At 44.2% G+C, this 144,179-nt stretch overlaps 1 protein-coding gene and 1 pseudogene across 2 annotated transcripts; one reads left to right on the top strand and one right to left on the bottom strand.

Moving 5' to 3' along the window:
• Nucleotides 1–16,370: 16,370 nt before the first annotated feature.
• NR4A1 (nuclear receptor subfamily 4 group A member 1) lies at nt 16,371–92,864 on the bottom strand. 2 transcript variants are annotated; one of them, XM_033936211.1, is made up of 7 exons: nt 92,644–92,864; nt 44,913–45,724; nt 38,121–38,250; nt 30,185–30,336; nt 27,898–28,100; nt 24,779–24,957; nt 16,371–17,435 (listed from the first exon to the last, which is right to left on the bottom strand). In XM_033936211.1, the coding sequence occupies exons 2-7, from the start codon at nt 45,720–45,722 to the stop codon at nt 17,179–17,181; spliced, it is 1,731 nt and encodes a 576-aa protein (XP_033792102.1). In that variant the 5' UTR covers nt 45,723–45,724; nt 92,644–92,864; the 3' UTR covers nt 16,371–17,178. The 2 variants fall into 2 exon arrangements, with proteins under 2 accessions (XP_033792102.1, XP_033792100.1); XM_033936209.1 differs by lacking the exon at nt 92,644–92,864 and adding an exon at nt 51,514–51,670.
• On the top strand, nt 80,855–81,272 carry LOC117356664 (annotated as a pseudogene).
• Nucleotides 92,865–144,179: the final 51,315 nt, after the last annotated feature.

A 144,179-nucleotide genomic window follows, 5' to 3' on the forward strand; every position in this document is an offset into this window, starting at 1 on the left:
TTCTGCACTCCTGTGCTTGAGAATGGCAGGTGCTATGCTGGCCTGGGATTTGTCTGCCTTCAGCTGTCAGGGGATTCAGCATCTGTAGTGAATCTCATGACGGCATGGAGGTAAGGAGAAGGAGCCGAGAGTCCACAGCCCGCAGTTAAGGTCTTCACTGAATCCCCTGAATATACAGTATATGTTTCCATATTCCTCTCTTTTTCAGATAAAAATTTCTCCAAATGGGTAGGGTAAAAAAGAAAAAAAAAAGAAAAGAAAGATGTACTTATTACTCTTGTAAACCAAATATTTATCAGTGCTCTCTAGCTTTCAAATGGAGAAAAGCCTTCCTGTGCATGTGCACAGATTGGGCACCTCAGGAAAAATCTGAAACTGATAGCGAGCATTAGCAGTAAATTTGAGAGCCTGAGATCATACTCCACATACCTTGACTTAGGAGTGATTTTTTTTCCTGTCATGGTTATGCACAAAAATAACCCACTTGAAGAAATTACCCCAAGAGATGACCTTTTCTTCTTTTTTTTAAATTAATGCTTCAAAATCAACATTTTTTTACTTTTAGAGAAAAGAGTAACCAGAAGAGTGCCTCGAGGAATGACTGTCTACCAATGACCCCAGAAACCCTGACAGATAAAGCTCTGAGGGAAGAATATTCATCAAAGCCTATTTGATAGGTAATAGTATTTAGGAAACACAATTGACTCTGCTTTAGGGAGAGTTAAACCCTCCTAAAAATATTGTCTAAATAAGATTTCAGGAGGCATAGGATCCATGGCTGTGGATGCTTGAGCATCCCCAATAATGGACAAACCCCTTGACTGTGTCCAAAGAGAGGTAATTTCCAAGTTGGCTTCTATGTCAGAAGGTAAACAATGACATTCTGAAGAGTTTTCTCTTTAACGATGTTTTTGCTAATTAACCATCTAATTTTTTATCACAATATATTATATACTCATAAGCTTCATTGAAGCTTTAATTCTTTCCCTTTCCCCTTTTGTGTTTCCCTTATTTGTTCCTTACTCTTTAAACATATTGTAACTCTTCCCCATATTTTTCCTCATGTGTCTTGTTTTTAATGTATTGTCTGTCTTTTAATGTATTTTTCCCTCATATTTGTAATTTTAGCAATTTGTAAATCGCTTAGAATTTGGATTAAGCGTTTAATCAAAATACAATAAAACTTGAAACTTGAAACTTGACATTCAGGAAATTCAAAAAGTGTTATTTCTTTGTTCTAGCAAGATTCTCCAGGGCTTCTGATGAATTAGCAGTTTTTATAGTGAAGACCACTATTACTTGCAATATGGGACTCAACTTTTAACCCTATTATCCAAGTGAAGCAAACAAAACAAAACTGCCAGCACACATCTGCACATGAATTGGGTTGTTCTTTGCACAGATATTAGCCAAGCAAAAATTTATTTGCGCATAACTTTTTGCAAGGCAATATTCTAGTTTATGTGCAGGTGTGTGCTGGCACTTAAGTTATGCCTCAGGTACATTAGATAGATTATGAGCCCAGCGAGACAGACAGGGAAAATGCTTGAAGTACCTCTGTGTCTCTCAAATGTTCTTAGCTCTGGCCCACTAAACGGAGCAAATGTTTTTCACGGCACACTAAACGAACAAATGTTTTTTTTGCAGCACATTATAACTGAAATTATAAAATTGCAAAACCAACAAAAAGTTAAATTTGAGAGTTACGCTCTCTCTGCCTTATATAACATGATGGTGGTGTCTCAATGGCTTTACTTACTACCACTAATGTTAACACAGAAGCATGAAGCACAACTCAATTCTTCCTTGTCCGCTTTTCTGTGGCAGGGTAGGCATGTGTGCATACCCCTGTCAATATAAATGTTACCTAGGGATCTGGGAGGTTTGGGATTGTTGAGTATTCAGAGGTTTAATATTGCTTGCCAAATTAGGCATATTAATGATTGGTTCTGTAACATTGTACCTTTTTCCATGTCTGCAGTGGAGTGTGCTTCTCTTTTTTTTTTTTTCAAATTCTTTATTGATTTTCAAAACTTCATTAGTGCAATACAACAAATGTAACATATCATAATACAATAAAAGAACTTTCAACTTACACATGTTCTTAATCAATCATTTTCCTCCTCCCACCCACCCAATGATTACAGTACTCCCCCGATATTTGGACTTGAGAATATTAGTACTCATGCTTTCTATAGTTTAGGAGACCCTCATAATTGTAATCGCTGCTGTTTCCTGGGTAGAGGGGAGGGAGGGAGGGGTTGGTTGCTGTTGTTTTAGAACAGACATGGCAACTCCAATCGGGTTTTCAGGATTTCCCCAATGAATATGCATGAGATCTATTTGCCTGCACTGCTTTCAGTGCATATTCATTGGAGAAATCCTGAAAACCCGATTGGATTCCGGCCCTCGAGGACCGGAGTTGCCCATGTCTGTTCTAGAAGTAGCGAAGTGTAATTGTGAAGCGAACACATTGTTTCTGATGCCTGTTTCTTTTGTAAACTTTAATAAAAATGATTTAAACATAAATCTGAGAGTTATTTATTTAAAATTATTTAAGCAATGTATGGGTAATTGTAACAACAGTGAAACTAAAGTAGATAGAATAAAATTGCTAATCAATGCGATGATGTGCTTGTTTTTGAGTGCAAATTAACTCAAAATATGACTGATAAGCATCATCAACCATCTGCAGTCATTCTCTTTTCTTTTTATTTCTGTCGGAGCTGAAAATCCAAGTTTGCAAAGATAAGAAAATCCAGACGGCCTTGATTGCTTTGTTGCTCAAGTTAGGATAACCACTGTGTAAAAAATAAAACTAAAATTACTTGCTAGTTAGTTTTCAAAGACCAATCGCGTCAAAGAATGATGCTTGTCTGGGCGGTTGTATCCTTACGCACACAGGCGCTCATCACATTGACAGACTTGCGTACACAATGTACTTGCCATCTGTTCTAGTGTATACTTATGAAGAGAATTTTTAAAAATAAAATTCTGGAATCTCTCATGGCACTCCCAGAATCTCTGTGGGGCACATGGTTTGAGAGACACTGAAGTACCTGTATGTAAACCGCTTTGAGTGTGGTTGTAGAATTACAAAAAGACGGTATACATGTCCCAATACCTTTCCATTTTATTTAGACTTGCGCACAGAGCTATTACCTCCTGTCCTATCCTATAAAATTGCAAACCCTTATGGTGGCTGGAAAAAAAAAGAAAAGAACTGGCATTAAATCCTCTCAGCTAACCCTTTTAGGCTGCCTGAGACCTTGCAGTGAATTTATTGCTATGCGTTAAAATCCCATTTACTTTAATGCATTGCAAAGGAATACCTAATGGTCTCATTACCATTCATTTTAATATACCATATTCCCATGTATACTACTTGAGTTAACTTCTATGCTGACCACCTCAGTAACATGTGTACATCTCCTAGTGACTGCACACTGCTGTTTGTGGTACATGTGGTAGATTTCTCATCGACCTGTGAGCCACAGAATTACTCAACAGTTTCTCAGTCTGTTACCACTTGCCATATAGCTCTCAGAATATCATTAGCAACTTCCACTTGTGAGATGGGGGACTTCATTTCAATAAACGGAGGCAGAGTCTTCACAATCAAAGTCTCTTGGACTGAATACATAAAATCCCAAACAACAGCACACAGGGCAGGTCCTTGTCCATTAGCTCTCGTAAAGTTAAACCAAGGAACTGAAGATGACGGAGTGGCTGAATCGGGTGATCCAATAGCATACCAAAACTGGGAGGAGTTCTAGAGAATAACACAGGGACAAATTTGTCCCTCATCTCAGGGAATTTGTCCCTGTCTCATCCCTGCAAGCTCTGTCCTCATCTGCACAAGCCTCGAACACTTCATAATCATATGTGTTGAGGATAGAGCTTGCAGGGATGGGGCAGGGACAGGGATATAGATAGATCCCACAGGGACGGGGACAAATTTGTCCCCGTGTCATTCTCTAGTTGACACATTGCATCAGTTTTAAATGTCTGTTTCATCAGACTGAAAATATTTAAGACCAGACCTCCCCAAGCTTATTTTTGATTTAACATTTCCTCATCTTAAAAGAGTGGCAAACTCACCCCCCCCCACTCCTGTATTGCTCAAAACGATACCAATAGTCCACCATGGCTCCAAAGAGGCATTTCCCTTTGAGCATGCCCCTTCCTTGTGGCTGCACACAGGGCAGGATTAACCAATAGGCCAAGTAGGCACATGCCTAGGGCCCGAAATGGTCAGGGGGGCCCGATGAAGGAGGGCATCAACATTGTTTTTTTTCCAAACGGCGATGGACCCCTCCAGCATTGATCGGCAATGCGCCCCCCCCCCCCCCCCCCATCGACGGAAAGTAAGACAAGCAAGCAACGCGGGTAAGAAAGGCAACGGGAACTGTAATTGTGCAAGCGGTGCTGCTTGCCCAAAGCTTCCCTCTGACGCAGCTTCCTGTTTCCACCTGGGCGCATGGTGGGGTGGGGCGGGGCAGGGGGCCCAGTGTACTTGTGTGCCTAGGGGCCCTCGATGAATTAATCCTGCCCTGGCTGCACACCACACCAACCTTAGACTTTTGGAAGAGATGCTAAATGAATGATGTACAATGTAATGTAATGTAATGTAATTTATTTCTTATATACCGCTACATCCGTTAGGTTCTAAGCGGTTTACAGAAAATATACATTAAGATTAGAAATAAGAAAGGTACTTGGAAAATTCCCTTACTGTCCCGAAGGCTCACAATCTAACTAAAGTACCTGGAGGGTAATAGAGAAGTGAAAAGTAGAGTTAGAGGAAAAATAAAAATAAAATAAACATTTTAACAAGACAGCATTGATCTAAATACTTTGGAAGGTAGAAGAGAGGAGAGAAAGGAATAGAAGCAGAAGGGGGAGCCGTTGAACAGTAGAATTCTGGAGAAATTTAAATGATAGAAATAGAACAAAACAAAGACAAAAGGCAAAACAATAGATAAGATTAAAGATAAATCATAAGCTGGAAAGAAAAATAAAATAAAACTTTGTACAATGATGCCTGCACACCCTCATATGGCAACAACACAAGAATCCAGCTAAAGGTCTCATTCTCCTACTGAAGAGTGGTTTTGAGCCTTAGAGAGCTTAACAGCAAAGAATTCTCTTTCTGCCTTCTTCACCTGACAGCTATTGATTTGCTATTCAAAGTGATTCAATTGGACAGGAGAGGCTCCTGGCTGTTAAATCACTTTGGCAGGGCTATCCGCTGATATTTAGTGGAATTTAACCAGGTAATGGCACTTAGTCGCATTAACTGCTAAGCTAAAAACTAGCTATTTTGTGGGTGACCTGGGGACAGAATCAGCACTTATGGGGTTAAGTGCCAATATTCAGCACTAAACCACCTGTTAATTAAACAAATTAGACTGCATAAAACACACTTCTGTTTTATCCAGTTTCACTTGCCTGGGCGGATCATGGCAGAGGGAAAGTTTTGGAGTAGCTGCAGCTTGAGAGAATGGCTGCCACACTGGGGCTCCTCTGAAAAGGGAAATTGAATTTGAAAGAAGACTGGGAAAGTAAGTGGAATGGAGGGAGATGGAGAAGAGATGCCCAGACTATGGGGCCATGTGGAGCTGTTTAAAGAAGATGGATTAGAGCAGGGCTGCCCAAGTCCGGTCCTCGAGATCTACTGGCAGGCCAGGTTTTCAGGATCTCCACCATGAATATGCATGAGAGAGATTGGCCTGCACTGCCTTCTTGATATGCAAATCTCTCTCATGCATATTCATGGTGGAGATCCTGAAAACCTGGCCTGCCAGTAGATCTCGAGGACCGGACTTGGGCAGCCCTGGATTAGAGAGAGGGGGAGGGGACAAAAAATATAAATTATGGACCCAGAAAAGGGGGGGGGAGAGAGAAATGGTGGACAATGGGACGGAGAGAGGAAAGAGATTGGCAGAGATGTTGGATCCAGGGAGGCAGGCAAGCCTGCGGAAGGGCACATGCTGGATGAAGGGCAGTTAGGAAGCATAAGAAATATGTTGCAGCAGGATATGAGACGGAGGGAGAGAAGGAGAAATGTTGGACCTGGGAGCAGGTGGGAGGGAAGGAGAAAAGCTGGATCATGGGATGAGAGGAGGGAAAAACAATAGGAAAGAGAGTATGAGCAATGTTGGACCATAAAGGGGGGGGGGGGAGAGAGAGTAGGTGAGATGATGGACCATTGAGTAGAGGCACTGGCTGACTGGTAGGGGGCGCTATAATGGAATGGATAGTGTGCAAGACATGTTTGTGGAATATGTTGTAGATTTTTCTACATATGAGATGCCTCCTTTTCATGTGATTCTGGGTAAATCTAGTTAGATGCATAGGTGATAGTTAAGGCTACGTCCAATAGAAACTTATGAAAAGTTGGTACACAAATATAAACAAAGTGAATATGGATTGTGGCAAAGGCCAGAAAAATAAAATTAGAGAATAACATAAAAACACTAAGGGTTACCAGGAGAGCCCCCCTCCTTAATTTTTGCTCTGGGACCAGCTTGCCTAAAACCAGCCCTGCATGTTGGAACACACTGTGTTCTTAATCCAGATCAAGGCTTGACTGGAAGAGGAGAAACTGTTGTCCTAGCAGGAGGGGTCTTGAAAGAGAGGAGTGTAGCAGAGGGGTAAAGTGGAGGATGGATAAGGAGCAGAGAAGCAAATAAGATGGGGGGAAGAGAACAAGTCATAAAGTGGTGGACACTGGGTGTGGGACATGGAGAAGACACAGTACTGTATAGAGTGGGGAGAGATTATCCTTGCCTGGGAAGAAATGCACTTATATGTATTTCTGCTACTCCTCATCCTTCTCAATGGAAATGAATGAGGGCAGGAAAACTGTTAGCAGCAGGAGTACATTGCAAATGCATGCGATACCTAATTAACCTTTTCAGACCCTTAAGCTAGTCTAGGGGTAGGCAATTCCGGTCCGCGAGAGCCGGAGCCAGGTCAGGTTTTCAGGATATCCACAATGAATATGTATGAGATGGATTTGCATGCACTGCCTCCTTGAGATGCAAATCTCTCTCATGCATATTTATTGTGGATATCCTGAAAACCTGACCTGGCTCCGGCTCTCGAGGACCGGAATTGCCTACCCCTGAGCTAGTCTATGAAGTGTTTCTTAACCCAGACCATGGAACATGTCCAAAAAGTCTGGTTTCAAGATTGCAACAATGAATGTAAGTTGTGACATCAGAGAGAAGGCTTCCAGTTCAGGCACAGAATGCGTGAGGAGATGTTGCACGCGGCTTAGTGCACACTACGGTTGTGAGGAGGAGGGAGCCGGCCACAAGATAACATCGGGGGCATCGAACCACAGGCCGCATAAAACAGCCAGAAGGTAAGACACTCGCTGGAGGGAGGCACAACATGGATGGAGGGAAACAACAAAGGTAGGGGGGAATGATTTTATTTTCAATTTAGTGTTTAAATTGTATCAATTTTGAGAATTTTAATCTGCTGTCTATATTTTGCACTGCTCAGGAAGAAATACATTTGTTTCTTTTTCTCTGGGGATTGTACTGCATGCAGAGTCTTGCATCTTAGGGTTCTTTTTTATATATTAGTACTTTTATTTTGTGGTCCTGTATTTGCATAGGGATTTTATCTGCGTACTGCATGTGTGACCATGACCAGGTGTTCTGGTAGGAATGAATGTTGAGAAGCATACAGTGTGCTTTGTGTAGTTCAATTTTGCTAGTCAGAAAATGTTTCTCGGTCTTATGGAAACTCTGAACCATTAAAAAATATTTTCATGTAGCATCATTTCGTCTGCTAGTTCAGTCTTCCATCTTAAGTATGCTCGACTATTGCAATATTATTTATTTGGGTACATATAAGAAAACACTGAAAAGGCTTCGAATTACAAGATCATGAAGGGCATGGAGAAAGTGGAGAGGGACAGATTCTTTTAACGTTCGAAAACTACAAGAATGAGAGGGCATTCAGAAAAATTAAGAGGGGACAGATTCAGAACCAATGCTAGGAAGTTCTTCTTCACCCAAAGGGTGGTAGACAGACACCTGGAATGCGCTTCCAGAAGGTGTGATAAGACAGAGTACGGTTTTGGGGTTCAAGAAGGGATTAGATAATTTCCTGAAGGAAAAGGGGATAGAAGGGTATAGATAGAGGATCACTATACAGGTCCTGGACCTGATGGACAGCCGCGTGAGCGGACTGCTTGGGCATGATGGACCTCTGGTCTGACCCAGCAGAGGCACTGCTCATGTTCTTATGTTATGTTCTTATTCAAAATTCAGCAGTTCAGCTGATTTTTGGTTGGAAAAACTGGGAACTTATTACTCCCTATTGTCAAAAACTACATTGGTTACTGATGGAGGCAAGAGTTTTGTTTAAATTTTCCTGAATCTGTTTTAAATCAATATTTGGTATGGCTCCTGAGTACCTGGTCTCTCATTTTTTTCTAGACCATTTTAACAGGCCTACATGCAGAATCCATACGTTTCCTTACCCATCAGTAAATGCTTGTCACTTTAAACGATTTCTGGATAGAATTTCGGGCAGGCAAATTGAATGACTTGGTTGGGTAATATTATTATGCATGCTCCATCTTATTTTACTTTTAGAAAATTAGTAAAAACACAGTTGTTTGATCAATTTGTAACCTGATTCACTGTTTTTAATCTTTTATCCTTTTATCTTGTATGTATTTCTGGATGATTTGTATTGTAATTTTTTCACTGATTATCCAGTACTTCTCATTGTAAACCGCCTTGAACTATTATGGCTCTGGCGGTATCCAAGAATAAATTATTATTATTATGTGTTGTTAATAAGATTATATTGTGTGTATATATGAAAAATGAATGGAAAAAATAGTGTTACTATTAGTACTATTATGGGGTGGGGTCTGGGGCGGAGATTGGGCGGGGTCTGGCCCGCGACTTAGCCTGTGTTTTGGATTTCAGCCCCATAATGTGATTGAGTTTGGCAATCCTGTCTTAGAGAGAGGAAGAGATAATGGTTACTGCGGATGAGCAAACTGGATGGGCCATTTGGCTTTTATCTGCCATCATGTTTCTATCGGTAGCACAGTTACTTATAAGTCTAGACCAGGGGTCTCAAAGTCCCTCCTTGAGAGCCACAATCCAGTCAGGTTTTCAGGATTTCCCCAATGAATATGCGTTGAAAGCAGTGCATGCACATAGATCTCATGCATGTTCATTGGGGAAATCCTGAAAACCCGACTGGATTGCGGCCCTCAAGGAGGGACTTTGAGACCCCTGGTCTAGACCTATTGTTTTTTTCAAGTTGTTACTAGCCATCACTAAGTTTAGTGCATATCTTTGCAATGTTAAGCAATCGATCAGATGGCCCATTTTAATATTAACAACCTCATTGTAATACCAATGAGGTCATTTGCGTGGCAGAGTCGGAGAATGTACAAATGCATGGAAAAACCATGCAGTGAAACATTTGTAACAGGTCGGAAAATTAGGTTGTCACTAAACCAGCCAAACTGGTTCAGCGACAATCATTCAATAATTGGACAATTTAGTGCATCCAGCCCCCAGTCTCTCAAGATCCTTCTGCAATTACTCACAATCTAGATTTACCAATAACACAATTCACAGCTAATCGCTTTTGTCACACCCTTTTCCAGGTCATTTAGAAAATGTGCTAAAAAAAGAATGAGACCCAGTATATATCCCAAGCATTCCTTATTTTTTCTCCAGCAAGTATAAGGGAAGGATACAGCCTTCAACTGGGGTTTATAACCATCATGTGTTGACCATATGTTGATTAAACATTGTACTTAGATTGCCAGGGAAGGTGATGGGGGTGGGTGGGTGGATGGAGAAGACTTATAGCTTGGTGCCAAATTCTAGGCACTACAATGGGACATGCTAAGCACCAAAATCAAAGTAGCACTTAAGGCCCGGGTTCTATAAAACAGCACCGTTATCAGTGGCCTTTCAGAAAAGCAGCACAGGTCGTGTGTCCAGCACGTGACAGCACCGTTTACAGAATTGAGACTACGTCAAGAGTAGGCACCGGAAACGTAGGCCAGGGTCTTACAGGCCTACATTTCGATGAGAGGTGCCTACTTTTGATGAGAATCACACGCATAGAGGTGCCTACCGATGCCTATGTCCACTTCTGGCGTGAACCATGCCTTTCAAACAAAGGCACCATTCTTTGTAGGCGTCTACATTTTGTCTAATGTGTTTTTAATTGGTTTTAACGGCACAGTCAATTATCATGCTGTTTATCACCAACTAAAACAATTAAGTTAGGCAGCAGGAGGGTGCCTACTGCTGCCTAACAGAGCGCCCTTACAAGAATCAGGGCCTAAGTGCCTAAGCTCTTATAAAGGGTGGGCCACGGAAAAGTAGCCCGCCTATAATACCGGTACCAGTAAGATGGTGTTCTCCCTGGAACAGCGAATAGTGATTGTGGAAGGCTATGTGCAAAGCGGCTCTAATAAGGAAACGCAAGAGGCTTTCGCCAACAAGTACCCAGGAACAAAACCACCAGCTAAAAGTTGTATTCATAGTTTGATTCGGAAACGGCTCTGTTGCAAACATGAAGAAATCGAGGCCTCCATCATTCCAGATGCCTGAAGTCTTCCATGACATTCAGCAGTGGATTGCAATTAGCCCCCGAAAATCAACTCGAAAACTCTCTCAGCAAGTTGGTGTATCACGAATGACACGTCGACGAGTGCTGAAATCTCTGAACCTCAAAATGTACTAAATAACATGTGTGCAGGAGCTAAAAGAGCCTGGCAAAGTTAAACGCGTGAATTACTGTACATGGTTGCTATCATCTGTAAATGCCACGGTGTACCTGGACATCTTTGAACAATTTTACAACCAACACACACCAGAAGAAAAAAAATGTACTGCTTTTTCCAACAAGATGGGGCAACATGCCACACCCAACGCGACTCACTGGCACGGGTTCATGAACTTGCGATTTTTACCTGTAGGGAAATTTAAAGCAGAAAGTATACTCCAATAATCCACATACCTTGGATGAACTAAAGGAAAACATCACAAATACTATCCGCAGCGTCACTGTTGAAGAGGTGCAAGCAGCATCAGCCAACGTGATCCGACATGCCCAAAGGTGCATAGACGGGACCGGGGACCACTTTCACCATCTGTTGTAACTTGTGGGGGAAAGGAATAAAAAACAATCCACTTGCTCGTTCATCTTGTCATACTGTTGCCGGAGGCGGGCTAATTTTCCATGGCCCACCCTGTAGACTACTAGTGCAAAACCCACATTGGTTCACTAAACTATAGGCATGCCCACATACAAGTTAATGGCTGGCGTGTGCACCATCCATAGAAACATAGAAAATGACAGCAGAAAAGGGCCACGGCCCATCCATTCTGCCCACTCAATGACCCACCCCCTAACTTCCTCCATGAAGAGATCCCACATGCCAATCCTATTTTTTCTTAAAATCTGGCACGCTGCTGGCCTTAATTACTTGTAGTGGAAGATTATTCCAGCGATCAACCACCCTTTCGGTGAAGAAATATTTTTTGGTGTCGCCATGTGCAACTGATAATATTTTTTTAAGTCGCAGGTGTTACTTGGTCTGCCCATATTCCACCGATGAAAACATAAACAAAAACTGTGGATACAGACGTTCTGGAGATAATTTATCAAACACTGACATATAAAACCATGAAAATTCAATTAAAAAAAGTACAATGCTAAAAAAATATTGTGATAAAAATCCAACCGGACCCTACATGGTCCGTGTTTTGGCAAACACGCCTTCCTCAGGGGTCTGATAGTTTGCAAACTCACATATAAAGAATTGGACTGAAAACAGTCTATTGTCTTTAAACATGTGAGCAAAGAACACCGCAGACAAGATGAAGTAGCAAAAAAAATGCTAAGGTGGATTGTTTTCACTGTGGATCATCGGGTCTCCCCATTTTTTTTTGTTGTGCTGCCCATATTCCATGCATGTGTACACCCCTCAGTTATATGCTAAGCAACTGAGGCATGCGCCCGGCATTTAACATGTATAAATGCCATCTCCGACATGCATAAGTGCCAGCAGCCTATAAATTACTAGTGCACTGTGTACTTAACAGTAGGCATTAAATTATAAATCCAAACACCCCTCCTCATTCTTTAACCAGAAGCAGTGGAGCTTAGGGCAGAGCAGAGTGAGAAGACAGCCCCAGGATGTGGTTTACACCCAAGTGGTAGCTGATTAACAGACACTATTAGGTAGTTTAGCTTATGTCATGATGGAAAGGATATTATCTAACTCTGCCTATTGGCCTCTGGGATTGGGACAGTCATCTTCTCCTTCTAATTTTCCATGCTGCATAGCAAATAGTTTCTAAGCCTGTGTCTGCAGGATCCAGGAACTTTAGTGAAAGTGGGATCCCGTTGAGAGTTTGGATTTTGGCAGCTCTATTTTACCTGGGGGGACAGAGCACGACGATTCGTGTTCTATTTTGGGGAAAACAAAATCAACAAGTAACAGGTGTTGCTCTTGAAGGCAGCTGCCAAGAGGATATTACTTACCCCTCCAAGGGCATCAGAGTTTGTTCAGGCATCTGACAAACTTAATGAAGTCCTCCAAACATCTTATGGGCTGCTCTGCTGCTGAAATCTGAGCTTCCATTAACATGCACATGTTTCATTAAATGGGTAGAGGGTTGGAGAAGGGAGGTGGGCATCGAGGAAATGTGGCCATTTTAGTTACAGGTCCTCAAACTAAGGTAAAAGCTATAGTTTACATGCTAGGGATATTCTCCAAACAGATGAGGCAGAAAATTCAGGCTTGCAGGTTTGAGCTATGATGCATGACATGGGAAGAATTTACACACTACAGTACTAGAAAGAGAGGCTTGCAGGGTGCAGGTGACCATAATTTGTCTGCAATTGCTAAGCTTAGGGAAGGTTTTTTGTTACTGGTGAAAGAACATTCATGAGATGGGGGTGAGGGGCACAGCAGCTATTAATAGTCCAACTGGCAGAGAAGCACATCTAATGAAATAAGAGCAGCTAAAACATGTAGCCCTTTGCATTAGCAGGCAAGGGTGGGGGGAAGCATTTTTGAAGGAAAGTGTGCAAAATATTCACACGAACTTTAGGTTTTTGGGACCCTGGATCCCTTCTGTGACTTTCAGAGCTGTGCAAGTAGAGAATGACATGGGGACAAATTTTTCCCTGTCCCCCACAGAACTCTTTCTTTCCCGGGGAGTTCTTTTCTGGTCCCTGCCCCATTCCTGCAAACTCTATCCTCATCTGCACAAGCCTCAAGCGCTTTAAAATCATAAGTGTTCGAGGCTTGTATGGTTAAGGCAGAGCTTACAGGAATGGGGCAGAGACAGCAACAAGACTTGCGGGGACGGAGAAATTGAATTCCTGCGGGGACGGGGAAAAATCTGTCCCCGTGTCATTCTCTATGTGTGAGTTCCTACTAGCTATTTCTAGCTTTGGTTCATTTAAAAATGTCTCACCTTGCAGAGGAGGGGGGGGGGGGGGGACTGACGGGCAGAAGTTTGGCATCAACTACAGACTGATCACCTTCCCAGCCTCTCACAGCGACCAGCTGGAACTTAGATCAGCAAATGCCACTCAGATCAGGACAGCAGAGCAACTCACGTACAGAACAAAAATGGGAGCAGAAGAACACTCCCTTGAGTGACCTCTTGGGAAATCAGAAGGGCTAGGTGTCCTCCAACAGCCAGACAGATAGCCAGCTGAAGCACAAAGCTCACCAACTAGGAGAGCAAACTTTACACAATCATGAAAAGGGGGGCAAAAGCTTGGCAAGTCCTTTTATTAAGTTGCATTAGATACTAATGTGCATTTAACATTAGCTATCACAGGACCTGCTTAGGCATCCTGTGATAATTTCAAAATATGCGTGCACTAACTGCACACTAATGTTTTTTAAGGTGCACGTTGGGCAGAGAGTGGGTATTTCTGGGATAAGTTACTAGTCTTTTTACTAAGGTACGATAGCCGATTTGGTGTGTTCTAAAAATTAGCCCGTGCTAAATGCTAACGCGCACTAACATATCCATAGGATATAATGGACGCGTTAGCACGTGTTAGCATTTAGCGCACCCAGGGCAGGATTAACCAATAGGCCAAGTAGGCACGTGCCTAGGGCCCGAAATGGTCAGGGGGGGCCCGATGAAGGAGGGCATCAACATTGTTTTTTTCCAAATGGCGATGGGCCCCTCCAGCATCGATCGGCAATACGGGCCCCCCCTGATCGGCAACATGGGCCCTACCCCAAATCGGCAACACGCCCCCCCCAATCGACGGAAAGTAAGACAAGCAAGCAACGTGGGTAAGAAAGGCAACGGGAACTGTAATTGTGCAAGCGGTGCTGCTTGCCCAAAGCTTCCCTCTGACGCAGCTTCCTGTTTCTGCCTGGGCGCACGGTGAGGTGGGGCGGGGCAGGGGGCCCAGTGTACTTGTGTGCCTAGGGGCCCTCGACGAATTAATCCTGCCCTGAGCGCGCCTTAGTCAAAGGACCCCTTAGTGTGCAGAAATATAGAAGTGCTAACTGGTTAGTGCATAGATACCACATTGAGCCTTTACTGCCTACAAAATGGGTGGTGCTTAGGGCTCACACTGTACTAAAAAATTAGGGCTGCAGGAAGATTAAAAATTTTTAATTGCAATTAATTGCATTGTATAGTAACAATCAATCACAATTATGTAATATTTTTTTAAAGAAAATACGACACACATAATTCCTGAAATCAAGCATAAATCAGCACCAACTTCCAAAAAAAGGGGATCCTGCTGCTGCTTCTGGTGCAAGAGGGGGTGGGGGTTAACCTAATGCAAATTGAATTCTCTCTTTCTGGACACAATGAAGTCTTGGGGGGGGGGCTCAGTGGGGGGGAGATCAAGCACCCTCTGCACCCACAGAACTGACACCTATGGCTTCTGATGACATATTTTGACAGAGGTAAGTACCTTCCCCCCACCCCACACCCATTTTTGTTTTGTTACATTTTTATTATGCTTCAATTTCTGATTCAAACTTTCCTCTGGCACTGGCCTCTTTCCTCTGGCACTGCATGAAAAAGGTTTCAGGTAAAACCCAGCCGATTTCAAGTGCCTGGTCATGAAAAATCCTATTGGAATTATGGAAAAATTTGTTGCTTGCACTGTGTTTTTCATGTCCACACTTGGAGAAGAGAGAGAGAGAGAGAGAGGAAAAAAAAAAGTCTCTCTTGCCAAACCTTTTTAATTTTCCCACCTGGAAAGCTATTTTAAATACTATAATAAAAAAACAGACAAACATTTGCAACTGCAAAGTATGTCCTTAAAATTCTTCTTTAGTATCGGCCAATGTGGATTTTACAAGAGGTCTGAGCTCAGCAGTCAGGATCCAGTGCTGATGGAGCAGGCTTGTATGCATCGTTGCTGGGCAATGCTAGCAAGGCAAGGGGTGAAGAAAGCGCTGTGGCAAGGGTTGAGGGAGGAAAGGGTGGGCATCGCTGTGGATGCCGGACTGGCATTTTTCAGTGCGATTAACTCATTATAGTGTGGGTTAAAATTTTAACCTGTTAATCATGTTAAAAATGTAGCACTAAAATAGTGCAACATTAGTGCATGCAGCAAAAAAAGCATCAAGGGCCACCCTGTGTAGGGACAATCAAAACAGCTTTATTGTTAGACCCGACACAAACTGTGTTTCGGCGAATCAACACCTGCTTCAGGGCTCAAGGGATGGAAGTTTAATAAGCAATCATTTGAATGCCTGTCGGAACAACACTCATCCCGGAAATTATACACAGAACAAACGCAGCAGTTGGTGTTTATACAGCAAAATGGCATCAAAAAGTAATAAAAGTAGTATTACATTTTGGCGCCATTTTGCTGTGTGAATGCCAATGGCTTTGTTTGTTCTGTGTCTAACTTTGGGGACGATTGTTGTTCCGACAGGTATTCAAATGATCAAAGTTCCATCCATTCTCTTGACCCCTGAAACAGGAGTCAATTTGCCGAAACACAGTTTGTGTCGGGCCTAACAATAAAGCTGTTTTGATTGTCCCTACACCAGGTGGCTCTTGATGCTTTTTTGTTGCATACTTCTTATGATGTACTTAGTCCTTCACGTCAATGCATGGCTATTAATAAAAAGAAATAGAAAAATTAGCCATTTTACAGCTACAGTCAAAATGGCCTTAGTGTGTGGAGAGAGCCATGTAAGGGTGTGCTAAGGCCACTCTTTGTCACAGCTTAGTAAAAAGACCCCTCAGCTAATGAATACATGCTTTCTGCTACCTCAGCAAGGGTGCCACAACCACAAGCGACAGGGCCAGGTAAATAGGTTAGGAAAGTAGTGTAGTATGAACATCAGGTAGTTATAGCTACAGTAGGTTTTTTTTATTCAATATATTAAATATATTAATCAGAAAAGTCACATACTGTAAATCCAGAAAAATACACAAATATAATGTCAGAATGTTTTTTTCTTTGCTCAAATTACATATGTATATACACACACACACACGCTCACACACATACGCACACACATACGCACACACACACAGAGTCCAAAGGATAGAAAAACCAAGGCCATAGGGAAACGTCTTCAGATCCCAGCAGCTTGATGCAAATATAGTTTGTCTCTGTGCTTTGTCTTCATATTTACATGTGTAGCTTTGTTTCTCTATTTACAGCCTTTTGTTAAAAAGGAAAAAGTCTACAGTCGCCAAACACCGCTAGGTGTGAAAGTGTCCCCCTTGTTTCATGGGGCACAGCTGTTGACCATTTATCTTCTGCCTTCTCCTGTGACATGTATCTAGAAATAAACTCTTCCACTGGTAGAAGGGAGCACGGAAGGGAAGGAAGTGTTTGTCAGCTGTGCAGGAGCTCAGGCAAGTTCCTTGTGTACCGGGATGCACAAGTCCAGCTTGGAGAGGGGAAGGAAAGACAAAAAGTGACAACAGTGACGAGATGTGCTGAGTACTGTCTGTAGCTGAAGGCACTTTGAGCATCTCTGAAGCAGATAAGAAATTTAAAAAGAAACTATTAAGGTTCAGTAAAAGACCAACTGGATTCTTTGTCCAAAAGGGATGAAGCCAGTTAGTTGATTCAAGACGAGAGATAAACCAATGGTTTTAAGAACTGGCAGTATGCAGCCTTTCCCCTTTGCCACAGGTGTATTTAGAAAGGCAATGTGTCCATGAATATTTTGTCCACAATGGGAGGTGGAGGGACCAGGTCCTCTAGCTTCAGGTAGAAGATGCGCTGGAGGCCTTGGGTGCAGAGTGTGCGCAGCTCCGGCAGTTTCCCCAACAGCTTGGACAGGCAGTTAGGCCGGCTCGGCTCGCTCATAGTGCAGCTTATGTGATCTTTAAGGCAATTAATGATCCGATTTTGAAGGTCCTCAACCTTCTTGGACTCTCTCAACCCATGTCGCTCTAATGAAAAGAAGTGAATATCATGAGTATGCATTTATAACACAAGTGAAAACAAAAAGGCTCATTTTGAAGGATACTGTAATTTTTCATAAGAAATCCTTCCCTTTTTTTGTTTAATATATCAAGACTCCATGGTAGAGAATGACACGGGGAGCGATCCCCGCAGCGAACCGCTGCGTGGCTGCGGTTTGGCTGCGGGTTATGGTGACCTCATTAGCAAATCGCCGCAGACGCGGGGACAAATCCTTTCACCGACCGCAAAAACGGTGAATAGATTTGTCCCCGCAGGCCAATGTCCCCCCCTCTAGGAACCGCAATTTACCTGTGTTTTCACCGTGCTCCTCATTTGTCAGATCAACCCTTCCTGCCAATAGAACCCGCCCCCCCCCCCCAACGATCGCCCTCACTGGTAGGAGGGTGCCCAACCCCTCCTGCCGGCACCCCCAACGGCCCCCTATATCGCCAATAGGAGGGTGCCCAACCCCTCCTGCCGGTCCCTCCCCCAACAAACCCCGCCATCCCGAAACACCACCCTTAGTCTTACTTTCCAAGTTGGACCGGACAGCTCCTCGCTCGTCTGGCCAGCAGGCCTGCCTCCGTCCAAATGAGGCGGGCCCGCCCCTCCCCTCCCCTGCCTAACCCACAGGATCCTAGGGCCTGATTGGCCCAAGCACCTAAGGCCCCTCCTATAGCGGGAGTGGCTTTAGGTGCCTAGACCAATCAGGCCCTAGGATCCTGTGGGTTGGGCAGGGTAGGGGCGGGCCCGCCTCATTTGGACGGAGGCAAGCCTGCTGGCCATACGTGTGAGGAGCCGTCCGGTCCAACTTGGAAAGTAAGACTAAGGGGGTTCCGGGGTGGGAGGGTTCGTTGGGGGGGGGGGTCCAGCAGGAGGGGTTGGGTACCCTCCTGCCGGCGATCTTAGGGGAGGCCATTGGGAGGACCGGCAGGAGGGGTTGGGTACCCTTCTGCTGCGATTGTCGGGAGGGCCGTTGGGGGGGTCTACAGGAGGGGTTGGGTGCCCTCCTGCCGTGATCGCTGGGGGGAGGGGAGACTTGCAGCCGTAGCCGCGGTCACTATGCTAATCACGGCAGGGAGATCTTTGCCGCGATTAGGTACAGCGGCCACGTCTACTTACCATATAGGCTAACATTGTAAGCATTTAAAGTACATGTCGTGTTTGTTTTTGCATTGCTAGCCCCAGGGGTGGTGGAAGATTAGTGATTGAAAAACTGTATGAAAAATAACTATTTTAAATTTAGTGATCAAAATGTGTCAGTTTTGAGAATTTATATTAATTAATTTTTTCTCTGCGTGTTTTGTTTTTGTATAGTTATTAACTAATATTTAACTAAGTTTTAAAGTTTTAAAGAATGTTTCCTTTATACGTAAATAAAGAAAAGTGAATGGGATTGCAGTGGCGGTGACGGGGTGGTGAATGGGGTGGCAGTGGCAGTGACGGGGCGGTGAAGAGGATGGTGAGACGGGGACGGGGCGGTGACGGGGATGGTGAGACGGGGACGGGGCGGTGACGGGGATGGTGAGACGGGGACGGGGCAGTGACGGAGACCAATTTTTTCACCGTGTCATTCTCTACTCCATGGATCACCAGTTAACAGAAACCTGAAGACAGCCCACAGCCCTTGGCTTCAGCAGCCAGATTCTTGTGTGTTTGTACCATATGTGAAAACTTTAGGCAAGGAGCTGGCTCGACCAAGGATGTGCCACAGAGGAAGTGTGCTTATGGAAGGAGGCAAGATGGTTGCCACCACCACAGGCATGCATTCCTGCTGGCCAACAAGAGTGTGTGTCTCAAATGAGGAACCCCTCCAGTCCTCTTGAAAGGAGAATCACTGAGCTGTCTGAGCGCACTGTCTGGAGTGAGCAAGATAAAGCAAAATGAAACAAAACAAAACGGTTGTATTGATTCAATATATTTAGTGCCAAGCAAGGGCCTGTGCAGCTTTATCTGCTGAGGAGACTGAGAAATACTGAGTGGCTCAGGGTTGCATAAGACCTAATAAGGTAAAGTCACTTAATAATTCACAGTCTCTCTATCTCTCTGCAGGAGCAGGTGAGAGAATTCATAGATGTGCACTCCAATACCTCAAAACAGAGGAAAATGTCAATACTGTGCTTCAATTGCAAGCGACCTCTTTTTACATATATATATGTACATACATATACACACATATATACATATATATATGTACATACATATACACACATATATACTTTTTACTGCTTCTCATTTGCCAACTTTTTACTAGTTAACAGATTTATACCGGCACTCTTATATTGTTTCATGTTTCAATTATAAGTGACCACTGTTTCTATATGCTCTTTTGTACTTTTTGTCAGCTGATTTTTTACTCAGTAGTAGATTTACAATACTGGCTTCTTATATTATTATATTTCATGTACACAGTGCTTTCTTGTTTGTTACACATTGTTATTGCAAGCAACCACTTTTAACACATCTTTTTGGTTTTTATTATGTGGTATATTTGACAGCATTGGGATTTTTTTGGATGAAGTATAGAAGTTGCTCCTTTAAACTGAACATTTTGCACTCAGGAAATCTTTTTTTTATATATATATATCTTTATTCATTTTAAAGCTACAAATAACTGCAACATATTATACAGACATTTTACACTTTACACTTTAACAACACTTAAATTCAATCAAATTATATTTCATAACAAATAATTGTATCCTCCCCCCCTTCTATATACACAACAACTACACTCAACCATAATTAAAAGTATTTCCCCACCCTGAACGTGTATGTTCAAAGGGCAAAATCCATAATCACTCCTTACAGAATTTTGTCAATGGCTCCCAAACATCCTTAAATTTCCTATAATGTCCCTGCTATATGGCAATCATACATTTCATTTTAAAAATGTGGCATAAAGATTCCCACCAGAAATTATAATTTAATCCGAATGGAGAAAGTGGAAATGGAGCAGCCACAATATAAAAAAAGATCACAGGGTCCTTCAGGACATGGAAAAACGGATGGTAGATTTTGAAAATCATTCAAGAAGAAACAATGTGAGGAAACTGGGATTAAAATAAGGGGTGGAGGGAAAGAATGAAATCTTTCTATTGGAGCTATTTATTCATGATGTTATTTATTTCCTATATTGCTATTTGATAAGGAGCTCGCTTTTTTTTTGTTTCTTGTTTGCGGTTCACCTCTTAAGTAAAACATGGCAACATGGATTCACTAGAGGAAGGTTTTGCCAGATAAATCTGATCAATTTCTTTGACTGGGTGACCAGAGAATTGGATAGAGGGAGTGCGCTAGATGTGGTGTATTTAGATTTTAGCAAAGCCTTTGACACTGTTCCACACAGACATCTTAAAAACTGAGTGCCCTCAGGATGGGCCCTAAAATGACAGGCTGGGTCAGGACTGGTTGAATAGAAGATGAAAAAATCTAGTGGTTAATTGAGATCGCTCTGAGGAAAGAGATGTTACCAGTGGTATGTCTCAAGGCTCTGTTCTTGGGACTATTGTAACATTTTTATACGTGATATTGCTGAAGGGCTGTCAGGTAAGATTTGACTCTTTACGGATGATATCAAAATCTGCAATAGAGTAGACACCCCAGATGGTGTGAATAATATGAAGAAAGGTCAAGCGAAGCTTGAAGAATGTTCTGAAATTTGACAGCTAAAATTTAATATTAAGAAATGCAAGGTCATGCATTTAGGCTGTAAAAACCTGAAGGAACGGTACAGTTTATGGGTGTCAGGTCAAAAGCGCACCGGGACAAAGGCACACGCAGACAACTGAGCGCAACGCAGAGGCGCGCGCCAAAGAAAATGACTGTTTTAAAGGGCTCCGACGGGGGGTGTGGGGGTGGAACCCCCCACATTTTACTGAAAACTTCACTTTTTCCCTAAAAAAGAGAGAAACAGTTAAGTTTCCAGTATAATGAGGGTGGTTACAACCCCCCACAATGCCACCGCGATCTGTATTAAGTAAAGTGTGTGGGGGGGTTCCTCAACAAAAACCCCCGTCGGAGCCCCTAAAAACACTCTTTTTCTTTGGCGCTTCCGTCTTGCACTCAGTTGTCGGCGCGCGCCTTTGTCTTCGGCGGTTTTGTCTATGAACCCAGTTTATGAGGTGAGGAACTTATGTGCATGACAGAAGAGTGGGACTTGGGCGTGATTGTATATGATGATCTTAAGGTAGCCAAACAGGTTAAAAAGGTGATGGCAAAAGCTAGAAGGATGTTAGGGTGCATAGGAAGAGGTATGGCCAGTAGGAAAAAGGAGGTATTAATGCCCCTGTATAAGACTCTAGTGAGACCTCATTTAGATTATCGTGTACAATTCTGGAGGCTGCACCTTCAAAAAGATATAAAAAGGATGGAGTTAGTCCCGAGGAAGGCTACTAAAATGGTGCGTGGTCATCATAAGGCATATGGGGACACACTTAAAGATCTCAATATGTATTCTTTGGATGAAAGGCGGGAGAGGGGAGATATAATACAGATGTTTAAATATCTACATGGCATAAATGCGCATGAGCCGAGTCTCTTTCATTTGAAAGGAAGCTCTGGAATGAGAGGGCATAGGATGAAGTTTAAGAGGTTAGGGTCAGGAGTAATCTAAAGAAATACTTTTTTACAGAAAGGGTGGTAGATGCATGGAACAATCTCCCAGAAAAGATGGTGGAGACTGAGACACTGTCTGAATTCTAGAAAGCGTGGGATAGGCATGTGGGATCTCTTAGAGAGAGGAAGAGATAATGGTTACTGCGGATGGGTGACTGGATGGGCCAGTTGGCCTTTATCTGCCACCATGTTTCTATGTAACTAGAATAGATGGATTCACATTTCTATATAATTTCCATGATTCCCTGATGTTCATGATATTTTTGTTTCTGTGGTGTTCAAAATTATATAATAATTTTTATTTATTTTAATTCTCTCCATTATCCCCTTCTAAATATCTCCTTTAGTGTATATTTTTTGTGACCTGGTGCATCATTCATAAGGTATGTTTTATATACCCAATTGGGTTTGTTTTTTAGTTTATTTACTTTACCAGTTTTAATTATTTTGTTTATGTATATTTGTATATTGTTTTATGCCCTCTGTATTGTATATTTTAGGACTCCTGAGGCAAGTTTTTTAGAAGAAACACGGCCCATATTGAGTCGTATGAATGTCTGAGTTATACATGTATGGTTGCTATTAAAATGTGTTTTGTTTGAAGATCTGGCCTTCTCCACTCCATTACCTGGCATGCCTATCCTTTTCAAAAAATATAGTTTATTTTGATAGTCTGATGCAGGCACTTGATGTGCCAATGCATCTAGATCAGGCTTGTCCAACTTAAAAAAAAAATCAGGGGCCTCATTTAATATTTCATAAGCTTCGGAGCAACCAAGATGGTAAAGGGGATGGAACTCCTCTTGTATGAGGAAAGGCTAAAACAGTTAGGGCTCTTCAGTTTGGAAAAGAGACGGCTGAGGGGAGATATGATTGAAGTCTACAAAATCCTGACTGGAGTAGAATGGGTACAAGTGGATCGATTTTTCACTCTGTCAAAAATTACAAAGACTAGGGGGCACTCGAAGTTATAGGGAAATACTTTTAAAACCAATTGGAGGAAATTTTTTTTCACTCAGAGAATAGTTAAGCCCTGGAACACGTTGCCAGTAGATGTGGTCAGAGCGGATAGAATAGCTGGTTTTAAGAAAGGTTTGGACAAGTTCCTGGAGGAAAAGTCCATAGTCTGTTATTGAGAAAGACACGGGGGAAGCCACTGCTTGCCCTGTATCGGTAGCATGGAATATTGCAACACCTTGGGTTTTGGCCAGGTACTGGTGACCTGGATTGGCCACTGTGGGAACGGGCTACTGGGATTGATGGACCATTGGCCTGACCCAGTGAGGCCATTCTTACCTCCCCCCTCCCCTGCCTTCACCTAGACTTTTCCGTCATCTGTCTTCCGCTGTAGATTATTGCCACAGGATCCCAGCTTCCCCATCATAACTCCTACCATGAGCTTGAACTGCGCCAGAATTTCAAGTTGGCCTTGCGAGATTTGAAACCACAAGACCGACCTGAAGTTCTGGCACCACACAGCTCAAGCTTGTTGATACTACTACTACCAATACTACTACTACTACTATTAACTTCTATAGCGCTACCAGATGCATGCAGCACTGCACATCAACATGGAAGAGACAGTCCCTGCTCGAAAGAGTTTGAGCTTGCAATCTAACTGTGACAAACAGAAGCAAGGATCCCACAGCAAGAATCTGCATTTCCTGCCAAAAATTGATGCGCTCTTGCAGGTCCAAGAGAAGGTACTTAGCAGGCCAGGCTCTGGTCCACAGGACGTAGGTTAGACAAGCCTGATCAAAGGTACTGGGGCATTCTTTGAAAGAAGACAGGAAATTTGTTGTTGCGAACTGCTCCACAAGGACTGACATGCGAGTTGCTTTCAAAGATAAGCACACTTGTTTCACTGTGGCTTTATTTATTTTTAGATATTTATATACCGCCTATCAAAGTTTTCTAAGCGATTTACAATTAGGTACTCGAGCATTTTCCCGTCTGTCCTGGCAGGCTCACAATCTACCTAAGGTACCTGGGGCAATGGGGGGATTAAGCGATTTGCCCAGGGTCACAAGGAGCAGTGTGGGATTTGAACCTACAACCTCAGGGTGCTGAGGCTGTTGCTCTAACCACTATGCCTCTCCTTCCTCCCATATGAACTGTTTTGAAGTTTCAACGAAGCAGCCTAAAACTGGCTATTGCAATACATTTAGCCATGAACGCAAAACTGATTAAGAGGTGTACTATTAAATCGATTCCTGCTGCCAGTGGTCACAGCACTAGCCTTGTAAAATAATAATCGGCACAATATTATTATCAGAAGATTGCTGCCAACTGCTTTGAAATTTGGGGCAGTTACAATACGTGCCCATTTCGCTCAAGGCAGTAAAAAGGCCAGATTAAATTTAAAGTCTTTAAATATTTAATAGAAGTCTTGGGCCAAAAGCCTAACCGTAATGCTTACTAAAGGGAACTAGGGCAGCCAACCACACTGTCCATTTAGGTGATCGCCTGGAGTCATAGTTTATAAATCAAAGGGATTGGGATTTGATATACTAATTGGACAAGGTGTATTAAGCGGTTTACAGTCCGTTACTCAAGCATTTTCCCTATCTGTTGCAGCGTGCTCACATTCTATCTAATGTACGTACCTGGGGCAGTGAAGGCTTTGAACCCACATCCTTATGGTACTAACCACTATGCCATATTCTCCTCCTGTTCTTCACAATCTATGTACCTTAAGAGCTCAAGCACTCACCAGTTATAATAACGAGGGCTGCCAGGCAGGAAAAGGAGGGAACATCGATATTCATACGCTGCAAGCTCTGAGAGAACTCGAGGATGGAATCTATCCATTCACCAAAGCCTCGGACACACTGCAGCCGATGGAGAACCACCCCATTGCAGAAAATCAGCTTACCCTCCTCAGGCTTGGATCTGCAAAGATAGCAAAAAAGGGCCTGGTCAGGTCACAAAAACCGACATTTGTAAATTAGGTGTCAACACAAAGAGGCCTGTAGTAGCAAAAGGAGAACGGACCACTTATTAAACTTAGCCCAAAGTCCTCCACCCTCTCTCTTGTGATCCATTCTATTTTGCTACTATTGGTAAATCAGGTGCCAACACTGGATTGCAGCTGGGGAGAATTTAAATAAAAATCCAGCTGCCGCTATGGCAGAGGAGATGCAGGCCTGAAGCAGGTGATAAGGACGGCGCGGATCTTAAAGGGCTCTGCAATTCAAAAGTAAAGCAGCCTGTCGTCACATCATAACCGGGCCTCCTAGTTAGATTTCTGTCAGGTCAAAGGAGCACAGAATGTCTCATGGGTGAGAGTGAGGCAGCACAGAATCCCCAAGGCTAAAAATCTACATTTTTCTTTTACCATGGGAAACCCTAACTTGCAGTACTGCATTCCACAGTTAGTGATTCCTGAGATAAACTAAGCTGTGGTAAAAATAACATTTTGCTGCAGTTTACCATCTTCCCCTTAAATCAATTGAAAATCATGTAAAATACCCATGCCCGTTTTATCATTCCCTCTGTTTTGATTAGACTGTAAACTATGGAGCAGGGATTGTCTCCTACATATTTAGTGTACAGTGCTCAATACATCTAGCAGCTCTATAGAAATGATAAATAGTAGTAGTAGATGCCACAAGAAAAAAAAACAAAAAACCTCTTGTTTCCTGCTGCAGATTGCACAATCTGGCCCAAACCTCATGGAAAGGAAAAATAAACTGGTTCAGGCAACTTCTCTGACAAATTATCAAGGCCAACTTTTCTTGCCATTTTCCTTTTGCAGTGTGGTTTTGCGTCATACTGGATTAGTCTTTTATCTAATATTTGCAGCCACAAGCAAATGAAAGCTTCCTTGGCACACTCCCCAAGCTTTGATTTTAAGCAGCAGTGCGAGCCTAGACTGCTGTAAATATCAGATTACCCTTTCTGCGCTCTGCCTTCTCTGATTTCATGTTACAATTTGTTCTAGATTTTTTACTTTTTTTTTTTTTTTTAAATTCCAGGAGTGTGTGCACCTTTTATTATGACCATCCTCCCTTTACTGAAAGCTTTTTCTTCTAACATCATGTTAGTAAATTCATGTCATGGCCCTGCTTTGCATGCCCCAGTGAGACCCTTCAGGGGCTTCTGGCAAGGATGAGCAAAATTAAAGGGGCCTTTCACTAAGAAGCATTATGAAATGGGCTTAGCGTATGGACATGTCCTGTGTTAAATGGGCTTAGCCCATTTCTAAAAGTGGCCCAACACAGGGGGGGGGAGGGTTTGTTTTTAAATTTCTACAGGTCCCATACTAGATTTTCCATTAGCACACCAAGACCTGCAAAAAAAATACTGTTTAGGAGGCACTAAGAGCCTGATTCTATAAACAGTGCCTAACTTGTAGGTGCTGCTCCGTACAGTTAACCACTAGGCATCATTTATAGAATCATGCCTAGCAGCACCTAGGCATCGCCAGGCGCTCTTATGGTAGGTGCCGGTATATTAGGCCTAATGATGCCGAAGTCAACCATGCCTATTCTCAGGAAAATGTTAAAGACCGAACTATATGTTGAGGCCTTTTTCTGAATTCTTGTTGTATTCCAGAGAGGGTAATAGGGCAGAGTACGGTACTGGGGTTCAAGAAAGGATTGGACAATTTCCTGCTGGAAAAAGGGATAGAGGAGTATAGATAGAGGATTACTGCACAGGTCTTGGACCTGTTGGGCCGCCATGTGAGCGGACTGCTGGGCACGATGGACCTCGGGTCTGACCCAGCGGAGGCATTGCTTATGTTCTTATGTAAGTTGGTTAAGATATCTTGAACTGTGATCATTGCGATTTCATTTAGTGAAGATTGATTTTTGCTTCCTCTAGTTTTTGATGTTATCTTGAGGAGGGTATGTTAGTATGCGATTGTACTGTATCTGAAAGTATTATTCATATATGCTGTCTTGAGCTCTTGTGAATGTTTTACTATTAACCGCTTAGATATAGGGGTTCTAAAATTTTAAAAATAAATAAATAACCATGCTTACTTTTCAGATAGACGATGCAAGGTGCCGTGTGGCTATCCATGCACAACCTAAACCGATAGGTAAAATAATGTTTTTTTAAATTTGTTTTTAAAGGCATAGTCCATTACCATGCCATTTAAACCAATTAAATTGCACGCGGAACTAACCCCCCCTCTTCTACGAAACTGCGCTGGCAGTTTCTAGCGCAGAGAGCCGCGCTGAATGGCCCGCGCTGCTCCCGACGCTCATTGAGTTCCTATGAGCCGTCGGGAGCAGCGCGGGCCATTCAGCACAGCTCCCCGCGCTAGGAACTGCTAGCGCAGTTTTGTAGAAGAGGAGGTAAAGATAGGCATCACTGGGTGTCTGTGATTAGGGCACCTCGTGATGTCTACCCTAGGTGCTATTTATAGAAACAGGTCCTAAATGCTCCCACGTTGTTTGCATTTGTCTGTGCTAACTTCATAGCGCTTCCACACTTGCTCCCACAAAATAGTTAAAAAAATAAATAGCATGTGACTAATGCACCCTGACAAGCACATTACCTTGAAACACCAAACGTGTTTTGTTTTAAGCCTTTATTCCTATATTAAAATAAATGTTAGCACTAATATTGTTTATTAAAAAAAGGCCCCTAACAGCCTTAGGTACTCGCATTGTTTTGAATCGAAGGAGAAAGGTTTTGCAGAATATAGGTAACCACAAAAAAGTTAGACTTGTACCAGAGTGATCTGCAGAATATTCCAGAAATTCAGAGTAGTGACTGTGGAACCCAGCTCCCCACATTGCAAGGGCAACTCACTAGGTCAAACATTTCATCTTGTGGTGACATAGGCCAGTCATCTTGGTCATGGAAATGAAGAGTTACCTGTAGGCCAGTCGGAGGATGAAGAGCTCTAGGAAAGCAGATTCCAGGAGCAGGTTCTGATCCTCCTTTGGCAGTTCCAGAAAGCCTTGAATTTTTTCTGCCCACTTTCGAATCACGTCCATGGAGCCCGTTAGCAGGTCATAGAACAGCTGCACATCAACTGCATCTTCCTTCTCAAACTCATGAGAGACCTCTTCCTGAAACTGAAGCACAAAATGCTTTGTTTACTTTCACAGCGAGTGCCAGAATGCAACTTATTTCATATCAGCTATTGGTCTTACAAAGAACAGGGATGTTGCTAAACTGTCAAAAGTCAACCTGGAAGTAGCAGTGAACAACTCCAGTGTTTCCAGTACACAAAGAATTGCCTGAGCTGGAATAACAGCCTGTGTGACATGCCCCACCCTTGCCCACTGTACCACAGAGAAAACAATGGACAAGGACAATTTGTGCCCCTGTCTCCTTGTGCCCTGTGTGGCCACACCATCCTTGGAACGGCCCTGGTGAACTGGTCAGACCTTTACTGGATTCTAATACCTATGCTGTTAACCACTAGAAAGCAAAAAAGTTTGCTCAAAAGGTTTAAGAGAGTAAGACTACAGCTGTGGTAATGTGCATTTCTTTCAACCAAACACCCCCTCCCCCCAAAAATCTGGTAAATTTAACTTGGGACTTGCCTAAAGCTTCAGAACAAAATTCATATCCAGACTCGGACTTGGTTGTATATAAAGACAAAATAAAGAAAATAAACCATTTGTAATATAACAGGCTAGTCTACAGCTGGAATGGCAGAGGGCGTGGCAGGGCTGGACTGAAGTACATTGGTAGAGCTACATATGGGGATCTCAGTACAATCTGGTACAGTAGGTATTCGCCTGTTCCTGGAGAGTTCACAATCTGTTTGTGTCTGAAACAATAGAAGGTGAAGTGATTTCACCCCTTCTTTCTTTCATACACCCTAAACTTCCACCTGAGCAGCCCAAAAGAAAAAAAAAAGTAAATTGTTGATGACCCGACACGTTTCTTTTTTCAATGGCTCACTGGCCGAGCCAAACTGCATCTTTTTCGGTAACATGTCTTCTTTGCCTTATTTTTATTGAATATTGTATCCAAGTACCCATAGGAGAAGCAAATTCAAAACCAGACTAAAAGCCCTTTTTTCACTGGACATTCATGGGGGAAGATAGGCCTAGTGGATATGCAGTAGTACAGTTTTTCCTAAACCCTTCCCTCTTCCTGTTTTGATATGTTGGTTGCATTTGTTTATTAGATTATTGATGTCTTATTTTATTTGCTTTTGTAAGTCGCTTTATTGTATATGATACAAAAAAAATCATATAGGAACAAAGTGGATAAATGACTGGAAAATCATTAGGTGCCAACATTTAAGTTTTAACAGAATGGCATGATTTATTTTTATTTATTTATTTATTAGGTATTTATATAGAGCAGGGATCTCAAAGTCCCTCCTTGAGGGCCGCAATCCAGTCGGGTTTTTAGGATTTCCCCAATGAATATGCATTGAAAGCAGTGCATGCACATAGATCTCATGCATATTCATTGGGGAAATCCTGAAAACCCGACTGGATTGCGGCCCTCAAGGAGGGACTTTGAGACCCCTGATATAGAGCCTATCAATGTTATCTAAGCAGTTTACAATCAGGTCCTCAAACATTTTCCCCATCTGGCCTAGTGGGCTCACAATCTATCTAACGTACCTGGGGCAATGGAGGATTGAGCGACTTGCTCAGGGTCACAAGGAGTAGCATGGGATTTGGACCCACAACCTCGGGGTGCCGTCATCTGTTCACAGGATGTTCTTTGCATGCTTATTTTTTTAGGCTCCCCAATCTTTATAAGTGGTCTGGATGTTACATAAATGATGTTGTCGAATATGGTATTAGAAAGGACGCCTCAGCCCCACCACTCCACCGCAAAAAATACTTTTAGATCGCGGGAAGCATAGTGTGGGGCTTCATCATTGGCTGTCTTTTCCAGTTTCAATATGAATACGTTAGTTTTATAATTAATGTAAACATTTAACGAATTATGTTACAATTCTTTATCATTCAATTGTGTTTATAGATACTAATCCAAAGTTTGAGATGATACTTATCTCAGCCAAACCAGGGGAGCCAGACCCGACATGTTTCGCACATAAATAGCGCTTTTTCAAGGGTCTCCCGAGGTCGCCGCCGTCATCCGACTCCAAAAGTTTAAAGTTTTTTAGGCTGGCACACACTTCATATATATAAAATTTAGGAATTGCTGTTAAGGGCCAAATTACCTTGGAATAGTCCAGTTTAGTAGAACTCGGTATGGAATCAATGTGGGCCCTGACGAGCGATGTGATGAGGCTGACTGGAGAAGTATCTTGAACTTGCTTTGGTTTGGAAGGAAGCCGGCCTCTGCGACCTTTCAAACTATCTGTTCGAACCACTGGGAAAGGAAAAAAAAAGTTATTAGTACAGAGACTCCATAAAAAAAACCTCAAAAAGCAGCAGCAGTTGTACATTTAATGAATTCTATGCAAATCTGTCGGGGGTCAAATTTGTATACTACAGCGCGCGCACAGCAGAATATGCAAAAAAAGACAAATGCGCCAGCACAACAGTAAAATATAGCTAAAATTCCCAAATCTAGATTATTAAAATGCACATTTTAATAAGGCCCAATTTTCCCCAGAACTGGGATTAAAATGTAAATCAAGGTGAATGTTACAACAGTGTGGCATAGAGCACTGCTGCAACCGTTTTCATGCCAGAATGAAAGCAGGGAGGATGAGCACTCAATTCTTCTAGGGCAGGAGTTCTCAATCTAGTTCATGCATAGTCACTGGCTGGATGAATGAAGGTGAAAGAGAGAGATTTGCAAGCACTCTCTCTCTCTCATGGGTTTTCAAACTATCCCTAGACAATATACAACTGCATGGGGGTGTCCCGACTAGGACTGGATTGAGAACCCCTGCACCACAGAAAGCACAGTTACTTACCGTAACAGGTGTTATCCAGGGACAGCAGGCAGATATTCTTTACGCATGGGTGACGTCACCGACGGAGCCCACGGTACGGACCTTTTTACTAGAAAGTTCTAGTTGGCCGCACCGCGCGTGCGCGAGTGCCTTCCCGCCCGACGGAGGAGAGCGTGGTCCCCAGTTAGTATAAGCCAGCTAAGAAGCCAACCCGGGGAGGAGGGTGGGACGTAAGAATATCTGCCTGCTGTCCCTGGATAACACCTGTTACGGTAAGTAACTGTGCTTTATCCCAGGACAAGCAGGCAGCATATTCTTTACGCATGGGTGACCTCCAAGCTAACAAAGAGGGAGGAGGGATGGTTGGCCATTAGGAAAATAAATTTTGAAGTATAGATTGGCCGAAGTGCCCATCCCGTCTGGAGAAAGCATCCAGACAGTAGTGAGTAGTGAATGTGTGAACTGAGGACCAGGTGGCCGCCTTGCAGATTTCCTCAATGGGTGTGGAACGGAGGAAAGCAACAGAAGCGGCCATAGCTCTTACCCTGTGGGCCGTGACAGCACCGTCTAGGGACAGACCGGCCCGAGCGTAACAGAACGCGATGCAAGCTGCAAGCCAGTTGGATAGCGTCCGTTTAGAGACCGGTCGACCCAAACGATTCGGGTCGAAGGTCAGGAAGAGCTGAGGGGACAAGCGGTGAGCCCTTGTACGATCAAGATAGTAAGCCAGGACACGCTTGCAGTCAAGACTGTGCAATGCCTGCTCTCCGGGATGTGAATGAGGTTTCGGGAAGAAAACAGGCAACACAATGGACTGGTTGAGGTGAAAAGCTGAGACCACCTTTGGAAGGAATTTTGGGTGGGTGCGCAGAACCACCTTGTCATGGTGAAAAATAGTGAACGGTGGATCGGCAACCAGTGCATGAAGCTCACTAACCCTCCTGGCAGAGGTGATGGCAATGAGGAAAAGAACCTTCCATGTCAGAAATTTGAGCGAAGTTGTGGCAAGTGGCTCAAAGGGAGGTTTCATGAGGGCAGATAAAACCACATTCAGGTCCCAGACGACCGGAGGAGGCTTCAGAGGTGGTTTGATGTTGAAGAGGCCCCTCATGAATCGGGAAACCAGAGGGTGAGCCGTGAGAGGTTTTCCAAAGACCGGCTCATGAAACGCCGTGATGGCACTGAGATGGACTCTGATAGAGGTAGACTTGAGGCCTGCGTTGGACAGGGAGAGCAAGTAGTCCAGAACAGTTTCCACCGCTAAAGAGGTGGGATTGTGATGATGACGGAGGCACCAAGAGGAGAACCTGGTCCACTTCTGATGGTAACATTGGAGGGTGGCCGGTTTCCTGGAGGCGTCCAAAATGAGACGGACAGGCTGGGACAGATTTCCTGAAGAGGTCAGCCCGAGAGAAACCAAGCTGTCAGGTGGAGCGAAGACAGATTGGGATGTAGTAGAGACTGATGTTGCTGTGTAAGTAGAGTAGGAAACACAGGTAGAGGAATGGGATCCCTGGAGCTGAGTTGAAGCAGGAGGGAGAACCAGTGTTGACGAGGCCACCGGGGAGCTATGAGGATCATGGTGGCTCCGTCCCTGCGGAGTTTGGATAAAGTCCGCAACATCAGAGGTAGAGGCGGAAAGGCATAGAGGAACCGATCCGTCCAATCGAGAAGGAATGCATCCGGGGCCAGACGATGAGGAGAGAAGAGTCTGGAGCAGTACTGGGGCAGCTGATGGTTGTGAGGAGCTGCGAATAGGTCCACCTGCGGAGTGCCCCAGCGAGCAAAGATGGAGTGGAGCGTGGGAGGATCCAAAGTCCACTCGTGAGGTTGAAGGATGCGGCTGAGATTGTCGGCCAGGGAGTTCTGTTCGCCCTGGATGTAGACAGCCTTGAGGAAGAGACTGCGGGCCGTGGCCCAGGTCCAAATGCGAAGGGCCTCCTGACAAAGGAGGCGAGATCCGGTGCCGCCCTGTTTGTTGATGTAGTACATGGCAACTTGGTTGTCCGTGCACAGGAGCAGAACCTGAGGGCAAAGAAGGTGCTGGAAGGCCTTGAGAGCATAGAACATGGCTCGTAGTTCCAGGAAATTGATGTGATGAAGACGCTCCTGCGGGGTCCAAAGACCTTGGGTGCGTAGGTCTCCCAGGTGAGCTCCCCATGCATAAGGGGAGGCATCCGTGGTGATGGTCATGGAATGCGGGGGAAGATGAAAAAGAAGGCCCCTGGAAAGATTTGAGGAGTTCAACCACCATTGTAGAGATTGCTGAAGAGACGATGTCACAGAGATGGGGTGAGAAAGAAGATTCGAGGTCTGCGACCATTGGTTGGCCAGAGTCCATTGAGGTGTCCTGAGGTGGAGTCGTGCCAGGGGAAGCACATGCACCGTCGAGGCCATGTGGCCCAGGAGGACCATCATCTGTCTGGCAGAGATGGAGTGATGAAGGAGCACCTGACGACACAGGCGGAGCAGGTTCCGCTGACGGTCGGAGGGGAGAAACGCCCTCATTAGTGTGGTGTCGAGAACTGCTCCAATGAACTGAAGGCGCTGTGTGGGAAGCAGATGCGACTTGGGGTAGTTGATCTCGAACCCCAGGAGGTGGAGGAGAGAGATGGTATGATGAGTGGCTTGTAGCACAAGTGGAGACGTAGGTGCTTTTACCAACCAATCGTCCAAGTAGGGAAACACCTGGAGGTTGTGAGACCTGAGGAAGGCCGCCGCCACAATGAGGCATTTGGTGAACACCCTGGGTGATGAAGCGAGGCCAAATGGTAGCACTTTGTACTGATAATGGCGATGGTGCACCTGGAATCGGAGGTAGCGCCGTGAAGTTGGATTGATTGGGATGTGAGTGTAGGCCTCTTTGAGGTCCAGGGAACATAGCCAGTCGTTCTGAGAGAGATGAGGGTAAAGCGTGGCAAGGGAGAGCATTCTGAACTTCTCCTTGACAAGACATTTGTTGAGGTCCCTGAGATCGAGAATGGGACGTAGGTCTCCTGTCTTTTTTGGAACCAGAAAGTAACGGGAGTAAAATCCCCGGCCCCTTTGTTCCAGAGGTACTTCTTCGATGGCATTGAGGAGAAGGAGGGATTGGACCTCCCTCAGGAGGAGGGGGGATTGAGGCGAAAGAGAAGCAGACTCTACGGGAGGATTGTCTGGTGGAAGAGTCTGGAAGTTGAGAGAGTAGCCGTGGCGGATGATGTGGAGGACCCACTGGTCTGATGTGATGACCTCCCAACGGCTGAGAAAAATGTGGAGCCTGCCTCCGATTGGTTGAGGGAGAGGCAATGAGGGTGGAAGACTGGCTAAGCCCTGGAGAGAGGAGTCAAAAGGGCTGAGAAGGTTTGGCAGGAGGAAGAGGCTTGGCAGGCTGGTTAGACTGTGCACGAGCCTGGTTGTGTTGGTGTTGGCGAGCCCGCCTAGGTTGCTGTGAAGGTGGGTTAAGCGGCCTAGCGGAGAATCTGCGCTGGTATGAAGACTGTGGTTTGTAAGGCCGAGCAGGAGGGGCCTTCTTCTTTGGTTTAATGAGAGTATCCCATCTGGTCTCATGGGCGGAGAGTTTTTGTGTGGTGGTATCCAGAGACTCTCCGAACAATTCGTCTCCCATACATGGGGCGTTGGCTAGTCGGTCCTGATGGTTGACATCCAGATCAGAGACCCTGAGCCAGGCCAGTCGGCGCATGGCCACAGCGATGGCAGATGCACGAGAGGTGAGCTCAAAGGAATCATAGATGGAGCGCACCATAAATTTTCTAAGTTGAAGCAGGCTGGAGATGTGCTGCTGGAATAGTGGAACCTTGTGCTCCGGCATGTACTTTTGCAAGGCGGAGAGTTGCATTACCAGATGTTTCAGGTAGAATGAAAAGTGGAAAGAGTAATTGTTTGCTCTGTTGGCAAGCATGGCATTCTGGTAGAGCCGCTTGCCAAACTTGTCCATAGTTTTGCCCTCCCTGCCAGGAGGTGTAGAGGCATATACACTGGAGCCTTGAGTCTTTTTTTTTTTAAAGTGGACTCAACCAGGAGAGATTCATGGGGCAGCTGGGGTTTATCAAATCCCGGGATTGGAATAACCCTGTAAAGGCTATCCAGTTTACGGGGTGCCCCAGGGACAGTTAATGGATTTTCCCAATTTTTATAAAAAGTTTCCCGAAGGATGTCATGCACGGGTAACTTCAGGAACTCCTTAGGAGGTTGGTCGAAATCTAATGCCTCCAGGAAAGCTTGTGACTTCTTGGAGTCAGATTCCAGAGGCAAAGATAAGGCCCCCGATAATTCCCTGAGGAATTTTGAAAAAGATTGCTCAGGTTTAGATGTGGTATCGGGGGCCGAGGGTTCTTCGTCCGACGACGATGCATCCTCCTCGGTACCGAGGGGAGATTCTTCCCAGAGGTCCGGGTCTCTGACATCGGTGTGTGCGTGCCGAGAGACTGGAGTGGAAGGCTCGGTATGATGAGCTTTAGACCGAGACTTGCCTGAGCGTACCGAGACGGCACCGGGGGATGAAGACCTGTGTCTGTCTCGGTCCCGGGAAGAACGGTGCCGGTCAGGTTCGCGGGAAGACCGGTGTTCCGCTCGGTCCCGAGGAGGATCGGATGTCGTCAGAGCGACGGTCTCGGCATGGGCATGGGTATGCGGTGCCGAGAGAATGGGCATGGAGGGGTCCATAGGTACCGATGGCGTGGATACCGGTTGGACGGTGTGGGGCTCGGGCCGGTCTGGTACCGAAAGCAGCGGTGCCAAGATAGAGGGCAAGAGCTGTTTAAGTTGCTGTTGGAGTTGTTCCTGCAACTTATCCTGGAGGATGGCCGCAATGCGGTCATCCAGGGGTGGCACCGGAACCACTTTTTTCTGCTTTGGTTCCATGGGTGCCGCTCTACGCTCCGGCGATGAGGAGGCCGATGACGAGGCACTCACCGATATCGGAGCGGAGCGCTTTTTAGTTCGGCGTGGAGCCGAAAGAGCCGGTGTCGCCACCGAGGTGGGAGGGCGCTCAAGGGTGGAAGGCTTCTTAGCCGGCTTACCTGGCGCCGGTGGCGCCGATGTAATGTCAGGCGGTGTCGAGGTGGTCGGTGCCGACTTCGATGGTGCCGCAGTTGAAGAAGTCGAGTCCATAGTCGGGCCGGTGCCGAACAGCAGACTTTGTTGGATTTGGCGATTCTTCAAAGTGCGTTTTTTAAGAGTGGCACAGCGGGTGCACGAGTCCGCCCGATGCTCCGGTCCCAAGCACTGTAAACACCAATTGTGTGGGTCAGTGAGGGAGATCGGGCGTGCACACCGCTGGCACTTCTTAAAACCGGGCTGCGGGGGCATGAATGGAAACACGGCCTCCGCAAAATCAAACCCCGAGGCCTGGATCGTGACAACAGGCCCCGCCGGGGCAAGGACAAAAAAGGAAACAAAAAGATATAATTTTTTTTTTTTTTTTTTTGGAAATGAAAGAAAAAAGAACCCGAAGGTAAATAAACGAAAAAAGAACGCGAGCGGGAAGGCAAAAAGAGGATTTCAATCGGAGTTGAAAAACGCACGTCTTCTTCGCTCCGCGGAAACGAAGAAACTGGGGACCACGCTCTCCTCCGTCGGGCGGGAAGGCACTCGCGCACGCGCGGTGCGGCCAACTAGAACTTTCTAGTAAAAAGGTCCGTACCGTGGGCTCCGTCGGTGACGTCACCCATGCGTAAAGAATATGCTGCCTGCTTGTCCTGGGATAAACACAGGTTACTAGGATGGCTCCAACTAAGCATGTTGGCACACATTTTATGTCGCCATTTCCTTAGGATTTTTGATGATTATCCCATTGCGTGATCTCTCTAGATTTACTCTGTGAAAACAGTCTCATTCTCAAATGCGAAGCATCATAAAATGTAAAAAAGAAAAAAGTTTGAAACCAAGTCATAACCTCACCGAACAAATCAGCAGGAGGGAGAGAAGAGCTAATGGGCAGAACAATGAAACAGAAGTCCATCCAGTTATGAATGTCTTTGGAAGAAGGCAGAGTATGAATACTGAACTCAAAAGAACATAAGAATAGTCTTACTGGGTCAGACCAATGGTTCATCAAGCCCAGTAGCCCGCGCTCACGGTAGCCAATCCAGGAGTGTCAGGTCAAAAGCAGACAATTGAGCGCAGCGCGGAGGCACGCGCCACAGAAAATTACTATTTTTAGGGCTCCGACGGGGGGGGCGTGAGGGGAACCCCCCACTTTATTTAATAGAGATCGTGCCGCGTTGTGGGGGGTTTGGGGGGTTGTAACCCCCCACATTTTACTGAAAACTTCACTTTTTCCCTGTTTTTAGGGAAAAAGTTAAGTTTACAATAAAATGTGGAGGGTTACAACCCCCCAAACCCCCCACAACGCCGGCACGATCTCTATTAAGTAAACTGGGGGGCTCCCCAACAAAAACCCCCGTCGGAGCCCCTAAAAACTGTAATTTTCTTTGGCGCGTGCCTCCGTCTTGCGCTCAGTTGTCGGCGCGCGCCTTTGTCTTTTGCGGGGTTGTCTATGAACCCAATCCAGGTCACTAGTACCTGACCAAAACCCAAGGAGTAGCAATATTCCACGCTACCAATTCAGGGCAAGCAGAAGCCTCCCCCATGTCTTTCTCAATAACAGACTATGGACTTTTCCTCCAGGAAATTGCCAAACCTTTCTTAAAGCCAGCTAAGCTATCTGCTCTTACCACAACCTCTGGCAATGTGTTCCAGAGCTTAACTATTCTCTAAGTGGAAAAATATTTCCTCCTATTGGTTTTAAAAGTATTTCCCTGTAACTTCATCGAGTGCCTCCTAGTCTTTGAAATTTTTGACGGAGTGAAAAATCGATCCACTCATACCTGTTCTACTCCACTCGGGATTTTGTAGACTTCAGTCATATCTCCCCTCAGTCGTCTCTTTTCCAAGCTGAAGAGCCCTAACCTTTTTAGTCTTTCCTCATACGAGAGGAGTGCCAAATAGATCACAGCAGAAATAATCTGCCATTTAAAATAACTTCTGATAACACTCAGGCCAAACCCATACTTTAGCACTAGGAAATACACCACATAGTGAAACAGCTTTTAAGACTGTAGCAGTCAAACAGGTTGGAGGTGCCTTTTAGGCTTACTGAACCAAAATCAGTGCAAAAGCTTATGCCGAATAAATCAATTTATTGCAGAGTATCCCAAAATCTTCAATTCTTTCCTCACCTGTTTTAGTTTCCATCCATCAATTTTAATAACAAAAGTCAGCCTTGGAGAACTGGCATACATATTCTTACCTTCTTTAACCATTCCAACTGCCAGGCATTTCTGAAAGCGGCAGAACTGACAGCGATTTCTTCGCCTCTTGTCCACGGGGCAGTCCTTGTTGGCCAGACAAATGTACTTGGAATTTTTCTGTACTGTGCGCTATGAAGAGGGGATAAAAAAAAAAATTTACAGCCCACCAATACAAAAAAGAAAACAGAGATCACATTTGTATGGCACAGCTTCTAATTTTATATTCAGACGCCGGTGTTTATTGACCCGACAAGTTTTCCTCCTGCTCCTTTGTACTTTTAGCTCAGTCTGAACCAGGGCTGGATTTAACACCGAGCTACCCAGGGACTCTCCCATTTTATCCTGTTCCCAATTCCTTTAGACCAGTCCTCATCAGAAGGCTGTGTACCAAGGAGCCTTCTGGAATCTTGCAATCGTGTGCTCTTAATGAGGCCACCAGGTGTCACTATTACACAAAGGTCTAGAACGGGGTTGTGAGCAAGTCTGTTGGCTGCAGTATCCCCAGAAAATGGAAGACCTATATCAGGAATAAAATCCATGCGTTTGCAGTTGCACAAAAGGATTAAGGTCCTCGTTCCTTCACTCTGCTTTCTCTAGTATTGTGGGCGAGATGCAGCATTTCTTTTGTGACCTGGTACTTCATTCATAAAGTATGTCTTACAATTCATATATTTTTAAATGTTTAGACGTTTTATATACCCAGATGGGTTTGTTTTTTTAAACTTTCTCTCATTGGTTTTAACTATTATTTTAGTTATTTTTGTATATTGCTTTACGTCCTTCTCGGTTGTATATTTTAGGACTCATGAGGCAGGCTATTTAGCCGAAACCTGGCCCACGTCAAGTCATATAATTCGCAAGACATTCATATATGCACATGGTTGCCATGAAAGTGTGTTCGGTTTGAAGACCTGGCCTTCTCTGCTATTTCTGGATTTCTAGATTCAGTAAGCCAGGAAAAATCAGCACTATGCCCTGTTTTATAAAAAGGGTGCTCTTCCCAGAGTGCCTTTTTTTTTTTTTTTTTAAATAGAATAGCGTGTAGCACCAATTCCCACAACTACAAGAAGGCACCAGGACACAGGCCTGCTGAAACCAGGTGGAAATCCTGATGTGCAAGTTGAGTGTGCATCCCCCTAATTCTCTATGTAACTTTTGGGAATTTAGGCAAAGTTCTTTATAGAATCGCATGCGTGCACAACTCCAAATTACTGCCAATTAACAACAATAATTGTTGGCAGCCAAATGAGTGTTAATGGCTCATTAGTTAATTTAGCTGTGTGTGCAACTCAGGATTGCGCCCAAATGTGGTCAACCTTTACAGAATCCAGGACTATGTGGATATATTTTTTGGTGCTTATGCATTACACTGATTTTTAAAAAACATATGCATCTATAATCACATCAGCACCTCTAAAAAAGAGTTTTTCCCTCATGGCGTTGTGTCTTGCTGAGAGAGAGTGCGTGAATCACTGCATTGCCTGCGTGGAGTTCTTCAGCGAGTGGCTACTGTTATATTTTGGTGGGAGGAGGAAGTGTCAAGAACAAATTATTTCCTCAGAAATGAGAAAGTGTGTCTGGATAAATACAACCCAGAGAAGTGGGATGCATACATTTCCTAACATTGTCCCCATCTTAATCCTATTGACAGTTGCCTCCTTCCCCTCGGCAGATCATGGATGTGGAAAGTACTAGGCCCATGGTATCGCCTACCTCAAATGCCTGAGCACACTGGATGAATTTCTGTAGAGAATATTGTAACACCTCCCCCCCCTTCCCCAATGGATCACTGCAAAAGACTTCAGTCTGGCTTTAAAGCATGATCTATACAATATTTTTGGTCAAAGTCAAACTGATCATTAAGAATAAGAACCTTCTTAGTACTTTTGCTTTAATGAGGCAAACTAGTCCAAATTGATATATTTTTCCTTGCCTCTTGAAACCCCATACTGCTAATAAAAGGCTTTAAATGAGAGAGGTCCCAGTAATTGTGCAATGACGACACCTAGTGATGTGATTTAAATCGCATGATGACAAAATTCTGCCAAAACATGGAGCTGGTATGGTAACCAAGCTAGATGAATTGGGAGGGGGAAACCCCTGCATCATTGTATGTAAATGAAGGCTCACTGCTCTGGACTCCAGCCATACTTCCAACCAAGCTAAAAGCTAGAAAAGTAGGAGTAACTGGCAGGGGCTTTAAATATTGCTTGAATCTAAAATATTTAAACAGATACATGCATGTTCCAATAATTGTGTATATATTTTTTTAAATTGAGGTCAGACAACTTATTTCATATTTTGTTGACTGCTGTTTTGAGTCAAAACCCATATAAAAAAAAAAAAAAAAAAAAAAAAGAGTATAGGGACTCACTTATTAAGCAATTTTTGCAAAGACACAAATAGAACACTTCGGGCTCCTTTTACTAAGATGCGCTAGCGTTTTTAGCACGAGCTGAAGATTTGCGCACGCTAACCCCCGCGCTACGCAGAAAATACTGACGCCAGCTCTACGGAGGCGTTAGCGAGTAGTGTGCGCGGCAATGTTAGCGAGCGCTAAAACCGCTAGCGCAGCTTAGTAAAAAGGCCCCACAGTTTATAATATAAAAGTTGACAATATAAAAGAGAAGAAAATACCAGAAATTAAATATTAAGGATAGACTAGTACCAAATTTGAGAGGAAAAAAAAAATCTCACAAAACTTCCCCAATGAGAAATATACTTCCAGGTTAGCTGGAACACTGAATTAATTTACAAACTGCAAAAACTGATCAAGAGATTTTGGGGCTCATAACAAAAAAAACCAAACAAACCCAAAAAACGTCTAAAAAGTGGCCTAAATGGGTACTTCGACGATCAAAAAGCCTGATCGTCCAAGTACCCATAACCAAAGCTGGTTTTAGATGTATCTAAAACCAGCTTAGGCCTTTCCCCTGCCTCTAAACGCATAGAGCGAAAAGAGGCATTTTTAAAGGAGGGGAAAGGGCGGGAGGTGGGCCGACCTAGACATAGGCGTACAGCAGGTATAACCAAAAGTATAGGCAGGTTGCCTAGTTGGCACTTATGTTTTGACTTAGACCGAGTCAAAAAAGGTATAAGTACCGAAAAAGGGGCCACTGAGCTGAGTGCAGCTGCCACGATCAGCTCAGCAGCCCTGGCAACCTGCCCACCCCCTACTGTGATGGCAATCGGCCGCTCCCCCTGAACCGTGGCACTTCGGGAGGGGGGGCTGATCGCCATCGTGGCAGGAGAGATGCCCAATCTCTCCTGCCCCGGTGACCCCCCGATACGATTGGGGCAGGAGGGAGCCCAAGCCCTCCTGCCCCACCGAAATCCCCTACGTCCCATCCCCACTAAGATACGGGCTGGTGGGATCCCAGGCCCTCCTGCCCTTGATGCACCCCCCCCCCCCGGAGGGGATCGGGGCGTGTGTGGAGGGCAGGAGGACCTGGGATCCCTCATGCCTATATCTTAGTGGGGGTGGGGGGGAGGGGGTTTCGGCGGGGCAGGAGGGCTTGGGCTCCCTCCTGCCCCAATCATGTTGGGAGGGCGTTGCCAGGACAGGAGGGCTTGGGCTCCCTCCTGCCCGATCCGATTGGAGGGGGGGGGGTGGATCATGGCAGGAGAGATTGGCTCTCTCTCCTGCTATGATCGTTGCTGAAGGGGGGGGGGGGTTGGATTCTGTAACCGGTATTCTTTTTGACAGACACTGGTTGCAGAATCCAACTTTTAGGCGAAAGATTGGCCCCTCCTTTGCCTAAAAGCTCTTGTGTTGGGCGTTTGGAGCTTAGGCTTTTTTTTGGTTGATTATATGTTGTTAGTGGTAGTCTGGGCGTTTAAACAGCTGAACGTAGAGACAGGCCATTATAAAAAAAAAAACCTCCTTTTGGATGTTTTTTTTTTTTGAGAATGGACATTTTCCCTGCTTCTACTTTCAGTGTTTAGGGCCTAGGCCAAAAGGGGACTTAGACGTTTTTTAAAATTATGCCCCTCCGCGTGATTTGGTGTGTATTTTGTATTCATTGAACTACATTTTGTATATGCAAGTTCGACTCCTAATACAAATTGTTGAAACAAACAAAATATCCCCACTAGTTACACTGATAATAGTAAGTAACTCTAAGATCAAGATACAGGTGGTACTCTTATTAGTAATGGTCTAAACTATGAACAGAACTAACGTAACTGAAGAAAACATAGTTTTTTAGAAGGTATTCAGAACAATGTATTAACACAGTTTTGATTAGTTTTAGTGGTCCTCGCTCACTTAGATATGCATATAATAATTTTGACTGTGAAGACACTCCTAAATACGAGTCCCTTTCACTCCTCCATTATCATGCATATTTTTATGTAAGCTGGTGTAAGATAGGCAAGGTATACATTTTTTAAATAAATTCCAGTAGGTTGCTGTCAGCATTTACGAGCCAGCCCGTAATCCAGATGGCAGTTTTGGAACACTACAACAAAACAAAAAATAGGAACTTTGACTATTTCAGCCTTTATAACCAAAGCAGTGCTCAGAACCGTGTAATGGTGAGAAAATCACGAGTCGGGGAATACTCCCCTGTGAGTGTTTTCAGTCGTCTATCATTGCACCATCTTCATTTGGTAGAAAGGGGATAAAATAGACTTCAACAAAATTTCAAGTGTACTTAATAGTGTAGGACGAACTCCCCAAAAAATTTTAAATAAGGTTCATAAGTTAACAAGAAAAATTTTTAAACTTAACTTGACTGGAATTAAGGAGAAAGGAAGTTGTTTCACTCCAGCGGGTCCTGACGTGTTTCGCCAGTGGCTTCCTCAGAGAACCCCCATTTGCTGGCAATCAAAGAGTAAAACTTCTCCTCTGCTCCCAAAAGGAAGTGACGCAGGACACACAATATAGCCAATTGTCCACCCATGTTCTTTTTATCTGCATAGGCAACATACAATTTCCCTGTCTTTTTATTTAATGCACATTAGAAGTGCACCTCCCAGAATCCGGCATTTCGGGGTAAAGAGTTCCCTTTTCTAAACATCTTTTAGTATGGTAGCTAAATTTCTGATGTGGCACCCTCAGTAAGTTACAGTTTCAGGCCCTTTGCTGCAGGATGGCAGGTCATACCTCATCTTTTCAAAAACTGTTTTTCTCTGGAAAAACACATTTAATAAGAATCAATTGTAAAGACAGCCTTCAAAGGTTGCCAGGGGCTAATGGAAAGCCCAACTCCAGAGCATCCTACTAAATTCCGCCGTTTTTCAATAAATGGTTTCCCATCGCTGTTTAAAAGAAACAATTTCAGGTGCTAGACATTTTTTCATCTCCCTTAAGGTGATTTGAAATCGAACACACTGGTTCTTCCAGGCCAGGGCTGATGAATCTGACCAAACTGGAAAACCTCCACTGCTCTGCCATAAAACCATGAGGTATAACTTTTTGCATTGGTAAGTTTCCCCTCTCCTGGCTCAGTGTCTTCATCCAAACCAGCCTTGCTAATGCAGTTGCAGAACAATGGTTCTCAAACCCCCCCCCAAAAAAACCCAAACAAACCCCAAAACAACCTGTTCGGGGGGGCTCCCTGGCTAGTCAGGTTTTCAGGATATTCATAATGAGTACTCACAAGAGACATCTGCATACAGTTTAGGCAGTGCATGCAAAGGTCTCTTTGGCTGTTTGTTGTGGATATCCTGACTGGCTGAAGAGTCCCCAAGACAGGTTTGGGAACTACTGCTCCAGAATCAAGATTAAAGAAGGGGGGACTGGCCCCCGTAACGAACCTGTGCACATCCACACAAGGAGTCAACTGCAATGCTTGGCTCAGGATGCTGTGCAGGCATCATCCACAGCCAGTGGGGGGGGGGGGAGGCAGTCAGCCCTGGCCAGCATCTTGGTGAGAGTGCAGGCACCCATTCTTCTCTTTGCCCCCTCCATTTCTTCCCCCCCCCCCGATGCATGTGCGTGCCGCTTCCCTTCCCCCGTACCTCACTAATGTTCTTGGTGCGAGCAGCAACCCCCAAGCTGCTGTTGCGCCAGTCTCGGCTCTTCCTCTGATGTCACTTCCTGGACCCACACTTAGGAGTGGCGTCAGAGGAAGAGCAGACACTGGCACGACAGCAGCTTGGGTGTTGCTACTCGTGCCAGGAATATTAAAGAAGTACAGGGGAAGGGAAGCGAGGCACGCACGGCAGAAGGGGGGCGGGGAAGAAGTGTGTGGAGGTGGGGGGCAGAGGAGGAGCCCCACCGTCCTGGGCGCCTCTTGCCCTAGCTATGCCACTGTCCACAGCCTCTGCGGGGGAGGGGAGCCCCTAGTTATTGTTATTGCATAATGACCAACGGTTGAGGCTTGGGTCCAGGGATTCAGAATTGCAGAAGGGACTCTGGTGCTTGATCACCTGCCCAGGGCTGTTGCAGCAATGACAGGACTGAAAAGTTGAGGGGAAAAAACAAACAACCTCTCATGAAAGCAGTAGAAGATATTCTTCAAATGGTAGCTATGAATCAATTCTCAGATTTCATCTTTGGAAGCCCTGTGTGCAGTGGCTTAGCGAGGGTGACCAGCGCCTGGGGCGGTGGCTCCCCTCCTCCTCCTCCTCCCCCCCCCCAAGGAAGACCGCACCCAGGGTGGACTGTCCCCCTCGCACCTCCTGTTACTAAACCACTGCCTGTGTGAAAGAACCTATAGAAGGTGGGGACCAAATGCTCCAAGAGCCTAGTAACTATGAACCTGAACAAGTACCAATTCCCTGGGTTTTTTTGTTTTTTTTTGCTTGGACACAGTAATTTGAAAGAATAAAGATTTTACTCTCACCTTAAAGAAGCCTTTGCATCCTTCACACGTACGGACCCCGTAATGCTGACATGAAGCATTATCCCCGCATACAGCACAGCGGCCTTCATTGGAGCTCGGGCTCCGCGCTTTGGCAGGGGACAGAGAGTTGTCCAGTAAAATAGGGTTGTCCAATAGTGAGGGCCCCTGTCCAATTGGAAGAGCTGAAAATCCCACTGGAGAAGTCTGAGACAGTGCAAAGACCTCGTTATCATTCAAGTGCTGGTCGAGCCTATGCGCAGCCGACTGTGTCTTCAAATGATTGTGAGAAATACTAGGGCTGTGCGATGGAGGGCTGAATGAAAAGAAAGATGGCTGTGAAAGGTTGCCTTTCTGCTGTTCTGTCCAAGATCTCAAACCCTCGTAACTCTGGGTTGGGGAGTAGGCGCCAAAGGAGTTTTCCCAAGCTGGAACCTGGGGATTCTGGAATCCAGGCGTGGAAGGAGAAGGGATGGAACAGGGACTGCCATAGTAATCGGACCCACTGGAGGACATGGTTTCATCCAGCTGACTAGTAAAAGTGCCGGGGTAACAACCATACACTTGGTATTCATCCAGCTTAAACGAGGACTGAGGGGCAGAGGTTGGGATCTGGTAGAAAAAAGCGTCAAAGTCTCCGCTGTAACCGTCCATGAAAGTGCTGAAACTCGGTAAAGAAGTGCTGGCAGCGATATCCGTGTTGACCAGGTCCATGGCGAATTTGCTGAACTCGGTTAGAATGTCAGTGGGATAGTTCTCGCAGGGACCGCCATTCTGTGGTAATGTTCCATACTGAGCTTGGATACAGGGCATTGCTACAAGAGAGACAAAAATAATATATATTCAAGCACCTACCTAAAAATTTGTATATACACCCCTCCCCCCAAACACACATGCATTTTGCAAATGAAAGTGAATAGTGTGTCTTAAGTGCTTTGAAAATGAGCCCCTTATATGAACGACCCAATGTACTTCATTTCCTTTCAGATACTGCACATGACAATAGGATGGATTGTGTGAATTATTGTTGTGTGTACCTGATTGTAAAAACCGCTTAGAAAACCTTGATAGGCGGTATACAAAAAAATCCTAATAAAACTTAAGATCAAAGGTTTATATAACATACATGTTTCTCTCAAAGCCCTTTTTACTTCAAAACAACTTACACTTAAGTGAAAGTTTGTACAAAAGCAGCTCACAAATTTCTAATGGAAGCTGGATTCTAGCTCCTGTCTAAACACACAGTCTTAGTTATTTATAGGAAGAGCTGCTTGCAGTTTTTATTCAAGAAGCCAAACGGCCCCCAAGCATTATGGGGTAATGTGTGTTTTCATGGTTCCTTCTTGACATTTTCTAGCTGAGAATGCAGCACACTTGAAAAGGTTCCTGTCAAACATTAAAAGGCGTCGAGAGCATTAGAGCAACAGAGACTGAATTTGTGTTTATACTTTATAACAGGGGTGTCCAACCCAAGGGCCGCATGCGCTCCCATGAAGTATTTTGTGCGGCGCTGGTCGAGGGCGATGCAGTGTTTTCCTCTGTTGCCCCCGGGTGTTTACTGTCTTGCCGGCTCCCTTCTCTGTCTTGCTGCAGCGTTTGCTGGGTCCCAGAAACATTTTTTCAGCCAATGCGGCCCAGGGAAGCCAAAAGGTTGGACACCCCTGCTTTATAATCTCTTAGGGAAAACAGCCATGAAATTGACAGGCATTTTATTCACCTACAAGCTGGATTCATTGTTACAAAGGGCCTACAAAGAAAGTGTGCTCAGGTGTTCTTGTACATGAGTTTCAGAGCCTCGGACTCATCCTCCCAGGATCTAGCACCACTGTGGATTTTAATAAGACAACTCATGCAAGCAAATTACAAGGAAATTAGTAAAAACGAGATCATGTCAATCTGCTTAAATATCTTTATTTCTAAACATGCCTTAAAAAAAGCAATAAGAAATGCTGAGAAATACAAACCTCCCGCCCCCCCCAACCCCCCCCCCCCAAAGAAAAAAACCCAACTTGGTTACGTTTTGAGTGAAAAACCTCAGTAAATAAATGGATTCAAAGCAAATAAAAGAGTTTTAACTATATTTGCATCAGAAGAGCAAAACTAAATTTATAGTTTTGTTACTAGTGCAGTTCTGTGACTGTACAGATACGAGACTTGTGTCATGCATGAATGCATTGGGCAACATTTATTGGAAGCAAAAAGTACACTCGCACCCACTGAACAGCAATTCAGAAGAATTTATTGTAACATGACAGACTGTCACCAGGGGTTTTGGCCCGGTACTAGGGACCTGGATTGGCCACCGTGAAAACGGGCTACTGGGCTTGATGGATCATTGGTCCGACCCAGTAAGGCTATTTTTTGTTCTTAAATAAGACCCTACTAATCCATACAATAGAAGTTTATACCAGAATTTCTCTTATACTCTGCTAGCTAGCAGCAGTGCTCTATACAGAAAGAGAGAGAGAGAGAGTGTATGCCAAGAAAGCACTTTCAAATGGAAAAAACAAAAATCAAGACTGATATGCTACTAGAAAAATGCCTCTGACAAGGCATACTTCAAAACTCTCGATATAGAATCTTTCCAGGGCACAATTAAGACAGACTTCAAGACTGCTAATATCAAGAGCCAACACGAGTGGCTGCTTGCCTCTCTCTATAGCACAAGGCAGTCTTAACTAGGTTCCAGGCACTGTCGCCGATTCCCACACAGCACAAACAGCAGAGAGGTGAAACCAGGTACAGACTCCAGTTCTCCGCCTTCCCTGCACCAGCCCATCCCACTTTTTTTGGCTGCAAACAGCACTGGCTCTAGGCCAACCAGTGCTCTGTGCAGAATCTATTTATTTATTGAGATTTATTATTAACCGCCTTTAGGAAGAGATTCACCCAAGGCAGTGTACAGCAGGTATATTACAACACAAAACTTACAATTTTGTTAACAGCATAACAGCAGTAAAAAGACCAAGTAAAAACATTAAAAAAAACCCCATAAATATAATGAATGATGAGGTAGAGTTAAAAATCAGTAAATTGAAACTTAGCCCTCCTTTTACAAAACCATAGCACGGTTTTTAGCGCTGGCCGCAGAGATAACAGCTCCGCCGCTCATAGAATTCCTATGAGCATCAGAGCTGGCGCTAAAACCCACGCTATGGTTTTGTTAAGGTAGGGGTGTTAATAATAACAGGACTACCATGAAACAATTTCAAAACTGACACTCAAATAAGGTTTAATACATACCAAAAGGGAGGTATATAATACTTAGGAAGCATCTAATAAGCCACAAATCAGATGCGACAGGCTTCCCTTTCAGCAGTGTCAGCTCTTTGGTAGTGGCAATACCTACAGCAGTGTCCCGCAAACTTTCTCGAACTGCGGCACACTAAACGTAGTGGCCGCAGCTCGAGGCATCTGGACGTGCGCAGATGTCATCGCGATGACGTCGTGCGCGTGTGTGATGTCATCACATCGACCTCTGCGCATGCGCGAAGGCCCTCCAGACAGGCCCCGAGACGCCAGTGGGAGGCGCCAGCAGGGATGAGGGCCAGAGAGAAGGAGACACGCCGGCACCGGCCGATTGCCCACAGGACGTGCCTCTCGCCGCAAAGTAGGGAGTCAGCTGGCGCCTCTCCTCCTCCCCAGTTTGCCGCAGCACACTTGAAAGCTCGGGAGGTGCACAGTTTGCAAATACACTGACCTACAGGCACTAGTTCTGTAGGTGATTGATCTCTCCCAATACCGAACGCTCACTGCATCTGGAAAGAAGATTTTTATTTTTTTTTATTTTAGTTTAGTGCCCCATTTTGGAAAAGTTGGCTTCTGTGGCAGTGGCTCCAGCACAGCACCCCACTCTCGACTCCCCCACCCTTTACTGGGAACCACTGTCACTCCAACCCTGAATGTTTATCCCTGCTAAATAATAATAATAACAACAGTTTATATACTGCAATACCGTTAAATTCTATGCGGTTTACAATAGATTAAGCGAGGTACAAATTGATTGAATTTAAGAGGGGGGAAGAGGAGAGTTAATAGGACCGGAAATGCGTTGTTGAGGAGAAAGAGATTAATAGGACAGAGGAATCACTATGGAGGAGAAAGTGGGTCAGTTGTCTAGATACTTTAGAACAGTTGAGTTTTTAGACGTTTTCTGAATTCCTCATAAGTAGTGGGCAAAAGCAGTTGATCTAGATCTTTGCCCACAATGCTGCTTGATGTGAAAGAAGGTGTTCATGGTGTTTTTTCAGTTTACAACCTCTAACTGGGTGGGGGGGAAACGAAGTAGGAATGAGAGCTTCTCTTGTGTCTGTTGGCAGAGAAGGAGAAAAGGTCAATTATGTATTTAGGGGCAAGTCCGTTTAGCGCTTTAAAGCAGAAGCAGGCAAATTTAAACTTTATGCGTGCTTCCTTCGGTAGCCAATGTAACTGCCGGTAGTAGGGTGATACATGATCGAATTTCTTTAGTCCGAAGATTAATCTGACCGCTAAAGTGATGTGCAAGATCACAAAGGGGAGGTCTAGACTGCCAGCAGAGTAGAACCTCCTTGCGTATGGTGCTCCCTGCAGCTGCACACCCCAAAATGCCAGAACTGGTTGCAATTAGGTATGTACCCAGAATATATCAAACATTTAGGGCTCCTTTTACAAAGGTGCGCTAGCATTTTTGTTTGTTTTTGTTTTTTAAATTCTTTATTCATTTTTAAAACACATTCAATGAGTGGAAAACAGAATAAAATGCACAAGATTCGCACGTGCTAGCCAAAAAGTTACTGCCTGCTTAAAAGGAGGCGGTAGCGGCTAGCGCGCATGGCATTTTAGCGTGCACCACGACCGCCAGCACACCTTCGTAAAAAGAGCCCTTAGTGTGGAGATTTATGCCTTGGTGAGACTTTCAAAGACAAACACCAAAATAATCTTCAGACATTACGCACTCTGCAAAAAACCCAAATGCAATTTAGGAAATGGAAACAGTTTATAAATTCTCATGGATCCTACTTTCGGATTTAATGTGGGGTTAGTCTTGCTATAACAATTATATATATATATATATATATATATATATATATATATATATATATATATATCTTTGTTAAAATCAAATAAGACACAGGCTACTGATACAATTTATGCTGCAGATGCAAAAGCAAAAATGTGTCCTAAGTAGCAAATAAGGCCCATGTATACAAGATCTATACCAGTTCCTTCAGCTGGCAGCGTTTTGGCTACGATAGGGAGAGCAAGTATTCCTCAGGTTTACCAAAGCACACAGGAAGACTGTCAGCATATTATATGCAGCCGTCAAATCTATGGATGCTTTAGCTGGTTTGCAGAGGAGCACAGGACCTATTGCTGCAAAGTACTTATGTCCATTTTATCATTCCCTCTGTGAGAAATCCCCTAACCTTTATTTGTCCCGTTTGTTTTGATTAGATTGTAAGTGCTATCGAGCAGGGATTATCTCTCTTACATGCTTAATGCACAGCACTGTAAAAATAAGTAGTAGCAGTAATACTCTGATAAGAACCTGTTGCTCTGTAATCTGTAGGATCCAGCCTCTATCACTGAAAGACCAGAGCTCACTCCCTCTGCTGGTCAGGCTTACTGCACAGTTTATAGTAAAGTCAGATGCTAAGACATGATCATACATCATCACGGATCATTATTATTGAAAATTATCATTTTTAGCTTTTTAGCCTTGGACTCATCTTTAGACCTAGCTGATTTGAGACTATTAAACATCGTTTTGGCGATTGCCATAAAATCAGTTTGACTTGCATCGTTATGCAACTTTATGTCTCAAATTGTTTATAGGCTCTCTTATAAAAGTCAATAAAATTTTCAAGGACTAAAAAACAATCCATATTCCCATCTTTAGAGTTCCTAGACCAAAAACTCATTAATCAAAAGTACAAGATTCAAAGGCAATGTACTTTTCTTGAGAAGCAATTCTACATAACCAACTACCTTTCAAAAACGGTGAAATAGCTTCCACAATTAAAATAAATAAAACCAAAACCTACAGTCAAACTTGGCATGCGAAATATAAGTTTAAATTTTTTTTTTTAGATACTTTCAGAATAGCTGTTCTTCAATTATTGTATCAACCAAACATAGTATGTCACAGATCATGCTTGCTTTCTGGTATGTTAATATCTGCATTCTATGCTTGATCTGCAATATGTTGTAAATTAAGGTGGGTGTCACTGAACGAAGACAAGCCTAACAAACTGGAATCATCCTAAGTGACTCGTGCAGATTTCTAAACTAACGACACATGTTAGGATTCCCTCTCTTCCGTGTGTGCACCATACCTGTCCTTACCATTTGTGCATACTGCGAAGAGAAGCAAAGGAAATAAAATCACAGTTTATAGTCTTATGATGCTACAATATAATGCACATTCAAAATTCTGCAACTAAATCATTATTCGCGTGCGATCCATTATTTTATTCCTCCCTCCCCCCCCCCCCAATATCAACGTTCATTGAACACAAATATCACCTTGATCACCAGAATAAGATTCCATTCTTCACTATACACTTTAAAAAAAAAAAAAAAAGATCCAAATAAAATATAAAACCAAGCACGATCTGCCACATACCCGGTGAATTCGCCTCCCCTTTTCCAAGGGCTAATAAACCCTGCAGTGGGACTTTCAGGAGCAGCTTAAGGGCAACGGTAGCGACGACCACCACCAGCTTCCCCGGGTTCAGCACAAGGAATAAGTACAGCTCCAAGTCTGCGACTATATTCTATTAAACGGCGCGTGACGCACAAGAGGCGGGGGCTCCACGAGGAGACGCATTGACGCAGAGGCTGCTTTAATCAGTAACCAAACAAGGCAAAGGAGGCGGGCCTGTTCCGGTCGCCGGCCAACGGCGAGCTCCTGGAATGTGCGATGGGTGACGCACGCGGGGTTCCATTGACGCAGGCTGCGATTGTTTGATCTATAAATAGTGCGAACGTCCGCGCGCTCCCCGGCTAAAAATAACAGCACGGGAGGGGCAGGTCCTGAAAATAGAAGCCGCGAGCGCGCTGAAAATAGATATTAACGCCCGATGCTGGTATTTTTATTAGTTGGGGGGGGGGGGGGGGGTACTGGCGGCCTGGCCCGGAACCTTTCTAAGGACTCTCGCATACGTTTGCGCCCAAGCTTCTAGCTAGCACAAACGGCTCGCCAGAAAGAGGGCGCGAGGCACCTGCACGTGCAGACAGGGATTCCCTGGCCAGGCACCTCTGCCTGCACGCTGCTGATCCGAGAGGGCTTCCCTTCTGCTACTGAGACAACCTCGATATCATTTGATCCGCAGCCTGACTGCATGATCAGACAAGCATGATCCAGCCTAACCTCAGGAAGGATACCTGTACGTGCACTTTCCGAAAGGGAACCACAGTACGTCCAAACGAAGGTGTAGGAATGAACAGGCTTCTCATGCCCAATTTTTGCCATTCCTAAAGGCAAATTTTATCTGCGGGCTGAGTCGGTGAGAGGGTAACGGGTGCTTTAGGCCAGGGCTAGGCAATTCCGTTCCTTGAGAGCCACAGGCGGGTCAGGTTTTCAGGATATCCACAATGAATATGTATGAGATAGACGCAAACAAAAGAAAAATCCAACAGGGACTGCAGCAAAGCAAAAAACCAAAAACAACTGCAGACTATGTACAAGATGCAGGCACTGTGTGTTTCAAACTTTAATGGTATATACAACCTTATTGAGATAGATTCACATCTGGAGGCAGTGCATGCAAATCTATCTCATGCATATTTATTGTGGCTATCCTGAAAACCTGACCTACCTGTGGCTCTCAAGGCCCCCTGCCTTAGGCAAAACTTAAAATCTCCTCCCCAATTTCAGACCCCTTAGCCCACAGCGTCCCTCCCCTCAAAGATTTTGATAATTATTGAGAGCTTCAGAATGGTTTACATGAGTCTCTGCAAAGGTGCTACACTACATGAGCTTCTGTAAAGGTGTTATGAAACACTAGCTACTGTAGAGATGTTACCTTAAGCCAAGGAGTTGTGAGGTGTTACAATGCATGGGCTCTGTTGAGACACAGAGCTCTGTGCTGATGTTACAAAGTTATTAATACCAGCATGGTTATGTCAATAATCCATTATAGCAACCTAAGGGGTGGGATTCACTATAACCCTCCCCACAATATCTTCTATATCACAACTGTTCAATAATAAGAGTCTTCAGGCCCTCAGAGGTGCCACCAGATGCTCAATAGTGTCTCATAGCAACTGGCTTTATGCCCCCTATCGTCATCGGGTCTCTTTAGTTTTTTAAAGGTTTTTTGTGCAATGCTATATATTTTTTTTTAATGTGTTAATTCAATAAATAGTTAATAAAGTTTTTGAACTTATCTTGGGTGGTTCAGCCAAGAGGGACAGAGTACTGCCAACATGTTTCACCCTATTCGGGTTTCCTCAGAACACAATCCCTCAGAACTGTATTACTCTATATGACGTGGCCACCCGAATGAAAGTTCAAAAACTTTATTAACTATTTATTGAATTAACACACAAAAAAAATAAAAAATAAAGCATGCCGGGGCATATGGTTATTTAGTCTGGCTGCTAGGTATTGCAGTTCCGAGAGGTGAACCGTTTTGTGCGTCAGCAATAGGATTTTGAATTTCACCCTGCTCTCATCAGGAGCCAGTGTAACTCCTTCAGCAGTGGGGTGGCACTCGTCTGTCTCGTTTTACCTAGTAGAAACCTAGCTGCATCGTTTTGTACTATTTGGATCTGTCTGATCATGTAAACCTAGGAGGGTTGCATTGCAGTAGTCAAAGATTGCGAGTACCAGGGATATTACTACATTGGACATAGCTTTGTGGGAGAGGTAGGGTTTCAGTCCTCTAACCCAGAAGAGTTTGCCATAAGCGTTTTTGACCATCTGTTGGATCTGCGTTGTCATATCTAGGCTCAGTTCCAGCCAGACATGTCAGAAGGTGAAACTGGTTCAAGTACAGAGAAAGGCAGTGGGTGGGTGAAATGTGACTGCTTATTTAACAGATAAAAAGTTTATAATTATGATCAACATGCAAAATCCTATTAAAAATGCAGGTTAATGGATGTGCTGATGCGACCTTGAATTGGTGTAGGTTTTAGGACCTCTTTTGCTTTGCAGCTGGTTACTGCTTCCCCCCCCCCCACCCCCCAAGCTGCTGCCTTAGGCGACCACCTAGTTTATACCTAATTCTGCTGGTGCTTGCCTGGAATTTGGCTTTCTGCCATGGCTGGCCCACTCTATTTCTTCTTAAGATCATTAACATAGAATAGCAGGCAAAACTGGCACCTATAACATTTCATTTCACTTATCCTGCTACACCATTCCAGACAAAAGGGGATGCAGAACAGCAGTGCATTCTAGGGTGGAAGAAGTCTCTTGCACAACAACTGCCAAAGGATGCTGCATGCTGAGCTAGAGCATTAATCTTGAAGATGCCTTCTTCCTCGGTAAATAAAATAAAAAATTCCAAAGTAAATGCCCAACAATTATCCTGATATAAGTGCTCGAGTCTCAGCCAAGAAGTTACTTGCATCTGAGTGGCGTGAACCTTAAGACCAAAAAAATAAAAAAGTTGTTCCTTGTCTGTGGGCACTTTATTGCACTGTGCTCTAAAACAGTAGTCCCCAACCCTGTCCTGGAGGACCACCAGGCCAATCGGGTTTTCATGCTAGTCCTAATGAATATGCATGAGAGAGATTTGCATATAATGGCAGTGACAGGTATGTAAATCTGCTCCATGCATATTCATTAGGGCTATACTGAAAACCCGATTGGCCTGGTCCAGCACAGGGTTGGGGACCACTGCTCTAAAAGATGCTGAAGCAAGTTTCTTCCACACATACCCTGAAAAACCAAAGGGCCCAGATTCTACAACAGCTGCCCTACTGCCACCTCACTTAATTGGTTTAATTAGATTTAAGTGGCATGATAATTGATCATGCCATTAGAACCCAATTAAAACCCTGTAAAAAAAAAAAAAAAACCCCAAACCCCCACAACAACCCCAAAACGAAGCCTCCAGGACCAGTGGCTAGTAGTGCATAGTGATGCAAAAGTCCAAAAGTGGGTGCTGGAAATGTAGGACTGTAAAACCTTGCCTACGTTTCCGGTACCTAGGATCCTTGCGAGCTGTGATTTTGAAAGCGGCACCGGTCCGTGATTGACACACAGCAGGCGCCACTTACAGACTCAGGGTCAAAATGCTTATATGGCCTCCTGAAAGGCTTCTCGAGGGCCAACAATTTCTGTTTTGGACTGGGCAAAGAAACCACCATGAAATCTGGGTTCGTGTTTCCAGCCGAAAATGCCTGTGCAGTTTCAGTGGAAACCTGAAACTGTAACCCTGCCCCTATGACAAAGCACATTTACCCCAGGTTGCCCACCACTTCCCCCTCCTCTTGCCTCAGTAGGCCCTCCCTAGGCCCTGATGGTGTAGTGGCGTCTATGGGGCAAGAGAATTCTAGATTGCTCCCATCCCCTTTCTCCATGCTGAAAAAATGGTGGCTGCAACTTTGGGAGGTTATGGCCACCATTTTGGAACTGGGAACGGCCTGAACAGCTCCTGTGGCTGCCATTTTTCAGTGCAGTGGACATGGCAGGAGCAATTCAGGATGCCCCAAAGATACCATTATACCATCAGGTCCTGATGTGGAAGTGGGGCCATAGTTTTGGTTACAGGTCTAGCCAAAACCAAGCCACAAGTAGTAGTTGGCCTCTGCTTCTCAGGAGCACTCAGCAGGTTAGGAAGCTACAGGGAATAATCCAAGGTAGTTCTTGCTACATAGATAAGGAGAATACCACTCAATTCACATGAACGGAGAACCCATTATTAGCAAAGGATAGAGCAGTATCTGGAGATATTGTCTCTTCCACTAACTTATGGGCCTGCATTGGGTTTCCAGGGAATCAAATTTCCAGGACTGAAATGGCAGAGTGAACAAAACATCAAGACTAAAGTCCTGTTGCAGCAGCACTCCCTACAGAGGCAAAAAAAAAAAAGGTTTCACAGAACCCAAGAGTCACATTTGGGTTGATTGTTAGAAACCTGCATTCTGTCTCAAAAGCAAAAGTAAGCTGCTCTTGAACTTTGAAAGAATCGAGATCAATTCCTGTTCCAGGGTTCAGAGCAGTCCTGCTCAGCAGGTTCACTTGCACAATGACGATCCCTAGCACACTAGTAGAGTGCTCCAAGATGCCGCTTCACTCAGCTTCAAAGCCAATGGCTTTCAATACCAATTATGCACCCTATGCTGGGAGATGGGGTAGAGGGAAAGGCTTGAAATGTACACACTCATAAACCCCCATGATGGTAGGGGTCCTGTAAGAACCACTAGCATTCCTCCCCAACTGTGGGTAAGGCCATGGTCCAAACCCTAGAAATAGCCAACCAAAAGGCAACCTTGAGGACTGTAGCTTGAAAAGTGAAGCCCAGGAAGTCATTCCCAACCTATTGTACCAGCCCAACCAATAGAATCTGTTGGTGGTGAAGTGCTGGATCATTCCAGACTGCACCAGTCTTTACATTGCTGATGATACTAGAAAATTTCTGTTCTTTACCTCCATCTGCTGGTAGGAGGCCTCAACCCATTTGTCTGGACTGGTCTGGCAGGGTGAAAAGGAACTGGGTTTAGAACCACTGAAGTGCAGCTGTATCCTTGGATGACATGCAGCAAAGTAGCTGCTTGAGGAATAAAGGCCAGTTCCCCAGGCATCCAACACGGTAGCAGGCACTAGATCAAGTAGGTGGTGTCACATTTTGAGTTTATGGGAAAAATGCTCAGTATACGACACAATGCAAAGAGCTGACAGCTCTTCTGCCCCTGCAACTACATGGACTATCCTCCTCCCCTATTCTCCCAGCCCCTCCATCAAACCGGTTTCCATGTCTGAACTCCAATCCCAGCTGCCTGCCTTAAAATCTTAGATTCCTCATCGCCTGGGGCCCCTCACCCTCCAAATCTCAGCATGCTTCTGGAACTGGTGCAATGGCCATTTCCTTCTGTCCCCATCATGTACACTATGCAAACTGTCAGTCCCCTCTGCACTGGCATCTTCTCTGCTTGGAGGGGGGAGGGGAAAGAAAAAAAAAAAAAAAGACAATGATGCAGCTACCAGTGTTGAATAGACTTAGGATATACTATTGCTCTTTAGTACTGGTGCAGAGCAGATGGCATTGCAAACAAACACCACCAGCACAATTGCAAAATTCCGTATCATAGGAAGATGGAAAAAGTGTGCGTGTGTGTGGGGAGTTCTATTTGCATCATGGACTCTCTGCAGATGTACAATAATGAATAGCAAATGGGGTTTTAGGACCCACAGGTCAAGGAAAAAAGAAAAATCCAAAGCTCAAAATTACAGTCAAGTTGGCTCAGAAAAAAAAGAGTTATGCATTTTTTCCTATTGTTAAAATCTATTTTTGGAATACTCTCTGGATATAGTTAAGAATTCACGTTTACAAACATGAGTGCGTAATATAATAAAACTTTTATTGCATGTTTGAGTCAAGTTCTGGCAGCTGCCTTTCCGAACGTGTTTGTGGTGGTTTTTATTGGCCAATGCCCTACATCTTTCTGGGATTCAGGCCATTGGCTTTAGAAGATTCTAAAGTGGTTAAATAGTTCAATAAATCAGGAAAGCATATGAAAGGAGAACTAGTCCAGAGAGGCAGAGATGATGTCTCACTGAATATTTGGTTATTGCGTGAGATAATATGGATTTTTCACAAGTGGATATGTTTTATTAGATCCAGAGTTGGTACAAGGATGGACTCTCTAGGTAAACTTTTGACTAGGCATTCCTCCCCCACTTAACTTTTAGACTCCTAGATTCCTTCCCCCCCCCAAGATTTTAATAATTAGAACTTGGTGATGATTACCCAGCAGCACCCTTCACAAAACTATCTTGTGAAAAGGTACAATTAGATTAACCCTTTAATTGGCAGATGGTGAAACGGCTGCTTTACGTAATTTGATGTTGAACAGTGCCAAGTAACAGGCATTTGGAGATGCAGACCTCTCATAAGAGTCATAATAGACATATTGCTTCTGAGCAACAGTGCCAAATAAAGGGTTAAAACAGAAAAATGAAGACAGATAAAAACCATATGGTCTATTCCAGGGTTTCCCAAACTGTATCAGGACCCCAAATGGGATCACGACCTAGACAGGCTGGTGCATCATTACTCTGCATCTCCAGAGGGTCACAGTTTATTTGACTGGAAGTATGCAAGCACATCCACAAAAAGACTGGAGAATGAATGCGGAATGTATGGGGTTTAGTAGTTCATTTAATAAAGTGTGGAGCCCATTAACTACATTTGTTACCTCGCAATAAGGGTCATGTATCTTTCCTTTTCTTAGATTTCCTTACACATCCAGGTTGGGTGGGTGGGGGGAGGGAAATGTATTTTGAAGATTAAAATTACTTAATTATAATATTGTAATCACATCATATGTCTTATTGTATTAATAATTGGGAGGAAGGTGGGAGAAAATGATTGTTTTATGTATTACTTGTGTAGTTAATAGTGTGTTTTTATACTGTATTTTATGTTCAATTAATTGCATTGCACTGTCAAAGTTTGAAAATCAATAAAGATTTAAAAAAAAAAAAAAAAAAAAGACTGGAGAACACTTAGGGCTCCTTTTACTAAGGTGCGCTAGCGGTTTTAACATGTGCTGCAATACCGCATGCGCTAAACGCTAACGCCTCCATAGAGCTTGCGTATTTTTCATTTAGCATGTGGTTAGTGCGTGCTAAAAACGCTAGCGCACCTTAGTAAAAGGAGCCCTTAGTCTATCCAGTCTGCCCATCCATGTTATTTACTATCTCTTTCACTCTCTTAAAGATCCTATGTACTTGTTTCCAAGCTTTCTTTAATTTAGATACAGTCTTCATTTCCACCAACTCCACTGGGAGGCTGTTCCATTAATTCACTATCCTTTCCATTAAGAATGGTCTCCTTAAGTTACTCTGTGTCCTCTTTCACCTTCATCCTATGCCCCCCTATTCAAGAGCTTCCTTTCAATTAAAAAAGACTCACCTCCTATACATTTATGCCACAGAGGTATTAAACATCCATAATAGCTCATGTATATTCATTGGTAGCTCAAGGTGAGATTCTTTCAAGTACAGTAGCTACTTCTTTGTCTCCAGAAGGCTGAGACAATGGACAATCAAATGATTTGCCCAAAGTCACAAGAGTTGGTGGGATTTGAACCTTGGTCTCCATGTAACGCAGCAGGCAGCCCTCCCCCCCCCCCCTTTTATTTTGGCTGCAATTCCTTTTTGCCACTCCCAGAAGCAATTGCACTAGACCAGGGATGCCCACACTTTTTGGGCTTGCGAGCTACTTTTAAAATGACCAAGTCAAAATTATCTACCAACAATAAAATTTTAAAAAACACAAAGCACACTGTACGCAGAGAAAATGTTAATTATCATTTTTATTCTGGGGTTTTTCAAAGAGATCAAGGCAGATGACTTTATGCAATGTTACCTCAGTAACAACTATACAAAAATAGACAAATATACCCCTTCCCTTTTTACTAAATGCGATAGCGGTTTTTAGCGCAGGGAGCTGCGCTGAATGCCTTGCACTGCTCTCAATGCTCATAGGCTCCCTGTGCTAAAAACCGCTATTGCGGTTTAGTAAAAGGGGGCCATAGTGCATAATATAGATCACAGTTCTTCAACCACCGGTCCGCAGGAAATTTTTGCCGGTCTGTGCAGGGCCGGCAAGATTGACTCACTTCAACTTCCTGCCGGTCCGCGCAGGGCCGGCAAGATCAACATCTGAAGCGTGCGCTGGGCCAGAGAGATCTTGGGGAGCCTCCGACAGTGGCTTTCTCCCCTCTCTGCAGCTCTCCTTTACTTCCCAGCGCAGTGATTCACGAAGGCAGCCTCAGGGCTTTTGCTGAGTCGCGGCTGCCTCTGATGATGCAACTTCCTCTTTCCTCAGAGGCGGCATGACCCAACAAAGGACCCGAGGCTGCCTTCCTGAATCGCTGCGCTAGGAAGTAAGAAGAGCTGCTGGCAGGGGAGAAAGCCACTATCAGAAGCTGCTGGGCAAGGGAAAAAAAGGGACAGCTGCTACTGGAGAGGGAGAAGGAGAGATGCTTCTGGGAGGGGAGGAGGGAAAAGAATCTGGGAAGCTGCTGGGCAAGGAAAAAAAAGGGACAGCTGCTACTGGAGAGGGAGAAGGAGAAGGAGAGATGCTTCTGGGAGGGGAGGAGGGAAAGGAATGTGGGAAGCTGCTGGGCAAGGAAAAAAAGGGACAGCTGCTACTGGAGGAGAAGGAGAAATGCTTCTGGGAGGGGAGGAGGGAAAGGAATCAGGGAAGCTGCTGGGCAAGGAAAAAAAAGGGACAGCTGCTACTGGAGAGGGAGAAGGAGAAGGAGAGATGCTTCTGGGAGGGGAGGAGGGAAAGGAATCTGGGAAGCTGCTGGGCAAGGAAAAAAAAAGGACAGCTGCTACTGGAGAGGGAGAAGGAGAGATGCTGCTGGGAGGGGAGGAAGGGAAGAGAAGAGAGTTACTGCTGGACAGGAGGAGGAGGGAAGGGAGAATGAAAAAAGGAAGGAAACAGCTGGCAGAGAGATTAGAGGAGGGGAAGGGGAGACACAGGCATGAGAAAATAGAGAGATTGATGATAGGCAGAAAAATAAGCAGAGAGGGACAAAGATGATAGATCTGGTGTAGGAGAGATAAAAATGAAGAGAGCAGTGAAGCTGGAATGAATCATGTAAAAAGGAGAGAGGGGGCACAAGCTGGATGGAAAGGGGAGAGGGGCATAGAAAGAAGACATATACCATATGGAAGGGGGAGAGGACAGACAGTGGATGGAAGGGGCAGATGCTGGAAGGAAGAGTGAAAAGAAGATTGAAAGCAGAAACCAGAGACGACAAAAGGTAGAAAAAAATAATTTTATTTCTATTTTGTGATTAGAATATATCAGATTTGAAATATATATCCTGCTAGAGCTGGTGTTAGACATAACTGGGGACTGCAAAATCCAGGCAGTGCTTCTTTAGCTTCCAGCTGGCTTAGGGCGCTCTCTGACCAGGGGGCAGTTGCCCTAGTTGCACTCCCCTAAAACTATTCCTGTCATGTGTGACTTCAGTATTCTGTTAGCATGATATTTCTGTGTAGCATTCTGTAATAATTTGGCTTGTTCAGTTTTCTTGATAGTAGAGGGGATATATGTGAAGGGGAGGGGAGACAGGGGTTTTGTTGATCCTTGCTCTGAATTATTTGTATTTATAAAATGACAATTCTACAGAATATTGTTTCTTTTTATACTTTAATAAAATACATTCAATATAAAATCATAACTGAGGCTTGTGTGGATGGGATCAGATGATTTGTGGGGACCGAGCTCGCGGAGATGGGGCGGAAACGGGGTTTTTAAATTTTAGTCCTAGTAGTTTGCCGGTCCACAAAATAATTCTTTTTTTTCCTGCCGGTCCACGGGTGTAAAAAGGTTGAAGAACACTGATATAGACAGCAGATAAAAATTCTCAAAACGGACATATTTTGATCACTAAATTGAAAATAAAATCGTTTTTCCTACCTTTGTTGTCTGGTGATTTCAGGAGTCTCTGGTTGCACTTTCTTCTTCTGACTGTTCATCATATTTCTTCCCTTCTTTCAGCCTCCTGTATACTTCCTGTCCTCCAGACTTCATTCCCTCTGCCAACTTTTTCTTCCTCTCCCTGTCCCCCTCCCCTTTCTTTCTTTCTCCCTGACCCTTTTTTCTGTCTGTTCCTCTGCCCCCCTTTATTTCTTTCTGTCTTTCTCTCTCCATGCCCCCTTTCTTTCTATCTTTCTCTCTCCATAAGAACATAAACAATGCCTCTACTGGGTCAGATCTGAGGTTCATCGTGCCCAGCAGTCCGCTCTCGCGGCGGCCCAACAAGTCCTGGACCTGTGTAGTAATCCTCTATCTATATCCCTCTATCCCCTTCTCCAGCAAGAAATTGTCCAATCCTTTCTTAAACCCCGTTACCATACTCTGCCCTATTACGTCCTCTGGAAGCGCATTCCAGGTGTCCACCACACATTGGGTAAAGAAGAACTTCCTAGCATTCGTTTTGAATCTGTCCCCTTTCAACTTTTCCGAATGCTTTCTTGTTCTTTTATTTTTTGAAAGTTTGAAGAATCTGTTCCTCTCCACTTTCTCTATGCCCTTCATGATCTTGTAAGTTTCTATCAAATCCCCTCTAAGTCTCCTCTTCTCCAGAGAAAAGAGACCCAATTTCTCCAGTCTCTCAGCGTATGAAAAGTTTTCCATACCTTTTATCAGACGTGTCGCTCTCCTCTGAACCCTTTCGAGAAACGCCATATCCTTCTTAAGGTACGGCGACCAAAATTGGATGCAGTACTCCAGATGTGGACGCACCATTGCCCGATACAACGGTAGGATAACTTCTTTCGTTCTGGTCGCAATACCCTTCTTGATTATGCCTAGCATTCTGTTTGCCTTCTTAGCGGCCGCTGCGCACTGTGCCATCGGCTTCATTGTCATGTCCACCATTACCCCCAAGTCCCTTTCCTGTGTACTCTCATTCAATAATATCCCTCCCATCATATAGTTGTACCTCAAGTTTCTGCTTCCCATATGTAATACTTTACATTTCTCAACGTTGAACTTCATCTGCCACCTCGTCGCCCATTCCCCTAACTTGTTCAAGTCCCTTTGCAATTCTTCGCAGTCCTCTATAGTCCGAGCACCATTAAATAGTTTGGTGTCGTCTGCAAATTTTATTATCTCACACTTTGTCCCTGTTTCTAGATCATTTATGAATATATTAAATAGCAGCGGCCCGAGCCCTGTGGGACACCACTCGTGACCCTCCTCCAGTCCGAGTAGTGGCCCTTTACTCCTACTCTCTGCTTCCTACCCTCCAACCAGTTTCTGATCCATCTATGTATGTCTCCTTCCACCCCATGGCTCTTCAGTTTCCGGAGTAGATGTTCATGGGCACCTTGTCAAAGGCTTTTTGGAAATCTAGATATATAATGTCTATGGGGTCTCCTCTGTCCATTTGTTTGTTAACTCCCTCGAAGAAGTGCAATAAGTTCGTTAGGCACAATCTCCCCTTGCAGAAACCATGTTGACTGGTTATCAGAAGTTCGTTCCTTTCAAAATGTTCATCGATGTTTTCTTTTATCAGTGCTTCCGCCATTTTTTCCGGAACCGAGGTCAGACTCACCGGTCTGTAGTTTCCCGGGTCACCTCTTGATCCCTTTCTTTTTCTGTCTGTCTTTCTCTCTCCATGCCCCCCTTTCTTTCTGTCTCCCTGCCCCCTTTGTCTATCTGTCTTTCTCTCTCCATGCCCCCTTTCTTTCTGTTTCACTTCTTTCTTTCTGTTTCCCTGCCCCCCTTTCTTTGTGTCTCTCTGCCTGCCCCCTTTCTTTCTTTGTCTTTCTTTCTCCCTTCCCTACCCCAAGCTACCGCCATCGGGGAACATGTCCCCAAGCCACCGCCGCTGAGTTCTGAGCTCTCCCTGCTTCCCAACACCGTAAAGAGAACGCAGAAGTGCTGGGCCAACCAGCCTTCCCCACCAGACGTCAATTCTAATATCGGAGAGGAAGCTCTGGGCCAGCCAGGCAGCGATTGGCTGGCCTGAAACTTCCTCTCTGATATCAGAATTGACATCAGGTGGGGAAGGCTGACTCAGCGCCTGAAGTTTTATTTGACACAACTTTGGGCCAGGTCTTTCTTCCAGAGCCACACAGACTGAAGCTTCTGAAGCAGATTTTGGACCTGCTACAGAATCAGACTCCCACAGCGTGGCATTTTCTGCATATCCTGGAGTCAATGGTAGCAGCCATAGAGTTGGCCCCTTGGGCAAGAAACATAGAAACATGGCCAAATGGCCTATCCACAGCAACTACTACCTCTCTTCAAGAAATTCCACATACCTATCTCAGGTTTTCTTGAAATCAGACACAGTCTCTGTCTCCACAACCTCTACCGGGAGACTGTTCCATGCATCTAACACCCTTTCTGTAAACAAGTATTTCCTTAGAGTACTCCTGAGCCTATCACCTCTTAATTTCATCCTATGCCCTCATTCCAGAGCTTCCTTTCAAATGAAAGAGACTCAACTCATGAGCATTTAGAAGGGTCTTTCAGTCGGATCACTGAAGGTGCAGATAGCAGGCCTTTCCTGTTTCCAAGCTCGGGGAGAAAGAGGATCTCTGGCCTCTCACCTGGATAATACCCAGTTCATTAAACAGTCTCTGGTTGTGCTCTCTGGTGCATCTCCCTTTCCCTTCCTGGGATCTTAACACCATATTACAAGGTCTCAGAAGAGCTCAATATGATCCCTTTTGGATCTTACAGTCAAGATGGTGTTTCTGGTGGCGATTACATCAGCAAGACAAGTTTCTGATTTATAAGTTCTGTCCTGCAGTTCCTTAAGTTTATGGAAGCAGGGCTCTCCTTGTGCACGGTTCTCTGCTTCTTACCGAAAGTAGTCTCAGCCTTCCACATCAATCTAGAAGTCCTTTTGCCCACTTTTCACTCTACAGGGTCTAAGAAAAAGAATAAAGCATTGCGAGTGCTTCTCGGGTACCTCAAAGTTACCATGAGTTTCGCATATCAGATCACCTTTTTGTTCTGTCCAATGTAAGGACCCAGCTGTAAGGCAGGGATCCTCACAAGTTACTTATATCTGTGGGCCTTGAACTGGGACCAGACATTTCTGGCAGGCCACAGCAAGAACTCTTCTCACTCTCTTCTGAATAATGGCAGACCACACAAGTGGTTATGAACAAATGAACTCCAATTTTATTCCTTCCCTCCATATGGGAGAGGTTCTTCTTGTAACAAACAGTACAGTTGCAGGTTAAAACAACAAACTATATAGAGTCCATTTCAATAAAGTTGGTATAAATGTTATAAATATCTAATTGTAAGATCCCTCGTGTTGGTAGGATTCTGATTTTATGGTGGAGATAACCCAAAAGATAATCTCCAACCCAAGCCAAGAGCTTAAGAAACCTCCGATGACGCCGTTCACATATTAACGTGAATCCATCATTTGGAGAGAGGTCTCAAGCACTGCACATTTCTAGAAGTTGCTGGAAACCCAAAGCTGGGCCTCCAACTGCCTTTTTTGCAAGCTGTTTACTGTTCAGTAACAGTGCCTATCAGGTTTCATGAATCTGTACTAACAGCCAGCAACTCCAATTCAGTCCACACTGCTCCAACTACCTTTAACACATAAGCAGGCCTAAAATAGAGACTGTTAATGTTCTTTGTCTAGGCTGGGGAGGTTCATGCACCCAAACTCACCTCCCCTGGTGCATGAATTTACTCCCAGGCAACACCAAGAGGCTGGTGTCTAAAGCCTCAATTTCCAGATAGATTAAAATGGCCACTTACTTTTCATATGTGGGCTGTAGTAAGCAACTGCTGATCGCACTGAAAACACACTCCACTAGTCGCTACTTAATGGGCAGAGACTTGGGCAGTTTCGCTTGAGAAAATCTGTAGAGCAGTTACTTGGTCTACCCCTCAAATCTTTACCAGGTTCTATAGGGAGGACGTAGCAGCCAGGAAAGTCAATGCTTTCAGATCATCCATTTTTAAGGCAGGCTCAGTGAGCCCACCCTAAACTCTTGGGACTGCTTTGGTACGTCCCTAGCATTCAGGACCACTAGACACATTGCACTAGAAAGAAAGATTAGGTTCTTACCTCAATCTTATTTCTTGTAGATGTCTAGTGGCCCTGAAGCCCCGCCCTTTCAGTAGGCTTTGCATGCCTTCTGTCTTAAGATCGGTCTGAATTTGGGGAATTCTCTGTCTCTATTATTAACTGAGATGATATTAAAAAAGAAAGAAAAGAAAAAGGAAAACACTCAAGAATGTAAAGTCTGGTTTAAGTCTCTGCTTGATAGTGAGACATGCGAGTAGCTACGAGCTCTATAAAAAAATTAGTGCTGGTTGCACACAGTTTTTGTACCTGTTTTGATCAGTTACTTGAATGTAATAATGTTATGTTTGCTACAGAGCAGAACTGATTTGTAGTGTCGGGGATTTTTCCCCTCCTGTGTTATGTCCGTTATTACAGTACTACTTGATTGCTTTTGTGGAGGTGGAGTTCAAAAGATGATTGACAGCAATCTGCAAGCAACTTGTGGGTTCAGATGCAAAATCCTAGTGTTCAGGACCACTAGACACATCTAAAAGAAATTAGATTATTGAAGTAAGAACCTAATCTTTCTATGCATGAAAAAGATTTGCATATAAAGGATGCAGTGTAAGTATATCAAGTTCATGCATATTCATTGTGGATATCCTGAAAACCTGACTAGCAAGGGAGTACTGATTTGGGAAACACTGTTCTACAGCACTGCATTTCCTAAAAGTGGGGGGTAATAAGACTAGTGAAAAGCAGACTTCTATGGTTTCTGCCCCAAAATGGCAAAGACAGATTAAGATCAATCATGGATGTGTTATATTACATCATATCATGTGTTATGAATTTCTTGTTGGGCAGGCTGGATAGACAGTCTTCTACTATGTTAGTAGATTTAGTCCTGGAGTAAAACAGACTGCATCTTTGTTAGGCAAACAGGTGTACTCCAATATTCAGCAATAAGCTCTTTGTGCCACTTCTTTGAAAACAAAGCAAAATAAATAAAAAAAAAATCCACTGCTATAGAGAAACTTTTAAATATGGACCAGAGAGACACAATAGAGCTGTATTTGGGCAGGAGCAAGAACATTTGTGGCATGTGTATGTACAAAGTCTTAGTCCTCAGTCTGTAGCAATTCCATGCTTGTAGAATCGAGAAATGCTGTCCTTCCACTCGACTACACATTCTTGTTAGGCTGCAACTCTTTCTTTTCCCAGCCCTCCATCCTTTCCTTGGATCACAAAACAGCACTACTGCTACTTGCACAAACCCTGTTTCACCTCAGTTGAAAAAAAAAAAAGTGTGGGATTTTATGGTAGGACTAGTATAGTAATTCAAACAACCAAAACCACTGAGAGAAATTATATTCAAAAACAAAAAGGGATTCAAATATAATGAAATATAACCCACAAAGAATCCACTCTTTGAAATCACAATCTAAATTCATTCAAATGTTATTTCAATGTGATCAAAATAAACCAATACACCAACCACTGGGGAGATATACAATGTTATTCTGTGATGATTATTAAATCACTGTTTACTTTTATCACAGCTCTATAAATATATAAAATTTAAATATATTTATAATTATTGTGAAGTGTTCAGACCAATACCCATAAATTCAGTGATCTCACCGAACTGGGGTATACATGGGACCATCATATCACTTCTCTTGTCCCTTTGCCAGCCTCCTTCATTTATACAATACAATGAATCTTATTATGTATACTTGTAAGTAGATAGATTTCACTTATCTTGAAGAAAACTTCAATGGGCTTGGCATCAATCTCCTTAACTTCCAGCCGCGGTGAGATTAAAGTGCTTAAACCTTAAAGTGCTTTGTGCAATTTGTGCTTGCCAATACATCCATGCTTGCTAAAATTAATTGAACTTAAGCCCGGCCCCCTGACTCGAGTTTCGGGTCCTTCGTCAGGAGGGGTCCCTGTTAAAAACACACCGTTTTAGTTACAGCGGATGTGGTGGCTCTGTACACAAACGTCCCCCAATCTGGAGCTTTTTCTATAGTGAAGGATCATCTACCCAAGCTACAAATTTCAAGCTCTAAAAAATCGATGCTAGAGAAGTTAGCTGAAATAGTAATATTTGATAACTATTTCCAATTTGAAGACACCGTTTATCACCAAATTAAAGGGGTAGCTATGGGGGCTACGGTAGCCTCGACCTTAGCCTGTCTATATATGACAGAGTTTGAGGAGACGTTTGTGTACAGATCCAACCACTACCGTTATGTAAAATGTTGGAGGAGATTCATCGACGATGTGTTTTTTGTGTGGACTGGGGATCAAGATAAATTAAAAGAATTTTTAGAAGAAATAAACCATAAAGATCAGAAAGTTAAATTCACATACAATACAGATAAACATCAGATGTCATTTTTGGGTCCTTCATCAGGAGGGGTCCCTGTTAAAAACACAATTTTAATTAAAACCTAATTAAAACTTAAATTTTAAAGCAGTACTAAGTCTCTATACATTTATATAAATCCTTTACTATTTGTCACATGGACCGAACTATTTAAATCACTCTTTTTTACATACCTGTAAGGCTTACTACTACTGTGCTACCATCGAAGAGAGAGCACGCTGAGTTTCTAACTGCTTGTATACCTTATATATACTCCATTTTGTTTTTAGTCACTCCCCCTATTGCTACTGAAATCTAACCGGAAATGACGTATCTAACTTACCGATGGAATTATAAGTTTAACCATTCGATTTCAGAATTAAGACCATATGGGTGCAAGGTATTTTTATTGAAGATGAGACGTTCTTTTGCAGCAATCATTTTGTAATGTCTCCTTCATGTAGATCTATATGAATCAAAACCGTGTACTTTAATTCATCCAAAGAATGGGACTTTTGTAGCCAATGGGCTACCAGGGGGGCGGAGATTCTTTCTTTTCGTATATTGCTTAGATGTTCTGTTATTCTTGTTTTTATTTTTCGACTGGTCTGACCAATATATGGGAGACCACAAGGGCATACTATATAGTACACCACTCCCTGTGACTCACAATTAGTGCCCGTTGCTAACACGAATTTTTTCTCTCTGGAAGCTGGAAACATTACATGTGATTGCTGCAAAACATAGCTACATAAACGGCAATGCCCACATGGTTTATGTGGAGGTAAAGAATAATTTCTGAACGACTTATTTCTTTTTTTATATTTCAACATCTCCCCCAGGTTCTGGGACCTAGAAAAAGCAAACTTCGGTTTTTCCAACAGAGCTGGATAATATTGGACAATGGGCCAATGTTTTAATATAATCTGTTTGATAGCATTACTATTGTTTGAGTATGGTAATACACAAACTGTATGTTGTTCTTTACTTTTGGCTTTTGGTTGCATCAGCCAAGACCTTTGACAACATTTAGCCCTTTTCCAAGCTCTCTTAATTATTTTGCTTGGATATCCTCGTTCTAAAAATTTTTTATACATGATCTCTGCTTGTTTGTCAAAGTCTTGTGCATCAGAACAGATTCGTTTCAGTCGCAATAACTGTCCTATTGGTATACTGTTCTTTAAGACCCGTGGGTGATAACTTTGATATTGGAGGAGAGTATTACGATCCGATGGTTTTTTTTGTGTAGACTGGTGGATATCCTATTTTCTTGAATATAAATTTTTATGTCCAAAAATGACATCTGATGTTTATCTGTATTGTATGTGAATTTAACTTTCTGATCTTTATGGTTTATTTCTTCTAAAAATTCTTTTAATTTATCTTGATCCCCAGTCCACACAAAAAACACATCGTCGATGAATCTCCTCCAACATTTTACATAACGGTAGTGGTTGGATCTGTACACAAACGTCTCCTCAAACTCTGTCATATATAGACAGGCTAAGGTCGGGGCTACCGTAGCCCCCATAGCTACCCCTTTAATTTGGTGATAAACGGTGTCTTCAAATTGGAAATAGTTATCAAATATTACTATTTCAGCTAACTTCTCTAGCATCGATTTTTTAGAGCTTGAAATTTGTAGCTTGGGTAGATGATCCTTCACTATAGAAAAAGCTCCAGATTGGGGGACGTTTGTGTACAGAGCCACCACATCCGCTGTAACTAAAACGGTGTGTTTTTAACAGGGACCCCTCCTGACGAAGGACCCGAAACTCGAGTCAGGGGGCCGGGCTTAAGTTCAATTAATTTTAGCAAGCATGGATGTATTGGCAAGCACAAATTGCACAAAGCACTTTAAGGTTTAAGCACTTTAATCTCACCGCGGCTGGAAGTTAAGGAGATTGATGCCAAGCCCATTGAAGTTTTCTTCAAGATAAGTGAAATCTATCACTTACAAGTATACATAATAAGATTCATTGTATTGTATAAATGAAGGAGGCTGGCAAAGGGACAAGAGAAGTGATATGATGGTCCCATGTATACCCCAGTTCGGTGAGATCACTGAATTTATGGGTATTGGTCTGAACACTTCACAATAATTATAAATATATTTAAATTTTATATATTTATAGAGCTGTGATAAAAGTAAACAGCAAAATAAACCAATATCATCAATTCATAATATATATAACTAGTGTTTAAGCCCGTTACATTAACGGGTGCTAGAATATATGGCTGTCTGTCTTTCTTTCTTTCTGTCTTTCTCCCTCCTGCAATTTTTTTCTCTCTCTCCCTGGCACCCTTTGCCTGTCTGTCTTTATTTCTGTGTCTCTCTGGTCCCCTGTCTGTCTTTATTTCTGTCTGTCTCTCTCCCTAGCCTCCTTTGTCTGTCTGTATTTCTTTCTGTGTCTCCCCCCCCCCCCCCACTTTCCTTTGCAGAAGCAGCAGTGCTATTTCCCTTCCCCTCCAGATCCCTGTGAAGTAGTAGCAGCATTTCCCCCCACCCACCCCCCATTCCCTTCTCTCCCCCCCCACTTTCCTTTGCAGAAGCAGCAGCGGTATTTCTCTTTCCCTCCAGGTCCTTGCTGAAGCAGTAGCAGCATTTTCCCCCACCCCCCATTCCCTTCTCTCCCCCCCACTTTATTTTGCAGAACCAGCTGTGATATTTCCCTTCCCCTCCAGATCTCTGAGAAGTAGTAGCAGCATTTCCCCCCCACCCACCCCCCATTCCCTTCTCTCCCCCCCCCCCACTTTCCTTTGCAGAAGCAGCAGTGCTATTTCCCTTCCCCTCCAGATCCCTGTGAAGTAGTAGCAGCATTTTCCCCCACCCACCCCCCCATTACCTTCTCTCCCCCCCCACTTTCCTTTGCAGAAGCAGCAGCGGTATTTCTCTTTCCCTCCAGGTCCTTGCTGAAGCAGTAGCAGCATTTTCCCCCCCCCCCCATTCCCTTCTCTCCCCCCCCCCACTTTATTTTGCAGAAGCAGCTGTGATATTTCCCTTCCCCTCCAGATCCCTGTGAAGTAGTAGCAGCATTTTCCCCCACCCACCCCCCATTCCCTTCTCTCCCCTACCACCACTTTCCTTTGCAGAAGCAGCAGCGGTTTTCCCTTCCCCTCCAGGTCCCTGCTGAGTAGTAGAAACATTTTCCCCCACCCCCCCATTCCCTTCTTACCTTGAGCTGCCCTGCTCCGTTCGGCCCCTCCCCCTTCCCTTCCCGTGTGCTGGCCTGCTGCGGCTGAAGGTTTTTTTTCGGCGACTCCTCCTGTTAAAACTCCCCCCCCTCCTCCTCCCGCAACCGCTCCTGTTCAAAACGGCCTGCTGAGGTTCGCGGCCGCTGTAACGAACCTCGCAGGCCGCTCTCCAACTCGGTAGCATGTTCCCTCTGACGCGATTGCGTCAGAGGGAACGTGCTACCATGTGGAGAGCGGCCTGCGAGGTTCGTTACAGCGGCCGCGAACCTCAGCAAGCCGCTTTGAACAGGAGCGGTAGCGGCTGTTGCAGGAGGATTGGGGGGGGGGGGAGGAATTCGTGAGCGGCGGCAGGACCATGAGGCGGGATTGAGTTTTTCGGCTTCCCCTATCTGGGGAAACCGCCGTGCCGAACTGAGCTGCGCGTGGGGCCGTAGTAAGCGCGGGGCATGCTGCAGTCTTGGCGGCCACGGACATACGGATCATGGAAGCACGCTGATAAGACTGCGTATGCGCCGCCTACGGTTTTATTATATAGATATAAATATATTTAAGACTTTATTTCTATCATCATCAATTCGTTAAAAAGCAAACATACAAACAAACATGCACCTGAACAAGAAAACAATATAAGAGAAAATATATATTGAAAAAAGGCAAAGGAGTCCACAGTGGACTAGTATAGTGCTATTTCCTATCTCTATGCAATAGCTATGATGCTACCATTGTCACACCAGAAAACACCCCCACCTCCTTTCAGATATATCAGACAAAATGGCAGCCCAACCAGTATCATGCTTCCTTTTATGGGCTTTTGTGCTTACAAACGAACGCAAAAGGACAGCATGGTTTCTCAGGCAATCACCCTGCTTGCTTAACCTTGTAATAGCACTGTTTCCTCCTATGCCGGACTTGCAATGCCAGGACAGGAGCTGAACAGTGCTCATTCAAGCTATACCATTACTGCTTAGTGATCAAGCTTTGCCTCCCAGATTCTTCCTGCTAGTACCATAAGAGGAGGGGCAAAGCAGAGCTCCATCTCACTTCTCCCAGGGAGTTGAGGCTCCCAGGCCAGCCTATGTTACTCCTTGCGAAATTCTGTGTGATTGCGCAACGCAGAATTTGCACAGAATTGCAGTCATGCAGAATTTCCCTTTTCTGAGCAGAATTTCTTACCTCCTAGATACCCGTTCAAGCGACGCCATCGGCTGCGATTCCCACATGCAGCCTGCTGTTAAACTGAAAGCCTATCCTCTGCTGCAGAGACTTCCACGATAGTGGCAGGTAGTGCATGGGAACTGATGCTGCGAGGCATTGAAGAGAGAGAGTCCTGAGAAGGGAATGGGATGAAGGAAAGCTGGTGCAGAGGGGGATGGGAAGGGAGGAAAGATGCTGCACATGGGGTAAGAAGAGAAAGGAAGAATTGTTGGATATGGGGTAGAGGAGAGGAAGAGTCAGATGTAACAAAGAGTTGGAAAGGGGTGAAGAGGGAAAAATCCTGCCTTTGGTGGAGGGGAGGAAGACATGCATGGACAAGAGAGAGGGAGAAATGTTGCACAAGATAATGGAGAGGGAGGGAGGGAGAGAGAGAGAGAGATGGTGGACAATGGAAAAGAAATGTTGGATATGGTAGTAGAAGGGAAGGAGAGAATGTTGCATGGGGAGGACAAAAGGGAGGGAAAGAGAGATGTTGGACATTGGGGGGGGGGGGTGGATGAGAGGGAGGGAGAGATACACATGAAATGGAGGGAGATGTTGGATCCAGGAGCAGAAGGGAGTGATGAATAGATGCCTGGCAATGAGAGTGAGGGAAGAAAGCAGGAAAAATGCTGGACCATGGGGGAGAGTGCATCAGGGAAGAGAGAAGGGACGGGCAGATATCATGCTATGAGGAAGCCCTCCAGGAAAGAAGAGGGAACAGACGAGGGACTATAAGAGTGAAGGAAGAAAGACCATGTGAATAGTAGACCCATGAGGGGGAGGAAGGAGCAACAAGGAAACAGAAGAAAGGACAGTTATTACAGAGGGTAGAAATATGGACATGGGGAGTATGTTGAAGTTGAAAGGGAATGGAGGTTTGAGAAAAGAATAAGATGGGGCATGGGAGAGATGATAGAAATTTGATAGGTAGCTGAAAAGTGAAAAAGAGGAGAAGGGTAATTGGCAAAAAAGAGCTAAAAAGAAATGATCAATGTCAGAGGCAGGTGTAGTGGGGGAATAGACAGGAGAGAGGAGAAAAGACAAATGGATAGCAACTGCTTGAATAAGAATTAGCAGACAATAGACAGGAAAGCAGAAAAGAGAAACTGGAAGCAACATGATGGAACACCATCCTCCCCCCCAGGTAACAAAAGTAGAAAAAAAAAACCCATTTTATTTTGAATGTCTTGAAGCAAAAATAGTTTACATTTTGACAAATAAACTTGCAGAATTTTGATTTTTTTTTAAGCAGATTTCTACCAGGAGTACTATGTTCTATTAAAGTGCCATCTTTTAGTTTGGTTTCTTCAAGCATAGAGCTCAGCACAGTCAGGCCTGAAAATCTTGATCATGGAGGCACTTGCTTGAGCAGGCCAACACAAATTATTTTCCATTCAAGGCTGGACAAAGTGAGTGGGCCTTTTGAAATGTCCATGTCTAGGGCTGGCTTCAATCATCACAGAGCAAAGTTGGAAGTAAATAAGTTCCACATAAGCCCTGGAGAGTTTCATTGGTCTTATAAAAAAAAAAAAAAAAAAAATAGCAAAATTAATTAGGAGGTGATAGGGCACCTGGTTTCTCAATTCTGTACCATCTGTGGATTACATCAGCAAAAATTTTCTTAGCCAATCAAATGTATGTCTCTTGACAGGTTTCTGTCTGCAACCCTAGGTAATAACTCTTAATGAGCTCACATTCAAAGAAACTTCAAGGGCTGAGGCCTCATTGTTGCTACAAGAGAAATCTTTCATGTTTTAAAAATAACCTACGCTGACAACTCTAGGCCACTCGTTGACACAATGACAGAGGGGGAGCCTGAGAGATAACATTCCCGAAGTGCAGTGCCTCGGGTTCCACGCCTTCATGCGTGCAATGGTTTGCTACATTGGGCTATTTTGCTAGAATGAAGAGAAACTTGTATAGCAAGTAACTGGGATAAACGTCATTCAGTTCAAGAGTTTGGCAGCCACACAGAATGGGGGAGGCCTGTTAAACAAATACAATTGTTTGTGTTTGAACAGTTTGCTATGAAATGAACATATATGTATTTCCTTTAATACAGAGGCATATTTATACATGATGCAAAGTCGCACTTTCAAGACTATTGGTGTTCAATTTCTGCTTCAGGTAGGTTGGATCTGTGAATACTACTAGGGCTCATCTTATGAGAAACAGATAATATGGGAGGCCCTAGGTACCTCGTGTCTGATTTTTTGGAAAGGCACTGGAGATCCTGAGTTACACGTTATGGAAGACAGATCAGATCAGAATGTGGGAGACATTAAAATATGGACTAGGAATACAGAACAGAGAGTTGCGTGACAATGGGGATCACGGGAATCCTGCAGGAATCCTATGGGATATGACCGTGTATTTATGAAATTCCTGCAGGGATGGAAGTTGCTACATGTACGTACTCAAACATTTGGCAATGCTAGAGTGAGGCAGCCATAATACCAGACTTGAAGCTTGGTACAGGCTTTGGCTGAATACTGCCCAAAAATCCCAGAGAAAGATTTTGGGATCAAGAGGAAACAGAGGGCTGCAAGCGAGTAATACTCTGGTGGGGATAGAGAAGATTAAATTGTGGGGCAGGATGGGGGGGGCAGTTCAATGGATCTTAGCAGGTACAGGTGAGTATGGATGAAATTTCTGCCCCATGCAACTAATGCAGAATAAGAATAGAGGAATAGCCATACTGGCTCAGACTAATGGTCCATCTAGCCCAGTATCCTGTTTCCACAGTGGCCAATCCAGGTCCCAGGCACCTGGCAGAAACCCAAAAGCAATGTTACTTACCGTAACAGTTGTTATCCAGGGACAGCAGGCAGCTATTCTCACTAGTGGGTGATGTCATCAGACAGAGCCCCGGTACGGACGTCTCACAAGCACGTGTTGCTTGTAGAAACTTAAAGTTTCTAGATGCCCGCACTGCGCATGCGCCGGTGCCTTCCCGCCCGGAGGTCCGGGCGTGTCTCCTCAGTTCAGGTAGCTAGCCTGAGAAGCCAACCCAGGGGAGGTGGGTGGGACGTGAGAATAGCTGCCTGCTGTCCCTGGATAACAACTGTTACGGTAAGTAACATTGCTTTATCCCAGGACAAGCAGGCAGGTATTCTCACTAGTGGGTGACCTCCAAGCTAACCTCAGTGGGATGGAGGGGGAGTTGGCGACTTAAGAGAATAAATTTTTCAATACTGTTTGGCCAAACTGTCCATCCCGTCTGGAGAGAGTATCCAGACAATAATGTGAGGTGAATGTGTGAACCGAGGACCAGGTGGCAGCCTTACAAATTTCCTCGATTGGTGTTGATCTGAGGAATGCTACTGAGGCTGCCATTGCTCTGACCTTATGGGCTGTGACCTTACAAGGAAGTGATAATCCAGCCTGGGCATAGCAGAAAGAGATACAAGCCGCCATCCAATTAGAGATGGTGCACTTTGATACGGGTCTTCCCAACTTATTAGGGTCGAAGGAGACAAAAAGTTGAGGAGTGGTTCTGTGTGGCTTGGTGCGATCCAGGTAGAAAGCCAACGCACGTTTACAGTCTAGAGTGTGAAGGGCCGATTCTCCGTGGTGAGAATGGGGCTTAGGGAAGAATACTGGAAGTACAATGGATTGGTTGAGATGAAATTCTGAGACCACCTTAGGCAGGAATTTCGGGTGAGTGCGGAGGACCACCTTGTCATGATGGAATACTGTGAATGGTGGATCCGCCATCAATGCCTGGAGTTCGCTGACTCTGCGAGCGGACGTAAGGGCTACCAGGAAAAGCACTTTCCAGGTGAGATACTTAAGAGGGGCCCTGTTGAGTGGTTCAAACGGGGGTAACCTGGCAGAAACCCAAATACAGTGGTACCTTGGATTACGAGCATAATGCGTTCCAGGAGCATGTTCGTAATCCAAAATGCTCGTTTATCAAAACAAAGTTCCCCATTGGGGATAATGGAAACTCAGATGATTCGTTCTAGAATCCGGGGTCTATACCTGTCGGGGCCGGGTGCTGCAGTGCCGTCTCCTCCGTCTGCCTCCTCCATCCGTCATCGGACGAAGAACCCAACAGTGCCGCTTTGGGAGAGATGCCAGCCGCCAGAGAACCTCGAAGTGCCTTCAGAGAGATGCCTCCTCTTTCCGCTGGCCAGCCCTCCACGTCGGATGCCCCTCGCATGCTGAAGAGCCCCCGCCCGAGCCACGCAGCCGAGCGCTGCCCACCCACACGCCATGCACAATGCCAATGATTGACGCTGTGCGCATCACACGCAACGCACAGGAGGGACAGCACCCGGCCGCACAGGCCCAGACAGAGGTCCTCCAACCTGCGGAAGGCACCCAATGGTGAAGACTGGCCGGAAGACGGAAGAGGAATCCCCTGTAAGTGCTCGTTGATCGGGGCAGTGCTCGGTTTGAGAGTCAAAAGTTTGCTGAGTGTTTTGCTCGTCTTGCAAAACACTCGCAAACTGGGTTACTTGCAAACCGAGGTACCACTGTAGTAGCAACATTCCATGCTATCAATCCCAGGGCAAGCAATGGCTTACCTCATGTCTGTCTCAATAGCACACTATGGATTTTTCCTTCAGGAACTTGCCCAAACCTTTTTTAAACCCATCTGTGCTCTCTGCTGTTACCACATCCTTTAGCGCTCCAGTGTTTAATTATTCTCTGAGTGAAAAAATATATTTCTTCCTAATGGTTTTAAAAGTATTTTCCTGTAACTTCATCAAGTGTCTCCTAGTCTTTGTAATATTTGATGAGTAATTTTTGATAGGGTAAAAAAAAAAAAATATATATATATATATATTGTCACAACCCGGGCTCCTGTAAGGCGCAGCGAGCACCTGGGAACGTGACCAAAGCTTAAATCCGGCGTGTCCCTTTCCACTAAGGGATCCTTCAGGTCTTTAAAACAGGCACATTCTAAAACTTGTAAGCATGCAAGGTCAAAAGGAATCTTAGTCAGAAATGGCAAAACAAAAATAAACTTTATTTCAACCACTGGTTGAATAAATCAAACTACAGGCAACAGCCTTGTAGTTCAAGATGAACTGATATTGCATGAAATCAAAAAGGTTCAAATAATATAGTCAGGCAGTTGAATCTGGGTCAGCACTGCCTTGTGTACAGTCCCCTGCTTCTGGACTTTAATTAGTCAAGAAATACAGTCCTCTTCACCAGAGCAGTAATAATCAGGTAAGTAATGCTTTTATCAAACAGTCCAGAACACATAAGAATCACAGCATTATTCAGAGTTCAAAATCAGGCAAACGTTTCCCTCTAAACGTGGCTGTAGCAATCAGGCACAGCTGTGCAGGACCAACGAGATTTCCTAGCTGAATCGCCATACAGGAAATACATTCAAAATGGTTTGTCAGAAAACACATACATTCCTGCTTTACAGAAAGCCTCAAAATGTGGCTTTCCAGGAGAGCTTCTGCACTGGCTTCAAACAGGTAAGAGACAAGCTTAAATCCCAATCTCAGGCTTACTGTGTCTCCATGGGTATTGGCAGAGTGTCAGCTCCTAAACAGCTTTCCTGCATCTCCATGGCTTCTCCTTCTGGTTGTGCTCCAGTATCCCAGACAAGAGGTAACTCGCCTGTCTCAAGCATCGGACAGTCTGAGAGAGACTGCCTCCTCTCAGCTTCCCATTCTCCCGTCTGCTTCTCTCCTGTGTGCCCCCTTCCTGTTCTCAGAAGCCTCGTTATATCCTATATCCCATATCCCACTCCCCCTCTGAGCAGGTGGGGGAAGGGTTCTCCACACGCCTGCTTGCTTCCTGCTATTACAGGCAGGTTTCTCCAAAGTCCTAATTTTAACAGGCTGTTCAAACTGAATAAGCTTTCTGACAGTGGCAGGTCTGCATGGAGTGGAGCTTTTTCTCTTAATCCTATCCTGCCCTGTCTCTTCTACCTCCATGTCAGAATCAGAGCAGAAGTCAGCTTCATCAATCCATTGGCAGGTCACCTGATCAGCCATCTTGCATCTAGGTGCACTGTGAATACTCCTGATCACTGAGGCAAAACCTGGTACGGATTCAGGTTTGTTTTGGCCAAAACCCGAAACGGACATGTGTTTGTCACAATATATATATATATTAATCATATCTCCCCTTAATCATCTCTTTTCTAACTTGAACAACCCTAATCTCTTTAGTTTTTCCTCATGCGGGAACTTGCAATAGCCATTTTTACCAGGGAGATTGCACTGTTTCTGCCCTGATTCACCCCACTGGACCACCAGAGTTTAAGGTGGGCCCCAGGGGAGGCCTACACTGGTTCTGGAAGGGGAGGGATTGCACGCAGTAGTTGCACAGCCAGCCGGGACAAGACCCAACACCTCATCTTGAGGGAGGGAAGGATCACTCCTGTCTTGGCTCACCACTGGATCACCAGGGCTTAAGTAGGCCTGGGAAGAGGCCAACACTGGGTCCAGGAAGGGGTAATATTAAACAGACACCCATTAGTCTAGGGGCCACAGTATATAAAGATACTGTCCCTTCATAATTCAGCTTTCAGCATCTATTAATTGATGTTTAAAAGGTTTATGAGTTTGATAAAAGAAAATCTGTTTTCTTTTATGATTCAATGTTAATAGTTGGCATTTGTTTTTAGGAAATGTGTTTAAATAGCATAGGTATGCATTTTGCTGGAACCCCTTGAGGAGGTACATCAGAGTTCAGCTAAAGAAAGGATATTGGGATTATATTGACCACATTTCAGGTTTGTTGAAATGAAATTATATTGTAGATTTTTAATAAATGTGCTCATTGGATAATGGAAAATGCTTAAATTGGTTTTCTGCTAGAATACCACTGTATATTTAAAATGTTGCTGTTACTGTTTAAAGCAGTGGTACTCAATTCCAGTTCTTAAAGAGATGCAAAAAGAGGCACTATATTTGCAAATCTGTCTCATGCATATTCATTAAAGATAACCTGAAAACCCTCAAGGCCTGGATTTAAGGCCTCGCGGAATACTACTACTACTACTACTACTACTAATAACATTATTCTTTTATACCGCCATAACCAAAAGTTCTAGGCGGTTTACACTAAAAAGAGCTGGACAATCAGCGAAATGCAACAATACAGTAAAAGATACAAATATCTGTAAAATTGAATTTCAATAATAAAACTCCTATTAAGTAATAAACTTATCGAACAAAGTGGTCTTAATTAATTTCCGAAAACAGCAATAGGATAACATAGCTTGCTGAATACATTTACCTAACTAAGATTGTTGCCTACCAGCTTGAAATGCTAGGATCCTATCTAAGAAGGTCTTATATCTACACCCATTAATTTTTGGATAAGCAAATAAGTAGAAGTTTCTAGTTTCTTTTGATGGTCTATGCAACACAAAATGAGGAAAAAGGTAAGCTGGAGACAATCCCGATATCAGCTTAAAGCAGATACAGGAAAATTTGAATAATACTCTTGCCTCCAAAGGCAGCCAATGAAGTAAACGATAATATGGACTAATATGGTCGTTCTTTTTTAAACCAAAAATCAATCGAACAGCTGTACTCTGAATTATCCTTAGAATTTTTTTGGGTGCTCCTAAATAGATGATGTTACAATAGTCTAAAATAGATAACACTAATGCCTGCACCAATAGTCTGAATGATAAAGGATCAAAATATTTTTTATGGTTCTTAATTTCCACAATGTAAAAAAGCATTTTTGTACCACTATGTTTGTGTGTTCATTTCTAGTGTTAAATGTCGATCTGGTGTGACTCCCAGAATTTTGATAGATTTAATAATTGGGTAGTCACGACCATTAAGATGAAGCAATGAGTTTGTTATTTTGTCGTTGGGACTAGCCAAGAAAAGTTTGGTCTTTTCCGTATTGAGTTTCAGTTTGAAATTAATTGTCCACTGTTCTATCTTAGTCATAATAGAAGATATCTGGTTTTAAAATTTCAGTGGTAAAATTATTTAGAGGGATTAAAATAGAAATGTCATCTGCGTATATATAAAATTTAAACTCTGTAATAAATGTCCTAAAGGGGAAATGTAGATGTTGAATAAGGTAGGCGATAGCAGAGAATCTTGGGGGCACATCAGATGGGTTGCTCCATGAATGAGAATAGTTACCGTCGCAAATCACTTGATAAGATCTTTTCTTCAAAAAACCTTGAAACCAGTTCCAGACCCTTCCTGAAAGTCCTATTGTGTCCTATTTGCACAACTGCCTAGTATATTACAAACCTATTTGTGTTTGGAGCTCAACAGATGACCACGTGCTGAAATATATGTGTAACAGAGTGGCACTATCAAATATTAGAAATTGGGGTTCTTTTTCCCAATTGGTGGAATCAGCTCTCCAAGAATATCTGCGATACCATGTCTGTTTTATCATTCCCTCTGTAAGAAATCCCCATTTGCCCTGTTTGTCTGTTTTAATTGAATTGTAAGCTCTATTGAGCAGGGATTGTCTCTTACATGTTTAATATACAGCGCTGTGTACATCTAACAGCTCTTTAGAGATGATAAGCGGCTGGACGCGCTGAGACGGCAGGATGGGCAACTGCCGTAGTCTTCGTACAGCTAGAAAACTCCTTAACCATCAGCGTGAGCAGAAATGGCATGACAAGCAGTACAAGAAGGCTCACTTGGGTACTGCCCTGAAGGCCAATCCTTTTGGACATGCTTCACATGCATGTCCTGGAAAAAGTTGGTGTAGAGGCTAAACAGTCCAACTCTGCTATCAGGAAGTGTGTCAGAATGCAGCTGATCAAGAACGGCAAGAAAATTACAGCTTTTGTTACCAATGATGGTTGATTGAACTTCATTGAGGAAAATGATGAAGTTCTGGTTGCTGGTTTTGGCCGTGCCGGTCATGCTGATGGTAACATTCCTAGTGTCCGGTTCAAAGTTGTGAAAGTGGCTGTTTCTCTTTTAGCATTATACAAAGGAAAGAAGGACAGACCAAGATAATAAACTAATTCTTATTCTAATAAAATGCTTCCTTTCAACAACAACAACAACAAAAAACACAAAATGATAAGTAGTAGTATTTGTGTCATGACTAAACCTGTTGCTTTTTAAAGGTATCTATTAAGTCATGGCTGTTCCAGGTACATTAGTTAGTTGATATTAGTCACTGGCATTTTTAGGTGAAATCTGTTTTTTATTAAGCAACAAACTACAACAAGTACAAACATCGGGCAAAAAGTTGGTGCCTTTTGGTCCAGCCATTACACTTTTTTATTTTTATTGCTATTTTTGTGACTATTTGCTTTTTTATTTGGTCCTGTTTTGAGTTCCAGTGGCATGCGATCAAGGCCTTTAGTGAATCCCCAGGTAGTTTGATAGGTTGAGCAGGTTGCCTGCTCAACCAAACTGCATCAGCAAAAAGTAAACACAGAAATCACCCAGCCCCCAAAGGGCCCCAATAGCAGTACTCCAAATTGATTGGTTGAATAGCAGCCTTTCCTGCTGCCTGCTCAGCCAATCAGACTGCACAAAGAAAAAAGTGGCATGTCCTCAGGAGAGTTTCTAAATTTTCTGAATCCCTTTAATGGCACTGCTCTGCAGGCTTTCGTTCTGGGCTTTTTGTCTGTTCAATGGGTCAGCCTTCTGCAACAGCTGGACTCTTTTTTTTTTTTACTGCATTTGTGGCTTCTTTTTTTATATCCTCTTCCTTACCAGCTTCAGTGCTCCAGCATAGCAAGCAGAAGTCCTCCTATTTGCCTTGTACGGTACTGCTCAGGGATCTCTTCTGCTATATCCCACAACTGCCTGCAAATCAGTTGACTGTTCCGCTACTGCTACTGTGACTCAGAGATTGGATTAAAGCCACAATAGCAGTAGCGGAGCAGCAAACTAATTTCCAGGCAGCCGCAAGGCATGAATTTGCCAAACACCTTTCCCCATGGTGCGCACCCCAGTTTAGTTCCGCTCAGGTCTCTTCTTCCCTACTGCACCACCACTCGGAAAAGCTGTGCAGCAAAGTCGGGGAGTGGAAATTCCAAAGCCCCGGTGCTGCATCAATAAGCTAGCTTCTCCCTATATATGCTGAGGATATCCAGGGCCTCTCATCCAGCCCCAGAGCAGAAAACTCAACAGTTGCTGTAGCAGCAAGGAAATTGAAGCCTGCTCCCCTGAGGCCCACACGCATTGAAAGGATTCATCTCAGGCCTCCCACTCCTCCCCAGCTCCACACTATGAACCAGGACCTCATCGGGGGCTTTTTTTTCTTTCAGTGGGCTGCTGCAGCAAACATCTCTACAGTGCTCAGGTAAGAATAAAAGTAGTTGTATATTGGGTTTGGGTGAAGGCTTAAGGAAGGGCAGGGGAGATGCAGTCTAGGAGGGAAGTATAAGAAAGGGCAGGGATAGTGCCAGGTTACAGGGGGAATATGTAAGGAAGGGCAGGCTTGATGCTGAGCTACAGGTGAGGGATGTAGGAAAGGATGGAGGTGGGGTGTGGGCATAGGGAAGAGCAGGGGGAATTCCAAGTTTGGGGACAATTTTTAATTTTTGGTGCTTCACTCTGTAATTGGTGAGGGTTGGTCTGTGTTTTGCGTGAGAAAGAGGCGAGAGGTTCTGTTAGCATGTAGTTTGTGTGGAGATGTACGAGTCCAACTTATTTGGCTTTTCCAATAAGGAGCGACTTGGCATTCTATCAAGGCAGTGCTGCCTTTTTAAAGGTACAAGTATATTGGTTGGTATTTGTGGTGTTAAGGTTTGCTACATAGGGTCTGAGAAGCTTCTTTACAGGATTTAGTATTACTTTTCAAACTATCTGGCAGTGAAGGGATTTTTGTGTCACTATTATTGAAATGCTACAAGAATTTGAATATATTTTTTCTTTAAAAACCTGTAAGAAGAAACATCCTAACTATGCTCTGTTGCTACAGACTCCACAGAGGGTGGGAAAAAAATCTTGATGTTAAAAATGTGAATTTGCTTTCCTTCATCGATGAGAAATCTGGGGAATTTGCTGCATATAGTTTTTTTTATTTGTGGTTGAATGGTGAAAATTTTAATAACTTGTGTGAACTGTTACTGAAATTAAAGTGGATTCTGTAAGTGTAGTTTATATTTCCCTTGCATTTTTTCAGCTACAGTAAATGCTAAACAGAGGAGTGTCCAACCTCAACCCTCAACAGCCTCAATCTAGTCAGATTTTCAGGACTTTTCCAATGAAAATGCAAGAGATTATTTCCATGCACTGCCTCCATTGTATGCAAATAGATCTCATGCATAGTCATTGTGGAAATCCTGAAAACCTGACTTGGCGTGCGCTGAGGGTAGTCACCCCTGGTTTTAGCTCATCTACTGAATCCCCTGCTATAAAATGTCAACGCATGCTACTGGTTCATATTGAGAGACTTTGAAAACTAAATTCTATTGTCTTACTAGAGGCTCTCAGAATATGTTCTTATCCCCCCACAAAGAAAAACTTAATCCAAACTGAATATTCAAGGAAGCTTTGTTTTTTTAAAAGGAGTTAATTCATTAATTGAAGACAATATCCCTTCTTTATTAGCAACTTCAAGTTTCCAAGTTGCTAGAAAGCTAGATGTGAATGGGAAATTAGAGATGGATGAGCCACATTTAAGGACAATATCTCCCAGGAACCAGTTCTACCTGCTAAAACAAAGGCCTTCAATAGCCAGAATGAAGCTATAAGATTTCTTCTGTTTTGTGATTCCAAATCCTGTGCAGTACACTTGGAATCATGTTCCAAAGAGAAAAAAACAGATTAGCAATTCCTGATCTCACAGCTGAGTTAAAGCTATTAAAAAAAAAAGGTGGCTATTTTGCATTCTCCCTGGAGGCTACTCCATTCTCTTGAGAGGTCCTGTTTTGTGCATAACTAGAGGATCACGTTTTGATTCAGCTCCCATGCTCCTGGAGACAATATTCTCCCGATTAATTTGGTTGTGCATTGAAATACAAATAGCAGATAAGCTAAAAACATATTCGCTTAGAAGAACAACCTGTTGGGCATTTGCCACAGGGACACGTTTCTAGTTCCTCCCTATTCGCTAATATTAAATTATGCACAGTCTCCTTTATAAGAAGTTTAGGTTGCTTCAAACATCAGCTGCGCAAACAGTAGGCAAGCTTAGACAATCACTCAGTCCCAGGTTAGGTGAATAAGAATTCTTCTTTGCTTCATCAAGCCAGAAGAATGTTAGAATGGAAAGGCAGAGATCTAACTAGTAGAAAACAAGTTGAATAATGTATATCTGCCTACTGCCATTTACAGACTCAGGAGCATCTTGAGGATCTTGGTGGGGGTGAGACATAATAGGGTCTATCTTAATAGGATAGGAGCAGCTATTTGGGTGGGTAGCTAGGAGACTACTGGGTGTGTGTCATGATCACTGGTATGCAAGAGAGTAGTATGGGGTTTATATTTATACCTTTGGGGATTGGATCCCTGGCCACATATTGGTAATGGTGTCACCATGGGACCCATCCTCCCTTTTTGCACCATGGAAATGGGAGGGGGGGGGGTCCTATGGCACCAGCTTTATTTGTTTCCTGTTTATTTTCAGGTAGCAGGGCTTGGTTTCTTCAGTAGCCCCCTCACTTCTATTTTTGGCACCTCTTTGTCTTTTTCCATATGCATAAATTTTTTTTGGGGGGGGCAAGTGTACTATCAGCGGCAGACTCCAAAGAGTAATGGTGAACAGTATTCCCTCTAAAATGTCAAAAGTGACCAGTGGTGTCCCACAGGGTTCGGTCTTAGGCCCGATGCTATTCAATATCTTTGTTCGGGATCTAACTCAGGGACTTCGTGGCAAAATTACATTATTTGCTGATGATGCTAAACTATGTAACATTGTGGGCATAGCAACAGAACCTGATAATGAGACCAGCCCAGCACTATGGAACAGGACCTGCTTATGTTGGAACAATGGTCAAGTACTTGGCAACTAAACTTTAATGCCAAGAAATGTAAAGTAATGCACCTTGGGAGCGGAAACCCATGCAGAACATACACCTTGAACAGTGAAATCTTGGCAAGAACCACTGCAGAAAGGGACTTGGGAGTTCTCATCCGGGAAGATATGAAAGCTGCCAACCAGGTAGAGAAAGCTTCAGCAAAGGCAAGACAAATGCTGGGTTGCATCAGAAGGAGCTTTATCAGCTGTAAGCCTGAAGTCATACTACCGCTGTACAGATCCATGGTGAGACCTCACCTGGAGTACTGTGTCCAGTTTTGGAGGCCACATTATCAAAAGGATGTGAAGAGAATGGAATCGATCCAGAGAATGGCCACTAGGATGGTCTCAGGTCTTAAGGACATCCCATATGAAGAACATCTGACCAGATTGTGCTTATATTCTCTCGAGGAGCGCAGAGAAAGGGGGGACATGATAGAGACATTCAAATACATCACGGGTCGCATTGAAGTGGAAGAAGATATATTTTTTCTTACGGGTCCTACTGCAACAAGGGGGCATCCGCTAAAACTTAAGGGGGGAAGATTTCATGGTGACACCAGGAAGTACTTCTTCACCGAGCGGGTGATTGATAAATGGAATAAACTTCCACACCAGGTGGTCGAGGCTAGTAGTGTACTCGACTTCAAAAATCGATGGGACAAATAGGTGGGGGTGCTACAGCGTTATGCATAAAAGATGGGTAATCCAGGGAGGGATGGGTCTCGAGTGGGCAGACTTGTTGGGCCGCCGGCCCTCTTCTGCCGTCATACTCTATGTTTCTATGTATCATATAGCAAAATGTGCTTAAAAATGAAGGCGATAATGCTGCTGAAAGAGATCACTAGTGAGGCTTCATTTGGAGTATCCCATTTCGTTTTGGGTGCTGTATTCACAAAAGCTTACAGAGAGGACAGAGGTAACTCAGAAAAGGTCTAATAATTGAGTCTGACCTAAAGCCCTTAAAGTGACCCTTACGTACCCAAATGCACAGTATATATTTGAATATAAACCAATCCGAATATAAACCAAGGTAACCTTTTTCCCCCAAAAAAAGGTTGACTTGAATATAAACTGGGGTTTATATTCAAGTGCCCTGCCAGGTTCTGCATCCAGCTCCCCTCCCTCCCTGCAGGGCTCAACACACAGCCCAACTCCCTCCCTATCTAACTCCCCTGCCAGGCTGTGCACCCAGCCTCCCTCCCTCTCTCTCCTGATGCCTTGCAGGCCTCCCCCGAACCTGCCGTTAGCCCTGGTGGTCTGGCAGTGGGTTGGGACAGGAGGGATCCCTCCTACCTCCTGTCCCGGCCAACTCCGACACATCCCACCTCTCTCCCGCCTCCCCCCCCCCCCAAAATCTACCTTCAAAGCCCTGGTGGTCCAGCGGTGAACCAGGGCAGGAGTGATCTTCCTACGCTGCTGTCCCATGCAGAGACGCTTTCTGAAATGGCTGCTGCAAGTTCTCATGTCAACCTTGTGAGTTTCTGTTGTCTTGAGAGGTTGCTACAAAAACTCGCGGCAGCCATTTAAGAAAATGGAATATGTTTATTTTATTATGTATATTATTTTATTATATTTGATGCATTATTCTTGTAATCAGTGCCTTGATGTTATATTTGTTGTATTTGATGATGTTTGCATCAATAAAACCGTTTGAATCTAAAATAGTGGCTCTGCACAGGGTAGGGAGTCTGGGAGGCAGGAAGGAGGTGGAATGTGTGGACCACCAGTGCTTACGGCAGGCCCAGGGGAGGCCTTCATCAGGTCCGGGAAGAGGGCAGGTGGGTGCAGACCCAAATATAAACAGAGACCCCTATTTTTGGGTAGTTTTTGGATCCAAAAATCTTGGTTTATATGCAAGTATATATGGTATATCTTAGAGAAAAGGACTCAGCTTAGATCATTTAATGAGAAAATACAATGCAAGACAAAATTAACTTAGACTGCACTAATAGTATTTATAATATATGAGAATTTAAATATGTATCAAAAAGTTTAAAACGTATAAGCAGCAGGCATTTAGGCCCATATTCTATAAATGGCACCTTAACTTAGGCGTCTAAGTTTAAGAGGGAAACAACGTTTAAAAGCCGACTTAACAGCAATTACAAGGCACCTAAAAAAACGGTGCCAGAATTGCGCTTCCAGAGGCACCTACCGGCGCTTAACGCCATTGTAGGTGTGGCTAATGCTAGAAGTGTTGTTAGGTGCCAGTAGGCGTCTCCGGAGGCATGATTTACGTCAAAGGTAAGCACCAGAAAAGTAGGCCTCGAAAACCCTGGCCTACATTTCCGGTGCCTACCTTTGCTGGAGGCGCGATTCTCTAAACGGCGCCATCATGATCGACCACATGATTGACGGCGCAGACAGCACTGTTTACAGAATCCAGACCATAGTGTAAAGAGGAAACCTAAAGAAACTGTGGAATGACGATGTTCCTAGATGGACTTTATTTGAAAATGTCAAAGTTCCAAAGGTACACTAATATCATCCACATAAAAGTAAAGTAATCCACATAAAAACCTTAAAGGACCTAGTCCGCTAGGGATGCAGGACCCAACATGGTCTGCGTTTTGACAAAAAGTCTTCTTCAGGGGTCCCTGGGGGTCCTATAATGGTGAATACGTGGGAAAGTTAATATGTGGTGAGCCAGAAGTGAGACACTGCTTGCATTTGCAATGGATAGGCGTGTTGGGTCCTGCATCCCTAGCGGACTAGGTCCTTTAAGGTTTTTATGTGGATTACTTTACTTTTATGTGGATGATTTTATTTTATATGGATGATATTAGTTTACCTTTGGAACTTTGACATTTTCAAATAAAGTCCATTTAGGAACATCATCATTCCACAGAGTTTCTTTTGGTTTCTTCTGGATTTTCTTCTCTGTGGATATTTTGGGGGTTTTCTTCTTAGTGTAAAGAGACCCAATGAAGTTGCACTCTGGATTGGCAGTAATAACTATTTCTTACAGAAATGGTACTGAAAACATAGGGGCAAAGCTAATCCAATTCAGAAGACTGTGACAAAAAGGTAAATGGAAAACCAGATAAACAGTCTATATGAATAATTTAGTATCCAAAATCTTATTATGCAGGTTTCTGCTTTTTGACCCAGCAATTTCATCCAGCTCTTCTTCCAGCACAAACTCAGCCAGGGCTGGGATCTGGCACCATAAATCTTACTGATGGCAACATGATTAGCCTCTGCCACTGAAGGACAGAAGGAAGAGTGGCAGAATGATTCCCCATTATTGGCCCAAGAAAAGGAAAGCTGCTACCATATATTGCCAGGAAAGGGCATGAGACAGGTTTTGTGAGGTCAGGGAGGAAATGGAGGTTGAGCATCCCAAGTGCCTTCGCTTTGTCCAATGAGGACAATTTATGATAGCTTAGCACCAAAAACCATAAGCCTCAGGTGGTACCCACTCCAGTGGCACCTTACCAGATAAAAGGAACAGGCTGAACAAAAATGGAAGCAAGATTGGGTATAAAAGCAAATAAACTTACTAATAATTTCAACTGTAAAAATCAGACAGTAATCCAGATATTATTAAGTCTGCACTGCAATCATTCACCACATTAAGATTAGTTTTTACAATTCAAATTAGTTTTAAAATATGTTGACACTGTATCAGGGCTGTGGAGTCGGAGTCGGAGGAAATTTCGGGTACCTGGAGTCGGAGTCGGAGTCAGAAGTACAAAAAACTGAGGAGTCGGAGTCGGAACATTTATCTACCGACTCCATTTTTGAACTTGGCATACCAATCACGAGCGATTCTTTCAGCTATAGCACCCACTATATACACAGCACAAATGTTGCGAGCAGCTTCTGCGACCTTAGAACCTTGATTAAAAGCAAAAAGAAGGTGGTGTCGAAAATGCTCATTTTAACGATCTGAAAATTAACCAGTGCTGTGGAGTCGGAGTCGGAGGAAATTTCAGATACTGGAATCGGAGTCGGAGTCTGAAATATAAAAAACTGAGGAGTCGGAGTCGGAACATTTATCTACCGACTCCACAGCCCTGCACTGTATACAGATGGTATCAGTTTTCTAAGAGCAAGGGTTCTCAACTCAATCCTCAGAACACACCCAGCTAGTGAGGTTTTCAGGAACCACTACCACAGAGACCAGGATTCTCAAAAAACTGCATTAAAAAGCGACAGCCTAGCAAGCAGCTAGTTTGATAGCGAATTTTAAAAAGTGAGTCATAAAAAAAAAAAATCGCACATGCAAATGAGGTCAGCAGACAGCAGTGAAGATTTAAATTTGCATGTGCCCATCACTGGTGATAGCGATGGGCACATGCGCAGAAAAAAACATGAAAAGAAAAAAACAAAAACAGCAGGAGAGATGTTTAATCTCTCCCGCTGTCAACCAACAGCTCCCCCTAGCAGCAGGAGAGATGCCGATTCTCTCCCGCTGCCAAACAACAACCCCTCCTGCAGCGGGAGAAATGCCCAAACTCTCCCGCCACATACAACCCACCCCTGCAGCAGTGGCGACCGTCCCCTTGCAGCGGGAGAGATGCCAATTCTCTCCCACCACAAACAACCCCCTGGCAGCAGAGAGATGCCCACTGCTATACAAGCTACACAACACCCCCCCCCCCCCACCTCACCTCTATGTAGATGTTCGACCCGAAGTACGCAGATTCCCTCCACTTAGCTGGCCAGCATCTTCCAAAATGGGCCTTCCCCTCTCCGAAGCATCCTGGGATGCACTGGGAAAGGGCCTAAACAACCATAGGAGGGGCCTTAAACAACTTGGGCCAATTAGAGCCTCAGGATGCACCGGGGAGGGAAACGTCCATTTTGGAAGACACGGGCCAGCTGGGTGGAGAGAATCCACGTCCCTCAGGTCGGACATGTACATGAAGTTAAGGGGGGGGTAGCATCGGAGGCAGGGGGAGGTGCTGTATAGCAGCAGGAGAGAGAGGACATCTCTCCTGCTGCAGGGAGGCAGTGGTTTCATTTGGCAGCAGGAGAGAGTGGGCATCTCTCTCGCTGCAGAGGGGGGGGGGGCACACATGGCCGGGCAGTGGTTTTGTTTGGCAATGGGACAGAGTGGGCATCTCCCCCGCTGCAGGGGAAGGCTGTTGTGATGCAAGGGGAGAGAATGAAGTTGAAGAGACTTATGTAACATTAGCACCACAGGTGGGAGAAAATACATAAAAAGGCTAATTAACAACCTAATTGTAATGGGGCACTGACCTGTAGGTGGGTGGGAAGGGAGGTGGGGGGAGTTCTCTCATTGTAAATTGAGTCTCTTGCTCATTGTATTGTTCCTCTTCAATAAAAATGATTATTCCATAAACGACATTAGTCCAAAAGTGACACAATAAGAGATTAGATCAACACTGGGTTTAAAAAAAACAAAAAAAAACCCACACAAAAAAACCACCACACATACCAAGGAATAAATATTCTGTAATTGATACAATTTCAAAAACACAGTGCTAACAACATAGTTTATCTGGAGTCCAAAATACAAAGTTGTATCCAAAAAGATAACACTTTAAAGTTTAAACACAGTTTCAGTGGCCCTTAAATGCTGACTTTTTAAAAGTTCCAATTAGGAAAAGGTTAAAACTGTTTTCAATAACTGTAATTGTATAAATAGTAAAATGGTTACAACTGATGTATTTTAAGGTCAAGATGGACTGGGAATATAGTACAGTGCTCGCCTAGTCATTCGCGGTTGGCGATTCGCAATATTTTCTGATCGCAAATGACCAGGCAGAAGAGGGCAGCAAGAGAGGGCAGCCGGAGCGCCGGCGAGTGAAGGAAATCACTCGCGGTATGCTTGACCGCCTCTTCCTGCTTTGACACGCAGCTCCTGATTGGCGAGGCCAGACTTTAGTGCAGGAAGAGGTGGTCAGAGCATACCGCGAGTGATTTCCTTCACTCGCCGGTGCTCCAGCTGCCCTCTCCTGCCTCTCCGGCTGCCCTCTCCTGTCTCCCCTGCTAAAAATCGTATTTGCAGTTTTTCAACATTCGCGGAGGTTCCTGGAACGGAACTCCCGCAAATATCAGGGAAGTACTGTACAGCATGAAGCTTGAATGGACAATGTCCAGTGTAGACCATGGCATGCACTCAGGGCAGGATTAGCCAATAGGCCAAGTAGGCACATGCCTAGGGCCCAAAATGTTCAGGGGGGGCCCGATGAAGGAGGGCATCAACATTGGTTTTTCCAAACAGCGATGGGCCCCTCCAGCTTCGATCGGCAGTGCGGCCCCTCCAGCTTCGATCGGCAATGCAGCCCCCCCACACACACATAATCGGCAACATAGGCCCCACCCTGATCAGCAACATGGGTAAGAAAGGCAATGGGAACTGTAATTGTGCAAGCAGTGCTGCTTGCCCAAAGCTTCCTTCTGATGCAGCTTCCTGTTTCCGCCTGGGCGTATGGTGGGGGTGGGGTGGGGCAGGGGGCCCAGTGTACTTGTGTGCCTAGGGGCCCTCAATGAATTAATCCTGCCCTGCATGCACTGTGCACATATACAGACAATACATATATAGACGTAGTAAAACAGCACCTGCACAATGCAAGAACCATATACATTAAAAATAGGCACATACAACATATATGCAAACTTGTGCAATCAATATATAGATACAATTTGTGTTATTATATGTACATAGTAACTGTATTGCACACACACAAAAAAAAATGACCAGAGACAATACTGGTTATATGAACGAAATACTATTAGTGTTTGTTTTACCTTAGCCAAGTCAGTTTCATTAAAGACATGTTCCTATATCCCGATCAAAAACAAACAACCATGCCTATTATTTTTGCAGGTTAAAAAAGGTCAACTCTTACTTTCTGTATGGATAACCAGCAATCGCCAATACATTTGCTCTGAATGGAAAAACATCTACTATTTTACCAGTGCTGGCATCGCTACGCTTTACTTAACCCAGTGGTCTCAAACTGGCAGCTCGGGGGCCACATGCGGCACCCCAGGTACTATTTTGAGACCCCCGGTATGTTTATCATAATCACTAAAGTAAAATAAAACAGTTTCTTGATCATATGTCTCTTTAGCATTATTAAGACTGCCAAAACGAGCGATTTATAAACTATAAAGAGTTTTACCTCATGCAAAATTGTCATTTCTTTAATAAGACATTAACTTTTTTTTTTTTTTTTTGAGGCCCTCCAAGTACCTACAAATCCAAAATGTGGCCCTGCATAGGGTTTGAGTTTGAGGCCATTGACTTAGCCCATAGTTCAGAATAGCCGTGTCAAAGTGGAGACCCGAACCTCCTCCCTCCCCCCCCCCCCCCCCCAGATAGGACCACAGTCAACAATAAACGCTTCTCAAGGAAAGCAGCGCCGAGCGCTCAGTGGCAAAGCCCGATCCGGCCAGCAGCAAGGCGGAGACACCGGCGGCACTTACCCTGGCAGGTCCGGGGCTGCGATCGCGTCGCAGGCGGGGGCTGGGGAGCCGCGGCCACCCTCCCATAGCCCCTGCGGCGGTCGAGAGCGGCGCCGTAGCCGAGCGGGGAAACCTGACGCGTCCTCTCTTGTGTTCCACCTCGCGTGGCTCCCTCTTGCCAGCCCCGAGGAGAGGCGGCGTGACGTCAGCGCCGGGCTCCATTGACGTCAGTGGAATCCCAGAACGTGCATCAATGGGGCTAAAATTAGCTGCGGCCAGCGTCGATCCCAAAATAGAGCCGCGCGCGAGGCCCCGCCCAGCCTCCGCGGGATTGCACGAGGGAGGGCTGGTGCCCCGGCCGCCGCCCCCCCCCTCCCTCCCCTTCTTTCCATAGGGGCCAGAAGTAAAAGGGAAGGGCTGGGGACTTTTATACTGCAATTTTGTAGTTATACAACCACACACACTCTCAAAGCGGTTCAAACATTTGCCCTATCTGTAGTAATGTAAATGCCACCTTCGAGGTTTCGGGCCTGTTTAAGGGATTGCGACTTCCACTCTCAGCTTCGACGCCGGCTCAGACTGGGGAGGGGGGGGGGGGGATTTTGCAAACGTTAAGAGATGAAACACAGCCTCTGCCTTATAAAGAAAAAAAAAAATCTCTTGCTCCCTAATCTAAAAATAATCACGCACCCGCTTTCACGTTTATCTTTTGCCCAACAGCCGCCGTCGCTGATCGGCATCGCTTTCCTATCGACTTACAACCCCCGGGCCCTTCAGTTCTTAACCGGTAAAGCCGCCAGCCTGATCCCGCTCCCCTTTGTGTCTGCGGGGGGAGATCGGACCCGGGGACAGGCCTGGCGGCTGGCAGAAGTGTTCTCTTCTGTCGCATCTTAAACTAGTGCAAGGCTGCCGGTGGGAGGGGGGGGGGGACAATCGGGACTGGTTAATCTGCTTTTGCCCCAGAACCAGGGCAAATCCGGTGCATTGGCTTAGATTTCCTTATAAATCCGTGTCTGTGGTCGGGGATACAATCTCCAGAGCTCCCAACTCAGAAACAGAGCACTACTGCATCCAGTCCTCCAGCAGGCAGATTAGATGAACAGGCTGGAAGTGAAACTGTATGTACTGTAGTTTGTTTCTCTGGGACTGCGTGCTATGGCAAGCCTGAGGGGCCAATAGGCTGCACTCCCCCTACCTCCCAGCTTCATTGGGCCTGTAGCTTGATGGATTTGAACTGGTTAACCCTTTCAGGACCAAGGGACATATTTGTCCCATAACTTTAAAATCCTATCAATTTTGATTGGGATAGTCTACAGTTCTAAATTTGATATGTACGGATTCCATATGATACTGCCTTTATGTAAACAAACTGGTTCCGACATTCATTCATTAGCGTCGTTGCCAGATTGACGAGAAGATTCACTTGCCACACTGTCCATAAGCCAGAAGTTTGATTTTTTTAAAAAAAAAATAATGATATTTCACAAAAAAATCAATTTTTTGGCATCTGCAAGCCCTTTTTACCATAAAAATGTCGTCAAAACCACAAAAATTGGCCTACGATCCTTATGGTCCTGAAAGGGTTAAAGCAGCCTAGGAACCCCTAGTGATAAAATCTAAGCCAAACCAGGAGCTCAGGGTTTGTGTAATCAGATGCTGGGCCCATGCAATGGGCTTGAGAAACAGGCAGGGTCAATAATTTGCTTAGTATCACCAGCTGTATGCGGCACTTTTCATATCAAACTCCCAATAGCCCTAAGAAATTCCACAAAGGAAATGAAGCAGCAAAACAACAAAAAAGATTGTGGAACAGAAGATGGGATACCAAGTTGAAGTTTAATAAGCGTCCAAATAATTTAAAAATAATCCACAAGTGACCTAAAACACATTTTATACATTATTAGTGGATTGTTTTTAAGTTATTTGGACGCTTATTAAACTTCAAACTGATACATCCAATCTTCTATTCCACAATCTTTTTGTTGCACTTTTCATACACACATAATCAACAGTCTTTGTTTGTATCTTACATTCAATAAACACAAGAAACAGCAGGACCAATTGCAAAGAGTGATAGCTAATCAGACTCACTCTAGACCTGTGTTCTTCAACCACTGGTCCGCAGAAATTTCCTGCTAGTACATGCATCGGGCCCGAGACAGTGATGCGGCGTTGTCTTTGGGTCAACTCCCTCTTCCTCAGTGCTGCATTGCACAAAGACATGAGCAGCAGCTCCCAAGCGCTTTCTGCACCTCATGCGGAAGCCTTCTCTCTGACGTCACGTGAGAGAAGGCTTCCGAATGAGGTGCAGGAGCCACTGCCCGTGTCTTTGTGCACTGCAGTACTGAGGAAGAGGGAGCTGGCCCGAAGACAACACCGGGGGCAGCATAAAATGGCCAGAAGTTAATGCACAGCATGGAGGGACAGAGACAACAAAGGTAAGGGGAATGATTTTAGTTTTGAATTTAGTGATTGATTTACATCTGCTGTCTGTTCAGGAAGAAATGCATTTGTTTCTTTTCCTCTGGGGTTGTACTGCATGCAGAGTCTTGCATCTTAGGGTTTGTTTGTATATATTAGTACTTTTAGTTTTTGGTCCCGTATTTGTATGGGGTTATTTGTGCTCTGGTAGGAATGAATATTGAGAAGCATACAGTGTAGTTTAATTTTGTGATTAACCATTATGTGTTGTTAATACGATTATATTGTGTGTGTGTATATAGGTATATGGAAAAAAATGGTATTCCAATTAGTACTATTATGGGGACGGGGTCTGGGGTGGAGATGGGCAGGGTCTAGCCACAACATAACCCAGTGTTCTTCAACTGCCGGTCCACAAAATAATTATTTTATTTCCGCCGGTCCATAGGTGTCAAAAGGTTGAAGAACACTGGGCTATGCACAGCATTCTTCATTGCAAAATTCTGGGCTAGTTGTACCTCCCATTGACCCTAGCTATGGGCCTGTGACTAGAGGTCTGCATGGGAACGAGGATCGTGGGAATCCCCCCTAACCCACGGGGACCCCCCTCTAGCCAACGGGACTCCCACGGGGATGGAAGACTTTGAAAGCAGGGTTCGTCCATATAATATAATGGACACGTCAGCCTTAGTAAAAGAGGGGGTTTATAAGTTAATTACCTGAACAGAAAACAAAAAAAGGGTTCTACCAAAGAGATTCCACAAGGAAAACAGCAGCGCAAACACAAAAGAAACTGTGGAATTGATGATCCTGTCAGAAGTAATTGCTGCTTTTTATGGGGATGGGTGGGGACGGAGAGGATCCTGACAGGGACGGGTGGGATTTCTGTCCCCGTACAACTCACTACCTGCGACTCGTCCCCTGTATACTTTCCCTCCTCCCCCTTGTCCTGAAATTTGCTGCTGGCACTGCATCTATATTAAAAACTCTTCTGTTTTCTAACTGAGACTAGCCTTACCTGCGTCCGTTCTGGCTCAGCATGAACTTGTTTAACTTTGTCTTGAATCCTAGGAGGGTGTTTTCCCCTATAACAGCCTCCGGCAGAGCGTTCCAATTTTCTACCACTCTCTGGGTGAAGAAGAACTTCCTTACGTTCGTACGAAATCTATCCCCTTTCAATTTTAGAGAGTGCCCTCTCGTTCTCCCTACCTTGGAGAGGGTGAACAACCTGTCCTTATCTACTAAGTCTATCCCCTTCAGTACCTTGAATGTTTCGATCATGTCCCCTCTCAGTCTCCTCTGTTCGAGGGAGAAGGAGAAGAGGCCCAATTTCTCTAATCTTTCGCTGTACGGCAGCTCCTCCAACCCCTTAACCATCTTAGTCGCTCTTCTCTGGACCCTTTTGAGTGGTACCGTGTCTTTCTTTATGTATGGCGACCAGTGTTGTATGCAGTACTCCAGGTGAGGGCGCACCATGGCCTGGTACAGCAGCATGATAACCTTCTCCGATCTGTTCGTGATCCCCTTCTTTATCATTCCTAGCATTCTATTCGCCCTTTTCGCCGCACATTGCATGGACAGTTTCATCGATTTGTCAATCAGAACTCCCAAGTCCCTTTCCTGGGAGGTCTCTCTCAGTACCGCCCTGAATAGTGAAGGAATCAGGGCATCATGTAGTGCTTGAAGAAAATGGAACAACTGTTCCAGAGACCTGCAGAAAATATAGAGGGATTAGCCAGAGTGAGGGACTGAAGAGAGAGACAGGATAGTGCAGGCTGACTGGTGGAAATGGGAACAGACTGGGTAGAGAGTTGCGCGGGGATGGAAATCTCGCCGTCCCCACCAGTACTCACCCATCTCCGTGAGGAATCCCCATACAAGTTACCTGTCCCCATAAAAAGCAGAAACATATATTTTTTTTAAGTCTTAGTTTATTTAAACCAGGGGTGCCCAACCTTTTGGCTTTCCTGGGCCACATTGTTCGAAAAATGTTTCTGGGGCCTCACAAATGCGCAAATGCTGCAGCAAGACAGAGGAGGGAGCTGGCAAGACGGTAAACACCTGGGGGGCAGCAGAGGAAAACACTGCATCGCCCTCGACAGGGGCTACACAAAATACTTCACGGGGCCGCTTGTACACCCCTGATTTAAACCAACCATAAAATACAATATAAATAAATAACAGTGAACAGAAATAAGAGATGCATACATCACCAGAAAGAATTAGAATAGACATTAGGTCATGTGACTGTAGAGTCGACCATTTCTTGTTAAAAGAAACGAGTTGGATTTTTTGGCAACATAAAGCTCATATCTGTAGAGCAAACAAATCTGGTTCCATCATCTGGCATAGGTAACTTGTGAGAGGTCCTTCCAAGATCCACAAATGGTTTTTAATTGAGCAATGAGTAAAGAATCAAACTCATTTAAAGCAGATTTGAGAGAGGCACTTTTCAGGACAATGTTTGCATAAGAAAAATGTGCCTAAACTGAACTGGAAACCCCAAAACAAACTCGGCAAGTACTTCATTTTGTACTAAACACAATTGGTGACATAGCCATGAGAGGGGGCTGGGCCTTCCACTTTGAGCTTAGCCCCCCTCAAAATGAACATCTCCCTTGCTGTTGCCGGTGGGACATTTTGTTTTTCCATCATCTTGGTCCCTGTTTCTGCTTTTGTCTATCTTCTACCGATTCTCTTTCCAGGCCTTGGGAACCCTGGTTTCATCCCCGCTGGAGTCCTGTGAGCCCGGGCAGGATCCCCGCGGGAGTCCCGTGAGCTGGGGAGGGGGTCCCATGGGACCTGCGTGATTCCCGCAATCCCTGTGCCGTCCTCTAGTTCTCTTAGGCTTCCACGGCTGGCGTCATTTTTGGTGCAGTTGTCTGGGTATTGCTGTGGCTTTCAGCATGATGGTTGAAATGTCAGTACCACTTATTCAGACATGGCAACAATCAGAATGGTTGGAAGTCAGATGGAAAAGAATGTGTAATGGAGAGGGATGGGGAAGAACTTATCAGGCGGTGATGGTCTGTAGAACAGATACAGAATGTGTGTGTGTGTGTGGGGGGGGATGATATGGACAGGGAAAGAGATAAGGCGGAGGAGTAGACTTTAGTTTCAGTTACATGAGTCATTCTATATGTGCAATAGCAAAGAGGCTGACCACATCTTCAGAGGGGGAATCCCCATGTGCAGTTATGCTATTCACTTTGCCCAACTCTGTCTGGATTCTCACATTGTGATTTTTTTTTTCTTTTATCAAAGTGCCGCTATTGGAAAAACTGTGAAGATGGCTGCTCTAGGGCAGTGTTTTTCAACCTTTTCAAGCCAAGTACCCCTGCTCAAACTCCACTCCAGACCTGTCCAAACTCTACCCCGACTGCACCCCCATAATAGTACTAATTGTAATGCAATTTCTTCCATCCATTTTTCATATAGACATAATATAATCTTAATACATAAGGGTAACCACAAAATTTAAAAAACACAAAGCACACTGTGCATAGAGAAAATGTTAGTTATTTATATTGGGGGGGGGGGGGTTTCAAAGAAGTCAAGGCAGATGACTTTAAAATACTCTGTCACCTCAGTAACAGCTATAGAAAAATAGACAAATATATTGCAAAATAAAGACAGCAGATATAAATTCTCAAAACAGACAGATTTTGGTCAATAAATTGAAAATAAAATCATTTTTCCTACCTTAGTTATCTGGTGATTTCAAGAGTCTCTGGTTGCACTTCCATCTGACTTTGCATCCAATATTTCTTTCTTTCTGCCTCCTGCATGCTTCCTCTCCTGACCTCATTCCATTCCCCAACATCTCTCTCTATCCCTCCATGAGTCCAACTTTTTCTTTCTCTCTCCCAGCCTCCCTTCCCCGCCACACCCCAAAGCCGACCCTGCCACCCACCACACTCCATTCCCCCCAACTTTTTCTTCCTCTCCCTGCCCCTTCCCCTTCCCCGCTGATTTCTACCTGCCTCCCTGATCCATCTCTGAAGCCAACCCTGCCACCCGACACACTCCATTCCTCCCAAATTTTTTCTTCCTCTCTCCCTGCCTGTCCCCCCACCCCCCACTGGTCACCACTGCTGATTCCTCCCTGTCCCAAAGCTGACCTTGCCACCCGACATGCTCCATTCCCACCCCTGCGCCGCCACCACCACAACCAAAAGGGACAGGTCAGGCATATGTAGCGACTGCACCCATCCAATCCACAGGCCTTCCCCCGATGTCAATTCTGTGAGCTGGCTGCGTGCATTCGCTGCACGTGCCTGGCCCGTCCCTGTTGCAAGATGGGGGGTGGGAATGGAGTGTGTTGGGTGGCTGGGTCAGCTTCGGGGGTGGGGCAGGGAGGAATCAGCAGTGGCAAGCAGTGAGAGATCCCAGGAGGTGGCCAGCCCGCATACCCCCTGAGGTATGCGTACCACAGGTTGAGAAACACTGCTCTAAGGTAAGCTAGTATTAAAGATAATAAAATTCTAAGTGCGCATGCGCACTCCTACCTGCTTGATCTGTAGGTTTGTGGCAGGTAGGAGTGCGCATGCACGCTTAGGGTTCTATTAGCTTGGGACAACGGCCCCACACTCGGGGACCTCAAGGTAATGTTCTGCAGGTCTGGCCGGCTCTTTTACACTCCCTGGCTGATGTTATTTTTAAGTTCAAAGCTGCGACGGTAGCTCCTCTCACAAGGCGCACCTGCATCTTAGAAGGCTTCCGACGTAGGTGGGGATTGTGAGAGTTGCTGCAGCAGCTTTAAACTTAAAAATAACTCCGGCAAATAACTAAGGGAGCCATTTTAGCTGCATGCTGCTGAGAAGGGAAAGGAAGGGACAGGGGAGGAGAAATGCTGCTGCTGCTGCACAGGGACGTGGGTATTACTGCTGCTGCTACTGCACAGAGAAGTGAAGAGGGAGGGAAATGCTGCTGCACATGGAAATGGAGGGGGAGGGAATGCTGCTGCGGCTGCTGCACAGGGAAGTGGGGGGGAGGGAAATGCTGCTGCACAGGGAAGTGGAGGGGAGGGAAGTGCTGCTGCTGCACAGGAAGTGGGGTGGGGGAGGGAAATGCTGCTGCTTCATAGAGGGCAGGGAGAGAGACAGATAGAAAGACAGCGGGAGGGAGAAAGGAAGAAAGGCACAGGGGCAAGCAGAGAGACAGAAAGAAAGAAAGAAAGACAGACATATATTCTAGCACTCGTTAATGTAACGGGCTTGAAGACTAGTTAAAGAAATAAATCAATCAATCTAGTAAACTTACCTTAGAGCAGTGTTTCACTTTGTTTGTGTGCATTGGGAAGCCGTGTTAGAGCATCAATTGCTCTGCTAGTTTACATGGCATTTCATTATTAATGACCTTATATGCATGGCCGGATCGGAGAATGAGCAATTGTGCAGAAAACCACGCGATGAGCCATTTTCTGCATCAGGTCGGCAAATATGATCGTCGCTAAAGTAGTAAAAACTGGTTTAGTGACCATCATTGATTTTTGTGCATCTAGTCCCAGTTCTTGTCTTCAATGCTACCATGCCACATCCCAAACCACTTTAAAGAATTAGATAAAATAATATCCTACAAATAAAGGGAGAAAGCAAAGACATTTTTAAAAAAACCATAAGTACAGAACACAGACACTTAAATCACACAACACCTACACATTCAAGGTCAGTGCACATCCCCTCAGGAAACCACCTCACACAAAAACTTCCATTCACCACAAGAATACGCACATCAACCCCCCAAAACCCTCCCACAGATGATACCCAAAGGAAAAGAAGACATGTGGCAATAGAACACAAGTCAAAAGGTCACTAAATTTCATCAATATTGGACTTTATTGTAGCAGAAAACAAAGCCAACAAACAAATAAGAAATATGTATGATCTGTGTATGAGGAATAAGAATCTCATGTAAATAATAAAACAAAGACTTTGTAAATTTGCTAGATCAATTACAAAATATTCAGGAAAGAACTTAACTGTTCTATTCAAGAAATTTGTCAAATGATCTAACTAAATCTGATCGACCCTCCACAGGTCCCGACTCTTGTAATCCGCCTAGAACTGAAAGGTATTGGCGGGATAGAAGACACCGATGTAATGTAATGTAATACCAATAATGTGTCTTCTTTTTGGTTTGTAAGCAATTGAAAAGTCTGTAAAAGAAAAATTTAATACAAATAAAGTTTAAAAGAAATAGAATGCTTGTTAGTATATGGAAAGGAAAACAAACCATCTAGACTTCCACTGAAACTACTAAAAATTAGAAAAAAAAAAAAAAAAAAGGAAGGTGGACATAAGAATAGCCTTCCTTACTGGGTCAGACCAATGGTCCATCAAGTCCAGAAGCCCATTCTCACGGTGGCCAATCCAGGTCACTAGTACCTGGCCAAAACCCAAGGTGTAGCAATATTCCATGCTACCAATACAGGGCAAGCAGTGGCTTCCCCTGTGTCTTTCCAACTTCAAATTATACCACTGGGTGACAACTAAAAATTGCCCTCCTCTGACCTCCTGTATACACAATGGAAAACCATTGAAAGCGAAGAACTAAAAAGGAGCCCCACTGGAGGCCCTGCTCAGAGGCATAGCGAGGGTAGGAGGTGCCCAGTGCGGTGGAGCTCCCTGCCCTCTTCTCCGCCCCCTCCCTGCCACATACACACTCCCTTCTCCCCTACCGCTTTAACTTTGCCAGCACGACCAGCATCTCTAACTTACTGCTCACACCAGCCTTGTCTCTCCCTCCGATTGTCACTTCATGGTCCTGCAGCCAGGAAGTGACTTCAGAGGGATAGCCAAGGTTGGCACAAGCTGCTGCTCGTGCCAGTGATGGGGGGGAAGGAAAGGCGCATTGGGGAGCATGAGGAGACATGCTAGCACCCCTACCAAGACAGTGTCTGGGGGTGCCCCTCCCCTTACTACACTACTGGCCCTTTTGTACAGAAGAGCTCAACCACAATACCATTGAACCTATAATAGAAACGTGGCATAAAACTGCCTGTTGGCTGAACTTCACCCCCAGCCAGTCCCCCATCAAACCAAGACTCTTTGATAAAGAATTCCAGTCAGGCACAGCGATACCAAATGGATTCAGTTAGATGACAAAAAATAAGCTCAACTGAATAATAGACTTCATAGTCCAAAAAAGATTTGTAAACAGACAAGAAGTACTCTCCAGATGCAATGCAACCCCATGAATTTTCACAGTCTTCCAGACAGAATAATAGCTACAGTCCCAAAAATGATACTGCCTCACTGATCTCAACCCACTGGAAGATATATTCAGACACCACTGGGGGGAGGTCTCAAGACAATTCTACAAAATCCTCAATGCAAAAAAAACAAACACAACCCATTTACACCAACAAAAATGGGAAGAAGACACAGGCCTGAAATAGACACATGAACAATAGACAAGAATCTTGACAAACATGCAAAGGATCTCAACTTGTACCAACCATCTAAACACCCAAATCAAAATCTTCTATCAAACCTACATCACTCCCAAATGCATGCGTAAGATCCGCACAGAAATACCAGATACCTGCTGGAGAGGATGTAGCCAAAGGGTGACTTTATGATAGAGCTGCCCAAAGATACAATAATTCTGGAAAACAATCCTAATCAAAATCAGAAAACACACCATTAAAAAAAAGCCATAAATACAGGATCGTTAAGACCGCATGGGTCCACTCCAGTCCGATTCCAGTGGACTACACTCTGCTACCACTGGGAATAATGGCTGAAACACCACCAACCCTACTAGATAAGAGACATAACAAACTTCATGCTTTTGTCAATCAGAATGACAGTTGCAGCAATCTGGAGGGAAGTTAAAGCCCCTTGCATAGTGAAAGTGAAAGTCTGGCAAATACTCAAACTGGAATGGGGAACAGCAATAGTAAAAGACAAAAGAAGCAGAATTTTTTTTAAAAAAAATTGGAAATCCCTCCTACAAATAAAGGGAGAAAGCAAAAAAGCCATAAATACAGAACATAGACACCTAAACCACACACACATCCCACGACAGTGCATGTCCCCTCAGGAAACCACCTCACATGAAAACTCCCATTCATCACAAGAATACGCACATCAACCCCCCAAAACCCTCCCACAAATGATACCCAAAAGAAAAGAAGACATGTGGCAATAGAACACAAGACAAAGGTCACTACATTTCATCAATATTAGTCTTTATTGTAGCAGAATACAAAGCCAAACGAATAAGAAATATGTACGATCTATGTGCACGAGGAATAAGAATCTCTAATGTACTCTTCTCCCGCCGTAGTCGCTGTAATAGGGGATTAACAGACCCGCGAATACAGAAAAAACGTGAATAACTTTTTCATACGTTATTCGCTGTTTTCTATTAAAAACCATCATTAATATGGTGAACCACGAATAACATGGTGGGAGACCTGGCCTGTTTCTGAAGGAGAGACAAAACACGGCGAAGAAAGTGCTGGGAATCAGCGATTTTCTCTGCAAACGCTTGGAATCAGCGATTTCTCTATGCAAGCTGATGTAATTTGGGGGGGGGGGGAGCCAGCAAGCTAAAAACCATGAATAATCAAAAAAACTGTGATTGCTGAAACCGCAAATATGGAGGGAGAAGTGTAAATGATAAAACAAACTCTCCCTTTTACTAAGCTGCGTTGGAGCAGCGTCAGAGCATTTAGCGCTCCGGGCCATGGTAGAAACCTCTACCGTGGCTTAGTAAAAGAGGTCCAAAGACTGTACATTTGCTAGATCAACATGCTAGATCAAATCCTCTGTCTCTCCGGTTCATAGACAACCCCGCGAAAGACAAAGGTGCGCGCCGACAATTGAGCGCAAGACGGAGGCACGCGCCGAAGAAAATTACAGTTTTTAGGGGATCCGACGGGGGGGTTTTGTTGGGGAGCCCCCCCAGTTTACTTAATAGAGATCGCACCGGCGTTATGGAGGGGTTTGGGAGGTTGTAACCATCCACATTTTACTGTAAACTTAACTTTTTCCCTAAAAACCCCCCAAACCCCCCACAATGCCCCCACAATGCGGCGCGATCTCTATTAAGTAAAGTGGGGGGATTCCCCCCAACGCCCCCCCGTCGGAGCCCTAAAAACAGTAATTTTGTGCGGTGCGCACCCCCGCACTGCGCTCAATTGTCTGGGCGCGCCTTTGTCCCGGTGCGCTTTTGACCTGACACCGTCTCTCCTTTTGGTTTGTAAGCAATTGAAAAGTTTGTAAAAGAAAATTTTAATACAAAGAAAAAAAAAAAAAAAAGAATGCTTGTTGGTGTATGTAGCTTGGCAGCAGGCTGCAAACAAGAATCTTGTAAGTGTGCACTCAGGGGAACTCAATCGGTGCAGAATTTCAGGAGGAGCTGCACCAGTTCACCTGCAGTACTCTGTACTCTCTGTTCCCTCTATCTCGATCAGCAACTCGCACCTCCAGACCCCTAACAGCCAGCAACTGTTCCTCCTGTTATTGCATAAAGTTCAAAATGTACCAGTTAGAGCTACCACCATCACGTATGGGAGGGGCAGAGTCAATCTTTTCTTTCCTTTTGCATTTCCTAGTTCAGAGTTCTTTCTTTTTTCAGTTCTTCATTAGGACCAGGAAGAGGGAACGTTATACTCCAGTAAACCAACAACACATTATTTATATGTATCATCAAGATGAAAATGACGGGTACCTCCATTAGTGAGGTCCCCCCCTTCACACACAGATATATACATACAGTAAAGAAAGTACCTCTCTGGAGAAAAGGGGAGTGCTGAAGGTGAAAAGCAACTCCACAGCAGCAGGAAGAAACTGCTTGCTATATTGAGAGGAGAGGGGAGTTCTGCAGCATTGTGGAATTGGAAAAATTCCACCTTAGAAATATACTTATTAATGGATCTCTAATATTAAGCTTCTGGAACTAGAAAGAGCATTAACTACATCAATGGTCTCAAACTCACGGCCCGGGGGCCACATGCGGCCTGCCAGGTAATATTTTGAGGCCCTCGATATTCATCATAATCACAAAAGTAAAATAAAACACTTTCTTGATCCTATGTCTCTTTAGCTATAAATTACAATAGTATTATTAAGACTTGGCCAAAAGGAAAGATTTATAAAGTTTACCTCATGCAAAATTGTCATTTCTTTAATAAGACATTAACTATTTTTTTCCGAGGCCCTCCAAGTACTTACAAATCCAAAATGTGGCCCTGCAAAGGGTTTGAGTTTGAGACCACTGAACTACATGGACTATGTATGACCTCTTTGCTGCATCTGCATCTCATTGCGCTTCTGGAAAAAACATAAGTCACTTGTAACTTGGGTAGTGACAAGTTTATAACCCTAATAAATACTAGGCCTCCAGATGGTCAAAGGGGTGAAGAAGAGTATCATGGAAGAGTAAACTTCTAGAGCCCTATGGTAACCCTACTCTCAAGTATCTGCCCTGACCCCTATGTCTCTTAACACCAGCCCTGAATAAGCAGGGTAGAGTGGAGTACAGGAGCTGAGACATGGAAGTAGCCAGGGCAAGTCCAAGGGTATCTGATGCCCTGAGCCAGGGGTGTCAAAGTCCCTCCTCGAGGGCCGTAATCCAGTCGGGTTTTCAGGATTTCCCCAATGAATATGCTTTGAAAGCAGTGCATGCACATAGATCTCATGCATATTCATTGGGGAAATCCTGAAAACCCGACTGGATTCCGGCCCTCAAGGACCGACTTTGACACCTGTGCCCTGAGCAAACCTTCAGCCGTGCACTTCCCAGCCCAGGAGCAGCTCAAGGTCTTACTCCCCTTCCCCATAGTCTAGTATCTCTCCTCCCCTCCCCATAGTCCAGCATCTCCCCTTCCATTCCCTCTCTCCATTATTTTTATTTATTTATGAAATTTTCTATACCGTTCTCCCAAGGGAGCTCAGAACGGTTTACATGAATTTTATCCAGGTACTCATGCATTTTTTTCCTGCCTGTCCCAGTGAGATTACAATCTCACCAGTATTCCAGGTGAGGTCTACAGTAGACCTCACCTGGAATACTGTGTGCAATTTTGGAGACCACACTACCAAAAAGACGTGCTTCGAGCTGAGTCGGTCCAGCGAATGGCCACTAGAATGGTCTCCGGACTCAGGAGTCTCCCATACGAGGAAAGACTGAACAAACTGCAGCTCTACACTCTTGAGGAGCGTAGAGAAAGGGGAGACATGATTGAGACGTTTAAGTACATCACAGGTCGTGTCGAGGCGGAAAGCGATATATTCTGCCCCAAGGGATCCTCGATCACAAGGGGACACCCGTTCAAACTCAGAGGAGGGAAATTTAATGGTGACACCAGGAAGTATTTCTTTACAGAAAGGGTGGTGGATCACTGGAACAAACTTCCGGTGCAAGTGGTCGAGGCCACCAGTGTACTCAACTTTAAAAATAAATGGGACATCCACGTAGGATCCCTACGGGGGTCGAGCTAAGGAACTGGGTCATTAGTACTCGGACTCGATGGGGTGGGACAGAAGAGTGGGCAGACTTGGTGGGCTGTAGCCCTTTTCTGCCGTCATCTTTCTATGTTTCTATGTTTCTATCTAATGTATCTGGGGCAATGGGGGGATTAAGTGAGGGTTACAAGGAGTAGCATGGGTTTGAAGATGCCGAGGCTGTAGCTTCCTCCTTACTGGGCCTGTGCTGCTAATGCTACCGTTTCCCTTTCTCTTCCATGACTAAAGAAGCAGGTGGATTCAGAACAGGCATGGAGTGCTCAGTCATTGCAGTGTTCCACTCACCTCCCCCTCTTTCCCAATGACAGACTTCCTTTGCTTTTGTTCATCTGTTAGTTTGGGGGTTTTTTTTTTAGGCCTTCTAGAATCAAAACAAATGAGCCTAGGGTAGTAGAATTGGATACTAAATCCTAAATACATTCTGAAGGACTGTTTGACCAAACTACCGTAACTCTCGAGTCAGAAATCCTGATTCAAATAGTAATGTAAATATTTGGACAGAAGATCACATCACAGTTCTGCAAACTTCTTCTCTGGAGACTGATCAAGTTTATTTGTTTTAAAATATTATTTCCCACAATTCTAGGTGGGTTACAGCTATTACAAAAAGAGGAGCAAAACCTCCGTGCTGAACTACAGGAAAATAAACAGTGGAGATGACTAAAAAGTCTGAAACACTTTATTTAGGGCTCCTTTTATCAAACCAAGATAGATCTTTTTGCCACAGGTTGGCGAGGGAAATGCTCCGACGCTCAATGGAGTTGAATGAGTGTCAGAGCATTTACCTCGTTGTCCTGCGGTAAAAAGCTCCAATGTAGATTGATAAAAGGAGCCCTTAATCTTGTAGCTTCTTATTGATTCAACATGGGCCTGTGTTTCTGTTCAATACCCTACATCAGGACTCTATGAACAGGATAATAAAATAAGATAAGAGCCTATATACAAAAATAAATAACTTAAATACAAATATCCAGAAGGAAAAAAATAAAAAAGACAATATAAAACCAATTAATATAAATAGATACCACTAATCATTAAGCCCGTTACATTAACGGGTGCTAGAATATATGTCTATCTGTCTTTCTGTCTCTCTCCCTCCCATTGTCTCTCTCTCTCTCTCTCCCTGGCTCCCTTTCTCTGTCTTTCTGTCCCTCTCCCTGCCCCTGTGTATTTCCTCCTTTCTTTCTGTTTCCCTCCCTCCTGCTGTCTGTCTGTCATTCTTTGCCTGCATGTCCCTGTGCAGCTGCAACAGCATTTCCCTCACCCTCCACTTCCCTGTGCAGCAGTAGCAGCATTTTCCCCCACCCCCTTCCCTACTCTTCCCTGCTCCTTTTGGCCCCTCCCCCTTCCCTCCTGTGGTCTAGCCTGCTCCAAGGGCCCCCCTTCCCTTATCGCGTTTCCCGCAGGCAGGCCCAGCTTCTCCCTGCACGTTACCTTTTTTTTTTTTCATTCCGTTTCCCTCCCTCACGTGGCTGGCTGGCTGCCTGCCTGGTCCCATTGAGCGGCTCGCGGTTGGAGTCTCTTTATGTTGGCTCTTCCATGCCCGGCCCGCAGTCTGGCCTGCTCCGGGCGAGTGTCGCAGCGGCTCCTGTCGATCCCCGCTAGCATCGGAAGCCTTCTCCAACGCTGGTGCGGCTCATGAGAGGAGCTGACACTGCGATCTGGAGAGCAGGGAGTTCAACGCTGGCGGCCAGTCCTGGGAAGCAGTAAGGCTGGGGACTCGCGCATGTGCACTCCTGCGTCCACGGACCTACATCTCACAGATCAGAGATCATGGAAGCACGCAGATTTGAGTGCGCATGCGCAGCTAGGGTTTTATTATATAGGATAAGATGAGTCAAAACAGTAAATCACATATAAAGCATATATTGACCAATGGATCTAAAATAAATAGAAATAAAAATCATATATTACATAGTAAACGGCAATAGAGGGAGGGCTGGATTCTATATAGGATGCCCAGTCTCAGCAGCCGCCTAAGCAGCTTTTGAGAATCGCACACGGGCATTTATTAATATAATCGCAGATACCTAACCCCCGCCTAACCATCCTGATTCTCTATCCATTCATGTCACAGGCACCGGTTAGAGCAGTGCTTCTCAACCTGCGGTATGCATATCCTAGGAGGTACATGGACTGCCTGTTGGGAGTATGCGGGCTGACAGTCAATTCCTCCCTGCCGCCCCCCGCCCACTCCATTTAATTATCCCTTGACGCAACTCTGGGAAGGGCCAGGCGAGTGCAGCAATTGCATGCCACCGGCCCACAAGCCATCCCCCCCCCCCCCCGAAGTCAATTCTGACGTCAGAGAGAAGTCAGGGGGAAGGCCTGTGGGTCGTTGGTGTGCAATCACTGCATGCGCCTGGCCCTTCCCGGAGTAGCGGCAGCGGGGGATAATTAAATTGAGTGGGTGGGGGCGGCGGCAGACAGGGGGAAGAGGAATCAGTGGCGAGCTGGGCTTGGGGGCAGACTTTGGCATGGATCAGCTTGGGGGGGGGAAGAGAGGGTGTGGGACAAAGGCTGGATGGCAGCGAGGGAGCAAGAACTTGGGATATAGGAAGGAAGAGGAAAATTGGGCATAGAGAGGAGTGAAGTAGAGGTGCATGGGGAAAAGTCAGACAAACATATTGGATGCACAGTCAGAAGGAAGTGCAACCAGAGACTCATGAAAATCACCAGACAAAGGTAGGAAAAATTTTATTTTCAATTTAGTGTCAGTTTTGAGAATTTATATCTGCCGTCTATATTTTGCACTAAATTTGTCTATTTTTCTATAGTGTTACTGAGGCGACATCTGCCTTGACATCTTTGAAACCCCCCTAAATATAAATGATAATTAACATTTTCTCTGCGTACAGTGTGCTTTGTGTTTTTTTAAATTTTGTGGTTACCATTATGTATTAATAAGATTATATTGTGTGTATATAAAAAAAGGATGAAAGAAATAGCATTACAATTAGTATTATTATGGGGGTGAGGTTAAGGGCGGAGTTTGGGCGGGGATACTCAGTTGGCATTTGTTAGGCTTAGGGGGTACTTGGCTTGAAAAGGTTGAGAAACACTGGATTAGAGAATCACATTGCCACTGAGCTGATCATGGCAAGGGAATCTCCTTCTGCGATCAACTCAGTGGTCGCAGCAGGAACCCCCCCCCCCCCTCCAGCCATGAAGTTGGCTCTAATCTTTTTGGATGAACGAGGCTTTTCGGTGCTGGAGAGTTCCCAGTGACCCTGGGACAGCCCTGCCTATGAGAAAATGCAGACTCTACTAGTCTGCAGCTGTCAGACATCCCTCGAGGTGCCTGACCAGCCGGCCTGCAGGAATTCTGTGGGTCTTGGGGGGTCCGTTCCCCTCATAGCTAGCTCGCATCTTGATTTATCAGATGCTTGAGCGCAGGCTGTGTGGTCATGGTGCAAGTCCCGTAGGTTAGGGTTACGAAATGTCCGTATTTCCCCGGACATGTCCGAGCATCTGAATGACTTTTCATAACATGGCACTTTGGGTTTTGAAAAGCTTCTGGCAACAAGTGGTGGACACCTGGAACGCGCTTCCAAGTGAGGTGATAGGACAAAGTACAATACTGGGGTTCAAAAAGGGACTGGATGACTTCCTGGAAGCGAAAGGGATTGCAGGGTACAGATAGAGGGTTACTTTACAGAACATTAAGCGAATAGGGTATGAGCGTTTTAGGTTAGGATCACTAACAGGTCATGGACCTGGGGGGCCGCCACAGGAGCGGACTGCAGGGCATAATGGACCCCTGGTCTGACCCGGCAGGGGCAATACTTATGTTCACACCATCCCATGTGCAGATGCCGTCCCAACGAGCAAACTTGTGAAGGGGGCGGGGCTGGGGGGGGTGGAATGGGGGTGGGTGGGACCAGGGGCCGGTTGCGTGGATTCCTCCCTCTGTTGGCACGTGGATCCATGGGAGTTGAGACATCGGTTGGTTCTACAATCTGACTGGCAGCCTGAAGATTCTAGTTCCTGGCTTGGCTGTTTGAGGCTGTTCTTGCTTCATCCAGTTTGCTGTGACATCTGCTGCAGGCTTTCCCCAACACAGTCAGCGAGTACTGCCTACTGGTGTTTGTGTCTTTGGGCCTACTGTAGTCTAAGGGAAGATGGGGGGGTATTAGAGGATTTTAGGGGTTTCTGAGGATGTATTATGGGTACCCTACCTCCAAAACCTCCATACTGGCATTTTATTACTTTTTATTTATTCTCCCTGGCCAATTTTTGGTGCGACCATGTTGCCACAGTGGCCTCTTGGATTTTCCAGATTATGATAAAAAGCCCCCATCTGCCTCTAAAACGCCTCATTGAGAGTCAAAATCACTAGGGATGGACTCTCCTTGTGGAGATATCCATATATCATGCAAGATTTGTGATGGATGGCTACTTGAACAGTGACTATTTCCCACATGCCACGGTGCATGTGAGGGGAGGGGCAGTAGACTTGGGCTTAATCCCTACCAGTCTCCTTAAGGTCTCCTTGTTCAAGAAAAAAGGACCGCTGAAGAGCCTGTGAAGGGAGATAGAGCAAGGCCTAGCAAGAGACAGGAACACCTGATGGGGACACCCAGTCAGGGATTTGCCCTGGATTTTGTTAGCTTGCTTTGTAAAGCCTACTTACATTGTCGGGAGTCTTCTTCCTCAGTTGAAGGAGTAGTGACAGCACAAGGGGATTTGAATTCTCCAAGGGTGCTTTCCCCAGCAGGGATGCCTGAGCAGGAGCCAGAAGACCAGGCAGACAGGAACTGGGGTGACCGGAAGTCGGATTCCATGCTCTTACTGTCCCTGAGTTAGCCCTCCCTCCTGGGGGTTTCAGGGTCCTAGACAGACCGGGGACAGGCGACTGTAAATTCCCTGGAGCAGGAGGAAGAGCTGAATGTGGGCCACCTATTTTAAAGCGACGGCGTTACTTGACCCAATCCAGGATTGACTACGGGAGTTAAACCCGGAGTCCATGCAGAGTGTGATTGCTCAGTGCTATATTATGAATGCTTCCTAAACTCAGACTTTATTTTTTCCCTTGCATCCAGATCTTACTGCTTTAGTTACAGAGCATTGGGAGGTCCCAGAGAGTTCCTTAAAAGGGGCCAAGACAATGTCCAAGCTGTACCCCATGGCTCCTGAATTTCATCAGTTATTTATCCAGCTTAAGATGGACTCACTGGTAGCTCAAGTTACCAAGTGAGCTTCTCTCCCTAGTGAAGGAGATGTGGTTTTAAAGGATGCCACAGGACCGCAAAGTGGACATAGTCCTTAAGCAGCAGTTTGAAGTCTTAGCCTTGGGATTCAGGGCAGCCTCAGTAGCTTCTTTCATGGCACCCACCTGTCACATCAGAGTCCATAGTAATTCTAGTACGATGACAAAGTGTATCCTCAGCTAGTTATGGCGGGGGATCGATTATGTGGCGGATGCCCTGTATGACTTTTTCAGAGTCTTGAGCAAGGTCTTGGCTTATTCTATTTCTGCCCGCAGGGCGCTCTGAATCAGGCAATGGGCTGGAGATTCGGTTTCTAAAGCTACTTTAAGCAGACTTCCCTTTAATTGTCAGATGCCGTTTGGACAGGGTTTGGATGATCTTAAGGCCAGTGTGACCGATTGCCACACTGGATAGCAGGCCTCAAAATTCTCAAGGATCTGCATGGAATAATTTTCATGGCTCCAGGCGATTTTATCAGTATTCCGGAGGCTCCACACAGAGAACGTTTCAGGGTTCCCACCAAAGATATGGAAAAATTATGTTCTTATCTGTTAATTTTCTTTCCTTTAGACGCAGCAGATGAATCCAGAGACCAATGGGATAGCACACATCTACCAGCAAGTGGAGATAGAGAAACTGATTAACAGGTGGTTCTATTGGCTGGCACGCCTTCTGCATCTTCAGTATTGCTCCTTGCCCAAGCATCCGTAACCATCAATATGCTTAGCATGTAAAAAAAAACTTCTTTCCCATAACAAATTTCAACAGGTAATAATGCAGAATACAACTAACATCAATAATAACAGACTTTGAAAATTGCAAAAGAAAAAACCGACAGTCAATATCCAAAAAGGGTGGGGCTCTGGATTCATCTGCTGCATCTAAAGGAAAGAAAATTAACAGGTAAGAACATAATTTTTCCTTCCTTAGCAACAGCAGCAGTTGAATCCAGAGACCAATGGGATGGGATAAAGCAATCCTCACTCTGGGTGGGAAGCAAACGCCGCCTCCACAACAACCAAAGCACTAATCGCTGCCTCTGCATGCGCCCCTACATCCAACCGGTAATGCTGAGATAAAGTATTCTTGGAAGACCAAGTCGTCGCATGACAAAACTCCTCCAAGGAAAAAACCTCTGGACTATGCCCAAGTAGCTGCCATTGCTCTGGCTGAATGGACATGAAGTCCTTCCGTCAACTGCTTCCCTGCCATCAAGTAAGCGTAAAGAATGTCCTCCTGGACCCTTTGAACGATGGAGGCGTTGGATGCTGCCATATGTTTGTCACGTCCCTTGAAGACTACAAGGAGGTGATCTAAATGACTAATAGTTAGAAACCTACAGAATGCGGTGAATGCTACACACTTAAGAAACGCAGCAAATAAAAGCTCACCAGTTCTCCTCTCAGGAAGAAGAAAGGGAAAGTGAGAGCGGCATAAACGAAAGGATGACACCACCTTAGAAAGAAATTGTGGTACTGTCCGAACTGACATCCCAGAATTTGTAAATCAGAAATAAGAATCCCTGCTGTACAAGGCCTGCAACTCAGAAAACAGTCAAGCTGAAGCCATGGCCACAAGAAACACTGCGCTCAAAGTCACAGCCTTTAAGAGGCACAAAAGGCAAGTTTGAAATGGAACCTTCTGTAAACTGCGGACAGGGCTTCTTAAGAGGTGTACGAATATACTGTACTCCCTTTAGGAACTGCACCTCATGAAGCTGAGAAGTAAGCGAAGAGCAAGATACCTAGCTTTTGTAACAAGCTAAGATTGCCACTTGAAGCTGAAGGGAATGGGACACTAAGCCCTTGGCAGTATGCTTATGCCAAAAAAGAAAGAACAGAAAACATAGAAGCCTGGAAGAGTGCCAACGCTGAGAAGTACCCAAGAAAGGAAAAGCCTCCTAACTGTAGCATAAGCCACAGGCGAAGAAGACGTCTGTATTGCCTGGAGAAAAGAAGAAAGAACCTGCTTCGTATAATCCTTACACGTCACCATGACTTATCAAAATCTAGGTCATAATACCAAAGTAGGACGAATATCCATTTGATCGGACTCTAGGTGAGTAAACCGGAAATACCGGGAATCTCAACAGATTGGTCGTTGAAAGACTCATCAGATCCGCATAGCAAGGATGGCGCAGCCAATCCGGAGATTCTCCGATTACTGTACCCTGAAAGCGAGCTTGAGATAGCAAATCCATCCAATCAACTGTCAGGGGAAAACACATAAAAAAGAGAAACCAGAGATGAGAAAGAAGCAATGCTGCTACCCTCTCTGACTGTTACTCCCTGCGTCTGCTGAAGAAACTAGGAAACTGTGAATTTCGAGACAAAGCCATGAGGTCTAGTTTTAGGAGATCTCACCTTTATACAAAGAGCTGGAACGCCTGAGTGAATAGTTCCCAATTTCCAGGATGTAGATTTTACTAGTACTACTATTTATTATTTCTAAAGTGCAGAAAGGCGCACTCAGCGCTGTACATTTTAACATACAAAGACGGTCTCTGCTCAGATTTTGTGGTGAGAAAGACTATCTAAACCCTTTTCCTGTCCTGTATGTGCTGACAGAAGAGGAAGATGAGATTCCACTCATTGAAGTAGACCATTACTTTACTCACCAACTGAGTACATCATGTACTTGCCTGGCTGTAGAGAAATACCACCGTAATAACACTGTCCTAAAAGACTTTTATCGTCATTCCGGAAGAATGGTCTGAAACTCCTGAACTTTCAAAGGTCATGAAATGGTTTTCTGACTATGTTTCAGTCCAGAAGAATGAACGAGTACCGAGTCTCCTATTAATACCAGACTCTTTGCGCTGAGAATTGAAGGCACTAAGCCCCCCCAACCCGACAGCCTGGGATGTTTGGTGACTATGAGCCAGTCCAGCAAAGACCGAGGCATGCCTTTGAAAAAATTAACTTCTCTGAGCCACCAAACTATATTGAGCGAGGCTTGAGGAGCCTACTAGATTACTATTGAAGCGTTGAGATACCAGGAACCACCGGAACAAAAGCGACTGCTGCAGCGTGTTCACGTGAAAGCGAGCTGAAGTTCCCAGTGGAGTCACCACCATATATCCTAGAACCTGTACAGAATCCCAGACTCTTGCTCTTGGTGACTGAAGAAGAAAAAGGGGAACCTGAGATTGTAACCTGTCACCCCAGTCTCTGGGAAGAAACACATTCCTCTCGTATGTGACTAACAACATCCCCAGATATTCCAATATGTGGTATAGAACAAAAGAACTCTTTGGAAATTTGAACATTCACATCCAAAGAATGAAGAAATTAAATCACCCATTTGCATCTGGTAAATTGACTTAGCTGAAGATGTCCAAATCAACCAGTCGTCCAAGAAAGAAAGTACCTCTTTACGACAAAACGCTAGCACTAACACCATCATCTTCTAAAATGTTTGTGGAACCGTGGCTAGGCCAAATGATGTCTGCTTAAACTGAAAGCACCGCTTGAGAACAACCAAGCAAAGATACTGCTGATGTGGTGGCCACATGTGAATATTTAAATAATCTCACAGTTTCCCTTTGGAAATGTCTAACTCTGAGAAACTAAGCGCCTCATATGAAATCCATTGCCAGTCTGACCAATTCCCCCTTCTTGTGCACTATGAAGTAAATGGAATAACTTCCCTGAGTTCCGGAAGAGCTGAAACTACTGTCCCAAGTTCTAGCAACCCTTGAAGGGGATCTCGCACCAGCGTCACTATTGGATACTCCATACACAGTGACACCAAGAAAGAATCTGAAATGGGAGAAAAGAATTCAAAGGTGCAAGCATCTTGAATAATGTTCAAAGTCCCGTGACCTGTCATTATTATATCTCCATTTCTGCGAGAAAGCCGAAAGAGCTGTCAGAGGAAGTAATGACCCTTTCAAAGTGAAGCAGAGGTCAGGTAACGAGCTGGAGGAGAGTTGTAAGTTCTGAATAGAAGAAAGGACTCTCCTGAGAACATACTAGTCTTGCAATGTAATAATGAATATGATGGAATTCTGGGGAAAAAAAAAAAAAAGATTAAGCTGTGGCAGCCTGTGTTATCTGAAAACAGCATGCAAGCTTCTCCAAAATCCAACTGCCCTTAAAGTGTAACTTTTTATTTAATTTTCTTTTTTTTCCCAATGCGGCCCAGGGAAGGCAAAAGGTTGAACACCCCTGCTGTAGACCCTGCTACGCTATAAATAGAAAAAAACAGTCATGCCTGCAGGAAATTGTGAATAGCCATTATGCCCCTAGAAACTGCTCCATATGTTCAGTATTTCTATAACGCTACCAGACACACTCAGCGCTGCACAAAGGCACCAATATTAAGGAAATATCCAAACCTACATAGTCTCACCCTTTGGAGACCTCGAGAGAGATGAGGAGACACCCGAATGAAACACCAAGTACTCTCCTGCGACTGACATAAATTATACAGCGAATTGCCTTCTACTGACCCAGTACGGAGGTAAGCTGAAACTGGGTGGTTAAGCATAGAGCAGATTCTCTCTCCTAAGCGCCTGTAGAGACTCTCAAATGAGATAATGCTATCGTGGCAAATTAATCAACTCAGGAGACCTCCACACACCAAGCTCTAACATCTCATCAATGCAGAAAACTACTATAAACTTCTGACGCATCCAACACCGAAGGCATAGAAGTCGCGGCAGACACTAATAAAAAAAAAAGTCAGCTACAAAAGAAACTCACCGAATGCTGTGGCACTCCCACCAGCAAAGGAGCACAAGCGCAAGCCTCTTGCTCGCTGTAAGACAGTGGCTCCTAGCATACTGTTAAAATAACTTACCAGCTGGATAATTTAAACACAGCCGCGGCAAACACTAACTCAAAGTCAGCTTCGATGAGAACTTTATCAACGTTGTGGTGATCCCGGTAGTGCATGAGAACAAGCGTGTGCCTGTTTCACGGATAAATATGCCGGCCCCATTCAACCGTGTTGTAAAAAAACATACCCGGAGCCAACTGCCAAGTAATTTCACACCGCTGGTGCATACATGCAGTAAAAGCAACGTCGTGGAGACACAGTATGGAAGCCACAACATTCTCTTCAGAATAGGAAATTAAGTGGGCACCTCCCGCGCGCGGGAAGGTATCAGCTCCTTAAATGGTATTTGACTTATATACCCCTGAGTCCTTCCATGAAGTATTTCTCACACATTCCTTAATAAATTTAAATCAAACATTGCTACTGCATTACCAAGTTCAGCGTTTTATAAAATAAACTATAAAATCTGCCGTTCAACACCACTAAAAGACAAAACCCGCAATTGCACAGTTCCAACAACGTTAGTAATCAGATACTTACAACTTTGCTGTCAGTGCTGGTAGATGCCAGTAATCCTGGTTGCTCAGCACTAGCAGGGCAGAATGTTATGTAGTAACTGTAGTCTTTTTTTTTTCTTTTTTTTTTTTTAAGGGAAAGAAGAAAATTAGAGACCAAGGCAGACCCTCTATCATTGGAGGGAGGGTGAGGCAGGGACCTGGGAGGGGGGGGGGGCAGGTGTAACCCCTAAAGCTGGTACTGTTCAGCCAGACACCCCTGTCTCACTGAAGAGAAAATCTCAGCAGGAGAAATAGAATTGTCATCTCACTGAAGAGAAATCTCAACAGGAGAAAATAATTTTCCAGTTACAGCCAGAATTCAGGAGCTAGTTCAATAGCGACCATCACCTGCTGGGAGATAGAGCATACTGAAGATACCAGCCAATAGGACCATTAGTTAATCAGTTTCTCTATTTCCACCTGCTGGTAGATGTGTGCTATCCCATTGGTCTCTGGATTCATCTGCTGCTGTTGTTAAGGAAGGTAATTTATGGTGTCCTCAGTCCTCTGGACTTTGTGAAATCGTAGCCTCCAAGAAGACCCAATGATGCCAGGCTGGTAGCCAGACTCCCAAATATAGGAGGACAACTAACAAAATACTGGGAGGTGTGGGCACGCAGCAGCAGCATGGACATCTAGGTGCTGGACATAATCCAAGATGAAAGTTCTGGGTCAGTCAGGGTGGCCTCACAGTCCAGACAACACCAAGCTAACTCCAGCAATGAAGAGCCCTCCATCTTCTGCACCCTTCCACTGCCTGTCAGAGAGTCCAGAGTCTATACAAGGCCTGGCACTGGTGCTAGCTTGTGAGACCCTGTTGGTACTGCCCCTCCGACGCAAATGTGTCAAAGTGGGTGGAGCCAACAGGACCTTCCTGAGTGTGTGACATGAAGGCTCTTCAGCAGAGGGGGGCATGCTGCTGGATAAAGGGGGTGGGAGACCCATACCGCATACCCCAAGCGGCTCCATGTGTTGAGAAACACTGCTGTAGGTCATATCCCACACTCTCGCTGGGGAGTGAGGAACTTCCATTTGCTCTCCTCTCAAACATCGTTCTCCTTTCCCTTCCTCTCTGTTTCATCATCTCTCACTATGCTCTGCCTCTTCTCCTCCATTCTGGCATATCACACTCTCTCCAGAGTGGTGGCAGCACAGTACACAATCTATTTCCCTCCAGCCAAAGGGGCCTTTCATCTTCTATGGCCTGTCCCTCTTGATGCCAAGATCTGTGGGGAAAGAGGAAGAGAGAAAGCGAGAGCGAGAGAGGACACTTGTTGGATTCCTAAAACTGGGAGGGGGATAGGAGAAAGGGAAGAAAGAAGAAGAGAGTGAGACTGAGAGTACCCAAGAAAGGGACTTGGGGTAATTGTGGACAAAACAATGATGCCGACGGCACAGTGCGCAGCAGCCGCTAAGAGAGCGAATAGAATGCTAGGTATAATCAAGAAGGGTATTACAACCAGAACGAAAGACGTTATCCTGCCGTTGTATAGGGCGATGGTGCATCCGCATCTGGAGTACTGCGTCCAATATTGGTCGCTGTACCTTAAGAACTCGAGAGGGTTCAGAGGAGAGCAACACATTTGATAAAAGGTATGGAAAACCTTTCATACAATGAGAGACTGGAGAAACTGGGGCTCTTTTCCCTGGAGAAGAGGAGAATTAGAGGGGATATGATAGAGACTTACAAGATCATGAAGGGCCTAGAGAAAGTGGAGAGGGACAGATTCTTCAAACTTTCGAAAACTACAAGAACGAGAGGGCATTCGGAAAAGTTGAAAGTGGACAGATTCAAAATGAATGCTAGGAAGTTTTTCTTCCCCCAATGGGTGGTGGACACCTGGAATGCGCTTCCAGAGGGTGTGAGAGGACAGAGTACGGTATTAGGGTTCAAGAAGGGATTGGACAATTTTCTGAAGGAAAAGGGGATAGAGGGGTATAGATAGAGGACTACTACACAGGTCCTGGATCTGTTGGGCTGCCGCGCGAGCGGACTGCTGGGCACGATGGACCTCTGGTCTGACCCAGCAGAGGCACTTCTTATGTTCTTATATGCTGACAATATGCTGAGGATGGGGCAAGGGGGAGGGAAAAGAGAGAAAGAGTTGCTTAACCTCAGGCTGGGCAGGAACAAGGGAAGAGAGAGGGAGAGATACTAGCCCTTAGGAGGGGGAAGGAGGAAAGGAAAAGAGAAGGTCCTGGTCCTGGAAATTGTGTGTGGGGGTAGGGGAGGCAGTGGTACAGGAGAATTTGGGAAAAGTGAAGAAACAGCTCAACATGGAGAGGGGATAGAAAGACAGAGGGGCAATGCTCAACATGGGGAGGGGGATAGAGGGACAAGGAGCAATGCTCAACACGGGGAGGAGGTTAGGGATAAAGAGGAATGATACAGAATATGTGGGTGTTCATAAGGACACAGAAAGGCAATGCTGGACTGGACATGAATAGGAACAGAGATTGGAGATGCTACACATGGTGTGAGGACAGAGATAGGGACCCAGGGGAAATGCTCAATGGGGCAGAAGGATGGTGAACATAGAGAGAAAAAAATGTCAAAACAAACAAGAGAGAATAGAAGATGATGGAAAGCAGAAATCAGAGACTGGGACCAATGCAATTAGAAAAATAAAATGACCAGACATCAAAGGTATAAAAAAAAGAATGTTATTTTCTATTTATTGATTTAAAATATGTCAATTTTTGAAATATATATCTGTTATAGCTGATGTCAGATGTCAGACGTGGCTAGAACCTGTGAAAAAAAATAAAAAAACAAACAAACCTAATTTATTGGCCTTAAATCTCCAGCTTTGGGAAGGGCCACCCTTGGCATCTCTACTCCCCTTCCACTGGCAGTCTCACAATAACATTGCAAAATCTCACATCTCTTATTACGAGAATGGTTCTATGGCAGCAGGAAATGACATTTTATTAAGGTGTCTCTTGCTACCGACAGAGAGAGAGGTGGCTTGTAACTGCCATGAAGAACTGAAGAGAAGGTTATAGAATTGAGGTATGCCAGGGAGAAGCTGGAAAGCAGAGTGGATGAGGCTGGACAGATGGGACGAGGCTGAAGGCATATTCTAAAATCTCCCTCTAATAAATTGGGCCCCCTTGGATGAGGGAGTGCATGAAGGCAGTGACAGTCAGTACAGGGCCCTGTGTAGACCATATTGTCAAAGAAACTCCTATAGCAGAATGTGAAAATGTATGGGGTGTGAAGACTTTTATAAGGCACTAGACACATAGGCAGTGGAATGTGTTTTCATTGGGGAGGGGGGGGGGACTCTGCTCTAGCCCCAGCAGGATCTTGTAGCTTGACCTCTCTCTCTCCAGTTCCTGACTCCCCCACTTACCATCCCCGGTAACTGTAATTTTAAATCTTCTGGCAGCCACTGTACAGTGTCAATGAGCAGGCCTGCCCCAAAAGTCTTCATTCTGCAGTGACATTCTGTGGCGGCTAACTGAAGATTTAAAAATTACAGCGGCTGGGAGGAGGTGGGTAGGGGAGTAGAGTCATAACCAACTCTTCTGACTGCCAATTTTTGGGGAGACCATGGCCCCTCTGGCCTTCCCCATTCTAATACCTTTGACTAGACATATCACCTCACTACTACACAGTACCAGCAGAGCTAGGGACAACTTGACAACTCTCTTAGAGGGGAATTTAATGACCCAGTCACACACAGTTCAGGGTCTCAAAATTATTGGTCAAAACCCCCCCAGAAATAAACCTAACCCAATAAAACAGAAGTATGAGTGGTTCCCTTTAGGAATCTACTGGGATCTGTGTAGGAGAGCTGCAAAATAATCTTTGCACAGGGTGGGAAAACAGGTCAGTAGTCAGTCACTCGTTATATTTAAAAGCTGGTTTTAGTCACATGCAAGGTGAACATAAATAGAACCTGGCACAAGGCTAGAAATGAAATGATAACTGTTTGGCACTAGGCACAGTGCAGTCCATTAGTGTTAGGATCAGGATATCAGTAAATTATCCTTCTGACACATAGATAATACTTGTACCTTTAACTTGGACATTAGTGACACTTTACCCTACAGTTTCAAATTAACACTTCAATATGACATCTGGATATTAGAATTCAGGGGTCAGCACTAGAGATCCTCTTTGCCTCTAAATACTAGGAACAGCTTCCTGGCATCCCAGCATACCTTTTGATTCCTCAGAGGTGAGACCCTATACCAGATTGTTAGCTGTCTGATCTCTAGATTTGGCTGCACCATCCTGTGGCTCTGAACATAACTCCTTCCCGCTCAGTGGCTTAGTAAGTGGGCAGACTGCCCCCAGGCGCCGTCTTGGTGGGGCCCCAGCACCTCTCCGCTCCCCCATGCCAAGCTCGTACCCTCCCTTCCCCACCCCATACCTCTTTGAATCTTCACCAGCATGAGCAACTACTCTGGCCTGCTGCTCACGCCAGCTTGGTTCTCAATCAGGGCCTTGGGCTCCTCCCTCTGTATCCCAGGATGCACTGGGAAGGAGAAAGCCCACCATTTGGAGTGGTGGGCCTGGAGAATAAGAGGGCTGGGCATCCCTCCTGTTGTCATTGATTTTTAAAGTACAGGGTGTGGGGATAGTTTGGGGGCGGGACCAGTGGGCATCCAATGGCAGAAGGGGTGGGCATCCCTCCTGCTGATTTTTTTTTAAAAGGGGAGCATGGATGGAGAGGGGAGGGGTCAGTTGAGGGGGTTGGTTTGCGGTGACAGGAAGGAGTGAGCATCTCTCCTGATGATGCTTGGGGAAGGAGAGGTGAGGGGTTGGTTTGGGGGTCAGTATGGGGACCGGGGGGGGGGGGTTCATGGCAGCAGGAAGGAGTGGGCATCCCTCCTGCCGATTTATGGTCATCAGGGGGGCCAGCACAGCATGGCATTTTTTTTTTTTGGGGGGGGGTTATCTGGGTCAGTCCTACCGACCCAATTCTGGCATACAAGTTTAGGGCATCAATTGGATGCCTGGTTTTAATATTAATGACCTAATTTGCATGCCAGAATTGGAGACTGTAGGACCACATGGAAAACCACAAGGTGAGCCGTTTGGGGCATTGGGTCAGCAAAACGATCAATTGATAAACCAGTCAAACTGGTTTAGCGACAATAGTTAGACAATCGGACACTTTAGTGCAGGGGTGTCCAACCTGTGGCCCAAGGGCCACATGCGGCCCCGTGAAGTATTTTGTGCGGCCCCGGTCGAGGGCGATGCAGTGTTTTCCTATGCTGCCCCCGGGAGTTTACCGTCTTGCCGGCTCCCTCCTCTGTCTTGCTGCAGCATTTGCGCAGCCCCAGAAACATTTTTTTCGGCCAATGCGGCCCAGGGAAGCCAAAAGGTTGGACACCTCTGCTTTACTGCATCTAGACCCAGTTTTAGCGTATGCATCTTTTTCCTATGGATAGCAAAAAATTAGGTTATGGGACCTAGGCCTCAGAATTATTGACATCCTGACGCCTCACACTTGTAGAAGGACCTGGTTTTATTTTGTGCAAGACCCCCACTCATTGGAGGCACCCATTGTCACTTTGCCTGGGAACATTTTGTGTGTGTGTGGTTATACCCCCACTAAAATCAGAAAAGGTATTCATTAGTGTCAGAAATACTGTCAGTTTGTAATAGGGAACCTGACACTTGAAAGGAAACTAAAAGAAGCTTTATGACTGACACTAAAAACAGAAAAGAATAAATTGCCATCTTCCATTGTGACCAGTAGGAGAAATAGTGAATAAAAGGAGAGCCATTGCCTAGGCTCAGGGGGGATTTCTGTTGGCACGAAGTGAGCAGAGAGGGATAGCTGCCGATTAGAAGTAAGTAGCATTCACAAAGGAATAGCAAATCATTATAAGCTTTCAAGAAGGAGGGATTTAATGTTTTTTCTTTGTTCTCTGTTTTAATTAGTTCGTTCCGTCCAATGCCCTGATGCAGCAAAGTGAAACGCGGACAGCCTTTGTCGGTAACAGACAGCTGACTAAGAAGCATCAACTTTACATTAAGGACAAAAGTCCTGCATGAAAGCTAAAGCCAAGTACTAGACTCCGCATTTAAGCGTTTAACCAGTGAGGACAGTCCCATTATGATTGGCAAGCTAAGTTAATATAGCTAGCGGCAAACAGGGACCTGAGATTTTCCTTCCAATCCAACAACTGCATTGTTATATGCCACAATATAAAATTCAGTGCAGAGAGTATTTTTGATACAGGATTTCTGTTGGTCTCTGCATGGACTTTGTCTCCCTGTGTGTCTAACAGAAATTCCCCAGCAAATGCTTTGGGTGCCTTTAACTCTGTATGAATGGTGAGACTTCTCTCCCTCCGAGTGTGTGGTTTTTTTGTTCGGAGTCAGGGATTCAGGCCACTTCTAACTTTTGCTTGCCATTTCATCCTTAGGGCAGTGTGTATCTTTCAGCTGAATACCCCTGCCTGCTTCCACTGAGGATGACGCAAGAGTGTTTCTCTCTTCTCCCTTTCTCCTTCTTTCCCCACAATATAATAGTGCCTTGCTGTGGGCTAGATTTTCAGGGACGTCATCAGATATATTTTATTTTATATTGTGGCGGGGAATAGGGTGCTAATGCGCTGTCCAGACCCCCCCACACACACACACACACAGCGTCCAGCCGAGCGGTTCACTGGAGTAGCTAAGCAAGCCTCATCCTCAATAAAGCACTGCAAACTTTAGATTCAAAATAAAGGTTTATTTTATTTTTCTTCTAAAACATAGTAACATAGTAGATGATGGCAGATAAAGACCCGAATGGTCCATCCAGTCTGCCCAACCTGATTCAATTTAATTCTTTATTTTTTCTTCTTAGCTATTTCTGGTCAAGAATCCAAAGCTCTACCCAGTTCCAACCACTGAAGTCTCCGTCAAAGCTCACTCCAGCCCATCCATACCCTCCCCAGCCCTTGAAGCCCTCCCCAGCCCATCCTCAACCAAAAGGCCATATACAGACACAGACTCTTGCATTCCAAAATAATCAAGTGGCACAAGCAAACATTGTTCCATATCATGTTGTAGAAAGTAATTCAGAAGACAAACCAAAATGATGCCACAGAATGCTTTTAGGAAAAATCAAAACATTTGCAGCAGTTTCTCCTACACAGGCTGAGCATCTGCAATTGCATCAGCTGCTCAATCCGCTCTCTGATGCCGAAGGTTGAAATGCACTAAGACTCCTATAGCGTGTGTAACTTTGCTGCAGTACCCTGCTTTTACAATTCTGGATATTACCAGTTCCTTGAGGTTCCGGTTTATGGAATTCTTAACTTTTAAATAAACACTGTTTCGTTAGAAAGACTTATCTATGAGGTCAGGGAAGTGCCCTGCCCCCTCCTTCACAGAAATGCAGAGAAACATTAGCATTCAGTTTTAGCTTCACACCAGACTTTAGTCAAAGGGATACGTTTCTTCCAAACCATCTCATACTCTGAATCTGCAGTGTTATTTATATTCTCAAGCCCTGTGGATTCTGAAGACATTTCAATATCCTGGTTTACATTTTCTTCATGGGATTGGCAATCACAGCTGCTCTCGTTAGCTCCCATCTCTAGCTGGGAATTAGCTATCTGAGCCTCTGTTCCTACACCCCTAGCAGACAGATAAGATTTTACCTTGCTGGTTGTTTGAGGTGCTGGGCTCCCTTTAGAATCGCCTTCAGCCTGATAAGCCTGACAGATTGCGCCTGTCTTGCCAATAGCCAAGTTATGTCTGGTCCAGAGTCTGGCTTGAGTTTTCTCCAGTGTTCTTTCCGATCGTTCTTCCCTTGTGTTGGTCTCTGGGGTGATCCCTGTGGTGAACTCCTGCTGTGTGAATCAGCTCTGTGTTTAACCAGGTGAGCTGAGCCACTCAGCTCTCTGATTGGCTGCCTAGCCAATTGTTCCCTGAGGTCTGACATTACTCTGTGTGAAACTTGCACCCCTCCCCCATTGCTTACTGCAGCTTTGAGAGTGGGTGTAAAACTTTTCCTGCACTTTCTAAGTTTACAAGAACTGCCTCTGTATGGTCAAGGTTTGCAGTGCTAGTATTGCAACCAGTGGCAGCTGTCATTGACTGGCATACTGTATGTCTCAGGGCTTGGCCCCTTGTGCCTGGCACAATATCCAGTTTTTATCCCTCACTGGTGCAAGTATATTTCGTCTCTCTATAATCTGTGGTGATTCTGCCACGCACACATTAGGTTATAAGATATTCTTTGCTTGTGTATTTTTTATATACTTCTCTGTGTGTGTGTGATATCTTGTGCCTCTGAATATAAGAAGTTGTCAGAGAGAAAGGTAGCGGTTACCATATTGTCTATCCACAGATGTGTGTGATAGGGTGTATGCATGTGTCTTTGGGTACTGACTACTTTGTAATTTATTATTTTCTTTGAATTTTACTTTCTTATTGATTATGGAGTTCTTTTCCATTTTGTTTAGTACTATGCAAACCACTATGATGATATATCAAATAATGGTCTATAAATACTAATAAACATAAGGTGGGCACTTTAGTGGCCCTTGGCTGCGGGGCCCCATTACAATCTGCAGGGGTCACACTTAGATTTAATGAAACTGACAGAATCCGTTACAGCTTTGGAACTAAAGCAGGTTATCAAAGAACTCCCAAAGAGTAAATTCCCGAGAGGAAGATGGGTTCCCGAATGAGTATTATAAAATTTTAGGTTCGGCAGTTTCCCCCCCACTTGCCACCCTCTTTAATGCTGCAGAGGAAGGAGCACCATTGCCACCTTCAATGTATAAGGCTAGTGTTGTGGTACTTCCTAAACCAGGTAGAGATCCTGCATTGTGTTCCAGCTATAGGCCAAATAGCACTGCTAAATTGCGACATGAAACTTTTTGCAACAGTCCTGGCAATCAGGTTTGAATCTGTCCTTCCAAAGCTTATAACACTGTGACCAGATGGGTTATGTGCAAGGATGGCAATTGAAGGACAATGTCTGGGGGGCCCTGAATTTATTTGGTATTCTTTGATATAGGCAAGACAAGACCGTGGGCTCCTTATACTAAGGTGCACTAGCGGTTTTAGCGCATGCAGGGTATTACCGCGCGCTAAACCGCGCACTACACGACTAGAACTAACGCCAGCTCAATGCTGGTGTTAGCGTCTAGCATGCGCTATTCCGCACATTAATGCCCTAAAGCAGCTTAGTAAAAGGAGCCCTATGTGTGTGGCTATAGGTGCAGAAAAGGCCTTTGACAGGATTGAATAGCCTTTTTTTTATTCAGACACAATTATTGCAAGATAACAACTAATAGATTCAAAACTCAAAACACAGCAGTATAAGTTGTTCAGTTGTGGTCACTGAAAGGCATTACATCTCAAATCCGGTTACAAAATTGTGAGAGGGAGATAAAAGGCCTCATATAAACGTAGCAGCATACAACAATCTGTTCATTTCAACTGCTTTCAGTATTATCATTACAAATAATGTAAAGAAGTCACTCTGTATTCCTTTACGGTGAGTTAGAAACAAATGTCCACCGACTGCTGTTGAAACTAATGCTCAGAGATATGAAGGCCTCACCACCCAATCATCGCATTGCTCAATACAGTGTCAGAACAGTAACAACGGTGAATGTTAAACTTGCAATTGCCAAATTGGCTATAAGCTCTATATCTTGAATAAATTACTTAAGAAGATGAAACTTAACTTCAGGTTAACTGGTTCCGACGTGCCACGTTTCGGTACTGCTTCAGGGAACCAACATTGCTCTGCTATATCACCTCAAAATATGGGTAATGAAGTCTCATTAAAACTCACTTCTTCCTAGCGTTATAGCATTTGAGTCACTCAACATATGTATTTTGGTTGAGTCGCCAGCCCCTCTTCTTGTATTTTCTGATTCATTATTATCATTTGGCATAAATTCCAAGTTTCCAAGTTTATTAAAAATTTGTTATACCGCCATATCAAAACTTCTTAGCGGTTTACAGAGCATTAAAAGGGATTACATAATGTAAGTAACAAGGCTAAAAACCATAAAATAAAATCAACAGACTCATAACAGGACAAAACAAAATTAATAAACAAAACAGGAACAAAAGGAATTAGGGTAGAACTACAATATTGATAGGAAAGAAAGAACAAAAAAAAGGAAATTCAGTAGGTAGGGAAAACATAAATTCTTTAAGAAAAAAGAAGAATTGAATTCTTTAAGAAAATGGAAAAAGGAAAAATTTGTCCTTACAAGGACAGTTAGAGCCCAAAGGCATCTTTAAACAAGAATGTTTTTTAAGTTGGATTTGAAAAATCCAACTTAAAAAACATTCTTGTTTAAAGAATGGACAAATTTTTCCTTTTTCCATTTTTTTAAAGAATTCGATTCTTCTTTTTTCTTAAAGAATTTATGTTTCCCCTACCTACTGAATTTCCCTTTGTGGTTCTTTCTTTCCTACCAATATTGTAGTTCTACCCTAATTCCTTTTGTTCCTGTTTTGTTTATTAATATTATTTTGTCCTGTTATGAGTCTGTTGATTTTATTTTATGTTTTTTAGCCTTGTTACTTACATTATGTAATCTCTTTTAATGCTCTGTAAACCGCTAAGAAGTTTTGATATGATAAAGAGGAAGCTTCTTGAAAGTGGTTGGGAGTAGAGTTCCACAGAGACGGTGCCGTAACTGAGAAAATATAAGCGCAAAATGTGTTAATGTGTTTTTTTTTGTTGTTTAAATCTTTATTGATTTTCAAACTTTGATAGTGCAATACAATTGGTAAATCATAAATACTGCATAGAACGCACTAATAACTATACAATTATTACATTAGACCAGGGGTGTCCAATGTCGGTCCTCGAGGGCCGCAATCCAGTCGGGTTTTCAGGATTTCCCCAATGAATATGCATGAGATCTATTTGCATGCACTGCTTTCAATGCATATTCATTGGGGAAATCCTGAAAACCCGACTGGATTGCGGCCCTCGAGGACCGACATTGGACACCCCTGCATTAGACAATCATTTACTCCCATCCTTATCTTAATTATTATTACAATAATACATATGATGTGATTTCAGTATTATAATTAAATAATTTAACTCCTCACCGTACATTTCCCCCCCCCCCCGGATGTGTAAAGAATCTAATGAAAAGGGAAGAAACATGAACCTTACTGTAATGCAACAAAAGTAGTCAATGGACTCCATACATCATTAAAGGACTTACTAGTCCCCAAACGTTCCGCCATCATTCTTTCATACTTATATGTGGTACACACATTTACCCACCAAAAAGTATAATTAATCCTGTCATGGTTCTTCCAATTATGTGTGATCAGTTGAACACCTATTCCTGTCATGATCAGGAAAAGGCGACTTTTATACTTGTGTAAAGTAGGCTTAACATGTAGTAACGTACCACAAATTACAGCCTCATAGGATAAGGGGATAGATGACCCAAGAATGAGATTTATTTGTCCCCAAATTGACTTCCAGAAACCAAGTATACGTGGACAAAAATATAACAGATGATCCAAAGTCCCTATATTAATATGACAATGCCAGCATCTATTAGATTCAGAATTATCTATTTTTTGTAATCGAACTGGGGTCCAAAAAATCCTATGTAATAAAAATAGCCATGTTTGTCTCAAAGATGCTGACGCTGTACATTTCAACCTCCAAGTCCAAATTCGTGGCCAACGAGACACAGAAATATACTGTTTTATCTCGATGCTCCAAATATCTCTAAGACTATTTTTTGGCTTCTTATTTAAAAATTCAGAAATATCTTTACAAAAACGAATTGTGGAGGGTGGGGTAAATTTTCCCAATTTTTATAGGTATCATCAAGCCTATATAATGCATCAGGGTATGTATTGGATCCTCCCTGAGCTAATGGAACATCTTACAGACTGGCTATATCTAGAATGGAAAATTATGTCCCCTATGCGACTATCTCATGTATTAAGTATCAGGCTATCTAGATATGCTAAGGACAACATAATTTTATTGGATACATGGAAAACAATTAAATTTATTGATAAACTAACAGATGTTCCTATAATGAAATCTACTTTGCAGTCCTTATGGTTAAACTCCAAGTAGGCGGTGCTGGGATTACCTGGAAGAATTGGATGCAGACAGGTATTCGGACATTGGATGATGTTATATCTAATGAGAAACTGCTTGATTTTTCACGACTGCAACAATCATTTGGCATTTTAAAGTCCCAACAGTATAGGTGGTTGCAGTTGAAGCAGGCTATTCAGAGTGGATTCCCTGAATGGAAAAACTTAAAAACTTATTACAGCTTGCAGATCCTTTGCTACCAGACAGATCTAGTAGGGCATCAGGCCGCCCAGTGGTACAAATTGATTTCTGATTGTTAATTCTGGGAGACTGACCGAAGACATCTTTGTGGAGAATATGAAATCAGAAGTCTATTAATAAATTCCAGTTGGTTAGTTTCAAGGGTTTTAAAGGTTAGTAGCAGAGGTTTATATGTAATTCTGTGCTCAATAGGTAACCAGTGGGCTGAGATCAATAGGGATGGGGGGGTCACATGGTTGTATTTTTTGGCATGAGCTGTTATTTTAACTGCTGTGTTTTGGATTATCTGTAAGTGCCTAATTTCCTTTTTTGTTATTCCTTTCTATAAGGTGTTACTGTAATCAAGTCATGTGATGATGAGTAAATGAATTAGAGTATTTAAAGATGGTGGGTTGGGTGAGTGATGGGGGCTGAAGGCAGGGGTCTTGATTCTCATCCGGAAAAATTTGGTGATGGTGATGGTGAATGAAGTATATGCAGACCCTTCTGGTCGGTTTGTCTTAGCTCATATAGACTGGAATCTGTGCTTCTCTGTAATATTTATGCACCAAATGGTTTAATATTAAGATGGGTATAGAGAGGGCTCATTCAAAAGCAAAGGTTCTACACTTTTTAAAAAACTAACGTTGTTCAGATGGGGGTTTACGTCAAGGAATTATTGTCTGGATGGGAACATCTGGAAGGAGTGGAAATGTGTTGGGCAAAACTGAAAGGAGCGATTGTAAGGGTGACAAACCTTTTTGTGAGGCAAGTAAAGTAAAAGTAAGAGGAAAAGAAGGCCACTTTGGTTCTCAAAAGTAGTAGCTGAGAAGGTAAGGAATAAGAGGTTAGCTGTCATAAACTACAAAAGATCGCAGAAAGAGGAAGACAGGCAAAAATATCTGGAAAAGTTAAGAAAGGCTGGTCTTGTAGTCAGGAAAGCAAAGATGCAAATGGAAGAAAAAATAGCTGACATAGTAAAACGGGGATACAAGACATTTTTTTAGATATATTAGTGAAAGGAAGAAGTGCAAAAGTGGCATTGTGAGACTCAAGGGTGAAGGGGAGGAATATGTAAAAGCTGATAAAGAAAAGGCCAAATTGCTTAACAGATATTTCTGTTCTGTGTTCACAGCTGAAGCACCGGGAGCGGGACCGCAGAAGACAAACATGAATAGGGATGGAGGAGTAATAGACCCTGATCGATTTTCAGACGGTTATGTTCGTGAGATGCTAGCTAAAATAAAGGTAGACAAAGCAATGGGGCCGGATGGTGTACATCCTAGGGTGTTGAAGGAACTTAGGGAAGTTCTGGTAGCTCTGCTGACTGACTTTTTTTTAATTTTTAAATTTTATGTATCAAATTTGAAATTATTATACAAGTAATACACTTGTTAGAGAAAAACAGAAACGATACATTGTACATAAGAATTTGCAATTGAAAGATTACAAATATTCTTTTTCTTAGACCACCATTATGGAAGGAGATCCAATTTACCCATGGAGGGGATTCCTTAAAGAAAAATACAAATTAAAGAAAGCAGTATACGATTAACTAACCCATATATCATACATCCAGTTAAGCTCATAAGTCACTAGAAATCTTTTTAAGGTCTAGAAAGGCACGTAATTGTGAAGGAACAAAAAAGGTACACTTAACCCCCAAATATCGAATCAAGCATTTACATGGGTATGCCAATAAGAAAGTGGCCTCCAATTTTTTTGCTTCATCTCACTTAAGAAATTCTTTCCTACGATCTTGTGTAGTTTTTGAGACATCCGGATAAATTCAAATCCTTTCCCCAGCGAATGTCGCTAATGAATTTCGGAAGTAAAGCTTCATCACAAAATTCAAGTCTTGTTCAAATACAAAAGATACTAATAATGTTGCCCTTTTTTTTACTTCAGAAAGGGAGTCTTTCAAAAGAGCTAATAATTCACCTTTTTCAATTTTTCCTGCAAAACATTTCTTTCCTGTACTAAATTTCCTTCCTCACCCGCCTTAGAGGAAAATGTTGGAATGTAATATATTTTATTTAATGGCAGAATTGCCTGCTGGGGAAACTTAAGTACATCCATTAAATATTTTTTGAAGAAATCATATGGGTTTAAGGATGGTGATATAGGAAAATTCAGTACTCGGATATTTAGTCTTCTGTTGTAATTTTCAAATTGTTCTATCTTTTGATGAATCATAATCTTATCCTTGATCAAAGTTGTTGTGTCTTTTAAATCTTTTATATCAGAATTAATCTGCAGCATTTGTTCTGTAGACTCCTGTTTAGATTTCTCAAAATGTTTTGAAAGATTATCAAGTTTAACAGATGAGTACCTCTTGAGTCAATTTAGTCATTGTTTCATCCAGCCTTTTCAAGACCTGCCAAATACTTTCTAGGGTCACCACCGGGGGAGTTGATAGCTGCAAAATCCTCACTGCTGCTCCAGAACTTTCTTCTTCGGCGATCATTCCCTCGGGTGTACCTCCCTCCCGGCTTGAGCTCAGTTCTACGACTTCCGCCCCTGGGCTCACCACCGGTAGAACCAGGGTGATCGTTGGACATGGTGGTGCACTGAAATCCGGAGGGGACAGAGATATTTCATGCCCCAAAAGACTGGACGCTCCATTGTCCAACCCTATAGCGGGATCCTATTCTCTCGGTGAAAGGTTAGTGAATTGGGTCACTACCGCTCCAAAGATTGCTGAACCGACATTGAGCTCATAGACTGGGAGGGTACCGGATTCAGAGCTCCTTTCCATTTGGTGTGAGTCATTTTGTTAAAGGAAAAAAAATCAAAGTTTGCCGGCTCAGTGGAGACAGGTAAAAGACGCCGACTTTATTGCGCTGCCATTTTGGATCCTTGATTGACCTTTTCAATGAGTCTCTAGAGTCAGGAGTGGTACAAGAGGACTGGAAAAGGGAAGATGTGGTCCCTGTCCACAAAAGTGGAAGTAAGGAAGAAGTAGGGAATTACAGGCTGGTAAGTCTGACTTCTGTGGTAAGCAAATTAATGGAAACACTTTAAAAACAGAGAATGGTCAAGTTTCTGGAATCCTGTGGATTACAGGTCCGGAGGCAATATGGATTCACTAGAGGTAGGTCTTCTCAGACAAATATGATCAATTTCTTTGACTGGGTGGCCAGAAAATTGGATAGAGGATATGAGCTAGATGTGGTGTATTTAGATTTTAGCAAAGCCTTTGACAGTGTTCCACACAGACGTCTAATAAATAAACTGAATGCCCTCGGGATGGGTCCTAAAGTGACAGGCTGTGTCAAGAACTGGTTGAGTGGAAGGCAACAGAGGGTAATGATCAATGGAGATCGCTCTGAGGAAAGGGATGTTACCAGTGGTCTGCCTCAAGGTTCTGTTCTTGGGCCTGTTCTTTTTAACATTTTTATAAACGATATTGTTGAAGGGTTGTTGGGTAAGACTTGCCTCTTTGTAGATGATACCAAAATCTGCAATAGAGTATACACGCCGGATGGTGTGAATAACATGAAGAAAGACCTGGTGAAGCTTGAAGAATGGTCTGAAATTTGGCAGCTAAAATTTAATGCTAAGAAATGCAAGGTCATGCATGTGGACTGAAAAAACCTGAGGGAACGGTACAGATTAGGGAGTGAACAGCTTATATGCACGACAGAAGAGCGGGACTTGGGTGTGATTGTATGTGATGATCTTAAGGTGGCCAAACAAGTTGAAAAGGTAACGGCGAAAGCTTGAAGAATGTCAGGTTACATAGGGAGAGGTATGGCTAGTAGGAAAAAGGAGGTATTGATGCCCCTGTATATTGTGTACAACTCTGGAGGCCGCACCTTCAAAAAGATATAAAAAGGATGGAATCGGTCCAGAGGAAGGCTACTAAAATGGTATGTGGTCTTCATCATAAGGCATATGGGGGACAGACGTAAAGATCTCAATCTGTATACTGTACTTTGAAGGACAGCGGGAGAGGGGAGATACGATAGAGATGTTTAAATACCTACGTAATGTAAATGCGCATGAGTCGAGTCTCTTTAATTTGAAAGGAAACTCTGCAATGAGAGGGCATAGGATGAAGTTAAGAGGTGATAGGCTCAGGAGTAATCTAAGGAAATACTTTTTTACAGAAAGGGTGGTAGATGCATGGAACAGTCTCCCAGAAGAGGTGGTGGAGACAGAGACTGTGTCTGAATTCAAAAGGGCCTGGGATAGACATGTGGGATCTCTCACAGAGAGAAAGTGATAATGGTTACTAGGATGGGCAGACTAGATTGGCCATTTGGCCTTTAAATGCCATTATGTTTCTATCACTTTATTTAAGGTGTTGAGTAAATGCCCTGACATACCTTGGGTGATGGGGGGGTGATTTTAATCTTGTTTATGATCTTAGTATGGACAAGTCTACTAGGGGTATTCCTTACCTTTACTCATCCTTAGATCTTGTGGATGTGTGGAGTCACATCAAGGGGAACATGACTATACTCATCTGTCCCACACTCATGGAACTCAATTTCGGATAGACTACTGTTTTTTGTCTACTAGTCTTATTTCTTCTACAAAATCAGTGGGGATTGGTCCATATTGCATCTTTGATCATGCCTTTATTTGGTGCACTTTGACTGTGGGATCAGTTGATGGTGGCACTCGTCGGTGGCGATTTCCTATGGCTTTATATAAGGATCCTGGGTTTCTAGACCATTTACTTAAGAAATGGAAGGACTATCAGTTACATAATGGGGCCCATCTGGATGATCTTGTGTTATATTGGGATGCAGCTAAAGCAGTGCTGCGGGGCAAAATTATTGCTTATGCTAATTTTAAGAAGAAGGCTCGAGATAGGGAGATCCTGCGCCTGGAAAGACAAGTGCGGGCAGACAAGATGTGGTATGCGTGTCATCCCACCATTTTACGCCGGAGCACTCTGTTGGCCTCTTAGGCCTCTTTAAATGAGTTATTGCAGGCCCGTACTGACCGTTCGCTTCAATACTTTAAGCGTCAATTTTATTTACACGGTAATAAGGTTGGGCGGCTCTTGGCTAACTTGGTGCGCACCTCGGGGGATACTTTGGGTGATGGGAATGGGTGGAGCCGGTTTGTACCGATAAAGTGATTGTGAAGGTTTTTTGCCAGTTTTATCAGAAGCTGTATGCTCATTCTGTAGACCCGGAGATGCCGAGTGAGCTGTATCTAGATAATATCCAAACTCCTCGAGTGTCTGACCATCATCAACAGATGTTAAACGCTCCTATCTCAGCTGAGGAGGTTGCTTTGGTAATCCAGTCTAGCGAACTGTGGAAGGCCCCAGGACCCGACAGTTTTCATGCTGAGTTCTATAAACTATTTTCCATGGAAATTAAACCGGTGCTGACCTCCACCTTTAATATGTATGTTGAGAGGGGGTCCTTACCACTGTCTTTGCGTGATGCTCATAGCGTGGTGCTCTTAAAACCAGGACGGGATCTCACCTTGCCCAGTTCTTATCGGCCTATATCCCTTCTTAATACTGAGGCAAAATTTTTCACTAAGATCTTGGCTAACAAGGTGACCCGTATTCTTCCTGATCTTATCGCTGACCCTCAGGTAGGCTTTGTTCGCAACCGTTGGGTGGTGCGCAACATTGGACGCATTTTAAACCTCTCTGGAATGTGTGGCTTATTGTCATGTGCCTTCTCTGTGGTCAGCTGTGACACAGAAAAAGCCTTCAATCGGGTTTCTTGAACATTCCTGTTTGCCACGTTATGCCATTATGGCTTAGATGGATTTTTTTTTTATAACACTTTCTCTGCTCTTTATGTATTGCCTGTGGTGGCTATTTGAGTTAATGGGCTGCTCTCTGAACCCTTTGAAATTCAGCAGGGTTGTCCTTTATCCCCTCTTCTGTTTGTTCTTACCTTGGATCCTTTAGTGCAAGATGACTTGCAAAATCCTGATATTAGTGGGGTGACCATTGATATGGTGGAATTTAAATTGTCGGCATTTGTGGATGATCTCCTTGTTCATCTTACTCATCCTGTCATGGCCTTGCCTGCTCTTTTGATGGTGATGGCTGAATATGGGGACTTTTCTGGTTTTCAGTTGAATCGTGATAAGTGCCCCCTCCCTCTTCCGACAAGTGCCTCCTTATGATTCAAGAGGTTTGCAATGCTTGGCCAGGGGTCTTCCCGTTGAAATGGGCAGACAGGGCCTTCCGATATTTGGGTATCCAAATGACTTCTTCAGTTCCTTCCGTCAAGCAGGCTACCTTGAATTTGCTTTTTGAAACTACTCGTTGACGCCTGGATAATTGGAAGTTTTTTCCCCCTTTTGGTACATGGTCGTATTCATCTCTTTAATATGATTATTTTTCCCAAATGGCTTTTACAAAAGGATCTTTGTGCATTATACCAGCTTTTATCTTAGTTTATTTGGGGGGGAAAGCCTTGCATGGCTTTTCGTTACTTGTTGGGGTCTTGGTCGAGGGGAGGAATGGGTGTTCCTGATATACAGAAATATAATCAGGCCTGCTTACTTCGCTATTTGGGAGATTGGATCTTGGAGCAACAAGACTATACCTGTTTTGATTATGAATTGGCCTTCTATCACCCCTGGAATTTATCTTCTTTGTTACATGCTCCTCGATCGTCCCTCCCTTCTTATTTGCGGTCTAGTCTTTTATTGGGCTTTTATGCGATATTTAAAATGTTTTGGTATTCAGCATGGGGGGGAGGCCGGGGGTGTCTGATTTACTGCCTATTCAGGGGAATCTTTAGTTTTCGCCGGTGGGATTTCTTTTAGAAAAATATGAAGCTTTTCGATTTCCCCCTGGTTTTGGCCAGCTATTTTGCCGAAAGGCAGGGTTGGTGGCTAAGAAAATTATTTTGGGGAGTGGATTTCAGAGGTTGGCGTAACCGTTTGCATGCTTTGATGTTGCTTGAGAGGGGTTGGGTACGTAATTCCTTGCGACAATCTAAACTTTTTTTGCAGGTCTGGGGTCCTTATATATATATACTCATTGACTCATAGAGCCTTTAGTATGATCCTTAATACCTTGCCTGTTTAATTTTCCTTGAGCAGTGAGGGGTTGGCAGCCTTGGGAGGGCCTTTCCCCAGCTTGGTATTTTCTGTTATTTTTTTTGTTTGCCTTAGTTTGAGTCTTTGTTTGCTGTGTTTTAGGGTTGTTTGTTGTTGTTGGGTTTTTTTTTTTGGGGGGGGACTTTTGGAGGGAGGTCCTATGCATTGTCTCTTGGGGCTCATCAGAGTCCATGACCCTGAATGTCAAACTTTTGCTTTGGTTTTGTTCAGGCCTCCTCAGTTAGGTGGGCTGGGATACTTGTTGTTTCTTTCTTACCATATTGCTGGCTACTCTTTCATCGTATAAACAAGTATCCCAAGTGGTAGTAATTGAAAAATAGAAACAAACTAACATACCACTACAACCAAAAAGTGCATCACGCTACAACGGCCTCAGAACTGGAGCCTACGCATAATACTTTTATCACAAACTCGAGTGATCAGTGTAGCAACTTAGCTCCCTGCTCCAATCATTGACCGCCTAGACCTAATCCTATACTCGTATAAACTTTAATAACTTAATTCTTTAATATTTCTTATAGAAAAATTTTTTTTGTATATTTTTAACTCTTTTTTTTTAAAAAAACACTCAATATCTTTGCAATTGTATCCCCATTGTATTAATATGCGTATATGCACTACTCAAGGATTTGAAAAAAAATGACAAGCTACTTATCTTAAACAGCACTTGTCTCTGGATATACTTTTCAAGCAGTGCTCAAGTATTGCAAACAATGTGAATCCAATGGATTGTCCAAGTGTCAGCAAGGGGGCAAGGAAAATATTAAAGAGCAAAGGGGATAGGATTGAACCTTGGGGAATACCTCACACTACAAACAAGCTTAAAAATGAAAATTGCCAGTCAGGTGCACATGTCATGACTTATCTCAAAAACAGGACTTTTTCCACTCTGCTGTGTCTATAATTTGATCACCATCTCATAGCTGCCAACAAGAGACCTTGTTTCGATGACTCTTTTGGTTGCTTCAGGGGAGAAATTCAAAAAAATCTTTTGTGTACAGTGCTACATCTAACGGCAATCTTTTTATTTGGAGTCATGACCAGAGGCTCGCAGAAATCATTTGGTATGTGGATCAGAGCTTTATACCCTGAGCCCCAAAGTGCCATTATGGTTAATGGTACTAAATCTGCAAAATGCCAGCTGTCCTGTGGCACAAAACAGGGGTTTCCTAAGTTCCCTTTATTGCTTGCATTGGTCATTGAGCTTTTAGCAACCAAATTCCAGCAAACCACCCTAATAACTCCAGTGGAGGGGAAGTAGCACAAGGTTTACTGTATGCAGATGATACCCTAATATTCTTGAGAATGCGTTAACATCACCAAAAGTTGATAGAAGTAAATTTTCAACATGTGATAGGTTTCCTGCCTACTTTTTGTCTAAACAAAAAGTCATGAACTCTGTGTCTCACTCTCAACCAGTGACTGATTCAGCTTGTACAGGTGTGCCGGACATTTGGACTCATGTTTTGGTGCTGGAATCAGAACAGGTACTTGAAGCGAAGGAATGCATTAGCCCTTCTAATTGCCCACCCCTGACCTGCCCATGTCCCTCCCATGGCCATACCCCCTTTTTAGTCACATGATAAAGGATTTGCGAGCACATCTTTATAGAATACTGCTTAGCAAGATGCAAAAAAAAAAAAAAAAATCTAAATTGTTGCAAATTAATGCCAAGAATCGATTGTTCGTGCCCAATTATTGGCGCTGATAGACTCTTTACTCAATCAAATTGAGTGCTTAAATTGGGTGTGTATCCAGATTTGGGTGTGCAGTTAATTATCTCCTCGATTACCTGCGGGGCAGGGATGGAGAGATGCCTGGAGGGGGCGGGGTTTCATGGCCATCCACTTTGGGCTTGGACTCGACCAAAATTGGGTGTCTGGCTATGTCCTCGATTTTTATGCACTAACCACCCGCAGTAATTTTATAAAAGTCTTTTAAAATATGCAGATCTTTATGTATGGAAAAGTTATAAACTTGCCTCCACTGAAGAAAGACGAAACAGAGACTGGAACCAAGATGAGAAAAATAAAATGGCCAGAAAACACAGGAAGAATAAAGAATTTTATTTTCAGTTTGATGAGTTGAATATGGAGTTTACTTCTGCTGTCTTAGACTCCCCTTTTATAAAGCTGTGGTAGAGGTTTCTATCATGGGTCGGCAAGGTAAACACTCCGGTGCTCATAGGAATTCTTTGAGGGTCAAAGCATTGACCTCGCCGTCCCTTGGTAGAAACCTCCAACGCAGCTTTATAAAAGCCAGCATTAATATTTTACAAGTATGGGGGGAAGGCATCTGTTTCTATTTCTGTGGTCTTGCACTACATGCAGTGTGTGACTTCTTGGGGTTTTATAAAGATAGGATGAACAGATTGGGGCTCTTTGGCTTGGAGAGGAGACGACTGAGGCCCAGAGGCACTAAAGCCAACGGTTGTCGCTAAACCTGATGCAGAAAACGGCTCATCGCCTGGTTTTCTGCACAATTGCTCATTCCTCAATCCAGCTATGTAAATAAGCTGATTAATATAAAAAAATGCTATATAAACTAGTTGAGCGACTGATGCTCTAACAGTATTCTTAACCGTATCCATGACATCCTGTTTGTCTGTCTTGGCTCTTTTGATCAGGGACTGTTTTCTTCTTTGTGACTCTGTACAGCGCTGCGTGCGTTTGGTAGCCCTATAGAAATAATTAATAGTAGTAGTGGTTTAATTTTTGTCTGCATATTTCTACTGATAGTTTGTGGTAATTTGTTTTGTACTAGGTGTGTGTGAGTGGGGTCAGGTATGCTGTTATCTAATCTAGTATTTCTGAGTCACGCTATGCCTGAACAGGTTCAAGGTGACTTATAATATGAGGAATTACAGAATGTATATGTAGAAATCTGTAGTAATGCAGCTCGTTCAATTTTCCAAGTAGATGTATTGATGTCCCACAGTCTTGCAATATTTACAGAGCTATCTTTTTCTGGATAGACTCGTTGTGTGAGTTCTGATTCTGAGTGACTTCTTTAGGTGTTTGTATTACCGTGTTTTCTTGTATATATCCCATGGGTAATACATGATTTTACATTTTGAAGGGGCGTGCTGCGGGTTATAATTGAGTACAAGCTGTACAATTTTTATTTTTTAATTATTTATTTAATTGATTTTTATAAAATTACATCAATTCATAAACAATTTCAATAGCAAAGGAAAATAAGTAAGAACTGAAGAGGATAAATAATACAACTTACAATAAGCAATTCCTTTCAGCAATGAAATAAAGAAATAGTACATTTACATGCAGAAAGATGACTTTAAACAACACACACTGCTCATCACATATGTTTAAAGTTGTTTTATTTCTGCATTCGTAACAATTCAACAACATCAAAAACACAATGAATGGAAAGGAAACAAAATGTATCTGGCCTCATGTCAGCATGTTTTTGTGGGTGGAGTTCGCCAACATTTCTTCTAACTTTCTCCACTTGCAGATTCACTAAGCCCACAGATCCGATCCGATCCGTGGCCGGGCAGGCGATTCACTGTCTTGTTTGCATGCAAATGATTTGCATGGAGATGCAAATCATTTGCATGCAAACTCCGACTCAAAACCGATTGAGTCGGGGCAGAGCCCTGACAGTAGTGACAGGAGAGTAACAGGCTGTTACTCTCCTGTCACTGCTGTCAAGACTTCTGCTGGCTTTTAAATTTTTTTTTTTAATCGGGCAGATATGTTGCGTGTTTTACACACGCAAAATATTAGCCCAATTTTTTTAAAAAATGAAACCCCCCTCCCTCTCCCGACAAGTGCCCCATCCCCCCTACTTCCCCAACCCCCCAAACAATGTGCCCCGCCCCCGCTGCCCTTTCAAATTATGGCAGGAGGGTTCCCACTCCCTTCATCCATCGATCCCACTCCTGACTCCCCCCAAAAAAAAACCCCAAACAGCAGGAAGGATGCCGACTCCATCCTGCCACCCACCGGACACCCTTTCCCCATTCCCGGTCCCCTCCCCACCCCCCTCCCTGTACCTTTAACGGAGCTGGAGGGGTGTTCAATCCCTCCTGCTCCAATGACTCCTGCGACGATTCCGAGGTGATGCACGGGGCGGGGCCTTAGGCCCTGATTGGCTCAGGTGCCTCGGGCTCCTCCCAAAGGAGGAGCTCAAGGCACCTGAGCCAATCAGGGCCTTAGGCCCTGAGCATCACATGATGCACCGGGGCGGGGCCTAAGGCCTCAGAATCATCACAGGAGGCATTGGAGCAGGAGGGATTGAGCACCCTTCCTGCTCCGTTAAAGGTACGCGGATGGGGAGGGGAGGGGACCAGGAATGGGGAGGGGGCGTCTGGTGGGTGGCAGGAGGGAGTAAGCATCTCTTCTGCCATTTGTTTTTTGGTTGGTGGGTGGGGGGAGTCAGAAGGCATTGGAGCAGGAAGGATTGAGCACCCTTCCTGCTCCGTTAAAGGTACGTGGGGGTGGGGGGGGGGCGGGGAAGGGGCGTCCCTTGGCATCCATTCAGGAAATGGAAAAAGGACAAAACTGAGGGGAACTGGAAAGAGCACAGGAAGTATCAAAAAGAATGTCACCGTGTGGTTCGAAAAGCCTAGCCAGGGAAGCACGGAATTTCAAACCGTTCTTTAGATATGTTAAAGGGAAGCAGCTGGCTAGGGAGGAGGTGGGACCGCTGGATGACGGAGACAGGAAGGGAGTGGTGAAAGAGGAGAAAGAAGTGATGGAAAGACTTAACATGTTCTTTTCATCTGTATTTACCTAATGAAGACACAACCAACATATCGGAACCTGAGCAAATCTTCAATGGAGATCAAGTAGAGAAATTAACATCCATGGAAGTGAGCCTTGAAGATGTGCGCAGGCAGATAGAAAAATTAAAAACTGACAAATCCCCGGGTCCGGATGGAATCCATCCAAGGGTTCTGAAGGAACTAAAGGAGGAAATAGTGGAACTACTGTAGAAAATTTACAATCTATCCCTGAAAACAAGCGTGATCCCAGAGGAGTGGAAGATAGCCAACGTTACGCTCATCTTTAAAAAAGGATTAAGAGGTGACCCGGGAAACTACAGACCGGTGAGTCTGACCTCTGTTCCAGGGAAAATGGCAGAAGCACTGATAAAAGAAAACATCGATGATTATCTTGAAAGAAACGAACTTCTGATAACCAGCCAACATGGTTTTTGCAAGGGGAGATCATGCCTAACAAACTTATTGCACTTGTTTGAAGGAATTAACAAACAGATGGACAGAGGAGACCCCATAGACATCATATATCTAGATTTCCAAAAAGCCTTTGACAAGGTACCCCATGAATGCCTACTTCGGATACTGAAGAACCATGGGGTGGAAGTAGACGTACATAGATGGATCAGAAACTGGATGGCGGGCAGGAAACAGAGGGTAGGAGTAAAGGGCCACTATTCGGACTGGAGGAGGGTCACGAGGGGTGTCCCACAGGGCTCAGGGCTCAGGCCACTGCTATTTAATATATTCATAAATGATCTAGAAACAGGGACGAAGTGTGAGATAATAAAATTTGCGGACAACACCAAACTATTTAGTGGAGCTCGGACTAAAGAGGACTGCGAAGAATTGCAAAGGGACTTGAACAAACTAGGGGAATGGGTGACGAGATGGCAGATGAAGTTCAATATTGAGAAATGTAAAGTATTACATATGGGAAGCAGAAACCAGAGGTACAACTATACGATGGGAGGGATGTTATTGAATGAGAGTACCTAAGAAAGGGACTTGGGGGTAATGGTGGACATGACAATGAAGCCGACGGCACAGTGCGCAGTGGCCGCTAAGAGAGCGAATAGAATGCTAGGTATAATCAAGAAGGGTATTACTACCAGAACGAAATAAGTTATCCTGCCGTTGTATCGGGTGATGGTGCGTCCGCATCTGGAGTAATGTGTCCAATATTGGTCATCATACCTAAGAAGGACATGGTGTTACTCGAGAGGGTTCAGAGGAGAGCGACACGTCTGATAAAAGGGATGGAAAACCTTTCATACGCTGAGAGAATGGAGAAACTGGGTCTCTTTTCCCTGGAGAAGAGAAGACTTAGAGGGGATATGATAGAGACTTACAAGATCATGAAGGGCATAGAGAGAGTAGAGAGGGACAGATTCTTTAAACTTTCGAATAATAAAAGAACAAGAGGGCATTCGGAAAAGTTGAAAGGGGACAGATTCAAAACGAATGCTAGGAAGTTCTTCTTTACCCAACGTGTGGTGGACACCTGGAATGCGCTTCCAGAGGGCGTAATAGGGCAGAGTACGGTACTGAGGTTCAAGAAAGGAGATTTACTGCACAGGTCCTGGACCTGTTGGGCCGCCGCGTGAGTGGGCTGCTGGGCACGATGGACCCCAGGTCTGACCCAATGGAGGCATTGCTTATGTTCTTATCCCTCCTGCCATAGGTAGCGACGGCAGCTGGCATCAGCATGCGTGGGTGGGTGCGGGGGGCATCAGCATGTGGATTAAAATCACAGGCTGGCAATGTGGTTTTTGCTGAATATATCAAAAAGGAAGAATTCTACAAAAGCAAATTGCCAGCCTGTGATTTTAAAGGGCATGGTAAAACTATGGGTTTGCACTGCAGGGAAGGGAAGGAGAGTCGGGGCTGAGAGCAGGAGATTGGGGCAGAGAGCAGGGCAGCAAAAGGCAGGGCAGTCGGAAAGGACCTGAGTGACTGGTCTTCAGAAGTTGCTTATTTTTGGGTCGGTCAGCCCAGTCGGTGTCCCTCATTTTTTTTAGTGAATCGCTGCCTGCCTACATTTGAATGCCATTCCTCCTCATTTGCATGCGCGGATCGGAGGATGATCGGGACAGAGGTTAGTGAATCGGGTCAGAGGGAAATTGGGTCGTAAAGGGGTCGCTAAGTGGTCGGAACTTGATGGGTGGGCTTAGTGAATGTAGTTTTTCATGAAAAAAAAAAAAAAGCCCAGTCTCATCATTTCCATTACTACTACTACTTATCATTTCTATAGCGCTGCTAGATATACGCCGTGCTTTACGTTAAACATTCAAGAGACAGCCCCTGCATATTCAATTGTCGAAAGTTTATACTTAAAACATAATAATCTATTTGTATACCGCAGTACCTTGAAGTTCTATGCAGTTAACAACCCAAAAGAAACTGAACAGTCACAGTGAATATATAAAATCATTTTATTACCAGAAGTTTAGCAAATAAATAAGTCTACTGGAGAGAACACAACCGTCGGATAAGTTAGAATCTCTATGGGTCAAAATTCTGGGAACAAATGGACTGGAAACAAAGATCGGCATCTACTACCGAGCCATTTTCTCCCTTGCTTCAGGTAGCAGAGTGCCTTAAGAACATAAGAATAGCCATACCGGTTCAGACCAATGGTCCATCAGCCCTGTATAGGATTACCAGAATTCCTCTTTAATAAAACAGAGGACACCTGCCCCCTCCCCCCTTCCACCCCAGCCCTGCCCCTACATGAACCCTGTGTTTCCTTCCCTGAGCTCGGAGCTGCATCTGGAGGACCTCCAAGCATGTGTGGATGTTGGTACAATTATGCCACATGCATGCATGCAATGTCTTCACGTCGATGTCTGCACATGCACAGAGGCCCTCCAGATGTGGCTCCGAGCTCGGGACCTTTCAAAACCTGGACAAACTGCCAGGTTTTGGAAATCCCTCCAGGCACCCAGACAGTCCTCTAAAAAGAGGACAGGTCTGGGTTTTCCTAGACATCTGGTAACCCTAGCCCAGTATCTTGTTTCCAACAGTGGCCAATCCAGGTCACAAGTACCTGGCAG

Source organism: Geotrypetes seraphini, chromosome 3, assembly GCF_902459505.1.
Source record: "Geotrypetes seraphini chromosome 3, aGeoSer1.1, whole genome shotgun sequence".
NCBI classification, from domain to species: domain Eukaryota; kingdom Metazoa; phylum Chordata; class Amphibia; order Gymnophiona; family Dermophiidae; genus Geotrypetes; species Geotrypetes seraphini.

Coding starts and splice junctions, on each gene's coding strand:
- NR4A1 (XM_033936211.1), bottom strand. CDS start 45,722: ATGCCCTGTATCCAAGCTCAGTATGGAACATTACCACAGAATGGCGGT. Junction 28,101..30,184: donor CTAAACTGGACTATTCCAAG/GTAATTTGGCCC, acceptor TTTGTGCTTCAG/TTTCAGGAAGAGGTCTCTCA. Junction 17,436..24,778: donor AGCCCTCGTTATTATAACTG/GTGAGTGCTTGA, acceptor TCTTTTCATTAG/AGCGACATGGGTTGAGAGAG.